This window comes from Cetorhinus maximus, chromosome 18 (assembly GCF_964194155.1).
Source record: "Cetorhinus maximus chromosome 18, sCetMax3.hap1.1, whole genome shotgun sequence".
NCBI lineage: Eukaryota > Metazoa > Chordata > Chondrichthyes > Lamniformes > Cetorhinidae > Cetorhinus > Cetorhinus maximus.
The window spans coordinates 65,524,805-65,668,983 of NC_135896.1; the positions used below are offsets into that span (position 1 = coordinate 65,524,805).

The 144,179-nt window shown below is 44.4% G+C and overlaps 1 protein-coding gene across 4 annotated transcripts; it reads left to right on the top strand.

The window, feature by feature from the left end:
• Positions 1-9,653: 9,653 nt before the first annotated feature.
• Positions 9,654-82,666, top strand: egln3 (egl-9 family hypoxia-inducible factor 3). 4 transcript variants are annotated; one of them, XM_078562826.1, is made up of 5 exons: positions 9,654-11,276; positions 75,030-75,149; positions 78,022-78,158; positions 81,394-81,467; positions 81,567-82,666. In XM_078562826.1, exons 1-5 carry the CDS (start codon positions 9,900-9,902, stop codon positions 81,596-81,598), a joined length of 1,740 nt encoding a protein of 579 aa, XP_078418952.1. In that variant the 5' UTR covers positions 9,654-9,899; the 3' UTR covers positions 81,599-82,666. The 4 variants fall into 4 exon arrangements, with proteins under 4 accessions (XP_078418952.1, XP_078418953.1, XP_078418954.1 ...); XM_078562828.1 differs by lacking the exon at positions 9,654-11,276 and adding an exon at positions 18,316-19,485; XM_078562827.1 differs by lacking the exon at positions 75,030-75,149.
• Positions 82,667-144,179: the final 61,513 nt, after the last annotated feature.

The following is a 144,179-nucleotide window of genomic DNA, read 5'->3' on the forward strand; positions in this document are numbered from 1 at the left end:
ATCTTTAACTTCCTTGCTTAGCCATGGACGCTTTTTCCCCATCTTACCATCTTTCTTCCTCATTGGGATATATTTTACTTGGGGTGAAATGAATTTCTCCTTAAATATCTGCCACTGTTCATCAACTGTCCTACCTTGTAGTCTCCCTGCCCAGTCCACTAGGGCCAAATCTGCCCTCATACCTATGTAGTTACCTTTGTTTAACTCCAGAACACTGGTGTGGGACTCAAGTTTCTTGCTCTCAAACTGAACTTGGTGGAGTGTTAAAATGGCAAGCGACAGGAAGATTTGGGTCTTTCTTGCGGACAGACCACAGGTGTTCTGCAAAGCGGTCACCCAGTTTGCGTTTGGTCTCTCCAATGTAGAAGAGACCGCTCCACCCTGCTCTCTTGCCCACATGTCTGTCCTTGGCTTGCTGCATTGTTCCAGTGAAGCCCAACGCAAACTGGAGGAACAGCACCTCATCTTCCGTCTAGGCACTTTACAGCCTTCCGGGCTGAATATTGAATTCAACAACTTTAGATCTTAAACTCCCTCCCCCATCCCCACCCCCTTTCCGTTTCTTCCCCCTCCCTTTTGTTTTTTCCAATAACTTATATAGATTTTTCTTTTCCCACCTATTTCCATTATTTTTTAATCTATAACTGTAATACCCTGTCAGTCTTTCCACCCCACCCCCACTAGAGCTGTACCTTGAGTGTCCTGCCATCCATTCTTAATTAGCACATTTTCTTAGATAATATCACCACCTTCAACACCTCTTTGTTCCTTTGTCTGTGACATCTTTTGATTATCTGCTCCTATCACTGCTTGCTTGTCCCTACAACCACCACCCCCACCCAACTTCTCTCCCCCAGCCCCCCCCCTCCACCCCCCGCCCACCTTAAACCAGCTTATATTTCACCCCTCTCCTAACTTTACTCAGTTCTGCTGAAGGGTCATGAGGACTCGAAACGTCAACTCTTTTCTTCTCCGCTGATGCTGCCAGACCTTCCGCCAGTCATATGACTCAGACTCTGAGAATATTGGATGACAATCACACCCCAACAATGTACACTTGCTGCCTGCCTTTTTCCACGATGCCCACTAGGATTTTAGTTTTATGTCTGAATTTTGTTTTCTTAGTTTCTAACCTTTTCCTTTAGGCAACATCCTCTGCTACCACATTATACCCCACAAAGCCTAATGATAACGGATAGAACTGGAGCCAGTCTTTACACACTTGTACAGCATTTATTTACAGAGATACACATTACAAAAATTCACCTGCTAACTCAGCCATCACAGTTTGTCTGTTCTTATTTATATCACTTTGAAGCTATTTAAAGGTTGTCAGTTGTGATGAACTAGGTGCCCCATTTGAAAGGGGCACCACAAAGCAACTGTAACAAACCCCCAAATCATTAAAGGGAGCTTAACAAATCAAATGAAAATAACATTCCTGGGATTGATGATGTACTCCAGACCCTCAGTGCCCACCTGATGCAGAAGGCCTCAAGCGTACCAGCAGACACTGTGTACTCATTCTCCAGGGACACCTGGACACTGACATAGCCCCAGAAGAGAGACAGGCAGTCAGGCCAAATGACCCCCTCGACTGCTCACTCTCTGGACCTGTGGATAGCCTGTTCTTATTTGTAACTCTTTTGAGGAACTTGTAATCAATTAATTGCCCCATTTGAAACAATTTTGGCAGCATCTGTGGAGAGATGCTGCCAGACCTGCTCAGTTTTTCCAGCATATTGTTTTTATTTCAGGTTTCCAGCATCCGCAGTATTTTGCTTTTATATAAGGAAATGATCCGGTTTGACTATAATGCACAACAGTTAAGAAACAACTTACATAGAATATACAGTGCAGAAACAGGTCATTTGGCCCAACCAGCTCCTTCTCCTTCATCTAGCTGCCCTATAAATGCAACTATTTGCCTCAACCACTCTCTGTTGTAGCAAGTTCCATATTATCACTATTCTTCGGATAAAAAGGTTTCTGCTGATCCCTATTTGACTTTTCTTATGTTGATGGCCTCTAGTTTTGCTGTTCTTCATATCTTGCATTTATCATGTGCCTTTCATGACCTTAGGACATCCCAAAATGCTTTAGGACTCTGAATTACTTTTGAGGTGTCACCATTGTTCTAATATAGTTGAAAATTTCTCAATATTTCTGTGACAGATAGCATATCTTCCCTGCTCCATATCTAAACTATGTTACATATAGGAATTGATAGGATACCAGTATTATAGCTATTTTAAATTGACATTAATTGACATTAATTGAATTCTAGGAGACTTTATCTATTAAATGTGGTTTTTTCACCAGGAAGATGGAAAATCCACATACCCTGGCTAGTATGAGGGTTGTTGAAAGCAGTATCTATCAGGATAAATAGTTTGATTGTTTCCTGATTATGTGCATTGTCTAATGCAAGTCAGAGAGGAGTTTTATGAGATGTTTATTTTTTAATTCCAAGGATTTGGGTGTCATTGGCAAGGCTGGCACTTTTTACCCATCCTGATCGCAACAGGGGGTCTGTTTACAAGATTTGCAGCAAAGAACTGTGAATCTGGTATCTGAGAGGCTGTTCTGTTATCTCTGAAAACTTACCTTCATTAACAGGTCTTTCACTGTCACAGGAATGAATTAGCCTTAACTAATTATGAACAAAATCTTTCAAAACAATAAATGCATTTGTACAAGGTTGGGTCAAAGAAAAGAGGTAGACTAGGACTGGAGTAAACGCTGGCTTGTTTTCTTCTTGCTTTCTACTAATATGGACCAGTGGCTAACAAGGCATTCCATGGAGTTCATATCTCATATAGCTTTTAGTCATGGAAAATGGTCCAAAGTTACTGAAGGAAACTGCCCAATCTATTTGACCTATTATGTAAAGCACTGGTAAGAAGTCGGATATTCTATTACTGCACTCATACTGCTGATTGATCCTTTTATTTTTGATATTTATATTCTTAACTAAATTAGTTTTTAGCTTAGTTTGTTAGCATTTTATTTTCCACTGATTTTGGAGAGGTCAGGGATTACGGAAGAACACACACTGTTTCCCATGTACATAGCAACAATAAAAAGGTTCACTGTTCACTCTAGCTCATTATGTCCTAGATAATGTGTGCATAAGATTACACTTCAGTTCATAAGGAGCCAGGGCTTGCATCTGGAAATGGACTTTTGCATTAGGCTTGTGTAGAAATTATCAGGAGAAAATTGAATTATAACAACTCAGTGTGTAGAATCACACACAAGCCATGAAGTATATGTGGCATTAAAACAGAAAATGCTGGAAATACTCAGCAGGTCGGGCAGCATCTGTGGAGAGGGAAACAGAGTTAACAGCTGAAATTTTACATACCCTTCCCCCCTCCCAGGAGAAGGCTGGCAGGTGAGGAGGGGGCATAAACTTGGATGGCATGGTGGAGGGACAGTCGCCTACCTGCCTCTGCTAGAACTTTATCAGCAACAAGGTAGGTGTTGGGTACCCCTCCCATCCTTAAGCCAATAGAGGCAGTGAGTTCCAGACATCCATGTCCTCTGGATGAAAAAGTTACTCCTCATAGCACCATGGAAAGATTTAAAAAGTTACTGATAATCAAATAATTATGTTTACAGAGTCCCACAAAACTTTTGCAGTTAAATTAGTAACTTCACTGTAATACTACTTCTTTAAATGCAGAATTTCTAGTTATTCTTTCACCAAAACCTTTAACAGAATCAAAACTTCCCACTTTGATAAAAGCTACATAAAGCTGTCCAAGTGTAAAAACAGTTCTGAGACTAAAATTACAATTGTTTCAAGGGTTTAGCCCTTCTAGAATATGAAAATCTAATTGGGAACTATTTTCTCCTGAGTTGAAAAGGCAGGTTTACATCTGATGGGCTCTATTATTTGAGGAATAAACAATATTTCCTGTATATCTGCCTGTTATAATTTCAGCATTTATCATTGAAGCAAACAGCTTCTTAACTCCCATTCTTGTTCCATGACAAAGTCCTTCTTTAGAATTCAAGTTTTATAGCAACATTGCAACTGTTCCTTCCTCGAATCTAAGTTTGAGCGGTGACATGACAATTGTGTAGAACCTCTGGGGGTAGACTGATTTCATCTACAGAATCAAAGCAGATGTATTATTTTAACTCATCTGCCAGATTTTCATTCAAATCCAGTGAACCTTAATTCTTAGCACAAAGAATAACATTTGAATAATAATTTTAACAATTAATTGTTCCCACCATTTTGCCACATTGATGAATTCTATCATCTCATCCAACCCTTCCCTGCCATCCCCATCCCATGGCATTCAGTCCTTCCCATGCCATCCCTCTTTTGCCATCTTCATTCCATTCCTTCCATTCCTCCATGCCATCCCCATCCCTCACACCATTCTAATCCCTTTTATTAATCCCATTCCAGCCCTCAAGAAACAATCTCTCCACCAGGGTAATTTTGTTGTTGGGTTCCCCTTACCTTCCGCTGTTTTTGTTCTCCACCAACCCACCCCCCACCCTCCCCACTGTGCCATCACCGCCACGAACTGTTGGCAGCCACACGTTTGACATATGCTCCACTTAAGCTGCCTCACATGTCCCCTGCGTGCATCAGGCACTGCCCACCAAATAAACCCATCAACAGATATGCACCTTAAACTGACCAATCAAAAAAGTCCAGACAAAAACTGAATATTATTATTATAGATTTGTGCTCCTAATCCTCTCTGCTGGTTGTGTAATTTTAGTGGTAGCCGCAGCTCCACAGAAGTGGGACAGTCACAGGAAGGAATCATTATCATTTTACACTTTGCTTTAGATGGTTAGACTTTATATTTGATACGCATTAACATTGATAAAATTCAGTAGATTTTTAACTTATCTTAACATTGCTGATCTTCAGATGACACAAAACTTCGAAGCATTGTGAACCGTGAGAGTAGTGATAAATTTAAAGAGAACTTAGTTGGTGGAATGAGTGAATAAGTGGGAGATAAAGTTTAATGCAGAGAAGTGTGAAGTGATTCATTTTGAAGGGAAATATGATAACAGACAAGATAAAACAAAGGGTACAATTCTAAAGTGGGGCACGAGCAGAGGCGCCTGGGATATATTTGCACATATCATTGAAGGTGGCAAGGCAGGTTGAGAGAGCAGTAAATAAAGCATAAGGCATCCTGGGCTTTACTTTTTTTTATTCATTCACAGGATGTGGGCTTCACTGGCTGGGCCAGTATTTATTGCTCATCCCTAGTTGCTCTTGAGAAGGTGGTGGTAAGCTGCCTTCTTGAACCGCTGCAGCCCATGTGGTGTAGATACACCCACAGTGCTATTAGGATGGGAGTTTCAGGATTTTGACCCAGCGACAGTGAAGGAACAGTGATTTATTTCCAAGTCAGGGTGGTGAGTGGCTTGAAAGGGAACTTCCACGTGGTGGTGTTCCCATCTATCTGCTGCCCTTGTCCTTTTAGATGGTAATGATTGTGGGTTTGGAAGGCGTTGTCGAAGGAGCCTTGGTGAATTCCTGCAGTGCATGTTGTAGATGCTACACACTGCTGCTACTGTGCGTCGGTGGTGGAGGGAGTGAATGTTTGTGGATGTGGTGCCAATCAAGCGGGCTGCTTTGTCCTGGATGGTGTCAAGCTTCTTGAGTGTTGTGGGAGCTGCACTCATCTAGGAAAGTGGAGAGTATTCCATCACACTCCTGACTTGTGCCTTGTAGGTGGTGGACAGGCTTTGGGAGTCAGGAGGTGAGTTACTCATCGTACGATTCCTAGCCTCTGACCTGCACTTGTAGCCAGAGTATTAATATGGCTCATCCAGTTAAGTTTCTGGTCAATGGTAACCCCCCAGGATGTTGATAGTGGGGGATTCAGTGACGGTAATGCCATTGAATGTCAAGGGGTGATAGTTAGATTCTTTTCTGTTGTAGGTGGTCATTGCCTGACACTTGTGTGGTGCGAATGTTACTTGCCACTTGTCAGCCCAAGCCTGAATATTGTCCAGGTCTTGCTGCATTTGGACATGGACTGCTTCAATATCTGAGGAGTCGTGAATGGTGTTGAACATTGTGCAATTATCAGCAAACATCCCCACTTCTGACCTTCTGGTGGAAGGGAGGTCATTGATGAAACAGCTAAAGATGGTTGGGCCGAGGGCACTACCTGCAGTGATGTCCTGGAACTGAGATGACAGACCTCCAATAACCACAACCATCTTCCTTTGTGCTAGGTATGACTCCAACCAGTGAGATAGAGCGAGTGGTAAATAAAGCATACAATATCCTGGGCTTTATAAATAGAGTCATAGAGGTCTACAACACAGAAAAAGGCCCTTCGGCCCATTGAATCTACACCGGTCAAACAAGTACCTAACTATTCCAATCCCATTTTCCAGCACTAGGCCCATAGCCTTGTATGCCATGGCATCGCAAGTGCACATCCAAATACTCCTTATGCTATGAGGGTATCTGCCTCTACCCTTTCGGGCGGTGAGTTACAGATTCCCACCACCCTCTGGGTGAAAAAATTCTTCCTCACATTCCCTCTAAACCTCCTGCCCCTTATCTTAAATCTATGCCCCCTGGTTATTGATCCCTCCACCAAGGGGAAAAATTCCTTCCTGTCTACCATATCTATGCCCCTCATAATTTTATATACCTCAATCATGTTCCCCCTCAATCTCCTCTGCTCCAGGGAAAATAATCCCAGGCTATCCAATCTCTCCTCATAACTAAAACTCTCCAGCCCAGGCAACATCCTGGTAAATCTCCTTTGCACTCTCTCTAGTGCAATCACATCCTTCCTATAATGTGGATTCCAGAACTGCATGCAATACTCTACCTGTGGCCTAACCAGCGTTTTATACAGTTCCAGCAAAACCTCCCTGCTCTTATATTCTATGTCTCGGCTAACAAAGGCAAGTATCCCATATGCCTTCTTAACCACCTTATCTACCTGTCCCGCTACTTTAAGGGACCGGTGGACATGCACACCAAGGTCCCTCTGATCCTCAGTATTTCCCAGGGTCCTACCATTCATCGTGTATTCCCGTGCCTTGTTTGTCCTGCCCAAATGCATCACCTCACACTTATCCGGATTAAATTCCATTTGCCACTGATCAGCCCATCTGACCAGCCCATCTATATCCTCCTGTAATCTAAGGCTATCCTCCTCATTATTTACCACCCCACCAATTTTCATGTCATCCACAAATTTACTGATCAACTCTCCTACATTCAGGTCTAAATCGTTTATATATACCACAAACAGCAAGGGACCCAACACCGATCCCTGTGGAACCCCACTGGACACAGGCATCCAGTCACAAAAACACCCCTCGACCATCACCTTCTGCTTCCTGCCACTCAGCCAATTCTGGATCCAATTTGCCAAATTGCCTTGGATTCCATGGGCTCTTACCTTCATTATCAGTCTCCCATGCGGGACCTTATCAAAAGCCTGGCTGAAGTCCAAGTAGACTATGTCAAATGCATTGCCCTCATCTACACATCTGGTCACCTCTTCGAAAAATTCAACCAAATTGGTCGGACATGACGTCCCCTTAACAAAACCATGCTGACTGTCCTTGATTAATCCCTGCCGCTCCGAGTGTAGATTAACTCTGTCCCTCAGAACTGCTTCCAATAGTTTCCCCACCACTGAGGTTAGACTGACTGGCCTGTAGTGCCCTTGTTTATCCCTTCCTCCCTTCTTAAATAATGGTACCACATTGGCTGTCCTCCAGTCCTCTGGCACCTCTCCTGTGGCCAGAGAGGTATTGAAAATTATTGCCAGCGCCCCTGCTATCTCCTTCCCTTGCATCACTCAAAAGCCTGGGATACATTTCATTCGGGCCTAGAGATTTATCTACTTTTAAGCCTGCCAGGCCACTTAGAACCTCCTCCCTTTCTATGCTAATTTTTTCAATTATATCACAGTCCTTCTGCCTGATTTCCATACCCACATCGTCCCTCTCACTTGTGAACACTGACACAAAGTATTCATTTAGAACCCTACCTACATCTTCCGGCTCCACACACAAATTACCACTATGGTCCTTAATGGGCCCTACTCTTTCCCTAGTTATCCTCTTACTCTTAATGTACTTGTAAAATAACTTTGGATTTTCCTTTATTTTACCCGCCAATGTTTTTCATGCCCCCGTTTTGCTCTCCTAATTTCCTTTTTAAGTTCCCCCCTACACATTCTATACTCCTCTAGGGCTTCTGCTGTTTTGAACCCTCAGTATCTGCCATGAGCCTCCCTTTTTCTCTTTATCCAGTCCTGTATATCCCTCGACATCCAGGGTTCCCTGAATTTGTTGGTCCTACTCTTTGTCTTTACTGGAATATGTTGGCCCTGTACTCTCCCTATTTCCTTCTTGAATGAGTCCCACTGCTCTGACGCAGATTTACCAAAAAATAGCTGCTCCTAGTCCACTCTGGCCAAATCATATCTGATCTTATTAAAATCGGCCTTCACCCAATTTAGAACTCTGATTTCTGGCCCATCCTTGTCCTTTTCCATAACAACCTTGAATCTAACAGAATTATGATCACTATCTGCAAAACACTCCCCCACTTGCCTGGCTTCATTCCCTAAAATTAAGTCCAGGACCGCCCCCTTTCTTGTAGGACCTTCTACATACTGGCTTAAAAAGCTCTCCTGGATGCATTTTAAGAATTCCACTCCCTCTGAACCTATCACACTATGACTAAACCAGTCAATGTTGGGGAAGTTGAAATCCCCCACTATCCTATTATTTTTACACTTCTCTGAAATTTGCCTACATATCTGCTCTTCTATTTCTCTCTTGGGGGTCTATAAAGGCATAGATTACCAAAGCAAGGAAGTTACGATGAACCTGTAAAAAACCCTGGTTCGGTCTCAACTGGAGTACTATGTCCAATTCTGGGCACCACACTTCAAGAAGGATGTGAAGGCATTAGAGGGGATGCAGAAATGATTCATGGGATTAGTTCCAGGGATGAGGAACTTCAACTACGTGGATAGACTGGAGAAGCTGGGGCTGTTTTCCTTGAAGAAGAGAACATTAAGTGGGGAAAGAAATGTTCAAAATCATGAGAGGTCTGGACAGAGTAGGTGGGAAAAGCTGCTCTCATTGGCAGAAGAGTTGAGAACCGGAGGATACTGATTTAAGGTGATTGACAAAAGAAGCAATGGTGAATGAGGAAACGCCTTTTTACACAGTGTGTAGTTAGGATCTGGAACGCTCTGCCTGATAGTGTGGTGGAAGCAGATTCAAGCCTTCAAAAGAAAATTGGATGTTTATCTGAAGCAAAAAAATTGCAGGGCAAAGGTAAGGGATTGGAACAAGGTGAGTTGTTCTTTCATGAGCTTCCAGAGAGTGGCCATGGACAAGGTGGGCAGAATGAATTCCTTCTGTAAACATTCTATGATTGTCACAATATTGCTTACATTTGAGAAACTTTATACTTTGATGGAGTAATATCCAGGCATAAACACTTACAAGACCTGCCTCTGCTACACATCCACTTCGATTAGTTTTGAGATTGCCTGTCTTCCTACATAGACATATATGCTACCATTCATTTCCCAAAATACATTAGTCACATGGGCAGGAGTATAAATAAGAACAGCTTGATATAAATCCAGAGTCGTGAGGTACCTTCTGATGCGTGCATATCAAACATTCATTACCCAATAAGTTTTATAACTTTATGGACTCGTTTTATAGAGGCGGTGGGCGGAGGACGAGGTAGATATCCTTTGGAAAAACTCTTACCAATGGAAAACGTTTCGAAAGCGTGCGCACATGGAAGTTGCCTCAGGTACAATGGGATTTTGTTAATGCGGTATAATCCGTGATTCATGATTTGTTAAAACTTTACAACCAGTTCGTGTGAAAAGTTGAATATGCTGAGATGGTGCGAGGACTCTATAAGGCGGCAGCAGCAGCAGGACAGTGGCCATGTGCAAGAGCGGTTGGGAAATGAGAGCGGCTCGCGGCACCTCGGCTGCTCCGAGGGAGAGCCCGTTACGAGCACGCGCACCAGGTTTGAGGAAGAGAAGCAGGCGCGAGATCGGGTCTGTTCAAAGACCGATGCGAATTGGCTCGACTTTGGCGAGTCAGACTACTTGCTCCACCGGCGAGACAAGGAAAATGAGACTCGACAATGTAACCGAGCGGGCGGCAGAAAGCGAGTTTCTTTACCAGAGACTTGTTCTCATACTCCAGAAGTGAGAGACATGGAAAACGAACCTGACGGCGATGGCACTGGGGTTCACGGCGTAATGGGCACCAAGCGCAGGTTGGGAAAGGTCGCTGCGGAACCTAGCAGCGGCACCAATGCGCTCGTGCAAGGTGACAACGCAGGCGGGTCGCACCAGTCAGTTGTAGAACCCGAGCGCGCGACTGAGCTCCAACGGCTGCCCGCGGAATCGGAAGGCGCGAGCGGGCTCTCGGTGGGGCGCGTGGAACCTAGTGACAGTTCACACCGCCTGGAACTACGCTGGGAACATGACAACTGTGCGAGCGCGCCGCTGGCAGACTGGGACTGCGCGGAGCCACTGCGCAAACGGCCGTGTTCCCAACAAGTAAATAAACAAGCGGACATGTCGCTCACGTACAACACGAACCCTCCACATGCCAGCACGGACCACAGTCCTGCAGATGTGCAAACCCAAATAGCAACACTACGCGGAGATTATTTGGATCCACTAAACATATCTTTAATTAAAAGCTCAGGTAATTTAGAAAGTGACAATAAAGCGAAGAGAAAAGATGTAGGTAGTGAGGATGAACTACCAAAATGTTCTAAAGGAGTTTCTAATAACAGAGAGGATCAGTGTCAAGTAAAATGCGAATCATGGGTAGTATCTGATACTTTGAATAAGCATCTTTGTCCCAAAACTACAAGCAATAAGAGAATGAACTTGTCAAGGCTGGTGTTAGATCATATAGCACCTTGCATGAATCAATATGGCTTATGTTTTGTGGACAACTTCTTGGGGCACAAAATTGGCGACAAAATTTTGCAAGAAGTTGTAACTCTCTATCAGAGTGGCAGTTTTGAGGATGGAACATTGGCAGGGCAGAGTACCAGTTCAGATAAAGAAGTAACTGCACCAACTGGCACTTCCAATAAAACTATTCGTGGTGACAAAATAATGTGGGTGCAGGGTACTGAGCCTGGATGTGCATTGATAGGACTTCTTATGCAAAGAATGGATAAACTTATATTGCACGCCGATGGGAAACTTGGGCACTACAGAATCAGAGGAAGACACAAGGTCAGTAACTAAAATTTGTGTAATCATCAAATGTGTGGTCCAGTATCAGTATGTTCTTTTTAATGTTTCAGTGGAATGAAATTATTATTTTCTGCAACCAAAACATTTCTACGACCATTTCTATACAGTGAAAGCGTATTTTGCCATTTTGGTTGCACCATTAAATTATTGTATTCTGTCTGCTGAGTAGACTTTTGTCTATTAAATGGAATATAAATGATTGATTGTTCTGTATTAATTTTAATAGATAAGAATTGACATTTATTAAACTAGAATGTTGTATGTTAAATTAGAAAGTTGGCTCATCAAGTGTTGCCAAGGTTCCAAAGAAGGGGCATATTGGACTTGAAATGCTAACTCTGTTTCTCTCTGCACAGATGTTGCCAGACCTGATGAGTTTTTCCAGGCATCCACAGTATTTTGCTTTTATATTGTCATGTTGCCAGGTGTCACTCTGGTTTTAGCCCCTAGAACACATATAATGGTCAATGTGAGGTGGTAACTAATTAGAATGGCAGCCACAAAAGGTCTGCAAAACTTGGATTAGTTGGGGGTTTACACACTGTGCACTGACCTGCTGCTCTGAGAATGAAACACAGCTACAGATTGGAAGTCTCACAATAACATTGCAAAATTAGAAATTTTCAATCCTGCGAAACTACCACATAAATTCCCATTCACAGCAGCATTTCATCCCTGTAAAAGGGAAGAACTGAAGCCGTTCAGAGAGTGAAGGGAATAGGTGGGAGAGTACCAACATAAAATGTGCAAGGACAAAAAGTTCTCGTGAGGACTGAAGGAGATGGGGTGAGAAATGTCAGCCTGAACTGAGAGGAGGCAGATAGAAACTGCCAGCATGAACTGAGGAGGAAAAGGAGGGGAAAAGAACCACTATAAATTGGCAGGGGAAGAAGAATGCTGGTGTAAAATGAGAGAAGAGTGCAAAAATGAACTGGGAGGGAGAGGACCTTACAACAACAGCTAGCATTTAGCTAGGACCTTTGATGTGGTAAAATGTCCCAAGGCACTTCATAGTGTTATAGACAAATTTAACATTGATTCACATAAGGAGATATTAGGATAGGTGACCAAAAATTTGTTCAAAAAAATAAATTTTAAGGAGCATGTTAATGAAGGAGTGAAAGGTGAGAAAGGAGGAGGTTAAGGGTGGGAATTGTAGTGCTAGGGCCTATGAAGTTGAAGGCAAGCTGCCAATGGCAGGGTGAAGGAAATCGAGGATGCACAAGAGGCCAGATTTGGAGGAATGCAGAGTTCTTGGAGAGATCCTTTAAAAAGCACTTGGCACGTCATAACATTCAAGGCTATGGGCCAAGTGCTGGTAAATGGGATTAGGTAGGTAGGTCAGGTGTTTCTCATGTGTTGGTGCAGACTCAATGGTCCGAAGGGCCCTCTTCTGCGCTGTGTGATTCTGTGTGGGGTTGGAGAAGGATATAAATATAGGGAGGGGCAAGGCCATGGAGAGACTGTGGCAAAAAGGAGAAATTTAAATTTAAGGTATTTCTGGACCGGGAGCCAATGTAAATTAGTGAACAAGGGGATGATGAGTAAATGGGACTTGGTGCGAGTTAGGATGAGGGTAGATGAGTTTTGTTGAGCTGAAGTTTACTTGAAAGATGAGAGGCTGGCTAAGTTAGCTTTGGAATAGCCTCATTGGGAGATAATGAAAGCATGTATGAAGATTGCTGAAGCAGGTGGGCTAAGGCAGTTGTAAGGACTGATGATATTACAGAGTTGGAAGTAGCAGATGGAGAGGATATGGAGTCAAAAGCTTAGCTTAGGGCAAGCAAAGCTGCAAACATCTCATTCAACCTTAGGCAGTAGTTAAAGCGATGGATGGAATCAGTGGGTGGGGATGCAGAGTGACAAATCAGATGGAGGGGCTGAGAGAGATGGAGAGGTAGAGCTTGGTGTTGTCAGTGTATTTGTGGAATCTGACGCTTTTCAGAGCACATGGATGAGAAATAGCAGGGGACCAAGGATAGATCCTTGGGGGACTCCGGAGATAAATGTCAGAGCTTAGAACAAGAAAGTACTTCTGTGCATTGAAGGAGATGGTAAGAGGAAAGGTGTGACTTTGTGAATTAGGGAAGATATTGTATAAAGGATGGGCATGCCCCTGTGAAAGGGCAAGAGTGTAACATTTGACATTTGATTTGAACATAGGAACAGAAGTAAACCATTCAGCTCCTCAAACCTGCCTTGCCAATCAATTAGATCATGATTAATCTGCATATTAACTCCATTTTCTTGGTGTGTCTCCATATCTCTTGATACCCTTATCTAGCTGTTCTCTTGAATATGATGTCACTGATTTTTCCTATAATCAACCTATTGATGTTTTTTTGAAAAATGAGTTTAATTGTACATTTTTTAATATAGTTGGGAGGAGAATCAATTTGGAAGATTGTGTAATTGTAAATTTGCTGCCAAAATCCTTGCTGCGCAATTATATTTACCTTAATCCCTTTCTCAGATGATATGAGCAGTCCATCCCAAGACACTCTCTGTTTCACCCTCAATCCTCTGCAACATTTTTAGTTCTCTCATCTTTAGCTTCCTCAAGAACCTTTCCCTCAATGCTCCCGTAGACCACTGTCTACCCATCCCCACTGCATGGTCTTCACTCCACACCTCTGAACTCTGCTTAATTTGGAAGGAATTTTCATTTCACTGTAATCTTGTCTGCCACACAGTTCATCAACTCATTGGCCCAGATCTTCTGGTCAGCGTTGATGCTGCGCGCATTAATATTGCCCACAAAGATTTCTGTGACTCGACCTTTTTGCAATTTTTCAGCCAGGACTTCTGATCCTGGCTGAAGTATCGATGGGTCAATGCAGCCTTTCGGGGGAAGACCAATCAAGAAAAGATGGACAAAGAGAGGACAAACCTCCTTTTCACAACATTAGTTGCTGTATTCAGGTAAGTTTTTAAAGGTCTTAGTAAACAGATGAGTGGCTAAGTGGGTGGATGAGAGGGCGAGCAGGTGAGTGAGCGGGTGGGTGAGTGACTGAGTGGGTAGTCAGGTGGTGGGGTAGTCAGGTCAGGTTGGTGGGGGGTAGTCAAGTTGTATCGGGGTAGTCGGGTGGGAAGGGCAGTCGGATTGGCTAGGGGGGCTAGTCAGGTCGGATAGCAGGGGTGATTGGGAGGGTGGTCGGTTGCGGTGTTTAATTCAGTTATGCTGGCTCATCACTCAAGTTAGACCAGGTATTAACCAGGGTAACATTTCCAGGGTAAGTATACAGGTAAGTCTTGCGTATCTGGCTCAAGTTCAGCGCATGCATCTCCCGATTTACATCCCATCTCCTATGATATGGATACTGGAAGATTTGGACCATTATGTACTTTTTCTATTCAAACCACAAAGCTGTACATCCAGTCTCAAATTGCTCTTAATTACTTGTACCATAGACATCAGAGTGGTGGACTATGAAATATTGGAGGAAATTAACAGAGAGAGAGGAGGTACTAGCGGGTTTAGCGGCCTTAAGAGTGGATACATCTGCAGGCCTGGATGAGATGTATCCCAGGCTGTTGAGGGAGGCAAGTGAAGAGATATCAGGGGCCCTGGCAGTAATTTTCAAATGCCCTCTGGCCCCAGGTGAGGTGTCAGAGGACTGGAGGACTGCTAACGTTGTCCCATTATTAAAAAGGGAGGAAGGGATAGATCAGGAAATTACAGGCCAGTCAGTCTAACCTCGGTGGTGGGGAAGTTACTAGAACGAATTCTGAGGGACAGAATATATCTGCGCTTGGAGAGACATGGATTAATCAGGGATAGTCAGCATGGATTTGTTAAGGGACGGTCGTGTTTGACAAATTTGATTGAATTTTTTGAGGAGGTAACCAGGAGTGTTGATGAGGATAATGCATTTGATGTGGTCTACATGGACTTTAGCAAGGCTTTTGATAAGGTCCCTCATGGCAGACTGGTCAAGAAAGTAAGTGCCCATGGGATCCAAGGCAAAGTGGCACGTTGGATCCAAAATTGGCTGAGAGGCAGGAAGCAGAGAGCGATGATAGAAGGATGTTTCTGTGACTGGAAGTCTGTTTCCAGTGGGGTTCCATAGGGCTCGGTGCTGGGGCCCTTGCTGTTTGTGGTGTACATAAATGATTTGGACTTAAATATAGGGGGTATGATCAAGAAGTTTGCGGATGACACAAAAATTGGTAGGATGGTAAATAGGGATGAGGATAGCTGTAAACTGCAGGAGGATATCAATGGACTGGTCAGGTGGGCAAACAGTGGCAAATGGAATTCAACCCGGAAAAGTGTGAGATAATGCATTTGGGAAGAGATAACAAGGCATGGGATTACGCAATAAATGGTAGGACCCTGGAAAGCACTGACGATTAGAGGGACCTTGGTGTGCATATCCATAGATCCCTGAAGGTAGCAGGGCAGATAGATAAGGCGGTTAGGAAGGCATATGGGATACTTGCCTTTATAGAGCCGAGGCGTAGAATACAAGAGCAGGAGGTTATGCTGGAACTGTACAAAATGCTGGTTAGGCCACAACTGAAATATGTGTGCAGTTCTGGTCACCACATTATAGGAAGGATATGATTGCACTGGAGAGGGTGCAGAGGAGATTTACCAGGATGCTGCCTGGGCAGGAGGGTCTGAGCTATGAGGAAAGATTGGATAGGCTGGGGTTGTTTTCCTTGGAGCAACAAAGGTTGAGAGGGGACCTGATAGAGGTTATGAGGGGCATAGATAGGATGGATAGAAAGGCACTTTTTCCATTAGTAGAGGGGTCAATAACCAGGGGGCATAGATTTAAGCTAAGAGGTAGAAGGCTAAGAGGAGAGTTGAGGAGAATTTTTTTCACCCAGAGGGTGGTGAGAGTCTGGAACTCACTGCCTGAAAGAGTGATTGAGTCAGAAACTCTCATAACATTTAAGAAGTATTTAATTATTCACTTGCATTGCCATAGCCTCCAGAGCTATGGGCCAATCGCTGGAAAATGGGATTAGTGTAGTCAGATCTTTGTTGACTGGCGTGGACATGATGGGCTGAATGGCCTCTTTCTATGCTGTGGACGTCTATGAATCTATAAGACTAAAATAGTTAGAATTGTTCAGGGTTAGACATTTCCAGGATGAAAAAGCCAAAAACCCCAGAAAATTGGACACAAGGTACTTGGTTTTTAAATGAAAGGTTGACCTGCTCAGAAAACACTTTGGGAGAAAGGACAGGTGGCAAACATAGGATGTTTAAAAATCAATGGGCTTTCACTTGTAGATAACTACAAGGTAACTACAAGTAGATCAATTGTTAGGGGGTATTTTGTTTCTTGTTTTACTTTAAACTGTTCTATATAATTGCATTGAACTTATTTTTTATAAAATAAGCACTCACTTTCAGATGGGTGCTATCCTCCTTTTTAAAACCTCTATGTATTTTTTGTTTGTGTGTTACTGTAATACAACCACATGAGATAATTATTTTGCAGTGCATTTACACCTCAAGTTTGTCAGCTTTGCCTCCCCAAATGCCTTTCCAACATTGTTATTCATTCACAGGATGTTGTCATCACTGGCAAAGCAGCATTTATTACCCATTCCTAATTGCTTGAGAAAGTATGAGGCACTATCTTGAACTGCTGCAGTCCGTGTGGACAAGGTATTTTTACAGTTCTGTTAAGTAGGGAATTTCATGATTTTGAACCAGTAAGGAACCTTTAGTTCCTTGCTAAAGGAACAGCGATATAATTCCAAGTCAGGATGATATGTGGCTAGAAGGGGAATTTGCAGGTGATGGTGTTCCCATGCACTTGTCTCCCTTGGTCGTAGGTTTAGGAGGTGCTTTCAAAGGAACCTTGGTGAGTTGCTGCAGAACATCTTGAAGCCATGGTGCGCCGATGGTGGGGGAGGTGAATGTTTAAGGTGATGGATGGGGTGCCAGTGAATCACTTTCTCCTCCTTTAAGACCCTCCTTAAAACCAGCTATGTGACCAGATTTTTAGTCAGTCTCTCATTGACTGGACATCATTTCTCTATCTGATTACACTTCTGTGTAGCATCTTGGAATTTTTTTTACATTAAAGGTGTTACATAAATACAAATTGCTGCTATTCCAATTGTTTGGTTCCAATCTGTTGACAAGGCCTAAAATAACTCCAAAGTGTAACAGAGAGAACAAAAACAAAAATACCTGGAAAAACTCAGCAGGTCTGGCAGCATCTGCGGAGAGGAGCACAATTAACGTTTCGAGTCCGAATGACCCTTCAACAGAACTAAGTAAAAATAGAAGAGAGTTATATAAGATGGTTTAAGGGGAGGGTGGGACAAGTGGAGCTGGATAGAGGGTCAGTGATAAGTGGAGATAACCAAAAGATGTCACAGACAAAAGGACAAAGAGGTGTTGAAGGTGATGATATTATCTAAAGAATGTGCTAATTAAGGGTCGAAAGCAGGACAAGCAAGGTACAGATAGCCCTAGTGGGGGTGGGGTGAAGGAATCGAAAAAAGCTAAAAGGTAGAGATAAAACAATGAATGGAAATACATTTAAAAATAATGGAAATACGTCGGAAAAGAAAAATCTATATAAATTATTGAAAAAAAGGGGGGGAATCGGAAAGGAGGTGGGGATGGAGGAGAGAGTTCATGATCTAAAATTGTTGAACTCAATATTCAGTCCGGAAGGCTGTAAAGTGCCTAGTCGGAAGATGAGGTGCTGTTCCTCCAGTTTGCGTTGAGCTTCACTGGAACAATGCAGCAGACCAAGGATGGACATGTGGGCATGAGAGCAGGGTGGAGTGTTGAAATGGCCAGCGACAGGGAGGTCTGGGTAATGCTTGCGGACAGACCGAAGGTGTTCTGCAAAGCGGTCACCCAGTCTGCGTTTGGTCTCTCCAATGTAGAGGAAACCGCATTGGGAGCAATGTGTAACAGAGACTTCATTCACCAAGTAATCTCACTTGCTTTGTTCTGGTGCGCTCACTCTGGATTCAGATTGAATTTGCACTGTAAGACAGTTGTAACATGAATGCGCTGTTAGGTTTGTTTCAAGTCTATTTATTTAATCAAAACCCCTTGATTCTTTGACATGATTTATCCTTGAAATACATTTCTTGATTACAGTACTTAGAAGATATTTGGTGATATCTGCTGGTTCCTCCAATTTCTGTCATAGCCAAAAAAGCGGCGGACTTTGCTTGAGTGAAACAAAAACAAAAATTGCTGGAAAAACTCAGCAGGTCTGACAGCATCCATGGAGAGAAAGACAGAGTTAACGTTTCGAGTCCAGATGACTCTTCTTCAGTTCGTTTCATGATTCAGCCAGTTTGAGACCGTTTCATGATTCAGCTATATTAATGATTTTCAATTAAGTAAGGATTTCCCAGCCATAAGGAGACTGAATATGTCCCCGGCAAACTGCGACCGTTTTATTTTCTCTTCTAATATTTCTGCGCACCAGTCCAGATGAAAAAAGGGCTGTGGTCTGATAGGCTGGCACCGTGCAACCTTGTCTACATGCTGTGCTGGAATTCCTCAATGGCGGCGGGGCAGCGCCGGCCCATTCTCTCCTCCCACTCGCACACTCGGCACGTCGCTTCCAGTGGTTAAGAGCACGTCGCCGGCCTACGGCGTGTAATCTGTACATGGTTTAAGCTTGACATCGTTGGTGCTGGAAGGCCAGCTTTAGGTGGCATTGATGTCCTACTGTATGACCTTAAGTCATCTGTAATACAAAAAATATTAATAATACTGAGTCAGGGGCGGAAACAGCGATAATAGTCAGCCAGGTCAAGAAATCTTGCCAGTTTAAAGGTTTCTAAAAACTTAATTGAAAAAATAGCGATCCTGGATCCTCTGATAGGATTCGATTTACGCTTTGACAAGATGTTTTCAGACCTCGAGAGACAAGTGAGGGAGTGCGTTGTTCCTCGCTTAAATGAACACGGTTATTATTACATTGATAACTTTTTGGGAAGTGTAGTCGGAGACTGCATTTATAAAGAAGTTTGTAACTTGCATTCTGTTGGAGCGCTACGAGATGGACAGTTGGCTGGTCAGAGAACTGGTTCCTCCAAAAGACACTTGCGGGGTGATCAGATCGCTTGGATCAGAGGAGTCGAGGACGGATGTTATGCAATAGACCTCCTTCTTTCATTACTAGATAAGCTTATTATTCTTTGTGGAGGAAAACTTGAAAATTACAACATAAAAGACAGATCCCAGGTAAGTTATCTGGCTACATTTTTCAGTTTGTACGAATTGTGGTTGACTTGGCAAATGAAATTAATCGGTATAGGGTCAAATTGGCTTGTTGACAAATACATGAAGTACTTTCAGTATTGTTTTGAGAAGCTGTCACCAGCTGCAGTGTTTAATTTAATATCTTGAGTTTAAAAGATGCTTTGTGTAGTGCAATAGTATAACCACCCCCTAGGTTTCCAAAGAGTTCTTTATGACCAGATTACTTTTCACATCCAAATGTAGTAACTGTGAGGTTTCATGATCATGTAGGTGGGGCTGGGCGGGGTGGGGGGGGGGGGGGGGCGGGGGTGTGGAGAGAGAGAGGAAATGGTCCTTTTATATTTCATTCTTTTGCAGCCATGCTTCCAGAGGTAGCGCTGCGATGTAATCAATGTGGTTGCCACACATGCCTCCAGAAGTACAGGACCACCCTTCCAGCTGCAAAAAGTAATGGCCATCAGCAGCCATTTAACTGCTGTTAGATTCAACAGTTGGTGTTTTTCTGGCTTGCTGGTATCAGACAGCAATGCAAGTCCTAGAAGATATGTCTTGGTATACAATTTCCATAGAGACAAAATAATGACATACAAATTGATCCTAAGTGTTAGGAGTCAGAATTCAGTGAAATATTGGAGAAGCATTTTCTGTCTTGAAAGGTGATGTGAGAAGTATTGCTATTAAGGTATACTAAACGGTCTGGAGAAAGTAAACCCAGAAAACTATTTCAAAATAGATTGATAGTTTAGAGAAAAGGAACAAGATTTCAGACTAATGAAAGACAAACTTAGATAAAAGCATGGAATGGACTTCTGGATAGAATAACAGAGGTGAAAACCATGTAACAACAACAACTTTATCTTCTTTAGCACCTTTAACATAACATGTCACAAGGCATTTCACAGGCCCGTTCTAAAACATAATTTGACACTGAGCCACATAAGGAGATATTATGATGAAAGCTTGATCAAAGAAGACTTCATTAAAGGAGGAAAGAGAAGTAGAGAGGCAGACAGGTTTATGGAGGGAATTTTTTCGGCAGCTGCCTAGTTAAAGATGAGGGGCTGAATTTTGAGGTCCTGCTGGGATGGCAATGGAGGCAGATGGAATGAAAATACCTGTGCAGGCCAGCCTGCCAGTTACCTATTACCATTCCTGCCGCTGGCAACTTTCACAAGATGGGAAGAGGGTGGCACGAAGAACCTCTCTGATCTGTCACTAACTGCAATTAATGTTGTTAAGAGCTCATTGAAGACATGATGAGATTGCGGTGGGGATGCATGGGCTGCATGCTGGGTCAGGGGCAGATCAGGTACATAGAGGTGGACACACAGAAAGGAGTTGGTCATGACCACTCCTAGAAAATTGGGTGGGCTCATAAATGAAAGAAGGATCCAGAGGGGATTTGGCCATTAGCACAATGATGCCATTGGGTCTGCGCAGGTTGCAGGGAGAGTGGTCACTAAGTGCTTGGCAGTGCAGAGGATCATCAACCTTCTGACATCATGGGACATAAGAGGAGGGGGAATGACTTCCAAACACAATTGGGAGGCCACCTGAGTGCAAGGGGCCAGCAGCTGACAATGAGAGCACAACTTTCAGATTTCAGATCTAGTGGCAATGAGGAGTAACATCCTCCGCAGGAAAGGCAGGTCCCTGGACCTGAGGAGGGCAGAGGAGAAGGATGAGGGGCAGAAGGCAACAGGAGGCCATACCTTGAACATAGGCTAAATTCCCCGAAAAGCCAGAGCTGTCTGGACATGCCAGATAAAAGATTTGTGACCTTGTTGCAGAAGACCTCACTCCTTGCAATATGATTTGCTGTGCCCTGCCAGTGGCCGATAGTCACTGTGGCCTTGAACTTCTTTGCTTCTGGCTCCTTCCAAGGACAAGCAATGGACCTTGGTGACACCTTGTAAACAGCTGCATACTATTATGTCTCATCGGTCACTCATGCCTTCACGAGAACTAACGGTAGGTTCAATTCCTGACAGATGGAACCTCACAGGTGCAACGGGCAGTGGGTTTCACCTTCATCGCTGGATTTCCCCTAAGTGCAACATATCATTGATCATTGACTGCTCACGTGGTCATCAAGATACTGAGTGATCACCCAGTGAGATCCACCAACAGGAAGGGCTTTCACTCCCTCAACATTCAATTGGTTTGTGACCATAACAAGAACTTTCTGTATTTTGTGGTCACTTTCCTGGCAGCTGCCAAGACCCCTTCATTCTCCACCAGGCCAGGATGGTGCAGCTCCTCAATCCACGTCCCAAACTATGTGCATGGATTCTAGGGTATAAGGGATATCCTTTGAAGAGATGGCTACTCACCCCTCTACAAGACCTGAGACAGAGGACAAAAGCAAAACAGATAGAGCCATCTACTCACTAGAACCACCATCGAGCAGGCCATTGGCCTTCTGAAGATGCAGGTATTGTGTTGTCCTGCAGTACACTCCTGCAAGTGTCTCGTGCATTGTTGTAGTCTTGAGCGGTCTTGATGACATGGCCCCCTGGAGATGTGTGGACCTTGAACACACTAATGTGTCGGGTGAAACATAGCTGATAAGAGGAAGATGCAAAGCACAGAGGTTTCCCAGCTGCACAGGGAGGTAGCTGGGCCCGGCGTGAAGCATCATAGCCTCATTAGATGGCATCAGTGTCGGGGATCTTCTGATCCAGGCACTTTTCAACGAGCCCCTCTAACCCATGATCAGTGACACAGTATGGAACTTGCTTTGAGCTGCCCACATCTGTTGAAGGTGCAACCTCAAACAGTTCAACTCTTACTGCTAATGAAGGATGTGCACCTGTCCTCTGGTTTCACTGCCATTGTTCACAGACCTTTGCATCCCTTCACCACTTCATCCTTCTTTTCCTGTCCTGCCATTAATAGGAGATTTTGTGTCAATATTTACATCGTGCTCAAAAAGACAGCACACAACTACAGGCGATAGAAACTGCAGTGACCCACTCAGTTCTCTGCTTGATGCAGTGGCCTCCGCTCTTAACCACTTCTACATTTTGCTCCCCTTGTGGTGTCGGATGAGGTGGAGACAGCCTGCCCACTTGTCGCAGCATGTGACTGAGTTGCCCCTGTTCTGGAGGTGCCCATGGGGGCAACTCCAGAGGTTGCTTCACCAGCATCACTGCAGGGCCAGTCTCCATCACTGGGCCTTGCAGCAGAGATGATCCCTCAGTCAGAGGGACCAGGGAGACCAATGATGATCATGGGGCCCCAATGATGGGTGGCACCCTAATCCTCATTGGTAACTGTCTCAGCCCTTGCCTGGGGACTATCAGCTAGGGTGCAATTGGCATCTGCTCCAAGCATTGTTGTGCCATCACAGCCACTGACTGGTCAAGGCTGCAGAGCATGGCATGCATCCTGTGAACTTCTTCAGTGCACAGATCTTGTATGTACTCCCAAGTGCTGTCATATATGGCTCTCTCTGAGGTTGCCCATTCTCTCATTGGAGGAAGTCATGCACTCTAAACCTCAGCAGCGGTGATGTACATGAGCTGGATGGTCTCCTCCATTCCCAGCCCATGGCCTGCACTGACTCAGGGTACTCTGATGTGTGGGAGCACATCTGTTGCTGCTGGTCTAAGTAGAAACTCCTTTCCTGTGACTTCCAAGCCCTGCATCTGTGCCCAACTGAGCATGGCTATGACTATCCTTCACCCTCTGAGGGAGACTGCCCAGGGTTGCCTCAGCCTCTGTCACTTCTTCCTCCTGTACAGTTGTGACATGCTTATCACCATTGCCACCGTTTCTAACTGCGCATAATGACTGTATCTGCTCTGATGGAAGGGTGTAATTGTAGGGCATGCTGGTGCTTGGCCTGAGGTCTGCTCTGACAGTATTTGGCCTGGTGATGGTGCAGCAATGAGCCCTTGCGCCTTGACATTTGAACCTGTGGGAATCACAAGAAAAGGTTATGAGAATTAGCCTTGGAGAGTAGTGCTGAGATTTTCCAGCTTGGTCAGGCTGGAGTGCAATGCCCCCCACCCATCCACCTCACCACTTAATGCACACATTCTAATTTCTATTCACCCTCTCCACCAGGAATGCCCATCTCACCTCCCCTGCCTTTTGTGCAGTCAGTGACTCTGATAATCTCCATAGCTCCTTCTTCCTTTGTGGTGATATGTAGGAAGGGAACCCCCCCTTCCTTTTGGGACCCTCTCATGGACATTATGTGCCTGTTTCTCCTGCAAGGATTTTTAAAAAAAGAAAAATAAGACACTGCAGGTGTCTATGGTCAATGCCAATGGCTCATATACGTAAGAAGTGCATGTATCAATACGGGCAGATCCTCAGCAGTACTATGGTTCTGAGCCTTGCTGATGGATTAGTAAGTACCCTGGACGCACGTTCCTCCCATGCCCAGGAGTAGAATGTGTCCTTGGCCTTCTCTGCTGGAGGTGAAATATCCAGAGGCCTGTCCTGAGGGTTTGGCGTTGCACTTACCTTGCCAAGGTCATTGAACCTCTTCCTGAATTCAACCCAGTTCCTGTGGACCACGATCCATCAGCTCACTGCCACTGCCACCCAGCTCCAGTCTACTTGGCTTTCTCCTGTGACCCCCTGGAAAGAGAACCTTCCCCCCTCTCCCTCACTCCTTTTGAGGAGGATCTCAAGTTTGGCATCCACAAAGCAAGAGGCAGACCTGCCCCAGGTCCTAGCCCTCTGCCTCTCCTGTTCCATCAATTACAGGACCACAGCAAATGATTCAGTGAAAACAGGAGCTACATTTATGACTGCTGTGGTCGTTTAAATCAGGCCTGCTCTCTTTTGGACCTGTACCTATGGCCACCTCCCAATCCACCCTCCAGCCAATTAACAGTCCGCCGCTGTGAATCGAGGGCTGTGTCTGTCTCTCCCAGGGGTGGGATCTAGACCCAGAAACATCCATTTCTGCCCCCGGAAGGAAAATTCTGCCCCAATAGCCATAATAAACATTTAACAAGAAGGAAGAGTAGCATTAAAGGTAACAGAAGGCAACTTTACAATTACAGCTAACTGTGCAAGAATTAGATTGTTTCACTTACAAGGTTGGTTTTACTGGGCATGAACTTTTTAGTGAAGCATTCATCTATTAAACTGGATTTTCCCATCTTTAAGCAGTCATAACACCCTGAAATTCATGTTGGGCTTTTTTCTTTAAACTGCTAACAGGTATTTTGTTATGTGACTGTATCATCTTAAACAGATGGAAGACTTTAAGTAGTATTTTAATTCAGTATTAGTTTCCAGATTAAATGTCAGGCTTCTATGAGGAAAACATTTTTCAGTTTTTGATAGTAAAGCATTTGTAGTAGAACAGCTTCAGTCTCTACACAGTATTTTAAAGTATTAATTTCTTTAGAATGACACAGATTTACAAACTGGGATGCCTGAATTCAAAGGGACCTGTAAGGTCATTAGATTTCTGTTCACTTGCCATGAAATTTCTGTATTTGTTGACTTAATAGAAGATTATTTTTGTAATAGCATATTCATTTAAAAAAAACTGTTGCAGCGATGGCTCTGATTTTCCTTGGATAGCTGATATTATCTTTCAAAAATTAGGACAGCAGGTTCAAAAAATGTCAACATAAGTGAGCAATATTTGTACAGGGCCACACAAATAGTACAGTTTAAGTCTATACAATTCTAGAGCGATGGTCCCCAAACCAGGGGTCATGACCCCTGATGGGGTTGCAGAATGAGCAGTTGGAGCCACAAGCTCTGAGGCACCAATAGTGACCATAGAGTGGAGACTGTGGTAAGACAGTCCTGGGACCAACTCCATGAGCCTTTGATATGCTTGCATAGGTTTTTATGCCTGTCCATGACTCAAACAACATGTACCGCTCTGACAGCTTTTCCCCCCACCCCGCTCCGGTGTCACAGCAATTTTCAAGCATTAAAATGGGGTCATAGTGAGAGAAAATTTAGGAAGTACTGTTCTAGAGTTTGTTATAGAAAATTGCGCTTAAAACACATTAAATATGTACATAAGTAATATAGCAAATCCCATAAATTACAGTAGCACAGATATGTTTACAACTTAATATTTTAAAATTATATTTGCTTTTGTTGCAAATAATGGTTGGGAATTTCAAAGGGCTGCTGAGTCGGGACCTGATGCAGGCAGGCTGTGAAAATTGCGGTCCAGAGGTAGTGTCAGCATCCCAACGACTCAAGGACAGTTCCAAATTTTTAATTTTCAGCGGGCTGGCGGTTTGGAGGAAGTAGGAAAGGCTCTCGTCTCCGACTTGTTAAGGAACCTGTTCAGAATAGAATTAAATTTTCAAAATTTTTCCCAGTGAGCCTGAACAATCTTGTGCACAGCTGTTGGGTTTGCTGCAGGCCTGAATACATTTCTTTGGAGATGGTTTTTGGAGGAACCTAACTGGTGAACTAGCGCCCATACGAGCACTGGCCTTTACCTTGTTATGCAAAGCCTCTGCCGCCTCATTTGACCTTCTGGCCATCTGATGAGCTGCCTGCTTAAATTAGCAAGGCAGCAGCAGCCCTTTGCTGCTAGCACTAGGCAGGCAGCTCCTGCCTCCTCGCGGAACTTTTATGTTAATGTTAAAATGATTGAAGTTTCAGAAAGCTCCTCAGCTGTTCTATGAACCATCTGAATACTTTATAAACTTGGCTTTATGCAACCTGCTACTATGGGCTTGGCTGGTATTTGTGGAAGTGATGTGAAAAAGCCTACTCTAGGGGGGAATTTAATGCTGTCCCCATGGTGAGTTTGGTGGGTGGGGGTGGGAGAGTGGCAGCAGGGACCCATTCAAGTTCCTGCCTCTACCCCGATTTAAGTCCGTGGCAGGAACGCCCAGGGCCTTTCCTGCCCTGCCACCAATTGAGGCCTTTAAGTGGGCAATTAACGCGAGTGGCAGGTGCGTGACTTGCCTCATGTGGGAAGCTGGAGAAGCAAACACTGTTGATGTTGCTTGTGTGCTCCTGGGGGAGTTCCTTGTTCAAAGGCATGGTGCCTGATCAAAGGACCTGACATCAGGAAGGGAGGATTCCACTGAGAGCCACTCCCTTGCTCTTGCTGTTGATTACACCAGCACCCCCCCTCTTCTGCCATTCCTTGCGACCCCCATCCTGCAACCTCCTCCCGGCATCACTCACGTGTACCTGGGTCCATCTGCCTCGGGCGGGTCTAGTATTGGCATAAGCCACCACCTCCCCGGTGATGCTGCTGTTCAATGAAGTGTTGCTGGCCTCTGATTGGCTTACAGTTCTTAGCAGGCAGGACTTCCGGCCCTGGAGCCCTTGATTCTGGAGAATTACCGCTGCTGCCCTGCTAAGTGCCTCAGTGGCACTTAATTCGGTGGGCCTTCCCCCTTAGCGGGTGATGAGGGGCACTTGCCAGCTCTCCAGTCAGTGGCTGAGACCCCTGTCGTCTCCATTAAATACAGCCCCCAACGTCCTTAACATGTACCTAGATTCTATTCAGCTGAGTTTACCCAGATTACACTGCATAATTACTGAAGCTGCTTAGCATAAATGCAACACACCTATTTGTTAATATACTTGTCATGCCCTGCCTGAAACTGACTTATCCAACTTCTGTCATTCTCATGGCATTAGCCAAAGTCATACACTATGGTTTTAGAACATATCGTTTATTACCCCTCCTTGTCTTTCTCAAACATTCTGCTGTGTTCAATACCATTGACCAATCCATCCTCCTTCTCCAATACCTTTTCCCTATTATTCAGCACCATAAGGTGACCCCAGCATTGTTCAATTTACAACTTGTCTGGATATAGCCAGCACATCTCCACAAAGTTCCATTCTCTGCCCCACCTTAGCCCCTTTCCTGGTGATACCTTTAAACATACCTTCCAGCTTTGACTACTGTAACATTCTGCTTGCTGTTTCCTCACTCTTCATAAACTGTACCTTGTCCAAAACGCTGCAACTTGTGTCCTATGCTACACCAAGACCCACTCGTCCATTTTATTGATCAATACTGGTTTACCGTTCCTGAGGCACTGAATTTAAAATCAATGTCATCATCTATGAATTCTTCCCTGGTCCTGGCATCTTTTAAATCCCCACCATCCTTAGTTTTAAACACTCCATTTCTCTGACCGAAAACTTGTATTCGTCCCCCTTTCCATCTTCCCACTGTTGGTGGCAGATTCTTCCGTATACTTGGTTGTACTGTTTGAAACTGCACCCCCCGTCCCCCGCCCTTAACCTCTTGGTCTCTGCACTTCCCACGATATCTCTTCAAGACCTATATCTTCAATCACAATTGTTGTCATCCATTCTAATCCCTGGCTTTATATTTAGTATAATAAAAAAATTAGGACTTTTCTATGTTAAAGATGCTACATGAATGCAAGTGTTATTGTAAAGATTCTAGCCAAACCTGTTATCCTTTTAGCATAGTTTAAATCCCAGTGGTTAAGGGCAGGCTTTAGGCAGACCCAAGTGGAGGTGTGCTGTTTGCACCCAATTTTCCATCATCAGTTATTAGCATAGCTTCAGGTGCATATTTGGATGAGTCTAGAAAACATGATGGTGGTAATTGCAGAAAATTGAATGTAAATTAATTGAAAGGAATGGGAACTATGAAAGGAGAGTGCCACAAATGTAGCGTGACGATATTCCTAAGATATTGAGGGCATCTCATTTTCTTAGCAGCCTTTGCCAAAGCAAAAGAGGCAGAAACTAAGGACTAAGAAATGAAGGAAAAGTAAACACTTCATGCAGATATGAGTCTGCAGGCAAGTGATAGAGGAGCCTAATATGCAACCCCTATTTGTTGTCTACTGAAGTTGAGATGGTTTTTGAGGGGGCGGCAGTCCCCTGTTCCACTCCATGGTACCTTCCCTATAGATCAGCATTGCAGCATGCCTCCAAGGAAGTGGAGGTAGCTTTCAGTTAACAGTTTCTAGTTAACTAGTTTCAGTTAACTTGACAGTTAGTGCCACTGGATCTGCCAGCCCCAAGAACATGAGAAATATGAGCAGGCTTAGGCCTGTAGTCCTTTGAACCTGATCCGCCAATGAATGAGGTTGTGGTCGAACTTTGATCCTTTCCTACATGATCTCTATTTCCCTTAGTCCAAAAGTCTATTAATCTCAGCCTTGAATATACTCTCCAACTGAGTATTCATTAGCCCCCTCGGGTAGATTATTCTAAAGGTTCACAACCCTCTGAAGCATTTTTTCTTCATCTCAGTCCAAAATGGCTGAATTTTATCCTGAGATGATGCCCCTTTGTTCTAGACTGTCCAGCTGGGGGAAACTGCTGCTTAGCATCTACCCTATAAAGCCCTCTCACAATCTTATGTTTCTAATTCTTCTAAACTCCAGAGAGCATAGGCCCATTCTACTCAATTTCTTCTCATGGGACACTATTCTAATGTCATGAATCAATCTACTGAACCTTTGTTGCGTCCCCTCTAAGGCAAGTATATGCTTCCTTGGGTACTGAAGTCAAAACTGTACGCAGTACACGTGGTTCCACCATAACAATATAATTGCAACAAGATTTCCTTAGTCTTGACTTCCAACTCCCTCGCAAAAAAAATCCCAACATACCATTTGCTTTCCTAACTACTTGCTACACCTGCACGTGTTTAATGTATAAGGCCACCCAAATCGCTCTGAAACTCTTTCGAGTTATCAACAGTCACAGATTGCAACTCTTTCGAGTACAATCACAGTTCTTGGTTTCCAGGAGTGGGACATGAACCCACAACCCTCTGATTCAAAGGCAAGGGTGCTATGAACTGAGCCACAGCTGACACCTCTCAAATCACTCTGAAGACGAACATTTAATAGTTTCTCAATAATTAACAAAATCATTAATATAGATTGTAAATTGCTGAGCCAGCACGGATCCTTCCAGCAGTCCACTAATAACAATTTGCCACCCTGAAAATGATCATTTATTCTGATTATAAATTTTCTAAACTTTAACCAACCCTCTATCCATACTTCACTCTTAAATACAACATTAAGTTCATGATACTATGATCACTCTTTCTGAGAGGATCTCTTATTTTGAGACTGCGAATTAACCCTATCTCATTTCTCAATACAAGATCTAAAATAGCTTATTTTCTTCATTGGTTTCATGGAGTATTATTGGGAATTGACTTGAGTGCACTCCATGAACTTGTCTTTCAAACTACTTTAGCCGATTTGATTTGTCCAGTCTATATGGAGATTAAAGTCCCCAACAATTATTGCATTTTGTTTGTTACATGGTCCTCACATATATTGGTAGGGGGTTTATAAACTATTCCCACCAGTGTTTTCTGCCCCTTCGTTATTTCTTATCTACACCCATACAGATTAACTTCAAAGAGCAGGAAGTACAATGTCCTTTCTCATTGCTATCCTTAGGTCACCTTTTATTATTAGGGTGACTGCGCTTCCTTTTCCATTTTGTCTGTCTTTTCGAAATGTCAAGAACTGTGCAATATTCAATTCCTGACCTTGGCCACCATGCAACCACGTCCCTGTAACGGCGATTAGATCAAATCCAATTATCTCTAGCTGAAATCCATTTATTTGTATTTGTACCATAAATTTGTTTATCTTGTTAAAAATGCATCGTGCATTTAGATAAAGCACCCAAACTTATCATTTTTTCCTGATTTGACCTTATTTATCGGACTATTACTGTTGAACTCTTTGTTCCTTCCTGTGAGACTCTGCTTATTTTTACCCAAATTGCTACACTAGTCCATGGTGCCTTTACTTTTCTCTTTAGATTTATAATTTTTTTTGGAAAAATGTACTTTATTCATAAAATATCTGAAAGAACATTACAAAACATTTCAAAATGGCCATTGCAAAAAGTGCAATCATTTTAACTTTCCCACGTAGATCATGAGATGCTTCATTACAATCAATGAACATTACAGACACCTCATCATGGTCATTACAGACAGTGCAATGGTATTCAAGTTATCAACATAGATCATATTGCACTCTGAGGTATCCCCTCACTCAAACCCCCCCTCTATCTTTTTAGTTTAAGGCCTTGCCTAGAGCCTGAGTTAATTGATTCACCAGGGTACTGGTACAGTCAGTTTTAAATAGAATTCATCCCAAAAAACAGCTCCCCCTTTCCCCATTACTGGTATCAGTGCCCCATGAATTGAAACCTCTGTCTGACATACCATTCTTTGAGCTGTGCATTTTAACTCTCTTATCTGTTTGATCCTATGTCAATTTGCATATTGACCTTTGAGGTCCTGCTTATTAATTTGGGCCCTGTCTTTTCAAACTCCCTGAGTAGAACCTTATTCCTCGCTCAACTTATTGTCCACATGGGAACCAATGCTATGACAGCTGGATCCTTCCCCTCCCACTCCAAATTCTTCTCCAGCCATAATGCGTTCCCCTTAATCTTGGTATTGGGCAGACAACACAACCATTGGAACTTCCAGTCACAACCGCAGAGAACAGCATTTGTCATCCTAACTATACTGTCCCCTACCATTCCTTTTCACTCCTGACTTGAATGGCTTCCTGTACCATGGCTTTGTCATCGGCTTATTCATCCACCTTGCAGTCTTTGTCCTCACCCACACAGACAGCAAGAACCTCCAACCTGTTGGCTCAAAGAGCCGAATGGTCTATTCCTGTTTCTAAGTCCTATGTTCCTATGGATGAGGGCAAAGGCCAATGGTCCTCCAGCACTCCACCTGGGGTCCGCTTACCTACCTGATTCATTGTCACATGCTTCTGTCCATGATAACCAGCCAGATTTGTATCACTTCCTAACCTAAGAGGTGCAACTGCCTCCTGAATCAAAGTGTCCAGGTAATTCGTTTCCCTCACTCCCTGATGCCCCAATATGTCTGTACCTCAGGCACAAGCTCAACAGCTCTGTGCTGAAATTTCTCAGGATGCAGTCTCTTACTGCAGATGTGGTTGTCCAGAATCTCAATGCTCTGTACAACTCCTACATGCTGCAGTTGTGGCACACCAGCAACACTTTGCCATCCTATTGAACCTTGTTTTACTTATTTGATTAATTAAAGGTTTTTAAATATATATTTATATATGTGTGTGTGTATATATGTATATATATATATAATTTATATAAAAGGTGTGTGTATATATGTATAAAATCACTGAGCTTTTAGCCTTTTAACGAGTTTCTTGATCTAGTTTAAATTGTAGGTAAGGTGAGAGTGACTGCCTTTGACATCAAGGCCGCATTTGACAGAGTGTGGTATCAAGGAGCCCTAGCAAAACTGGAGTCAATGGGAATTAGGGGGAAAACTCTCCACTGGTTGGAGTCATACCTAGTTCAAAGGAAGATGGGGTTGTGGTTGTTGGAGGTCAGTCATCTCAGCTCCAGGATATCACCGCAGGAGTTCCTCAGGGTAGTGACCTCGGCCCAACCATCTTCAGCTGCTTCATCAATGACCTTCCTTCCATCATAAGGTCAGGATAGGGATGTTTGCTGATGATTGCACGATGTTCAGCACCATTCATGACTCCTCAGATACTGAAGCAGCCCATGTCCAAATGCAACAAGACCTGGGCAATATCCAGGCTTGGGCTGACAAGTGGCAAGTAACATTCGGGCCACACAAGTACACAAGTTTCAGGAAATGACCATCTCCAACAAGAGAGAATCCAACCACCGCCCCTTGATGTTCAACGGCATTACCATCATTGAATCCCCCACTATCAACATACTGGAGGTTGCCATTGACCAGAAACTGAACTGGACTAGCCATATAAATATTGTGGCTACAAGAGCAGGTCAGAGTCTAGGAATCGTGCGACGAGTAACCCACCTCCTGACTCCCTAAAGCCTGTCTATTATCTACAAGGCACAAGTCAGTACTGTGATAGAATACTCCCCACTTGCCTGGATGAGTGCAGCTCCCACAACACTCAAGAAGCTTGACACCATCCAGGACAAAGCAGCTCACTTGATTGCCACCCCTTCCACAAACATTCACTCCCTCCACCACTGATGCACAGTAGCAGCAGTTTGTACCGTCTACAAGATGCACTGCAGGAATTCACCAAGGCTCCTTCAACAGAACCTTCCAAACCCATCTAAAAGGAGAAGGGCAGCAGATAGATGGGATCACCACCACCTGGAAGTTCCCCTCCAAGTCACTCACCATCTTGACTTGGGAAATATATCACCGTTTCTTCACTGTCGCTGGGTCAAAATCCTGAAACTCCCTTCCAAACAGCGCTGTGGGTGTACCTACACCACATGAACTGCAGCGGTTCAAGAAAGAAGCTTACCACCACCTTCTCAAGGGCAACTAGGGATGGGCAATAAATGCTGGACCAGCCACCGAAGCCCACATCCCATGAATGAATAAAAAAAGGCAGATTAAGTTAAAAAATTCCCTGCAACAAGCCACTAAACGCTGAAGGCAAAAGCAGCACCTCCTTCCCTCTCTGCATCAAATTTCCACTCTCATCAAATTCCAAACTTTTACATTTTGTTTGTGATGCACTCCGTTTATGACCAGAGTACTGTCTGCATCAGCAGATAACTGTTTATTTTTTGTGCACCTTCCAAGCCATGCCGGAGGTGTCAGCTGTGGCTCAGTTCATAGCACCCTCGCCTTTGAATCAGAGGGTTGTGGGTTCATGTCCCACTCCTGGAAACCAAGAACTGTGATTGTACTCGAAAGAGTTGCAATCTATGACTGTTGATAACTCGAAAGAGTTTCCAAGCCATGCCCAGGTTATTAATGCCACTCAGCTTCCTGCTGCAGTAATTAATTTCTATTCAGGCAAGCATTTCAAGCTGATTGACTGTTAATTGCCTTTGACGGGCGGTTTTTGCTAAGTGTTAACTCACTTGCAGTTTATTTTACAGTTTCTGAAGTTCAACTCAAAATGTTTAACTAAATTTTGGTTGGGAATTACTCACCCACTAGTTCAGAGAATTCGTAACTTTTATACAAAGACAAATTGTATTGGCGCTACTCCCTGCTCTTGCCCTGACTAGAAAATTTCATTGACTATCTTTCCAGCCACCTTTCACTTTCACCTGGTTCATCTGACTCTTCCTTTCCCTTCCTTGACTGTCTCCATGTTTGGGGATAGGCTATTAGTTAATATTCATTATAAGCCCACAGACTGACATGGTTACATATCCTCCACACCCTGTTTCCTGTAAGGACTCTATATCCATTCTCCCAGTTTCTCTGTCTCTGTTGTATTTGTTCAGACAATACAACTTTACATACTAGCTGTCCCAATATGTCTTTGTTTTACCTCAAACAAGGAATCTCTTCACCCACCCCACCCCTGCATGGTTGACAAGGCCCTCCACAGTGTCCGATCAATTTCATGTGCTTCTGCTCTCACTGCTTCCCCCCCCACCCCCCTCCAAAAAAAAGCAATTCAGCCCAGCGTGTCTGCGCTGGCCAAAAAAGAGAGAAAAGATACTAGCAGCTCATTTTAATCCCACTTTCCACCACTTGGTCCATATCCTTGCAGTTTACTGCACTTAAGGTGCAGACCCAGGTACCTTTTAAATGAGTTGAGCGTTTCAGCCTCAACCATCAATTCAAACAGTGAATTCCAGATGTCCACCGCCCTCAAGGAAAAACGTTTTCACCCAATGTTCACTTTAATCCTTCTACCAATCACTTCAAATCTATGCCTCCTGGTAATTGACCCCTCAGCTAGGGGAAACAGGTCTTTACTGTCTACTCTATCTAGGCCCCTCATAATTTTGTACACCTCAATTAGGTCACCTCTCAGCCTCCTCTTCTAAGGAAAACAACGCTAGCTTATCCAATCTTTCCTCTTGCTGCAATTTTCAAGCCCTGGCAACATTCTTGTAAATCTTCTCTGTACTTTCTCCAGAGCAATTATGTCCTTGCTGTAAAGTGGACACCTTCAGGGACCTGTGGACATGCACTCTAAGATCCCTCACTTCCTCAACCCCTCTCAATATCCTCCTGTTTATTGAGTATTCCCTTGCTTTGTTTGCTCTCCCCAAATGCATTACCTCACACGCTTCCGGATGAATTCCATTTGCCACTTTTCCACCCACTCAACCAAACCGTTGATATCATTCTGGAGTCGACAGCTATCCTCCTCACGATCGACCACACGGGCAAAATGACATTTTTGTGTCATCTGCAAATTTCCCGATCATGCCTCCCACATTTAAGTCCAAATCATTAATGTATGCAACATACAGCAAGGGCCCCAGCACTGAGCCCTGTGGAACACCACTGGAAACTGCTTTCCATTCACAAAAACATCCATTGACCATTACCCTTTGTTTCCTGATGCTGAGCCAATTTTGAATCCAACTCACCACCATCATCAACCCATCACCAACTTCCCCTGTATCCCATGGGATCTCACATTTCTGACTAGTCTGCCATGTGGGACCTTGTCAAATACCTTACTAAAATCCATGTAGACAACATCCACTGCTCCATCCTCATCAATTCTCCTTGTAATAAGTAATAAAATATTATCTTATCCATATGTTTGTATAATTTACACAACTCTAAAAGATCGGCAAGTAATTTTTTCTCCCTTTTCTCTCTCTGCTTGGACTGTTATCTTGTTTGCTTTCCCCTCCCTGCCCCAAACCTTTTTTCTGGTTATATTAAGATATTTGTTTATGTTGCATTTTATGTCCTGTGGAATTTCCCAGTCTCCCAGATTCTCAGAAATACACTTGTTGTGTCACTGTTAGGCCTACTAGCCCAGCTTCTTTTCTGCCACAGGTCCAGGCATCAGAGTAGATTACTGCTATCCCTGAAGATAGCACTGTATCTTCTGTGTCACCAGTAGTGGGCACTAACTCTATGTGTGTACAGTTCTCTGAGAAAGTAAGTCCAATGTTGCTAATGATATTAGGGGAACTGTGTGCTTTCCTGCCTATAGTTGCCAAATGTGCCCAAACCAGAGTGTTCTGTTCTGGAACACAAGACCTCTATGACAACAGTCTTACCATCCATTCTGAAAGAAGATGCTGCACATGAGGCCTCTGTTATGACAACTTATGCTACAGATGTTCCTGAAACTGCCATTCACTTCACAATAGACTGCACTGCTTTTCAGTGGTCCTTCTGTGTCCTGTACATGCTGTTGATAGAATGCTCCATGTCTGCATTGCTCTTGTAAAGTCAGAACATGTGTGTTGCAGATTCATATGACCCTCTGGTCAGAATAACGTTCTGTTTGTGCTACTATGGTGCTGCTCCTCACTGATGACCTGAAACGTTAACTCTGTTTCTCTCTCCTCAGATTTTGTCAAACTTGCTGAGTGTTTCCAGCATTTTTTGTTTTTATTTCATACTTAGTAGTGTATTTCAAGAAGGTACAGCTGAGCTCTTGGATTGTACCATACCTGATAAGATCACTAAGCTTCTCCTTGCAGTGTGTGGGTTATAGAGATTGTACCCCCCACTATGTGGGGGGTAGGATTAATAAGTTTGCGGATGACACAAAGATTGGTTGGGTGGTTAACAGTGAGGTTGAGTGTCTTGGGCTACAGGAAGATATAGATGGGATGGTCAAATGGGCAGATGGAATTTAACCCTGAAAAGTGTGAGGTGATACACTTTGGAAGGAGTAATTTGACAAGGAAGTATTCAATGAATGGCATGACACTAGGAAGTTCTGAGGAACAAAGGGACCTTGGCGCGTGTGTCCATAGATTTCTGAAGGCGGAGGGGCATGTTAGTGGGGTGGGGAAAAAGGCATATGGGACACTTGCCTTTATCAATCAAGGCCTAGATTACAAAGAACAAAGAAAAGTACAGTACAGGAACAGGCCCTTCGGCCCTCCAAGCCTGCGCCAATCATATTGCCTGTCAAACTAAAACATTTTGCACTTCCGGGGTCCGTATCCCTCTATTCCCATCTTATTCATGTATTTGTTAAGCTGCCTATTAAAAGAACAAAGAAAAGAACAAAATTACAAAAGTAGGGAGGATTTGTTGGAGTTGTATAGAACCTTGGTGAGGCCACAGCTAGAGTACTGTGTGCAGTTCTGGTCTCCACATTATAGGAAGGATGCGATTGCACTGGAAGGGTTGCAGAGGAGATTCACCAGGATGTTGCCTGGGATGAAACATTTAAATTATGAAGAGAGGCTGGATAGACTTGGGTTGTTTCCATTGGAGCAGAGAAGACTGAGGGGCGACCTGATCGAGGTGTACAAGATTATGAGGGGCATGGACAGGGTGGATAGGGAGTAGCTGTTCCCCTTAGTTGAAGGGTCAGTCACCAGGGGACACAAGTTCAAGGTGAGGGGCAGGAGGTTTAGGGGGGATGTGAGGAAAAACATTTTTACCCAGAGGCTGGTGACGGTCTGGAATGCGCTGCCTGGGAGGGTGGTGGAGGCGGGTTGCCTCACATCCTTTAAAAAGTACCTGGTTGAGTACTTGGCACATAACATTCAAGGTTATGGGCCAAGTGCTGGTAAATGGGATTAGGTAGGTAGGTCAGGTGTTTCTCACGTGTCGGTGCAGACTCGATGGGCCGAAGGGCCTCTTCTGCACTGTGTGATTCTGTGATACTTAGAGGGCTGGACAATTCTCACCATTGTCTCTGAATTGCCTATATTGGCACCTTCCATTTTTTATTCCAAACAGTGTGTCCCTCCTAACACTGACTTCCTGTAGGAATACTTCTGTATTTGCATGAGCAAACCTGAGAATGTAATTTACAATAGGTCTTCCAGATAGTTTATGCAATGGACTGTTGTGATTAGCAACAAAGGTCTATTAAGGATGGTGTTTAAAGCCTGTAACAGCATGTCTATACTACCTCTAATGGGCAAGTTCCCATGGAGAAGCATTTGCCACACCTGGACCTTGTTTGAATTATATAAATCATACTGACTTTGGAAAGTATGGAGGGCTTGATGCTTGTACCCTGCAGGATTGGGGGAGGAGTGGGGTTTTGGGGCTTGGGAGAACAGCGACACTACAGTTCAGTAAGTATACCTAAGAAACATGAACAGTAACTGGACTAGGAAGGATGCTGATTTCCTGCTACATCCCCTTCAACATCAGAAAAACCACAATTTTTGAGTGTTATCCCTGAACTCCTCATCTCCAGTGTTCCAAGTATTGATTTTGGCTGGACCCTTATCAGAGCACCACTTTTGCCCCTTTGTCCAGGTACATCTTATGAGACCAGACCTGCCTGCTCCAGTTATACAACTGGTCCTGACTGAGGATTTGGAGTGGGAGCTCCCTTTGCACACCTCCCCCAATGCCCCCCTTTAACATTGGTGTATTTTTAAGGTTGGGCAGAGGTTTCACTCTTGCAAGGCATAAAAATAACCCCAATTTAAGGTCCTGTGTAACCAGGTCAACTGTTGAGTTTGTGGTTGTTCTGGTGGACTCTGGCTCAATTTGCAAAATCTGCTGGGAACAACCACAGATTTCTGGGCAATGACATAATCAGCATTTGTATTCCCAGGAATATGAGACTAAGCATCCTGTAACTTATAAAACCACTTTCATTCATTAACATGTTTTCATGAACACAAGGCACAAAATCATTGCCACAACGAACTGCAGTGGGACAAAAAGCCATGTCCCCATGTTTCTCCTATCTTTCATTTAATTAGCTTCAAAGTCAATCCAGTTAAATACAATTTCTATGCCATTATAAACCGGATCACCTAAATTAGACTGTTAACATACATTTCAGTACTCTGCATTCATCTGAATTCTTGCAGCAAGATTAAACTTGAATATATGAATAACTTGGATACATATTTGGAACTGATGACTGCTTTTGTCAGAAGGCAAATCACCATCATAACCTTATAGAAAATGTGCAATAAAACAAAATTTTGAAATTTCTCTATCATTCTCAAAACTAGCAGCCCTGTTTTTAAAAAAAGTACACAAGTCTTCAAAATATCCTGTTTTGAACTGCAATTTAGATACCCAGTTTAGACATGCTCCATTCAATGATACTGCATGGTATTTACAAAAATGTTAATGTAGTTCTTAATGTTAGTGGAACTATAGTTCCACTATGGTTCAGTGATCAGGAACTTCTCGCATAGCACAACACTCAGAGGGAGCACTAGCTAAGAACCTACAGGGCCATGGTGCCTGATTTTTCTATTTAAATTAATCAACTTTTAGATGTTGCTGATCCTTAAGAAATGCCAGATTTTTAAAACTTGTTACAGCTTTCTGAAAACTAGATACAAAACACGTGCTCTTATCACAGTATGTAAACTGTGGTTTAGGGCAGTGAAAAAAGACTGATTGCTTTTCCTGATTTCACTGCCGAGGCTTTAAAATTACTGTTAACAAGTCCCAGAATGGGCACTGTTTTATTTATTTGCAGCACTGCACTATCAAGTTCTGCTTTGATTGAGGTGTTTGCTTGGACAATAACTTAACTTCACTGGAGTTTGACTATCAGTGTGTCCACGTTCTGCACGTAGCACTGTCGTTAAATCAACAAGCAGTTGGCTGGGAGCCAAACCTCACCGGAAGCAGCTACCCTGCTCCCAAACATTTCTGTTCATGATTATGTTGCTAATTATATGATGAAAATTACATCTACTAATAATTATATTCCAACATTGTTTCATAAATAGATGTATTTAATACTTTTACATACCTTTATTCTTTGTTCAATTTACCAGTTGTACTTTTATAAGATTTGTAGCTAAGATACTCACAGGCAATTCAGAAGCTGAACATGCTCCCTCCATCTAGTGCTGATTACATCTTGTTCTTGAGCTGGTGATGTTTATTACTTCTAGGAAGTTTGATTTCTCTGGTCGAGTGGGGTTTGTAGTAGGAAGCTACTGTGTTTGTTTATAGATTTCACTCTTGTCATTTATAAACCTAGATAAATCATGATTTGTGAGAGGATATAGTGGTTAAATTTCAAGACGCAAAATCCACACCTGCCACCATAATTTTAGCTTTCCTCGTCTTTTCCTTGCAAATTTCTTTCCTTTTGTTTTTGTGTCCTGTTTTAAAGGTGTTGACCACTTTCTGAGTACGCTCCATTACCTCACACAAGTTATTCATCAGTGAGAATTGACCATGAATATTGGTAGGTTGTTCAATTATGAAGGCAAAACAACAGATCCCAATTTTACCCTAACTCAATATCCACATACATTATGCATCCATTATGCATCTTTCAGCATGAATCTCTGATAGCTATCGGATGTGAGATCCTGAGCTGATTTGCCACTCACTAACTTGGGATGCATAAGCCAATTGCAGAACTCTTGCCACCACCCTAGTTAACAGAATCACAGAGTAGTTACAGCGAGAAGGAGGCCATTCTGCCAGTCATGTCTGTCCTGGTGCTCCGAAGGAACAATTCACCTAATGCCACTCCCACACCTTCTCTCCATAGCCCTGCACATTCTTCCTTTTCAGATGATAGACTAATTCCCTCTTGAATGCCTTGATTGAACCTGCCTCCACACGCTCTCAGGTAGTGTATCACAGATCCTAACCACTTGCTGTGTGAAAAAATTTTTCCTTCATGCCTCCAATGCTTCTTTTGCCAATACCTTTAAATCTGTGCCCCCTTGTTCTCGATCCTCCCACCAGTGGGAACAATTTTCCCATCTACTCTGTCCAGACATCTTAGTTTTGAATGCTTCATTTACATGGCAATGTGGAAAATTGCCCACGTATGCCCTGTACACAAAAAGCAGGACAAATTCAATCTGGCCAAGTACCGCCCCATCAGTCTACCCTCCATTATCAATAAAGTTATGGAAGGGATCATCAACAGTGCTATCAAGCAGCACTTGCTCAGCAATAACCTGCTCACTGACGCTCAGTTTGGGATCCGCCAGAGTCACTCAGCTTCTGACCTCATTACAACCTTGGTTCAAACACAGACAAAAAAAGCTGAACTCCCGAGGAGAGGTGAGAGTGACAGCTCTTGACATTAAAGCAGCATTTGACCGAGTGTGGCATCAAGGAGCCCAAGCAAGACTGAAGTCAATGGGAATCGGGGGAAAACTCTCCACTGGTTGGAGTCATACCTAGCAAAAAGGAAGATGGTTGGGATTGTTGGAGGTCAATCATCTCAGTTCTAGAACATCACTGCAGGAGTTCCTCCATAGCCCTGGGTAGTTTCCTAGGCCCAGTCATCTTCAGCTGCTTCATCAATGACCTTCCTTCCATCATAAGGTCAGAAGTGGGGATATTCTCTGATTGCACAATGTTCAGCACCATTCGTGACTCCTCAGATACTGAAGCAGTCCATGTCTAAATGCAACAAGACCTGGACAATATCCAGGCTTGGGCTGACAAATGACAAGTAACATTCGCGCCACACTAGTGCCAGGCAATGACCATCTCCAACAAGAGAGAATCTAACCATCGCCCCTTGACATTAAATGGCATTATCATCACTGAGTCTCCCATTATGAACATCCTGGGGGTTATCATTGACCTGAAACTAAATGGACTAGCCACATAAATACTGTGGCTACAAGAGCAGGTCAGAGGCTAGGAATCTTGCGACAAGTAACTCACCTCCTGACTCCCCAAAGCCTGTCTAATATCTACAAGGCACAAGTCAGGACTGTGATGAAATACTCCCCACTTGCCTGGATGAGTGCAGCTCCCGCAACACTCAAGAAGCTTGACACCATCCAGGACAAAGTAGCCCGCTTGATTGCCACCCCTTCCACAAATATTCATTCCCTCGACCAACGGCTAATAGTGGCAGCAGTGTGTACCATCTGCAAGATGCACTGCAGAAACTCACCACGGCTCCTTAGGCAGCACCTTCCAAACCCATGACCATTACCGTCTAGAAGGACAAGGGCAGCAGATACATGGGAACACCACCACCTGGAAGTTCCCTTTCAAGCCACTCGCCACCCTGACTTGGAAATATATCGCCGTTCCTTCACTGTAGCTGCGTCAAAACCCTGGAACTCCCTCCCTGTCAGCACTGTCGGTGTACCCACACCACATGGACTGCAGCAGTTCAAGAAGGCAGCTCACCACCACCACCTCAAGGGCAGTTCGCGATGGGTGATAAATGCTGGCCTAGCCAGCGATGCCCACATCCTGTAAACGAATTTTTAAAAATCTCTATCAAATCTCCTCTCAACCTTCTCCAATCTATATATATTACTGAAGTTCTTCATCCCTGGAAGCATTCCTGAATCTTTTCTGCACTCTCTCTAATGCCTTCAGATTCTTCCTAAAGTGTGGCGCCCAAACCTGGATGCAATATTCCACTTTAGGCCAAATCAGTGTATTATACAAGTTTAACATATCTTCCTTGTTTTTGTACTCCATGTCCTTTTTAGTAAAGTCTAAGATACTTTATACTTTATTAACCCCTCTCTCAACCTGTTCTGCCACCTGCAATGATTTATGCACATGTACACCCAGGTCCCCTTGCTCCTGCACTCCCTTTAGAATTATATCCTTATATTATCTCTGCATTCATCCTACCAATAAGAATCACTTCACACTTCTGTGCATTAAATTTCATCTGCTACTTGTCTGCCCATTCCACCAACTTGCCTATGACTTTTTGAAGCTCTACACTATCCTCCTTACTGTTCACAATACTTCCAAGTTTTGTATCATTCCCAAATCTAGGTCATCAATATATATCAGGAGGAGAAGGGGTCCTAACGCCAATCCTTGGGGAACTCCACTATAAACCTTCCTCCAGTGTGAAAAACACCCATTAACCGCTACTCTGTTACTCAGCCAATTTCATATCCACTTTGCTACTGTCCCTTTTATTCCGTGAGCTCTAACTTTGCTCACAAATCTGTTGTGCAGCACTTTATCAAATACCTTCTGGAAGTCCATGTACACCACATCATCACAAAGCCCTCAGCAACCCTCTCTATTACCTCATCAAAAAACTCCAAGTTAATTAAACAAGATTTTTCCTTAACAAATCCATGCTGGCTTTCCTTAATTAACCCACATTTGACCAAGTGACTATTAATTTGTTCGGAATTATTGTTCCAAGAAGCTTCCCCACCACCAAGATTAAACTGACTGGCCTGTAGATTCTGGGCGTACCTTTACGTCCTTTTTTTTTTGAACAAATATGTAGCATTTGCAGTTTTCCAGTTCTCTGGCACCACACCCAAGTATAGGGAAGATTGGAAAATTATGGCCAGCGCCTCTCCAATTTCCACTCCTAATCCCCCAGTATCCTTGAATGCATTTCATCCGGTTCTGCTGTCTTATCAGCTTTAAGTACAGACAGCCTATTGAATACCCCCTTAAACCAGCTTATATTTCACCCCTCTCCTAACTTTACTCACTTCTGCTGAAGGGTCAGAGGACTCAAAACGTCAACTCTTTTCTTCTCCACCGATGCTGCCAGACCTGCTGAGTTTTTCCAGGTAATTCTGTTTTTGTTTTCTATTGAATACCTCCTGCTTATCAAACTGACACCAGCTGACTCAGTATAGTCTAGAATCTTCCTGTTCTTTTATTTTAAAATTATAGAATTTTGCTTTCTCCGTTTCGCTTCTCCATTCATAACTGAATATGCTCATGTATCTATTGATTAGCTGGGAGCCAGAATCTGTGTGAAATTGGTCACATCAGTGACAGTATCTTATCTGGCAGTCCAGTGAAGAAATAACAAATAGGCGTAATGATCTGGATTGAATGTCAGTGAGCATTTAAATCAGTGCGAAACATTGCAACATATGCATAAATAACCATTAGGATGAAATCACTTTTGCAACTCTGCATTCCTGTGTTGACTCTGTTTCCAGGTTGTTAGTAAATTGAAATTGTGATAATCAATTTTTATTGTTTTAATTGGGCCTTAAACTCACTAAAACAGGTCACTGTGGTCATTGGGGAAGCGTCTAAGCGAGTAATGGGAGGAAATTGGCATGTTGATGAGCAGTGGCTGGCAGCAGTCATGCCAAAACAGATTTTTGGAAGGTGGCCTCATACAAGAATAAGGCCCCCTATTTGCATATGTCCTGGATACCTGTGAAGGGATCTTTATCAATATTTTGGGCAGCGCACTTATGCAGAATGAGCACACACATGCCACTTGCCATATTGTATTTTAAACGTATCTAGGCACACACATATTTTGTGCCTTCTAGCAGTCTGTGTTTGGATCGTGTTAAAACTTAGGAATCCCAAATTATATATCTAAGAAATCAACATGGAATAAATGGTATAGCGCCAATGGTCTGGTAGATTGAATTAGTTTTGATTGATCTTGTAACATAATATAAACAGTCACTTAATAAAATTAACTTTAAGTTTGAAAGATTAATCAAGAAATTTTCTAGTAGCATAATGGACATTAGAACCAGTTGGGTTTTTGCAACTATTCACCAGCTATTTTTTTCGTTTCCAGATTATTCTCTTAAACTGAATTCAAAATTTTAAACTGCCATGATGGGATTCGAATTTGCAATCACTGGATTAATAGCCCAGACCTCGATATTAGTAGCCCAATAACATTGCCACTGCACTCCCATCATACCCATTTGGCTTGGAATCTGTATGTAATGTTACCCTGCATGGGTGATAACATGCGTCATATCAAAATTGCACTGATTTATTTTAAAAAACAATTTTTGTAAAGGGTTAAAAGCGTATATTAAAAACCTGCTATGCAGAAAATGATTAAAATAATTTTGCTAATTAACATATATCTTTTATTATGAAATGTTTAAAGATGGATCATATTGACACGGGGTGCTAGATATATATTGAGTAGCATTGAAACTCTGCCATTATGGTGTTTGGCAATCTGATGGCACTGCCAGAACATATTAAGCAGGTACTGTTATTTGTAGAGAGCTTCTTGTGGCTTAGTGGTTCTGTTTGTCTTTTCAATACTGTAGATGTTGCGTATAAGTTGACCTTTGAAGCCTTTCAATACCCTCAGAAATGGGGATTGACTTATACGCCGAGTAAAAAAGTGAACCATCATTGTGGGTGTTCGCCATCGTTGTCATCCGCCCCGTGGCGTCTGCTCTATGTGGGCATGTCTTAACTTCCCATGCGTCTTCACGACACAGCCCATATCGCCTGCTTGATCCTTTGCACCCAGTTATAAGGCACCGTTAAGTAAAATATCCAATTGTGGGATGAAAAATTGAGGCAGACTACTACTGCGAGTATTGCATGTTGTGGCTGCAAAGTGAGGTCAAGTTAATCACCAAGTGTATGCAAAAACATGATTTTTGGGGCCAAAAAAATGGACACATATTATACCGTGGTATATGCCACCTCAAAACAAAACCATTAAAGTCTGTACATTATGGTAATGGATTGGCCCCTGAGCTGTGCTGACTGTTTTTGCAAAGCCAAACTGAAGTATAAATTATTGGAATGAAACCAATTGTTTTGCAACTGCTGTGGCTTTCAGCTCATGACTGTGAGCACGTACTGCACTGTACACTTAAGGCATGAAGTATTTGCAGATCCACGCAGAGCATAACACTGACCTAATTCCATTCAGCTTGCCAACAGAAACTGTTCTTTGTCAGTAACAGAAGATAAGGCTAGAACATTTGAGTTATGAAGAAAATGCTGTACTGATTTTTGTGCAGAACTTAATTACATGCATGATGTGTGATCAATACTTGTAATATTAACTTGAGGCAAGATGTTGTTGGAACCCCATGGTACACTAGCAGACCATCTTGTAGCACCATTAAATAAATCTCGATGTCTTGCAGCAAGGCATTTTTCATGTATCTTTCAAAACCTTGGGTTAAATAAATATAATTACAAATTTTGATAATATACTTCTGTAGTTTTCTCCTTATTGCTTTCTAAGATATATTTTCTCAATGTATTTTTGACTGTAAATTCCTCCTTTTGACAACTATAGCCACCAATGTTATAATTTTTAATGTTTACTATATATCATGTGTGCTAAATCCATCTCTGCTGGGGTTTGTAATCTCAGTTGAGATGAGAAAATTATAACAAATTACTGATGGGATTGCCCTCTTGTTGCCAAGTTATTAAAATCATTAATTGGCTGGATTCAATGAGTGTAACTCTTTTTTCTTAAGATTAAAGCTACTCTTTTAATTATGATTGCATTTCCTGGTTCTACTTTAACACTGCTCAGTTATAAAGTTTCACTGAGACATGCAAACGAAGAAACTGCCTTTTTTTACTGTACTTTTTTTTAGTGAAACTAGAAGCTTCCTCTCCTTATCCAGTCCAACTCATTTCCAGTCCAACTTATTTTTTATCCTGGGCCACACACTGTGCCAAGAGAGCCGGTGTGTGACTAATTCCAATCCTGTGCTTCATACTAGAAGGTGCATTCGAATAGGTTGGGTAGAATATATAACTTGGTCTTTCACAAATTGCACTTAAAACTGTGTTCCACATTCCTAGTAAAATACACATTTAACCTTTTCTATTACATAAAATATGTTATGACCTACAGCCGTTATTCTATACCCACCTTCTCCTCCACCATGCCCCACCCCCAGAACATTCTGGGAGGAGGGGGCGGTGTTAAATTGGGTGGATCCTGGGGGATGCCATGCTCATCACCATCTAGCCACCAGTGGATGGGCAGTTGCCACTTGGGGAGGCCACCAAGTAAAACCAGGCAGCAGTAGCAACAAGTACCCCCTCCCCACCTCTTTGGGGTCAGTCTGATTGGCACCATTAAATAAATCTCGATGTCTTGCAGCAAGGCATTTTTCATGTATCTTTCAAAACCTTGGGTTAAATAAATATAATTACAAATTTTGATAATATATTTCTGTAGTTTTCTCCTTATTGCTTTCTAAGATATATTTTCTCAATGTATTTTTGGCTGTAAATTCCTCCTTTTACTTGCACTCAGGCCTTTGATGGTGGCTGACCCAGGGACTTCGACAGTTCCTGTAGTGGCCACTTCCCCCTCTAAATGGCCTGCAGCTCTTGGAGGCAGGGAAGTGGAAGCCACGACGGCAGGCTATTAACTGGCTGCCCAGTGCAAAATTGAGCTGTGTCTTCCAAAGCTTGAAGCCAGGCTTGCCTCTGACTACCTGGCAACTGCCTCCATCTAAAACCCTGGCCTACATTTCCATTGCTAACTGTATTTGTGCCACGACATTGCGTGTTGATTCTAGGTTGGCTTTAAATCATTCTTACACACATTATAGACATTGGGGCTTGATTTTTTTTTCCTCTCCTGCTCCCTGTTTTGTCTTGAGTTCAGGATCCAGATAGGGTTTCTTTAGGGTTTGCCTGTTTCCCTAAGAAAGCTACTTTAGTCTGTAATTAATTTGAAAAACACATTCTTGATATTTACAGATCTATATACATCTCAGTAACTTTACACAAGGTTGCACTTCTGCTACCCTCCAGATCTCAGTTACCTAATCATGTGACATTACATCAGTAGTTATATCAGTATTAGGAGCTCCTGATGTTAACCTTTTACTTTATAGCTCCCCCAAGTCTTTATCCAAATTATAAACATCCTCCTACATCTCCCCCAAAGGTCTCAGACTTCACACAGTTAGTCTTTGAGGTGCCATGACCAATCTCCCTGTACTGGCCCTGATTTTATTTTGAGGTTTAGGATGAACTGCACTCTCTTGTTTGCTAGGAGTGTCTTCCACCTGTGTGGTTGTAGAGTTTCTATTTGTTTCTGGTTCCTTCTCTCCATCTGGATCTGGATAAGTCCAAGGTTCCCATAGGTTTCCTTCCCAATGATATCAAGGTTTTTCAATTCCTTCTTGTATTTCCATGGTCCGTTTCAATTCCGTAAGATCTTGGTTGTGGAACACTTTCTATTTCTATGCCTTCTTTCTGTTGGTCTCGTATTCACACTCTCTTCCCAGGCTGTAGCACTTTTAAATCTCTTGCTCTGTGTCTGAAGTTGAAATTAAGAGCTTATTTGTGTCTTTGCTACTCCTTCTAACTCTCTTGTGATCATCTGAGGTAATGTTAGGTTGTAGCTTTTGTTGCCAAGCTGGAAGTTGTGTTTGCAGGCGTCTACCCATCAATAATTCTGAAGGTGAGAACTTGTTTTGTAGCGGTGAGGTTCTGTAGTTAAGAAGGGCTAAGTTAATAACTTTGTTTTTTTCATCAATTCCTTGATTTATTCGAACTCCTCTTTCTGCTTCGCCATTTGAATGAGGATATCTAGGTGAACTAGTCACATGCATGACACCATATTCTTCTGCAAAGTTGTGGAACAGTTAGCAAACTCAGGACTGTTGTCTGACACCACAATGTCCAAGATACCATGTGTCGTGAAGATTCTCTTCAGCAATATCATGACTGCTTCTGCTGTGATGCTATGATTCAAACCATCTGGAGTAGTAATCAATGATGATGATGAAAACTTTGCCTTTAAACTCAAATAAATCCATTCCCAGGTGCTTCCATGGCCTCAAAGGAAAAGTGGAGGGTGCGAGTGGTTCACTCTGGTGTTGGCTATTCACTGGACACACAAGGCAATTTGAGATTAGTCATTCCATTGAAAAGTTAATGCCTGGCTACCAGACTGACTGCTGGGCTCTTGCTCGACATTTTGCTATCCCCAAGTGACCTTGATGGATTTTCTGGAGAAGTTTGAATTGAAGTGTTTTAGGAATGACAAGCCTGTCATCTAAAAAGTAAAAAATCATCAATGATTGTGAGATGTCTTCTCTGTTAGAAATGTTGGCAAAGTACTGGGTTGTCAGGTGTATATTATGGCCATCCATCTACCAATACCTTTTTTTAATTTGGATGTATTCATCATCCTGCTGTTGTGCTTGCTTAATCTCTTATAATCTCTTTCCATGGCCGGTAAGTGTTTAGTAATAAGGGAAGTATATGCTTCCACTTCCTCAATAAAATTTAAATCTTTCAGTTTGACTCCTTCCAAAGGTATTCCTGATGATGCACCTGCTTTCGTCTGCTACTTCCCTTGAACATGCTCAGTAACTGAATCATATCTCACGAGTCTCAGTCTAAAACGTTGAACTCTAGGTGACATTTTTGCAATCTCCATTAGACCAAGAAGAGTTACCAAAGGCTTGTGATAAATTTCAATTTTAAACCTTAATCCCATGACATAATCAGAGAACTTCTCACACATCCACGTAGCTGCTGATGCTTTTTTCATCTTTGTCTATCTTCTTGAACTTGAAACAACACCAGCGTCTAAGCCTGTAAATCTGCTGCTACAATTGTTGGCAACTCTAGATCATAGTGCATTTCTGATAGAAGCAATTCTGAATGGTAACCTGTTAAAACAGTAACAACCAAATGGGGTAATAAAAATAGTTTGCAATCTGGATTCTTTGTCCAGAGGCAACTGCCAAAAGCCGCTGTTAGCATCTAATTTTGAAGAGGGTGCTTTTTCCTAATAAGACCAAAAGACGCAGGTGCAGAACTAGGCCATTCAGCCTGTTGAGTCTGCTCAGCCATTCAATGAGATCACTGTGGATCTGATAATCCTCAACTCCACTTTCCTGCCTTTTCCCCATAACCCTTGATTCCCTTACTGATTCAAGGCTGAGATAGACAGACTTTTAATATACTTAATGACCCAGCCTCTGCAGCCCTCTGCGGTAAAGAATTCCACAGATTCACTACCCTCTGAGAAAAGAAACTCCTCTTTATCTCTATCTTAAAAGGGCGACCCCTTATTCTGAGTTTATGCCCTATGGTCCTGGACTCTCCCAGAAGAGGAAACAACCTCTCAGCATCTACTCTGTCAAGCTCCCTAAGAATCTTATATGTTTCGATAAGGTTGCCCCAAAACTCCAATGAGTACAGGCCTAACTGACTCAACCTCTCCTCATAAGAAAATCCCTCCATACCCGGGATGAACCTAGTGAACCTTCTCTGGACTGCCTCTTATGCCAGTATATCTTTCCTTAGATAAGGGGACCAAAACTATTCGCAGTATTCTAGGTGTGGTCAACTAGTGCCTTGTATAGTTTTAGCAAGACTTCCCTATTTTTATACTCCATTCCCTTTGAAATGAAGGTCAACATTCTATTTGCCTTCCTTATTACCTGCTGAACTTGTATGTTAGCTTTTTGGGATGTTATGTTAACTTTTTGGGATTCATGCATGAGGACTCCTAATTTGGCAAGACTTTCATCCATTGATGCCAACGGATGGATTTTGTGCTCTACTGACTTGTTTAATTGAGTCAAGTCCACACAGATTGTAATTAAACCATTAGGTGTTGGTACTGTGACCATTCCAGGACACCACTTTGTCAGTTCCTGGTGAGATAACCTCTTTTGTTACATGTATTCAATCTCACTGTTGACTTTGTCTGAGAGTGGTGAGTGACCTTCCACGCTGTGAATAGAACATGGCTTAGCATCCATCCTAGGGTTACATGATATTCTGTCTTCAGCTTTTCTAAGCCTGAAAATAGGGATGGAAATTCCTTTCTGAATACACTACTGGACTGCTTGGCAGCAATTTCATCAACTGTATAAATCAGCCTCAACTGCAAACATGCTTTTCTGCTCAGTAATGATGACTCCTGGTTCTGCATAACAGACAGGGTTTTAATAATTTACCTTTGTATCTTAATCTCACCAAGTCTGGCTTATAACTTGCAGTGTAGTCCCTCCTGGAGCTTGCAACTGGATGGAGGATTGCTGTAACATGATATTTTCAAGCCACTTCATCAGGTAATACTGAAACATCTGCACCAGTATCAAGCTTGAATTCTGTGGGGTGACCATCCATTTCTAATTTAATGCTGCAGTGATTATTTTCTATTATGTTAATGTCTCCTCGGAAGGTTTTTTTTTTCTGTGGCTCTTCCAGTTCTTGAACTTGACTTGATCTTATTATTTTCTCTTTCCTCCTGTGAGCTTCTTGTATTTTAGATCGGCAGACAATTTTGAAATGCCCGAACTTTCCACAGTTGTGGTAGTCTGCTCCCCCTGCTGGACATTTTTCCCATTTGTGCAAGGTTTTCCAGCCACACAGGGCATCTCAAGATGGTGGTTGGCGTGCTCTTCTCAATTTCCACAGGCTCTTGCTTCACTGCGCTTTCCCTTTTTTTTGTCTGACACATTGAATTGCTTCACTATTTTTTTCCAAGAGGCATCACTTTCCCCCATAAACAGCTCTGTTTAGCTTCCTAATCTTGGTCACACTATTGTAATGCCTTTGTGAGAGTTAAATCTTCTCTCGTTTGCAAGAGAGCTGATAAAGGGTTTCATCTAAAACCCCAAATACTATATAATTGCATATTAATTCATCTCTGAGGTGCCCATAGTCACAATTCTCTGCTAGCCAGTACATGTCATTTATGAATGAACCCATGCATTCGCCCAGTTTTTGTTTCTTAGTAAATTTTTCTCACTCAATGATCAAATTTTTTCGAACGCTGAGGCATACATCAAACGCCCGGAGGACTTCATCATATGAGCTTGAAGCCTAATCGACTCCCATGCTATTACGTTATCTGCAACAGCCTTTAATATATAAAGGACTGACCTGATCCTTTTGTTTCTTCTTTTGAAAACCTGAAGCTGTTCTGTATCTGGAGAATCTCTTCCGCCAATTTTCCCAGTGTTGAGCCTTTCGTGAGGCTTCATTGCTTCAGAAAGGTTCTGGGAGCGACAATATAGACTCCATGTTCGTCCTAAGCTCGGGATCTGTTGCTGCTTGAGTAGTTTGGCTTGTAGATTGTGATCTGTACTCACTGCTGTTTGGATTCTTGAGCCTCTGTGTCAGCTTGCATCTGCTGCACCCATGATGCTTTGCTCCCAGGAGAATCTTCAAACTTTTTCTTCTTATCCTTTTTCCAAGGATGGTATGTCTTTCAGGTCTGCAATCTGCACTTGGAGTTTTTCTGGGTCTTTACGCTCTGTCCACTGCCACCATGTTTTGTCTTGAGTTCAGGGTACAAGAACATAAGAACATGCTAGGAGCAGGAGTAGGCAATTCAGCCCCTCGAGCCTGCCCCGCCATTCAATATGATCATGGCTGATCTCATTTCAGCCTCAATTCCAATTTCCCGCCCTCTCCCCATAACCTTTCAACCCATTACTAATTAAAAACCTGCCTATCTCCTCCTTAAATTTATTCAGCGTCCCAGCACCCACTGCACTCTGAGGTAATGAATTCCACAGACTCATGATCCTTTGATAAAAGTAATTCCTCTTCATCTCTAACTTAAAACTACCACCCTTTAGCCTAAAACTATGGCCTCTTGTTCTAGAATGTCCCACAAGGGGAAACATCCACTCCACGTCTACTTTGTCTATCCCCTTTCGCATCTTATATACCTCAATTAGATCTCCTCTCATCCTTCTAAACTCTAGCGAGTATAGGCCTAAACTGCTCAATCTCTCCTCATAAGACAAGCTCCACATCTCTGGAATCAATCCAATGAACCTCCTCTGAACCGCCTCCAACTACATCCTTCCTCAAGTATGGGGACCAAAACTGTGCACAGTACTCCAGGTGCGGTCTCACCAATTTCTTGTACAGTTGTAACAACACTTCCCTATTTTTATACTCTATTCCTTTCACAATAAATGCCAAAATTCCATTTGCCTTCCTTATTACCGGCTGTACCTGCATACTAGCTTTCAGCGATTCATGGACGAGGACACCCAGATCCCTCTGCACTGAAGCATTCTGAAGTTTCTCTATTTAAATAATAAACCGCCTTTTTATTCTTCCGACCAAAATGGATAACCTCACACTTATCCACGTTAAACTCCCTCTGCCAAATTTTGGCCCATTCACCTAACCTGTCCATATCCATTTGTAAATTTCTTATTTCTTCATTGCAACTTACTTTCCCACCTATTTTGGTGTCATCTGGAAACTTAGCTATAGTACCTTCTATCCCTGAATCCAAGTCATTAATATAGATTGTAAATAGTTGGAGCCCAAGAACCGAACCCTGTGGCACCCTACTAGTTACAGCTTGCCATCCAGAAAAAGACCCATTTATCCTGACTTTGCTTTCTGTCAGCCAATCCTCTAGCCAAGCTAATATATTACCCCTAACTCCGTGTGATCTTATCTTGTGTATTAATCTTTTGTGCAGCACCTTATCAAAGGCCTTCTGGAAGTCCAGATATACTACATCTACAGGATTCCCATTATCCACTTTGCTTGTCACATCTTCAAAGAACTCTAGCAAATTAGTCAAACATGATTTACTCTTCATAAAACCATGCTGACTCTGATGGATTGCATTTTGACTTTCCAAATGCCCCATTACTATTTCCTTAATAATGGATTTCAACAATTTCCCAACGACAGATGTTAAACTAACTGGTCTATAGTTTTCTCCTTTCTGCCTTCCCCCCCCCCTCCCTTTTTGAATAAGGGCATTATATTAGCATTTTTACAATCCACTGGAACCTTTCCAGGGAATTTTGGAATATTATAGTCAATGCATCTACGATCTCCACTACCACTTCCTTCAAGACCCTGGGATGTAGGCCATCAGGTCCAGGGGACTTGTCACCCTTTAATCCCAATAGTTTGCTCAGTGCTTTTTCTTTAGTGATGGTGATTGTTCTAAGTTCCTCCTTCTCTATACCCTCTGCACTACCTGTTACTATTGGGGTGGTACTAGTGTCCTCCACCGTGAAAACAGAGGTAAAATATTGATTAAGCGTCTCTTCCATTTCTGCGTTCCCCACTATTAACTCTCCAGTCTTGTCCTCCAAGGGACCAACATTCACTTTAGCTACTCTCTTTCCTTTTATATACTTGTAGAAGCTTTTGCTATCAGTTTTTACATTTTGCGCTAGTTTTCTTTCATAATTTACCTTTAGTCTTTTTATTATGTTTTTAGGTAACCCTTTGTTGATCTTTAAAAGTTTCCCAATCTTCCAGCCTGCCACTGACCTTTGCAATTTGGTATGCCTTAGTTTTTGCCTTTATGTTATCTTTAACTTCCTTGCTTAGCCATGGATGCTTTTTCCCCCTCTTACCATCTTTCTTCCTCTTTTGAATATATTTTACTTGGGAGGAATTGAATATCTCCTTAAATATCTATTCATCAACTGTCCTACCTTGTAGTCTCCTGCCCAGTCCACTAGGGCCAAACCTGCTCTCATGCCTATGTAGTTACCTTTGTTTAACTCCAGAACACTAGTATGGGACTCAAGTTTCTCGCCCTCAAACTGAACTTGAAATTCTAGCATGCTATGATCACTCTTCCCTAGAGGATCCTTTACTCTGGGATCATTAATTAATCCCATCTCATTACACAAAACCAAATCCAGAATAGCCTGCTCCCTGGTTGGTTCCACAACATATTGCTCCAAGAAACAATCTCTAATACACTCTATGAACTCTCCCTCGAGGCTACCCTTGCCAAATTGATTAGTCCAGTCTATATGCATATTAAAATCACTCATGATTATTGCCGTGCCTTTCTTACATGCTCCCAGTACTTCCTGGTTTATACTGGGCGCCACTGCTGAATTATGTTTGGGGACCTATAGATTACTCCCACCAAGGACTTCTTTCCCTTGCTATTTCTTATTTCTACCCAGACCGACTCTACGTCTTGCTCTCCAGTGCCTGTATCATTCCTCATTATAGCACTGATCTCTTCCTTTGCTAACAAAGCTACACCACCTCCTTTTCCTTCCTGCCTGTCCTTCCGAAACACTGAGTACCCTTGGATATTCAACACCCAAACCTGATCTCCCTGTAACCACACCTTAGTAATCGCCACCAAACCATACTTATTTACATTTATTTGCGTTGTTAACTCATTAGTTTCATTCCGAATGCTACGCGCATTCAGATACAAAGCCTTTAAGTTTGCCCTATTGTCAATTTTCCCTATTCTTATATGATTCTTTGGTGCAATATGGCGTTCACACACTCTGTCTCATCCTTTCATTTTTTGGTAACAATCAGCCTCGTCACTAACCTGCACTCCTACCCTCTCCTTAAACTTTGAATTTTTTATATTTCCATGCAACTGAAGCCTCCCCACAACTATTTAGTTTAAAGCCCTATCTACAACCCTAGTTATGCGATTCGCCAGGACTCTGGCCCCAGCATGATTCAAGTGGAGCCCGTCCGAATGGAATAGTTCCCTCTTCCCCCAGCACTGGTGCCAATGTCCCATGAATTCAAACCCATTTCTCCCACACCACAATTTGAGCGTATAGATGGGGTTTCTTTAGGGCTTGCCTGTCTGTAATTTGTAAAAGCCATGACAAGTCTTTGAAATGCCCCTGAAACACTCAAAAAAAGCCTTGAAAATTTCCATTGGAATAAACTGCTGGCTCTTATAATTTCATAAAAGTATCAATCAACCACAGCCATTCATAGTACATATGAATATATGAACATACGAATTAGGAGCAAGAATAGGCCATTTAGCCCCTGGAGCCTGCTCTAATTCTGCCCTCAACTCTACTTTCCTTCTTACCCTTTGTCAATCAGGAATCTATCTAACTCAGCCTTAAAAATATTCAATGACCTGCCTCCACCACTTTCTGGGGAAGAGGGTTCCACAGACTTGCAACCCTCTGAGAGAAAAAATTTCTCTTAATCTCCGCCTTAAATGGGAAACCCATTATTTGTCTTCTGGTTTTAGTCTCTAGGGAAACATCCTTTCAGCATTCACCCTGTCAAGTCCCCTCAGGATCTTATGTTTCAATAAGATCTCCTCTCTTTCTTCTAAACTCCAATGGATATAGGTCCAACTTGTCCAATCTTTCCTCATAGAATAACACCCTCATCCCATGAGTTAGTTGAATGAACTGAAGCTTCTAATGCAATTATGTCCTTTCTCAAATTAGGAGGCCAAAACTGCATGCAATATTCCAGATATGGTGTCATCAACAAATACATATACAAATGTAGCAAAAAATCACTATTTTTATATTCCATTCCCCTTGCAATAAACAACAACATCCTGTTTGCCTTCCTAATCACTTGCTATACCTGCATACTAACTTTTTGTGATTCATGTACCAAGACATCAAGATCCTTCTGTACCTCCGGAGTTCTGCAATCTCTCCCCATTTAATTAATACATTGCTTTTTTATTCTTGCTGCCAAAGTGGACTAGTTCACATTTTTCTATATTATACCATCTGCCAAGTTTATGCCCTCTCACTTAACCTATCTGTATCCCATTGTAGACTCCTTATGTCCTCTTCAAAACTTACTTCACTACCTAACCACACATTTGGTCCCCTCATCCAAGTCATTGATATAGATTATAAATAGTTTAGGCCCCAGCACTGACCCTTGTGGCACTCCACTTGTTACATTTTGTCAACCCAAAAGTGCTTTATTTATGCCTAATCTCTGTTTCCTGTTAGCTGACCAAACCTCTACCCATGCTAATAAACTATCCCCTACACCATGAACTCTTACTTTATGTAGTAACCTTTGATGTGGCACCTTGTCAAATATCTCCTGGAAATCTAAGTACACCATATCCACATGTTCCCCTTTATCCACATTGTTTGTTACTCCCTCAAGGAACCCTAATATATTAGTCAAACATGATTTCCCTTTCGTCATGACTCATTGGGGATAGTGCACTATAATATCAAGCCCCACAGTTCCCCAAGCCATGACAAATGTGAAAAGTTTGACCAAACCACCAGATTGCCCCAATTCTACCTAACTGTTTAATTTAAGTTAACAGAATATGAGCACCAGGTTTGTAAACTTATTAAGTAAATAACTGTTTACTGAACAAATTCTTTAACTAGTGGTAAAGGAAAGAAATATGCTAACTTATAACACTATAACTTAAACTCTACCCCCTTCTTAAATCCCTATACACACACACACATATACACACACAAGACAAATAAGACAAACAAAACATGGATTTTAAGGGTGGGATAAAACAGTTCAATAGCACCAATCCAGAGTACAGGATTCAATGGGTTGATTTTGATCAATGTCTTCCAAATTCCTTTCAGTTCTTACTGATGACACAAGGTGGTCTTCCAGCACTTTCAGTATTTAGTCCATTGGTTGAAAACTTCCTTTTCAATGTCTCGAACATTGGTTTCCCCCTTTTCCTTTTTATAGAGGTTTCCTCCAAGAGAGAACAGGTTATAGAGATATGAGGAAGAGAGATTTTAAATGTTTTCTCTTTGCAGGCTAGGAGCTTTCTGCTACATTGCTGCCACACAAAACCCTGGTCACCTGGTCAGGAGCCAATTAAAATGTTGTTGTCAGGCAGCTCCCTTGGTCCAGGACTCCTTTCTGGTACCATCCTGTCTTTCATGGGACACTTTGTTCCAGGACTGCAACATTGTATATATATATCTCATCCTGTTCCAGTGGACATGTCCTTCAACTGCAGCCATTGTAATTCTAATCCACAGTCCAACAGAAAATAAAAAGACCTGCTCTTTACAACAGACTAACAGAAATAAAAAGATACGTTCCTTACACTTTCACAAAAACCATGTTTACTCTGCCTGATTGCACTGAGATTTTCTAAGTTCCCCACTTTCACCTCCCTAGTATAAGCTTCCAGCATTTTCCCTATGACGGATGTTAAGTTAACTGGCCTGTGGTTTCCTGCTCTCTGTCTCCCTCCTATCTTGAATAGAGGAGTTAACACTTGTCTTTTTTCCAATCTGATGGGATCTTTCCAGAACTAGGGAATTTTGGAAAATTAAAACGAATACATCTATCTCAGCAGCCACTTGTTTTAAGACCCTAGGATGAAGCCCATCAGGGCCTCTTGTCAGCTTTTAGTGGGTATGGAAGATGCATGTACACATGAAAGGGTCATGGGGGTAATTGGAGGGGATATGAGAGGGCATGGGGATAAGAGGGGCCATGGTGAATATGAGGGGATATGGAGGGGGCATATGAAGTGGTATGAGGGGTTTAACAACCATGTACAGGACTGGGATGATGTCCCAATGAACTGAGATGGGCCTTCTAACCAACCTGCTTTACCAACTGCATACCTCTGTTGCCACATCAGACCTGCTTCTGGGGGTAACGTTCCTGACTGCAGACTGACCCTGACACCCAGAGGTCAAAACCTTTTGGGAGTTCCCTGACTTTCAGAAGTCGGGAATACAACGTTGGGAAATGGCACGACTTGTGGTTCCTGACTCAAAGGGGAAAGTTCGGCCCGGGTAGTTCAAAAGAGATAAAATCAAGAAAATGCTGGAAAAACTCAGCAGGTCTGACAACATCTGTGGAGAGAGAAACAGAGTTAACGTTTCAAGTCTGTATCACACTTCTTCAGAACTAAAGAGAAGTAGAAATGCGATGGACTTTATACAGTTTAAGAGGGGGTGATATGTTTGGTGGCGGCATCATGTTGCAGTTGACGGGAATGGCGGAGAACCCATTCCCTACATCTCTGCCCTCTCCCCTTCTCCTCCCCCCCACCCCCCAGAACCATGATAGAGTCCTCACTTTTCACCCCACCGGCCTCCGCATTCAAACGATCATCCTCTGCCATTTCCATCAACTCCAGCATGATGCCACCACCAAACACACCTTCCGCCCCCCCCACCATCAGCATTCCATAGGGATCGTTCCCTCTGTGACACTCTCTAACAGGCTCACAGTTCTGAGTACCAATGGGCGAGAGGGTTCCTCTGGAGAGAACAGCAAGAGTCATGGGTGGCTCAGTTGTGCCAGGAGGGAGGAGAAAAAAGAGAGCAATAGTGGTAGGGGATCCTATGGTTAGGGGAACAGACAAGCGCCTCTGTGGTTGCAGACGTGATTCCAGGATGGTATGTTGCCTTCCTTGGTGCAAGAGTTATGGATATCACCGAGCGGCTTCAGAGTACTCTGGAGGGTAAAGGTGCACAGCCAGAGGTCATGGTTCACATTGGTACCAACGATATAGGTAGAAAAAAGGATGAGGTCCTGCAGGCCAAGCTCAGAGAGTTGGGAAAGAGATTAGCAAGCAGGATCTCAAAGGTAGTAATCTCCGGATTAATTCCAAAGCTAGTGAGTATGGAAATAGGGTATGACTACAAGTGAGGTAGGTCTAGGGATTGAGAAGGTAATGGGGGTGTAAGGACAAAAGTGAGAGTTACAGGGTGGATGAGCAAACTGACCGTGACACTGTGGTACAGGAAGCCATTCAATTGAGTTAGTTAATAGGAATGTAGTGGTAGCAGGGGAAAGGTATAGTCAGGGGAACAGATGCAGTTCTTTGCAGCCAAAAGCATGAGTTCAGCAGGCTGTGTTGCCTAGCTGGTGCCAGGATTTGGGACATCTGCTCTGGGCTGGAAAGGAACTTGGAGTGGTAAGGGGAAGGGTCCAGTTGTTGTGGTCCACGTAGGTACGTAGGTTTCTAGTCTTTAAAATAAAAGTAAGGCATTTAGTTTGTGTTTAGATCTCTAGTATTTTTTTCTCTTTTTCTTAAAGATAGCTTGTTAAGTATAAGATCGATATGGTGTGTATAAAAAAAAATAATTACAATAAAGCATAAAGAGTGGGGATACTAGAGTAATTAATTAATAAATTGAATAAAATATGATAGCGATGGCAGGATGGGTGATATGTTACTCCTGCAGCACGTGGGAGCTGCTGGACACCAAGGCGATCCAGAGCAAACACATCTGTACCAAGTGTTTACAGCTCAAGGAACTTGGAATCCAAGTTGGCTTACAAAGCAAAAGGACATGGCAGCCTTGCAGGGCAGCTATTTAGGTGATGATACCCAGAGTGTGAAAGCAAGGGACAGATTGTACAAAGATGAAAAAAACAACAGCAAATAGGATCAAAGGGGGCAAATATGGTAAAAAGGCAAAATTAATGGTCCTTTACTTAAATGCTTTGGAACAAAATAAATGAATTAATGGCACAAATAGAGGTTAATGGGTATGATCTTATAGTCATTTCAGAGGCATGGTTACAAGGAGATCAAATCTGGGAACTAAATATTCAGGGGTATCTGACTTTTCGAAAGGACAGGCAGGAAGGAAAAGGTGGTGTGGTAGCTTTGTTAGTACGAGATGGAATAAGTACGATAGCGAGAAAGGATCTTGAGTCTGAAAATGTAGAATCCACATGGGTGGAGGTAAGAAATGACAAGGGGAAGAAGACACTGGTGGGAGTAGTAGGCCCCCTGACAGTAGCTATACTGTAGGACAGGGAATAAATCAGGAAATAATGAGGGCATGTAAATAAGGCAGTACATTAATCATGGGTGGCTTTAATCTTCATGTAGATAGGGAAAATCAAATTGGCAGGGGTAGACACAAGCAAGAATTCATGGGCCAGGATTTTCCAGTCGTCGGGCAGGCTTGGGAGCGGACGGGTGCGTTCAGGTAGCTGACTGCCACCTGCGATCAGCTCCGCACCACAATTTCACGCGGGCCAATTAAGGCCCGCCCTGCGTGGAATGCGAGCAGTAGTGCTGAGCGCAACCTGTGTGGGTAGGGGGAGGAGACAGAGCGGTCCTGGTGCGCAGTTTGTGCAGGCGCGCGAAAGAGCGCTTCTGTCTCCCTAAGGCATGGAGCTGCCTCAGGGAGATTGAAGCGCTTTTTGAAAAAATTAATACATACAATAAAAATTCAATGAAACATGTCCCCCATGTGACTGTGTCACATGAGATGGAACGTGCTTTTAATTTCAAAAGAAAGTTTTTATTTAATTTGTAATAGCTTTAGGAAACCTCATCCCACTCATGGATGAAGTTTCCTAAAAAATGTAAAGGCTGCTAGGCCTTTTTGCCTGCCAACCATAAGGTTGGATGGGCAGCGTAAAATTCAGGTTAGTAAGGTCCTTAATGGCCTTAATAGGCCTTTCAATTATTGGTGGATACGCAGCTGACTCCAGCGTCTGACCACCGAGCGAAATATCGTGACAGTGTACAGTGATGTCGGGACACATGCCCGACGTCATCGCGCACCATTTTACATTCTGGTGTGTTGGGCACGCACCTACACGGCGAATGTAAAATTCTGGCCATAGTGTATTCGGGACAGTTTCTTAGAATAATATGTTATGAATCCAACCAGGGATCAGGCTGTTTTGCACCTGGTAATGTGTAATGAGGCAGGTTTAGTAAATGATCTCAGAATAAAGGATCCCATGGGAAACAGTGACCATAACATGGTAGAATTTAGCATGACACAGTCACATGAGTGGACATGTTTCATTGAATTTTTCAGTTGCGAATGGGAAACTTCGTTTGGAAACAACCGTGCTAAACTTAAATAAGGGTACTTACAATGGAATGAAGGCAGAGTGGCTGGAGTGGACTGGGAAAGGAGTTTAGCAGAAAAGACGATTGATGAACGATGGCAGACGTTTAAGAAAATAGTTCACGATTCTCAACAAAGATATATCCCAGTGAGGAAGAAGGATTCAAGGAAGGGGCTAAATCAAACATGGTTAACCAAGGAAGTTGAGGACAGTGTCAAATTGAAAGAAAAAACATACAATGTGGCAAAGATTATTGGCAAGCCAGAGGATTGGGAAAGTTTTAAAAACCAACAAAAGGTGACCAAAAAAATAATAAAGAGGGAGAGAATAAACTTTGAAGGTAAATGAGCAAATAATATAAAAATGGACAGCAAGAGCTTCTTTAATTATATAAAAGGGAAGAGAGAGGCCAAAATGAACATAGGCCCCTTAGAGAATGAGGCTGGGGAAATAATATTAGGGAACCAGGAAATGGTAGAGGAGTTGAATGAATACTTTGCATCAGTCTTCACAGTAAAAGACACTAGTAGCCTTCCAAAAATACTAAATAATCAAGGGGCAAAAGTGGGAGGGGAGGAAATAAATACAATAGCTATCACTAGAGAAAAAGTACTGGGGAAACTAATGGGGCTAAAGGCCGACAGGTCCCCTGGACCTGATGGGTTGCATCCTAGGATATTAAAGGAAGTAGCTACAGAGATGGTGGATGCACTGGTAGTAATCTTCCAGGAATCCTTAGATTCTGGAAAAATCCCAGAGGATTGGCGAATGGCCAATGTAACACCCTTACTCAAAAAGGGAGGGAGACAAAAAAACAGGTAACTATAGGCCAGTTAGCTTAACATCTTTCATTGGGAAAATGTTGGAGTCCATAATAAAGGATGTAATAGCAGAGTATTTAGAAATACATAACCTAATCAAGCAGAGTCAGCATGGCTTCATGAAGGGGAAATCATACCTAACAACTTTATTAGAATTCTTTGAGGAGGTAACAAACAGGATAGATTAAAGGGGAACCAGTAGGTGTTATATATTTGGATTTCCAAAAGGCATTCGAAAAGGTCATAAGACTACTTAATACCGCACATAAGGCTACTTAATACGATAAGAGCCCATGGTATTGGGGGTGGTATATTAGCATGGATAGAGGATTGGCCAACTAATAGAAGACAGAGAGTTGGGATAAGGGGGGCATTTTCGGGATTGCAACCTGTAACTAGTGGAGTGCCACAGGGATCAGTGCGGGGGCCTCAATTATTTACAATATACATTAATGACTTAGATGAGGGAAGGTAATGCACTATCGCCAAGTTTGCGGATGACACAAAAATGGGTGGGACGGCAAGTGGTGAAGATGACACAAGGGCCTGAATTTTTCAGTCGGCCTTCGGGGGTGGGCCCAACATGCCGACGTGTAAAATGACGTGCAATGATGTCGGGTGTGAGTCCTGATGTCATCGCGCTGTCTCACGATATTTCGTTTGGCAGGCATGCGCTGGAGTTGGCTGCGTGCCCGCAGATATTTAAACAGCCTACTAAGGCCATTAAGGAAGTAATTAAGGTCAACTTTAGGCTGTCCGTCCAACTTCACGGTTGGCAAGCAGGCGAAAAGGCCAAGCAGCCTTAACGTTTTTTAGGGAACCTCACCCACGGGCGGGATGCAGTTTCCTAAAGCTTTTATTAATTAAATGAAAACATTTTCTGAAATCTAAAAACATGTCCCATCTCATGTGACACAGTCACATGAGATGGGACATGTTTAATTAAATTTTTAATCCATTTATTTATTTATTTCAAAAGTGCTTCAATCTCCCTGAGGCAGCTCCATGCCTCAGGGAGAATGTAGCGCTCTTTCGCGCACATGCGCGAAAGAACACTGGCCCTGACTCTCCTTCCTCCCCCCACCCGCACAGGTAGCGCTGAGCACTGCAGCTTGCATCTTACGCTGGACGGGCCTTAATTGGCCCGCCCGCGTAAAATGGCGGCACGAAGCTGATCACGGGCAGCAGTCGCCATCGAGGCCAGGCATCAGTTGTCCCCGGCACCCTTGAGGCTTGTAAACAATGGGCAAGCTGTAGAGAACGCTGCTGCTCACTCACCTCAGTTCCCCCAAAGTGAAGGCCACCAAGTGCACATCGCCTGAGGCCACCAAGTGCACATCGCCTGCATGCTGTTGTGAAACACCTCGGCGTGCTTTCCCACCAACATGGACTGACGATACAGAGGGGTTCCAAGAGCCTGGCGGGGTGGCCTTTTAATTATATGCTAATGTACTACAATTAGCTCCCCACCGACTGATAGCAGGAAATGCGGCCTGCTGTTGGCCAGCTGGGTGGACGATCGCGACCTGCCTCCACGGCATCGTGAAGCAGGTCACACCATATTTTCCGCGCATGCCACCTATCATGCCCGCCGCCAGCGGGCTCGGAAAATTCCGTCCTTTGTGTCTGTCTTCACAGAGGAAGCTACAAAACACCTCCCAGTAATGTTAGAGAACCAAAGGACTAGAGGGAATGTGAAACTGAAAGAAATTAGTATTAGTTAAAAAAAAAGTAGTACTGGAGAAATTAATGGGACAGAAAGTTGATAAATCCCCTGGACCTGATGATCTACATCCCAGAGTGTTATAAGAGGTGGCTTTAGAGATAGTGGATCCGTTCGTGATCATCTTCCAAAATTCTGTAGATTTTGGAACAGTTCCTGCGGATTGGAAGGTAGCAAACGTTACCCCATTATTTAAGAAAAGAGGGAGAGTGAAAACGGGGAACTACAGACCTGTTAACCTGACATCAGCAGTAGGGAAAATGCTAGAACCTATTATAAGGGATGAGATAACTGAACTCTTAGAAAATAATGGTAGGATTAGGCAGAATCAACATGGATTTATGAAAGGAAAATCACATTTGACAAACTTGTTGGAGTTTTCTGAGTAACTAACAGAATAGATAAGGGGGCGCCAGTGGATGTGGTGTATTTGGATTTTCGGAAGGCTTTCGATAAGATCCCACACAAGAGGTTAGTAAACAAAATTAGAGCACATGGAATTGGGGGCAATATACTGGCATGGATTGAGAATTGGTTAACGGGCAGAAAACAGAGAGTAGGAATAAACGGGTCATTCTCAGGTTGGCAGGCTGTGACTCATGGAGTACCGCAATGATCAGTGCTTGGGCCCCAGCTATTCACAATCTATATCAATGATTTGGATGTGGGGATCAAATGTAATATTTCCAAGTTTACTGATGACACAAGATTAGGTGGACATGAATTGCAAGGAGGATGCAAAGAGGCTCCAAAAGGATTTAGATAGGCTAAGTGAGTGGGCAAGAATAATGTAGTTGGAATATAATGTGGAAAAATGTGAAGTTATCCACTTTGGTAGGGAAAAACAGAAATGCAGAGTATTTCTTAAATGGTGAGAAGTTGGGAAGTATTGATGTCCAAAGGGACCTGGGTGTCCTTGTTCATAAGTCACTGAAAGCTAACATGCAGGTGCAGCAAGCAATTAGGAAGGCAAATGGTTTGTTGGCCTTTATTGCAGGACAATTTGAGGATGGGTAAAGAAGTCTTGCTGCAGTTGTATAGAGCTTTGGTGAGACTGCACCTGGAATATTGTGTATAGTTTGGTCTCCTTGCCTACGAAAGGATGTACTTGCCATAGAGCGAGTGCAACAAAGGTTCACCAGACTGATCCCTAGCATGGCGGGATTCTCCTATGAGGAGAGATTGAAGAGACTGGGTCAATATTCTCTAGCGTTTAGAAAGGTGAGAGGTGATCTCATTGAAGCATTAAGAATTTTTACAGCTTGACAGAGTAGAGGCAGGCAGGATGTTCCCCCCTTGGCTGGGGAACCAGGGGAAACAGTCTCCAAATAAGAGTTAGGCCATTTAGGACTAAGATTAAGGAGGAATTTCTTCACTGAGGTTGGTGACTCTTCAGAATTCTCTAGTCCAGAGGACTGTGGAGGCCCAGCCATTGAGTATATTCAAGATAGAGAGTGATAGATTTCTAGATATTAAAATAGTGCAGGAAATGGCATTTAGGTAGAAGATCAGCCGTGATCTAGTTGAATGGTGGAGCAGGCTCAAGGGACTGAATGGCCTACTCTCGCTCTCAGTTCCGATGCTTATTCTCAGCTTCTGGATCTAGCCTCTTTCTTCAGGCTTGCCTGTACTGCACCACTGGACTCATCATTTACTGAGCTTTAATGGCTCTGTCTCTTTTTTATATAGTTTCAGTCTTAGTTTCCTTAGAAACTGGGAGGGTCAGTTCCCCTTTTCGGCTAGGGCCTGTCTCAAAAAATACAAACTTTGAAACGAGGAATCCATCACAACACTTTACTCCTGGATTCAGATGTCTCCTGAGGAGCCTCTGCGGTTGTATTCTCACCTCCACCCCTGCGACAACAACTTTTCTCATGAGGCCTCTGACTTATACCGCTCACCTGCCATCACGGCTAGCATGGATTTGTAAAGGTCGTGCCAGACAAGCCCTGATTGGATTTTTTTAAGAGGCGACTAAAGTAGTGAACAGAGAAGTGTGGGAATGTCTATGGACGGTATTTATTCAAGAAGGCATTTGATAAAGTCACCCGTAAGAGACTGTAGTTAAATTTAAAGGCTTAGGAAACTTTCTGATTGGCAGGAGACAGGGATTAGGGGTAATGGGCAGATACTCTAATTGGTAAAATGTGACGAATAGTGTCCTGACTATTCACCATATTTATCAATGACTTAGATGATGGGATAGAAAGTTACATATCCAAGTTTGTTGATGACACAAAGATAGGTGGTGTGTAAGCAATGTTGATGGAAGCATAACATTACAGAGATATTTATAGATTAAGTGAATTTGCAAAACCATAGCAATGGATTTCAATGGAGGCAAATATCAAATTTACTTTGGACCTAAAAAGAATAAATAAAGTTCTTTGCACATGGTGGAAAAACTGGAAACCGGTAGGGTCTATGTACATAGATGATTAAAATGTCATGAACATGTACAGAAAATAATCAAAAGGCTAATGGAATGCTGGGCTTTGTATCTAGAGAGCTAGAATACAGGGTGGGAAAAGTTGTGCTACAGTTATGCAAAACCCTGGTTAAACCAAACATGGAATACTGGACACCACACTTTTGGAAATGATATATTGGGCTTGGAGGGAGTGTGGAGTAGTTTAACCAGAATGATACCTGAACTCCGATGGTTAAATTACGAGGGATTTGACAAGCTAGTGTTGTTTTCCCTGGAATGTAAGAGGTTATGCGGTCCTTTGATTGAAGTTTTCAAGATAGTATGGGAAACAGATAGGATCAAGATAGAGAAACTATTTCCACCGGTTGGAGAATCTAAGACTGGTGACATAGTTTAAAAATTAGAGACTTGCCTTTCAGGAGTGAAATTAGAAAATACTTCTACATACGGAGGGTGGTAAATGTTTTTGCAAATGGCAACCGATGCTAGATCAATTATAGATTGATAGATTTTTGTTAACCAAAGGTATCAAGTTTGGTTGCAGATCAGACATTGTCTCATCAAATGGCCAAACAGGCTCAAGGGACTAAATGGTCTACTCCTGTTCCTATTTTCCTAGAGTAGTTATTTGAATATGGCGTATCTTATTGTAATTGATTTTGCCTTGATCTAACTATGGTGGATGTAAAAATTATTTTCCCCTGGGAATTGCTGACCAAGGTTAGAAACAATGTGAGGGATTTAATTTGTCTTGATACAATTATAGTAAAGGCATATATTTGCATCTTATTTTTCTGCAAGGAATCTGGAGACATTGTTGAACAATTACTTTGAAGTAATTGCTGTTCTTCTTCTATACTATTACTATTACTTTGAGTTATGGCTATTTGTGCACAACTAAGAACACGATACAGCAGATCTCTTGCAGAGTTATCTTGGGCTCCAAACAGAAGGAACTTATGCTACACTGAGGAGCATCTCCAAGAGCCAAGTACACCAGAAACAGAAAGTTAGGAGAACTAATGACATCACTTGCCACCATTATATTCTATCCACATCCCTAATATTTACCTGCTAATGACAAAATAACTTACTCTCTCCCACTCTGTTTTTCACAGTGGTGCTTATCCGCTCTTTAAACCAATGTCAAAGTAGCTCCTCTTTTTCTTTGTCATAAGGGGAGAATGCGAGGGGAGGACCCCGAGCCAGGCAGTCAGCAGCACCTAGAGGAAAGTGCGAGAGGAAGACCCTGGGACGGGTAGTCAGCAGCACAGAGAGGAGAGTGTGAGAGGACCCTGGGACAGGCAGTCAGCAGCAGCTAGCACCTAACATCATAGGAGAAACATAAGGTCATTGGTTGGTGGGAAACTGCTGTTAGGGAGTGTCATCAAATAGCTGAGAACTAGAAAAGTACCTGCTTTTTAAAAGAAGGGGCTACGTACATTTAAGTAAGAAACACAAGCAATAGGAAAAGTCGAGGCCAGGTAAAATAAAGTTGCGTAAGTAAACCAAAGTAAAATAAAGTTAAAGCAAGGGAGGTAAATTGAACCCATGGCAGGACAGTTTGGTCGTGTGGAATGCATGCCCTGTAATATGTGGGAAGTTGTGGACGCTACCAGTTTCCTAGATGACCACAAGTGCAGGAAGTGTCACCAGCTGCAGAACCTTGAGTTCTGGGCTTTGGAGCTCGAGCGGTGGCTGGAGTCACTATGGCGCATCCGTGAGGCTGAAAGCTACGTGGATAGCACGTTCAGAGAGGTGGTCACGCTGCAACTTAGGAGTCTGGAGGTATAAAGGGAATGGGTGACCACCAGCCAGTCCAAGAAAATTGGGCAGGATTTTCAGTTTTTTGATAACGGTGAGGGCGTTGGTTCCTCTGAGGAGTGCAGTCAGAGCCAAGTTTGTGGCACCACAGACAGCTCTGTTGTACAGGAGGAGAGAAAGAAGAGGGGAAGAGCAGTAGTAGTAGGGGATTTATTAGTTGGGGAACAGATGGGCATTTCTGTGGCCATAGACATGACTCCAGGAAAGTATGTTGCCTCCCTGGTGCCAGGGTCAAGGATGTCACAGAGCAGCTACAGGACATTCATCTGGGGGAGGGTGATCAGCCAGAGGTCGTGGTCCATGTTGGTATCAATGGATTAGGAAGGAAAAGGGATGAGGTCCTGAAAGCAGACTTTAGGGAGCTAGCAAAGAGATTGGAAAGCAGGGCCTCTAAAGCAGTAATCTCAGGATTGCTCTCAGTTCCACGTGTAGGCAAGTATAGAAATAGGAGAGTTGAGTGAATAAATACGTGGCTGGAAAGCTGGTTTAGGAGGGAGGGCATCAGATTTCTGAGGCACTGGCACCGGTTCTGGGGAAAGTGGGATCTGTATAAGCTGGACGGTCTACACATGAACAGGACTGGGACAAATATCCTCACAGGGAGATTTTCTAGTGCTGTTGCGGGGGTGTTTAAACAAGATTGGCAAGGGGATGGGAACCTGAGGGCAAATTCAGAACAGGGAACAAGAGATGGAGAATTAGTGAGTGATTCTGAAAGACAGAAGCAGCACAGGTTAAAAAGTGTTCAGCACAGGAATTTGGCAGTGTTAAAAGGTGCATATGTAAATGCAAGGAGCATGGTAAATAAAGCCGATGAGCTGAGGGCACAGATAGCGATGCTATCATGCTGCCATGTGTCAATGACGGAAACTTGGCTTAAGGAAGAGCAAAAATGGCAGCTCAACATCCCTGGATATAGAGTTTTCAGGCAGGATAGGGAAGGGGATAAAAAAGGTGGGGGTGTAGCATTATTGGTTAAAGAATCAATTACAGCTGTGAGGATGATATACTAAATGAAGCAGAAATTGAGGCCATATGGATTGAGGTCAGAAATAAAAAAGGGGCAGCCACACTGCTAGGTGTATACTATAGATCCCCAAATAGTGGCAGGGAGTCAGAAGAGCAAATATGTAGACAGATTTCTGAGTGCAAAAACAATAAGGCAGTAACCATTAGTGACTTTGACTACCTTAATATCAATTGGAATACAAACAGTGTGAAGGGCACAGAGGGCACGAAATTCTCGCACTGCATTCAAGAGAACTTTTTTAGCCAGCATGTAACAAGCTTAATGAGAGGGGGCACAATTCTCGATTTAATCTTAGGAAATGAAGCTGGAGAAGTGGATGAAGTAGCAGTGGGGGACCATTTTGAAGATGGTGACCATAATATAGTCAAATTTAGCATCATTATGAAAAAGGACAAAGATAGAACAGAAGTAAAAGTTCTAAATTGGGGGAAGACAAATTTTACAAAGGTGAGAGGTGAGCTGACGAGAGTGGACTGGATACAATCATTAGAAGAAAAAACTGTCAAATCAATGGGAGGCATTCAAAGGCAAGATTCTACGGGCACAGTGTAGACATGTCCCCACAAAGAAAAAGGGTGGTGCTGCCAAATCTAGAGCCCCCTGGTTATCCAGGAGCATACAGGCCAAGATAAATCAGAAAAAGAAAGCTTATGACAGTCACAAAATATTTAATACTGTAGAAAGCCTAGAGGAGTATAGAAAGTACAGGGGTGAAGTGAAAGTGGAAATTATGAAAGCAAGGAGAGAGTACGAAAAATATTGGCAGGTAAAATCAAAGAATGAGATGTTTTACCAGTACATTAAGAACAAGAGAATAACTAAGGAAAAGGTAGGGCCTATCAGAGATGTACCTGGTAACTTGTGGATTGATGCAGAAGATGTGGGCAGGGTTCTCAATGAGTACTTTGTCTCTGTCTTCACTAAGGAGAGGGATGATGCAGACAATCCAGTTAAAGAGGAGAATTGTGAAATATTAGATACAATAAGCAAGTGAGAGAGGAATTACTGGAGGGACTAGCATCCTTGAAGGTGGATAAATCACAAGATCCAGATGGATTGTATCCCAGACTGTTAAGGGAAGCCAGGGAGGATATAGAGGATGTCCGGAGGATCATTTTCCAATCCTCACTTAGGTACAGGCATGGTCCCAGAGGATTGGAGTTCTGCGAACGTTGTACCATTATTTAAAAGGGGAGCAAGCGATAGGCGGTCAGTCTGACTTTGGTGGTGGGCAAGTTATTGGAAACAATTCTGAGAGGCAGGATAAACTGTCACTTAGAAAGGCATGGATTGATCAGGGATAGTCAGCGTGGTTTTGTTACAGGAAGACCGAGTCTTACTAACTTAATAGAATTTTTTGAGTAACGAGGAGGATTGATGAGGGTAGTGCAGTGGATGTTGTCTACATGGATTTTAGTAAGGCATTTGACAAGGTCCCACATGCCAGTCTGGCCAGGAAAGTGAGATCTGGTGGGATACAGGGGAAGGTAGCAGGTTGGATCCAAAATTGGCTCAGCAATTTTCTAAATATCCTGGTATTACCTTCTTAATAATGGATTAAAGCATTTTCCCTATGTAACATGTTAGGCTAACTGACGAAGCAACCTGCTTGATAGGCACCCCATCCACCACGATAAACATTCTCTCCCTCCACCACCATTGCATTGTGGCAGCTGTGTGTACCATCAGCAAGATGCAGTGCAGCAACTCACCAAGGCTCCTTCGACAGCTTCTTCTTAACCCGCGACCTCTACCACTTGAAACAACAAGGACAGCAGATGCAGGGGAACGCCACCACCTGCAAGTTCCCCTCCTAGTCATACATCATCCTGACTTGGAACTGTATTATAGTTCTTCACTGTTGCTGGATCAAAATCCTGGAACTCCCTTCATAACAGCACTGTACTGCAAGGACTGCAGCAGTTCAAGGAGGCAGCACACCACCACCTTGAGGGCAATAAATGTTGGTCTAGCCAGCGACGCCTACATCCCTTGAACGAACAAAAAAAAATGAAGTGAGAATCAGACAATGTAGAAAGCTTAGAGGGAAAGTGGAAAAGGAAGTAAGAGAGGCAAAACGAGAGTGAGAAGAGACTGGCAGCCAACATAAAGGGAATCCAAAAGTCTTCTGTAGGCATATAAATAGTAAAAGGGTAGTTAGAGTAGGGGTGAGGCCAATTAGGGACCACAAAGGGGATCTATGCATGACAGCAGAGGACATAGCTGAAATATTAAATAAAGACAGATGTAAAATACTTATCAAGGAAGAAGGTGCTGCCCAGTCATCATGAAAGAGAAGGTAATCGACATAATGCATGGGATAAAAATTGATAAAGAGGTTAGAAAGGCTACTGTACTTAAAAGTTGTTAAGTCATCAAGACTGGATGGGATGCATCTGAGGATGCTGAGAGACGTATGGGTGGAAATTGCAGAGCTACTGGCCATAATCTTTCATTCCTTCTTTGATACATGGCTAATGCCAGAGGTCTGGAGAAGTGCAAATGTTACACCTTGCCCAAAAAGGGTGCAAAGTTAAACACAGTAACTATAGGCCAGTCACTTTAACCATGCTGGTGGGAAAGCTTTTAGAAATGATATCCAGAACAAAATTAATTGGACAAATGTGGGTTAATTGGGGAAAGCCAGCACAGATTTGTTAAAGGCAAAAGTCACTCAAGTTAGCTAAACATGATTTTTGATAAGGTAACAAAGATGGTTAATGGGAGTAATGTGGTTGATGCAGCATATAGGGCATTTGAAGAAGTATCACCTAATAGACTTGCCAGAAAACTTGAAGCCCATGGAATAAAATAGACAGTAACAGCATGGATATGAAGTTGGCAAATGTCGTACCATTATTTAAAAAGGATGCAAGGGATAGGCCAGAAAATTATAGACCGGTCAGCCTGACTTCAGTGGTGGGCAAATTATTGGAATCAGTTCTGAGACACAGGATAAACTGTCACTTAGAAAGGCGGGGGTTGATCAGGGACAGTCAGCATGGTTTTGTTAGGGGAAGATCATGTCTTACTAACTTAATAGAATTTTTTGAGGAAGTAACAAGGAAGATTGATGAGGGTAGTGCAGTGGATGCTGTCGAGATGGATTTTAGTAAGGCATTTGACAAGGTCCCACATGGCAGACTGGTCAGAAACATGAGATCCCATGAGATACAGGGGAAGGTGACAAGTGAAACCCAAAATTGGCTCAGCGACAGGAAACAAAGGGTCATGGACGATGGATGTTTTTGTGAATGAAAAACGGTTTCCAGTGGTGTTCCACAGGGCTCAGTATTGGGGTCCTTGCTATTTGTTGTTATATATTGATTTGGACATAAATGTGGGAGGTATGAGTGCAAAATTTGCAGACCACACAAAAATTGGCCGTATAGTTGATAGTGAAGAGGATAGCTGTTGTCTCCAGAATGATATCAATAGTTTGGTTGAGTGGGCGGAAAAGTGGCAAATGGAATTCAATCCGGAAAAGTGTGAGGTAATATATTTGGAAAGGGTAAACAAAGCAAGGGAATACTAAACAGGAGGATATTGAGAGAGGTTGAGGAAGTAAGAGACCTTGGAGTGCATGCCCACATGTCCCTGAAGGTGGCAGGACATGTGCACAAGGTGATAAAGAAAGCATATGTAATGCTTTCCTTTATTGGACGAGGTATTGAATACAAAAGCAGGGATGTAGTGATGGCACTGTGTAAAGCGCTGGTTAGGCCACAGCTGGAATTTTGTGTACAGTTCTGGTCGCCACAATACAGGAAAGACATAATTGCTCTGGAGAGAGTACAGAGAAGATTTATAAGAATTCTGCCAGGGCTTAAAAATTACAGCTATGAGGAAAGATTGGATAGGCTAGGGTTGTTTTCCTTAGAACAGAGGAGTCTGAGGGGTGACCTAATTGAGGTGTACAAAATTATGAGGGGCCTAGATAGGTTAGACAGTAAAGACTTGTTTCCCCTAGCTGAGGGGTCAATTACCAGGAGCATAGATTTAAGGTGATTGGTAGGAGGATTAGAGGGGACAGGAGGAAAAACTTTTTCACGTAGAGGGTGGTAGGCGTTTGGAATCCACTGCCTAAATTGGAGGTTGAGGCTGAATCGCTTAAGTCATTTAAAAGGTACTTGGATCTGCATCTGAAGCGCTGTAACCTGCAAGGCTACAGACCAGGTGCTGGAAAGTGGGATTAAAATGAGCGGCTAGTTTCTTTTTCATCTTTTTCTGGCTGGCACAGACATGAGGGACTGAATGGCCTCTTTCTGCGCCATAACTTTTCTATGGAGTGAGAGGAAAAAGATATTAGTGGAGAACTGCTGTTTCTCGTACTGGAGGAAGGTATATAGTTCCCCTGGATTTGGTACGAAGACCACTGCTTTTCTTGATCTATATTAATGTCCTAGACTATGGTTTATAGGGCACAATTTAAAAATTTGCAAATGATGCAAAACTTGGAAACACGGGGAAAAATTTTCTCCCCATCGGTGGGGGGGGGGCGTAATGCAGGAGTGGGCCTGGGTGGGCACACCTTCGATCGGTGCCCCCAATTAGGGGCACGCTGCCATTTTCCATGGGCAGGCTAGTTAAGGCCCGCCCAGCATGAGGTCCGCTCGGAAGCACTATGCATGCGAAAGAGTGCACAGATCTCCCTGAGGCTAAGTGCTGCCTCAGGGAGATCGTCTCTGATTTAAAACTTTAAATAAAGAGGTTGAAAAAGTTTCCCTGCCATGTCCCCTCATGTGACACTGTCCATAACTTTTATTGAAAGATGTGATTAAAATTTAAAGACCCTCATGAAACCTCATCTCACCCAGAAAATGAGGTTTCATGCTTTTTCCGAAGCCCGCCTGGGCTCCCGGCCTGCCTGCCAACCTTAAGGTTGGACGGGCAGGTCTATTAATGACCTTAATTACTTTTTCAATGGCCTCAATAGGCCATTGACAGGTCGGCGGGCGCACAGCTGACTCGGCTGCGTCCCCGCCGACCTGTAAATGGAAATGACACGTAGTGACATCGGGAATTCCACCCAATGTCACCGCGCATCATTTTACGTGTCGGCGAGCGGGCCCCGTCCCCGCTCGCCGACCAGAAGATCCTGCCCATGGTGAACTGTGAGGAGGAAAGTGATAGACTTGACTAGAAAATAGATAGGCTGGTGGAATGGGTGGACACATGCGAGATGAAATTTAATGCAGAGAAGTGTGAAGTAATACATTTCTGTAGGAAGGAGGAGGAGAGCCAATATACAATAAAGGGTGCAATTATAAAGGGGATGCAGGAGCAAGAGATCTGGGAGTATATATGCACAAATCGTTGAAGGTGGCAGGGCAGGTTGAGAAAGTGATTAAAAAGGCATACGGGATTCAGGGCTTTATAAATAAAGGTATAGACTGGGAGTGGGCCAGCATGTGGAGAGCCATAAAATCAGGCAGCCTGGCTTGGAGCACCATGCCCCTAGCCTACCTGCCTCCTCTGGTATTTTACCAACGGCTTGATAGGTGTCAGGCAACCCGACTGCCCTTGGGCCCCACCAGCCCTTGGGCCATTTGAGGCCTTTAAGTGCCATGAGCCTTCTCCTGCTGGCATTTTACAGGCAGCAGGATTATCCACGCCACATAATGTATATCCTGGTGGCCTAGCTGCAAGCTTGGCGGGGTGCTTCCTGTTCGGGCAGCTTGTACCCAACAGAGACAAACATCCCAACGGTGATCCCCTGCCCCTGCTTGTTTTCTGCCCCACTCCCCAGCCACCCGATCACGGTCCCTCCACCTGGGTCCTGCTTGACTGATCTCGGTGAAACCGCCCCACTTACCTTGGCGCCTGGCCTCCAGTGACATTCCTTGTGGGGAACTGCTGCAATCCCAGCAGTGGTTCCACTGGGACTGGAAATCTACAGGGCATCTGCTTGGCTGGCTGTTTTCAGAAGTGGGACTTCCTCCCAAATGGGGGTGAAAGCCACAACCTGAGTCATTAACAGCCCAATGGCCATCAAATCGGGCTGGGGTTTCCCGGCCATGTTAAGAAGGGTTCACCTACGACTTTTCAGCCGGGTGCCAGCGAATACGTAAGCAAACAAGTTAGGAAGAAGCTTTACAAAAGACTGTTTCAACTTTAACTCTGGGGTATCGTGCCCAATTCTTGGCACCACAATTTAGGAAGGATGTGAAGGCTTTAGAGAGGGTGCAGAAATGATTTATGAGAATGATTCCGGGGATGAGGAACTTAAGTTATGTGGATTGATTGGAAAAGCTGTGTTGTTCCAATTGAGAGGAGGTTTGACAAAGATTCAAAATCATGAGGAACAGATTTTTTTACGGAGCGAGTGGTTAGCAATGCACTGTCTCAAGAGTGTGGTGGAGGCAGATTAAATCATGGCTTTCAACAGGGAATTGATTAAGCACCTGAAGAGAAAAATTTTTCAGGGCTACAGGATAAGGGCAAGGAAGTAGAATTGGTTGATTTGCCCTTTCAGAGAGCTGACATGGACACAATGGATCATATGGCCTCCTTATGTGCTGTAACCGTCCTGTGATTCTAACCATGCATTGTTGCTGGCTAATCTAAAACTAATAAATGAAAAAAAAATTGCTTGCAAATAAACATTTTCCCTTTTTCAGGCAATGGTAGCCTGCTACCCAGGGAATGGAACAGGGTATGTTCGGCATGTTGACAATCCAACTGGTGATGGTCGTTGTGTGACATGTATTTATTACCTGAATAAAAACTGGGATGCAAAGGTATGAAATATTCCTTTCCTGCTCAGGAAATTGTTTAGAGCAGCTTTCTTACAGTATGTTCATGGATTTCATTTATATTTGTATTACTTCTGACAACACTTCTAAAAGAAGTGGACTTACAAAGTGAAATTTTCCATTTAAAAAATAAATATTTCTGTTCTACTGATTATGATTTATTTTGTGTCATGCAGGCCGCTGCATCAGCGACTGTACTTTCAAGACAATTTTGGATACATGTATTTTTAATTCCCATCATGCAGTAAACAATTTCTTTGGTAGCACAGGTTGCATGCATCCCTGAGATGCCAGGGATTCATGAGATCTGGGTTAAAACTTGTTCGCCCCAACACATGATGCTGAAATTCTGATTTCCATTGTGCTGATGTTGAGAAATATGCAGCAGAAACCAGGAAATAGGTTAAGTTATAAATTGTCATTAATGCTTTACTCTTGCACATTGCATACTGGTCACCATGCCTAGTGTTGGTGCATGTTTAAAAACAGATCTCACACTCTCCTTGTGATAATTATTGGAATAAGACAATAGACAGAAGGACAAAAAGTGATGAGACAATCTAACTTTTCTGCTCAGTACACCATTTTGTTCAGTTGGCACAAACATTTTAGTTCATGAAATGGCACATTTGAGGAGCCTTTCAACTGCTGGCCATCCATTTCTCACTTGCTAAACAGACGATCGATATTTGTAAATCTGAGGAGAGCCCTGTGCATGTATTTACCAGCGTCAATCAAATTTCAAGGTAAAAGCAAAATATTGCGGATGCTGGAAATCTGAAACAAAAACAAAAATTGCTGGAAAAACTCAGCAGGTCTGACAGCATCTGTGGAGAGAGAGACAGAGTTAACGTTTGGAGTCCGTATTACTCTTCTTCAGAAGTTCTGAAGAAGAGTAATACGGACTCCAAACGTTAACTCTGTCTTTCTCTCCACAGATGCTGTCAGACCTGCAGAGTTTTTCCAACAATTTTTGTTTTTGTTTCAATCAAATTTCAAACAGGTCTTTAAATGGGTACAGCATGCCTGCCCAAAACAGGCAGGAGGCTGTTTAAATATGTAAACCAAGATCCTATGACCATTGCAAGATCCTGATGCAATTTTCAAGCTGAAGTGTGTAAAGTATGCATGTTGCATGCCAGTTCCACTTGCATCAGGTGTTAAAGACTGCTGGAAACTTCCACTAAAAGTACAGTTTCATGTTTCTAAGTTTTTTTTGTGGGCCAGGAAAAGCAAAGTTCCCCCCACTCCCCCCACCGCCCAAACAAACTGCCACCATCCTGACTATGCCTTGCCAGCTGGCAGCATTCAGTGGCCAGATGCTTTTCCTCCTCACTTGAATTGGCAGGCTGCAGTGATGTACCCACTTTGAAGGGACCGCGTGCATGGTTGCTAAATTTGCCGACGACACTAAGATAGGTAGGAATACAAGTTGTCAAGCAGAGATAAGGTGTCTACAAAAGGATATAGGCAGGTTTAAGTGTGTGGGCAAAAGTTTGGCAGATGGGAGTATAATGTGGGAAAATGTGAACTTGTCCACTTTGGCAGGAAGAATAGAAAAGCAGTGTACTGTTCAAATGGTAAGAGATAGCAGAACTCAGTGATACAGAGGAATCTGGTTGTCCTGGTACATGAATCACAAAACATTAGTATGCGAGTACAACAAGTGATTAGGAAGGCAAATGGAACAGATGTTTATTGCAAGGGGAATTGAAAATAGAATTAAGGAAGGTTTACTGCAGCTGTACAGGGCCTGGGTGAGACCACATCTGGAGCACTATATATGGTTTTGGCTCCTTATTTGAAAAAGGATATAATTGCATTAGAAGCAATTCAGAGAAGGTTCACTCAACTCATTCCTGGGATGAAGGGCTTATCTTATGATACAAGGTTGGGCCTGTACCCACTGGAGTTTAGAAAAATGACAGGTGCTATTATTGAAACATATAAGATCCTGAGGGGACTTAATAGGGTGGACACCAGGAGGATGTTTCCCCTAGTGTGGGAAACTAGAACTAGGGGGACATAATTTAAGAATATGTGGTCTCCCTTTTAAGACAGAGATGTAAATGTTTTCTTTCAGAGGGTTGTTAGCATGTGGAATTCCCTTCGCCAGAAAGCGGTGGAGCTGGATCATTGAATTTATTCAAGGCTGAGTTAGGTAGTTTTCTGATAGACAAGAGAGTCAAGGATTATGAGTGTTTGACAGGAAAGTGGAGTTGAGACCACAATCAGATCAGCCATGATCTTATCAAATGGTGGAGCAGACTCAAAGGGCCCAGTGGACTACTCCTACTCCTGTGTCCTATGTTCCGTTTAGTGCCTGCAGCCCAGCAAGAAAATTTTAAAAAGTCCTGAATGTGCAAGTGGTTTGGGTTGCTGAATGCTGTGTTGGCCAAGCAGGATAAGGCACACCGCCAATATCGCACCATTCCTGTAAGGCTCCCCCATTATGTTTGGATGTCCAGAAAAGATCAGGTTATTTTGAAAACATGATAACTTGCATATTGGGAATGTTTATACTTCAGGCTCTGTCTGATTTGGAGATCTGCCAGCACTTGCTATGGCTGGTTACTCTTGCTAGAAGAAGCCTTTCAGTGTCCTTATTTCAGGCTTTGATCCATGTCTTAATGTACAATACGGAACATGTTATATTTTCTATTTAAAAGCACTATAGGGTAGTTTTCATTACTGTTTTTTGTTTTACTTTTGTTAGCTTTCATCCATTGTTTCTCTTTGGACAATAGTAATCATAAAAACTATTGTCTCAAAATGTATTACAATTTAAAAATGCTAGAATTGCCTTTCCAAAGCAGACATTTCTTAGCTTGTCTATTGAAACTTATGCATTTTTTAGGTGGATGGTGGTATTCTTCGAATATTTCCAGAAGGAAAGTCCTATGTGGTTGACGTTGAGCCAATGTTTGATAGATTGTTGTTATTCTGGTCTGATCGAAGAAATCCACATGAAGTACAGCCAGCATATTCTGTCAGGTATGTCCCTTTAAAGATAACTGTAACAAGCCATTCCGAGGTACCTAACATGCAAAATGTTTAGTGTGGTTTGTCCAGTTGGTTGGCTATAAAACTTGATATTATTTTGCAATTCCAAAACAGAGCTGTAAAATACTTTTTAAAAATTATAGAGCCCTATGGTCAGTTTTAACTGATAAAGCCCACTGAATGCAACTATACATTTTGAATGAAGTAAAAGAAAAATTATAGAAAGAAAAAGTTTTTTCACAAGCATCTCTTCATTAGTTAGATTTTTAAAGTCTGCCGGCACATAATAAATTGGTGACCAAGAGGTTCATGCTTATTCCCGATCTTAGTTAAATGTGCATCCACTATTTCTGGTGAGTAACACCGGTGGTATGCTGTTACACATTTGTGAAATCCAAAACTCCTATACAGAGATTCTACAAAAATCAAAATTTGAGCTAAGGAGAACTCTTGATTTTATCATTAGGGACAGAATTTTGCCCTCGTCGCGTGGGCTCAGCGGAGGCGAACGGGAGTGGTTGGGAAGCAGACCGCCGCCTGTGATCAGGCCATGACCATGATTTCACGCTGGCAGGCCAATTAAGACCCGCCCAGCGTGAAACGTGCGCTCGGCGCTGCCTGTGTGGTGGGGGGAGAAAGGCAAGCGGGGAACTTCGCGCATGCACAATGGTGCATGCAGGAAAAGCTCCCTGAGGCAAAGAGCTGCCTCAGGGAGGTGAAGATTTTGAAAATGTTAACATGTCCCCTCATGTGACTCTGTCACATGAGCAGGGACATGTTAGAAATTAGTTTGAAATTTTTTTTTAATGACAGATCGAAACCTCATCCCGCCTGTGGATGAGGTTTCACAAAAAATCCAAAGACCGCTTGATCTTTTTTCCTGCCCGCCAACTGTAAGGTTGGATGTGCAGCAAAAAATTTAATTCAATTAGATCTTTAATGGCCTTAATATGCCTGTTAATTGTCGGCGGGCGCACTGCCGACACCCGCGCACACCTGCCAACCGAAGTATCGCGCAAGTGCGCAATGATGTCGGGACACTCACTTGTCACTTTTAGTTCTTTCGGGTCGGGCCTGATGAGCGGAAAATTCTCCCCTAGGATTTGCGCATTGAAAGAACTTTAATGCACAAATATTACTGTAAAACTGAGCACTTGCAACCCCTAATATAGGTCAGATTTAGGAATCCATCACCAAGTAAAAGGAATGATCCCAGTTATCATTGAAATAATTATGAGATTCAAAGGAAGCATGGGAATGAAAATAATATAGCTCACAAATTCCGATATGCCAGGCTATTGTCTGGACTTGGTCTAAGTCAGACCCCATTGGTCACTTCAAACAGAAGAGGGCTCTTGCATTAAAACTCCATTAAGAACAATATCATCTTTTAAGTTCAAGCTGATTTTCAAAATGAGATTTAGTTGCAGATGTTCAGCAATTAAAAAAAGAGTTTGCATTTATTTAACACCTTATGACATCCCAAAGTACTTGACAGCTGACAAATTTACTTTTAAGTATAGTCCCTATTGTTATGTTAGCAAACACAACAGCTAATTTGTGCAAAGCAAGGTCCTGCAATGGTTGAGGGAGGAATTCATCCAGCATGCTCAGAACTCCATGTTCCTTTTTGAGTAGTACCACGGAATCTTATGTTTCGACATGAAACCAATAAAAGGCAACTTAATGGGCAAAGTTTTACGTTGCAGCAGAGTCGCCCCCTCCCCCACCCTGGCTTAAATTTAAATTTCAGGGGCAAGCTTGCCCTGCTCCAACAGATTGCCCACAGCCATTTAATGCTCAACTAATTAATTGCCCCTGGGCAAGACTTCCTCCCCCATCTGGGAGGAAGAACCGCCTCTGAGAGTTATGGGCCAGTCAGATGGCTGGCAAGTCTCTGGTCCCAGCAGCACCACCAGGAGTGATGGCCACTGATGGGATTACATCCAGGCTCCAACTGAGACCTTCTCTGGAGCCAAATAGGGAGATAAGTGGGAGGGGGAGTCTGGCTGTCCAGGCCAGCAGGGCCTGGCAGAGGGGATGGGGGGACAGTTAGTGGAATGCCAGGGTGGACAGCTGGGAAGGAAGAGAAGACCATGGGGATGACCTCAGGTGGTACCCACCTTGCCTGCCAGCCGCCCGAGCAGTGAGAGCTGCCAGGTGCCATCCTCAGTCTGTTATGGGAAAAATTGCAGCAGGAAGAGGACTTTAAATAGGCATTAACTAGCAACTTTAGGGTCTCAATTGGTCCACAGGCAGGCGGGCCACCCAACACCTCCCACATCATTTGTAAATTTGTAGTGTGGCAGGTGGGTAGGTGCCAGGAATGGTGCCCATGGCATTATGCCTAATTTAACACCTCTCGCCCACCTACCAACCCACCCACGAAGAAGTGTAAAATGATGTCCAGTTCTGTTGAAGAGTCATGCGGACTCAAAACGTTAACTGTGCTCCTCTCCACAGATGCTGCCGGACCTGCTGAGTTTTTCCAGGTATTTTTGTTTTTGTTTTGGATTTCCAGCATCCGCAGTTTTTTGCTTTTATCCAGTGTCTCATCTGAAAGAAATCACATCCAACCAGTGCAACACTACTTCAGTGTAGTACAGTTTCCCACAACACCATGGTATGGTATGTATTATGTATTGTACCATAACCAAAGAATGTAAGCTTTGAAAAGAAGCCTGATATATAAAGTCCTCTCCAATAAACTCCTGTCTTACAGAGAACTGGTGGGGAGTGCTCTGTTGCCTGCAAGAAATTATTTAAGTTGTTTTATGCTGGCTGATGGTAGTGGTCCATTGATAATTAAAGACAAGTGGGAACAATGCAGTTGGGTTTAAAACAGGAAATGAAAATGTAGAAATCCCAAACCTCCTCAACCACAACTGGTGACGAGGTTGCTGCCATTATGTAGTTTTAAAAAAGTTTATTCTTTTGAAGTGGTGTTAATTATTGTTAAACTGCTGCTAAACTGACAGGAAACCAGGAGCAGTGGACAATTACTGACTTGCCCTTTAAGTAAACCACAAGCAGGACAGGGAGCCCAGCAGGTGTTTTGTAACTACTGGGTGAAGACCTATTGGCTCATCACCCATATGAAGATAGACCCTTGGAGTTCAAAATAGTTTTCGAGATTATTGAAGACTTAGGTATTTAAAAAATTCCTTTCAGGTATTTGCAGAGCAATTTGTGAATTTTGCTCCTAAATAATATTTTTCTGTTCTAGATATGCCATTACTGTGTGGTATTTTGATGCAGAGGAGAGGGCTGAAGCCAGAACTAGGTACCGTAATCGAGCAGGTATAATATAAACTTTAATTATCCTTTATTTTTAATGATATTGTATAACTTGCATAACACATTTTTACATTATTAATTTCCTTTTTTTTTGTTCTCCAGCTTCTGGACAAACTACAAGCTTTTCATCATGACAGTAATAGTTGTGAAACTTGAACAATGAGCTAAGCCTTTGAATAGTGATCATTCACATGATCTTTTCATCAGCTCCAAAAACAAGTGTCCCTCCACGATAATCCCATTTAATGCCATGCTTTTGAATAATAGTATGTTGACTTCTACTCTTGTCCATAATAGAGATGGTACTGGCTGCTGTTTAGCCTACCTTTCAGTAAAAACAATTTTAGCACTATTAATCTGTAAATCAATATTGCACAAAATAGAATTCAGTGTCAACATAATTATACTTAAAGAATATAGCAAAAGTGACATGATGATAACATGATGTGTTAAATATTATGACCATCTTAAATAATTAGGTCTAATATTGCACTTTATACAGATTATTTCCAGATTGCAATGGCGCTGATTAATACATTTTAATGGCTTTTTTTTCTTCTTCTATTCAAAAGCACATGAATGATTTTATTTGTGGCATTTTTTCTATCTTTCACCATTGAGGTTGCTTGATTATCACCTACTGATTGTAATTAAGAATATTTGTTCCACATTTATGTACCATGTAAATGAAGCTGATAACCTTAAAGCTTTATTTGATTTTTCTCTATTTATATGGAAGCTAAATGTATTGTTGTGCAAAAATACACAATTCTTCTGATGTTACTATGAATAATCTTCATCGCACTGCATTGTGATTAATCTTAGTAAGTCTTTTACTTTTATCCTCCAGTGAATTGGTATTTACCCTTGTTTATGAATACATTTTGCATTACTATATCAAACTTGTGATAACTTTGTCTGAAGAAGAAACAATACAACATTATATGTGAAATTATTTCTGTTGCTGCCTTTAATAGGGAAGTATAGTTTCATGGCAATTCCTAAAATAACTTGAATATGTGAGCAGCAAAATTTCTGAGTTTACAGCTGGATGCCACCTTGTATGCTGGTCAACAAATTGGCAATCCAGTAGTGGCAATAAACAAGTTGTACTGGAAGGCATCTTTGAAAACTATAAGACTTATGTCTTCAGACAATAAAATAGTCCTTGCAATCAGGACAAAGATATGGTTTTACACAAACGGTTCCGTGTATTTTTTCCCTCCTCTCGCTGCAACATTATTAAGTGACTGTTGACCCTTCTACACTTCTGGTTTCTTGTAACTATTTATTATTTTAAACAGTTTCTCTTTACTTATTCTATTTAAAGTCTTAATGATTATAAAGATCTCTTATCAATCTCCTATTAGGCTAGTTCCCTTTAGAGCAGAGAAGGCTAACTACAGTCAGGTGGATAGACTGGGGAAGTCTTTCATCCCAGGAAACATTCTTCTGTACCCTCGCTAAAGCTTCATGACCTTCCAAACAGGTGGTGTCCACAATGGGACATAATACTTCTGCACTTGTTTCTTTCATGAATGAAATAAATCATGCACTGCACAATTTCTCATCATGTTCTCGGTGAATTTGCTGTGTGCTAGCGGCAGCTCAAGGGAATTCTGTACACGCTTCGCATGCCATCATTTGGACAGAACTCAGTCTTCTGTGTCACTCTATATAATGAAAAAATCTGGATCTTCCCATACAATATTGCTTCCCATACAATATAGGAAACGGCTTATTTACATATCTGGCACCTTTTAATTTTAATCAAAAATAAAAATACCTGGAAAAACTCAGCAGGTCTGACAGCATCTGCGGAGAGGAACACAGTTAACGTTTCGAGTCCGTATGACTCTTCAACAGAACTAAGGAAAAATAGAAGAGAGGTGAAATATAAGCTGGTTTAAGGGGGCGTGGGACAAGTAGAGCTGGATAGAGGGCCAGTGATAGGTGGAGATTGCCAAAAGATGTCATAGACAAATGGACAAAGAGGTGTTGACGCTGGTGATATTAGCTAAGAAATGTGCTAATAGGTGACATTAAGGGTAGAAAGCAGGACAAGCAAGGTACAGATAGCCCTAGTGGGGGTGGGGTGGGGGGGAAAGGATCGAAATAGGCTAAAAGGTAGAGATAAAACAATGGATGGCAATACATTTAAAAATAATGGAAATGGGTGGGAAAAGAAAAATCTACATAAATTATTGGAAAAAAGGGGGATCGGAAACGGGGTGGGGATGGAGGAGAGAGTTCATGATCTAAAATTATTGAACTCGATGTTCAGTCCGGAAGGCTGTAAAGTGCCTAGTCGGAAGATGAGGTATTTTAATAGTTGACTAAGAATTTCTCAGAATTCATCATCGTCTGTGATGTCATGTGGCTGGGATTTACTTTAAATCTGCAGATGTGCAGACACATGTTAAATGAAATATTAGCCTGTTGACATAGTCTGTTAATGTGCTGTAAATTATGTTTTGCTCAACCAGCCCATGCTGGTGTTTATATTTGAATGCACTAAAAAAAAATTGCTTATTCCACAAAGTGGCTGCATTTATGGATTTTTTTTATAAAAGTATTTTACTAGCCAAGACTGAGCAATATTGAGGAACATAGGAGACTGATCATTGAACCAGGAGTGTTCTTCTTTTAAAAGTATACTTTTCCGCTCCATACACGACACTGTGAAATATTGCATTGGAAAAGTAAACATTATTTAATGAGATGTGCATTACTTTTTGAGATCAAATGCTAATGGCCACAAGGTACTGTATAGTTTTGGACAAGAAAGAATATCAGTGTGGCCTGTCCTCAATAATGTTCATTTCTGAAAGTCTTCGTCACTGAACACAACAAAAATTTGTTAAATATGGAAGCGAAAACTGAAACTAGTTGCAGTAGATCAGCAGCTCTTCTGGTAAGGCGTTTTGCAAGTACAATAGTCCTTATCCAAATGTTTGATTAGAAAGTGACTTATCTGCATAGTGTATTGCTGATAAAACTTGTTGCTGTGTTTTCAGATCATTGTGGAAAGGTTGGGCAGCATTTACGGAAGGAATTTTAGGCCCCCGCAGGACCAGGCTGTCCAGTGGGAGAACGTAAAATCAGGTGGCATGGTGGCATGCCCAATGCCTACCTGCCTCCACTGGAATTTTACCAGCAAGGGAAGGAAATGTTGAGCAGCCCACCCTGCCCTGGGGTTAATTGAGGCCAATTAATGACCATTTAAGCACCTCCTCCCACCACTGCTATTATTTTACCAGTGGCAAAGGTTGCCCATGCCACTAGTTAAACCCTGGCAAGCTGACTGTAGGCTTGATGGGTGGGGGTAGGTTGGTGTCTCCTGTTCAGGCACTGTGCTCGACAGAAACCTCCTCCAAGAGTGATTCGCATCTCCGCTTGCTCCCCTCGCCAGGGCCTGGCTGACTAGCCCCTATGGAACCGCCCCATTTATCTCAGTGCATGGCCCCCAGTGTCGATCCTAATGGGGGACTGCTGCAGACCCAGCAGTGGTCACCGCTTCTGGTGGTGCTATTGGGACTGAAGAGCTGCCGGTCATTTGATTGGCTGATAGCACTGAGGATGGACTTCCTGCTAAATGGGGACAGAAGCCACGACCCTAGCCAATAAACAGTGCGACGGCTGTTAAATCAGGTTGGAGCTTCTTGGTAATGGAGGTGGGGTCGCCCCTGACTTTTTAGGCGGGACCACCGCTCCACAAAAAATTCTGCCCGTGGTTACTTTTAATTAACAGGAAATTTGATAGCTCTTCGATCCCAGATTCTACACAGCTGGTGCAGTACAGCTCTGTTCAAATGATGGCATGCGAAGCGTGTACAGAATTCCCTTGAGCTGCTGCTAGCACATTGCAAATTCACCAAGAACATCATGAGAAATTGTGCAGTACATGATGTATTCCATTTGTGAAAGAAACAAGTGCAGAAGTATTATGTCCCATTGTGGACACCACATGTTTGGAAGGACATGAGGCTTTGGACAGGGTACAGAAGAATGTTTCTTGGGATGAAAGACTTCCCCAGTCTATCCACCTGACTGTAGTTAGCCTCCTCTGCTCTGAAGGGAACTAGCCTAATAGGAGTTTGATAGAGATCTTTATGGTCATTAAGAATTTAAATAGAATAAGTAAAGAGAAACCGTTTTCAACGGCTGAAAGGATGATAACCAGGAACCACAGATTTAAGGTGATTGGCAAAAGAACATTACCCAAGTAAAGTGCATTGCCTGATAAGGGTGATAGGAACGTTTACAACAAGTGAAAAGGACACTCAGTAGAGTTCTTGCTTGAGGCTTTTCCCTGCTAGCTGATGCTGTGTAACTACAAAGCTGAAAAAAAATCTTTTTATTAAGAGCTTTCATCTCTCGGAGGAGGCTTCAGGCCAATCCACATTCAACAACCTGCTTTGAAAACTCTGCTCACATTTTGACAGGTGTGACAAAATGCACCGCAGCAGCTGAGACAATCTACAACGCTCTGAAACAATCAACAACAATCTGAATAAAACAACCCACAATATTCTTTAAAACAATTTGCCCATCTCTCAATGTTAATGGATCCTTTAAAAAATCCAAGGATCCGGATCATTGACATACGTCCATTTGTTTTTGAGATATATACAGACTAAAAAATCGGGGTGAAAATATTATCTCCACCACCCACCATCCCCTCACCCAGGCCCCACCTGTAGTGGCAGGGAGGTAATGGCATAGTGCTATTGTCGCTGGTCTAGTAATCCAGAGACCCAGGGTAATATTCTGGGCACCCAGGTTCAAATCCCACCACGGCAGATGGTGAAATTTGAAGTCAATAAAAAGCTGGAATTAAGAATCTAATGATGACCATGAAACCATTGTCAATTGTTGTAAAAAAACCATCTGGTTCACTAATGCCCTTTAGGGAAGGAAATCTGCTGTCCTTACCTGGTCTGGCCTACATGTGACTCCAGACCCACAGCCATGTGGTTCACTCTTAAATGCCCTCTGAACAGGGGCAATTTGGGATGGGCAATAAATGCTTTTATTAATGCCCACATCCCATGAACGATTTTTTAAAAATGGCTTTCAAAAGGGAATTGGGTAAGTACTTGAAGGAAATTGCATGGATGTAGCAAAAAAAGCAGGATGATGGAACTAACTGGATTACTCTTAGAAGGGCTCACAGACTCGATGGGCTGAATGGCCTGCTTCTGTACTGTGCTATCTTATTCTAAGACATAACCTAGCAGTCTTCCTCATAAGTAAAATCTGCAGTTTGCAGTCCTGATTATTTGATGCATCCTTTGATGTGAATGTTCTACGATGTAGTGCCAATTCTTTAACCAATTAGATTGCAGAACCGAAACATCATCTCAGCCTATGAACTGTTTCTGACAACACCTATTTTGGGAAATTCTGTTGAGCTTCAATGAGGTTTTAAGTTTACGCTCCCTGTCTAAACACATGGGAGGCATGTTAACATCTAATTACCAATTTTTAAAAAAGATATACATGATTTTCATTAATTTATTTATGATGAGAACTATTCTAAATTTGAAGAATGTTGTGATAGATTCAATAAGCCACCTGTTTACAGCCACAGAGAAATGAGTGAAAAATTGAAGACAAAACAGGAACAGATTGCTGCATTGAGTTATGGAACTTGGCACAGGTATTGTTTCCAGAGCTCAATACAAAGAGAAAATTAAAATGCTCCTTCAAGCATGGAATGGAAGCAACCACAGTATGTTTTAATTACATCCAATGGTGAGCATTGACACAAAAATATATTTTTCAATTTACACCTAGTTAATGAGCTAAAACATTCTATCTCCATGAATCATAGTATTTTGTAGGTTTATGCTACCACTGAAACTGCTGTAGAAGAAATCTGTTAAGAAACATGTTATTTGTCAAAAGTATAGTTACCATGACACATGTCCTGTTTATTTAGTAATCTTTGTTACTGCCAAACAAATAGATCCAAAACAAAAGCATTCCAATTTTCACACAATGTTGTGATCTATTGCACAGCCTTTCAGTAAACCGATGAGAGTAAATTGTTACAGACTGGAGGGGGATTAATTTAAACAGCTTGATTTCTCCTCTCACTACCAGTCTGTAAACATAAAGGTGTTTTGCTTTCTGATATCCCACTTTTATAAGTGGTGGCGTGTTTCCCCCAACCCTTCAGTTTGGAGTGATCCAATCCTCTATTAATAACCCCACAGAAAACTCGAGATAAGGTAAAAGGAGAGGGTTTATTTTACATACATATAAAATGCAGGGGCCAGGATTTTCCTGTTGCGGTTTGGGGGCGGGGCCCACTCGCCGACGGGAAAATGATGTCGGGAGGAACCCCCCACGTCATCCCGCCCTATTTAAATATTTAGGAAGGCGGGCGGACAGCGAAATCAGTTGTCTGCCCGCTGACCTGTCAATGGCCAATTAAGGCTAATTAAGATTGTTAAATACCCTGCCCGTCCAAGCTTAAGGCTGGCGGGCAGGCCAGGAGCCCCAGTGGGCTTCTGATTAACACATGAAACCTCATCCACAGGCGGGATGAGGTTTCATGTCCGTTTTTAAAAAGTTTCATAAAGTCAATGTGTTTCTTACTAACATGTCCCATCTCGTGTGACATTGTCACATGAGGGGGACATGTTAATAATTTTAATATTTTTCTATTTTTGTTGTTTTTTTACCTGTCAGTAATCTCCCTGAGACAGCACTTGGTCTCAGGGAGCAGTGCGCTCTTTCGCGCTCATGCGTGAAAGAACGCACTTTGACAGATGGGGAAGCCCTATCCACCCATAGTTGGGCAGGCCGCTGGGTGGGCCTTAATTGGCCCACCCACTCAAAATGGCGGCGGGCCCCATTTTGGTGGCGGGGTCAGCTGTCCACCCACTGCCAGGCCCGCATGCGCACCAAGGGCAAATACTACCCAGGGAATGGGTTTTGCAATGTTCGCCCCTTCATGCACTCATACACTAAAAGAGAAATAAGGAAAAGGAAGGGGTACAGGGCAAGACTTTGATTTTAAAAAAGAGGTATAGTTTCACGTTAGTCCAGAGACTAGCGTCAAAAGTCCAGCAGGGTGATCTGACTTCCGGATGGGAGAAGCACGTTGAGATAAATTAGTCTTGAATGCACAAATGCAGAATTTCCAATGTTCCAGTAGTTCACAGTGTAGATAAGGGCCAGACACTTCACCTGGAGAGCTCTTTCTGCTGCTACCTGTTAGATGATAAAATGGTAGACTACCTGGATTCAGTTCCACATGGCAGTATTACAGGTTCTAGCAGCTTGAGGAGGTCATGTGACATACCTTCCGCTTCTCCTGGGTGTTGAACAAAAGACGTATTTTCCCAGATTGGGAATCTTGTGATGTTTAACAGAGGAGTCAGGTTCCCTTTTGTTCTATGCGGACATACTATCTCCGTTGGCCAGAGCTCTGCCTTAGAAGTGCAAAGCGGGTTGGTGCATTTCTTTGGAATTTGATTGCCAGCAGTCACAGAGGGCAGTAAAGATAACAAGGTTCCTGCTGGTTTCCTGAAAGTTAGAAATTCCTCAGGTATGAGTCATAGCTAGTCAGGGTAAAGCCCTGTCCATTTTAAAAATAGAAATAATAATTTTATAAAGTAGCCAGGTTAACTTAAATATTTTCCTTCTTGTCTTCTGGCTGGGACAAGAAATCAACAAAACAACATTGTGGAGAATTTTCTCCCCATCTGGTGGGCTGGTCGGGAGCGGGCGTGGAGCCGATTGCTGCCCGCGATCGGCTGCATGCCACCATTTTACATGGGCGGGCCTTAATTGGCCCGCCCAGCGTGACGTGCACCTGTGCAGGCGGGGGGAGAGGGAGAGTCAGAGCCTGCACTCTTTTGCACATGCGCGTGAAAGAGGGCAGAAATCCCCGAGGCACTGAGCTGCCTCAAGGAGATTAAGGTGAATTTGAAACTTCACAATAAAAAAAGTTAAGAATCATTTACACATGTCCCCTCATGTGACAGCATCACATGAGCTGGGGCATGTTTATCAAATGTTTAATAAATATTTATTGATTTAATAAACCCTTCATGAAATCTCATCCCGCCTGTGGATGAGGTTTCATGAAAAGTGCAAAGGCCGCCTGGGCTCTTCGCCTGCCCGCCAACCTCTTGGACAGGCAGCCCTGCAAATTAGTTGATTAGTTCATTAACGGCCTTAACAGGCCTTTGACAGTTCGGCAGGCGCGCATCGGAGTCGGCTGTGCGCCCGCTGAACAAAAGATTGGAATGACAGGTGGTGATGTCGGGATGCCCGCCCGACATCACTGCGCGTCATTGTTATGCATCAGTGTGCGGGGCCCGCTTCTGCACGCCGAACAGAAAATCCCGGCCATTATTTTAAATTGATCATCTATGATGTAGAAATAGAATATATTTAAGCATGAGGGCTGGTGAAGTTTTAAAGGTCCCACAGAAGGCGATAGAGCCAGTGAGGATTAAGGAGACTACTGGGAAGCCAATAGAATTTAACAGAGCCAGGTTAGAGCCCGTAAGATTTAAGAAAACCAGAGTGGAGCCTATCGGAATTACAGTAGCCAAAGTTGAGCCAGAGGAAAGCCAAGATGCTGGAACAGTAGCAGCAGAGGTTGAAAGAAACACAGCAGAAGTATGGTTAGCAGCGACCTTCTTCCTAACTAGTAACCAGGGGAGTTCCCAAACAGACAGAAAATGAGGAAGGTGCCTCACCTAGCTAAAGTGCCATAGGGTAGTGCAGCAGAAGCTGGGCAGCCACCTGTGGGTAGTGGTGCCCAAGAGGACATGGGACAGATTGGGGAAAAATCTATTCCCAAGGTAAAAGAAAAAGGGAAAGTAGCACAGCCTAAAATGAACACCACTTGTGGAAACCACAAGGGGAATACAAGTGAAATCAGTGTGGAATTACCCATTGGTGAATCAAATGGTCAAGTCCAAATTTCAAATCTCACCTACCCCAGCAACCCAGCTTTAGAACCCACTAAAATTAAGGCGCAGGAGGAGAACCCAGACACCCCTGTTGTAAGGGCGGCCAAGTTGCTACTATTGATAGGGTTGATCTGCAGTTGGGTGGAAACATTAAGCTTATTTACAATATACTCAGCAGCAACTACACATGTGCTTTCAACTCCAAGGGCAGAATTTTGCCCTTGCTGGGTGGGCTCAGCGGGGGTGGGCAGAAGTGGTCGGGAAGCCGGCCACCGCCAGCGATCGGGCTGTGACCACGATTTAATGCTGGCAAGCCAATTAAGGCCCACCCAGCGTGAAACACGTGTTGTAGTGCTCAGTGCTGCCTATGTGGCGGGGCGGGGGGGGGTTGGAGAGGAGGGCAAGCGGGGAACTTCACACATGCGGACAGGAAAAACTCTGAGGCACAGGGCTGCCTCAGGGAGACAAAAATATGAAAAATTAAAAATAAAAATTTAAAAATGATTAAAAAAAAACATCCCCTCATGTGACTCTGTCATGAGAAGGGACATGTTAGAAATTAGTATGAAAATAAAAAAACATTTTTTTTAAATGACGGATCGAAACCTCATAGGTGAGGTTTCACAAAAAGCCCAAAGGCCACTTGGCCTTTTCACCTGCCCACCAACTGCAAGGTTGGACGGGCAGCAAAAAATTTAATTCAATTAAATTGTTAATGGTCTTAACAGGCCTTTTAATTGTCGGCGGGTGCGCTGCCAACTCTTGCGTGCGCCCGCCGACTGAAACATCATGTGAGTGCGTGATGACATTGACGATGATGTCGGGCGAGCGGCCCATTGGGGTTGGGCATGCGCCCGCCCGACAAGCAGAAAATTCTGCCCCAACTCTATCTCTGCACTGACAGCTGAGGTAGCTCATGCTACTCTCCTATTGGTTAATACAGATCATGTGATCTTCCTTAACAAGCAATATTCTTAAAGGTACATTACACACTAAATAAAACCACAATTAGTACATTCCTCCCCCTTTAACTCGGCTATACATATTGTATTTACAAGTATAAATTTTTCAATACAACATAATATTTACACTGGGTCAGGAATTTATAAGTTCCGTCTTTCAGATGGTTTCCTGATATTTGTGGAACATCTCAGCTCCACAACTTCAGATGCTTTGTCAGGAACCTTCTTTTCCAGAGTTGCCTGAACATCAGGCGCTTCAGTGGGCACTTGCAGTTCTGTATCCTCAACCCTTACAGGAACATCAGACATGTCTGGCATTCTCAACAGGAAACGCAGGCCTGGTCATCATCACTGGTGGAACCAAATCTTGGTGATTTGTCTCTCTCTTCCTTAAATGGTCCACATGTTTCCAGATGATCCGGCCTTCCACATGGTAAGATAGAGGTCCAGTCACCACACTTATTTCACCTGGTAACCACTTTAGTCCTTCTCTGAAGTTCTTCACATATACCATCTCTCACAACTATGCCAGTCGTGTTTAGTTTCCTGGCTTCCCTGACTCCTTTCTACATTCCTCTCTAAATTCAGCATTATTAAAATCAATCATGTCCTGAGACGGCGTTTCAACAATAACTCCGCAGGTGTGACACCTGTTCTTGTGTGAGGGGTAGTCCTGTAATGAAAAAGAAAGCGTGCTAGCTTGGTTGCTAAGGAATCGCCAGTTAGCTTCTTCATGCCTGCCTTGAACGTTTGGACCATCCTTTCATCCTGTCCATTTGAGCAAGGGTGGTATGGTGAAGTTTTTACATGAGTGATACCGTTGAGGCCAATAAACCGTTGAAAGTCAGCACTCATAAATGCCATGCCGTTATCAGGAACGTCTACTTCTGGTAGTCCATGAACGGCAAAGCTTTGACGTAGTTTCTCAATCGTAGCAGCCAATGTTGGTGACTTCACCTCATATGTCCAACCATTTTGAATGGGCATTGACAATGAGCAGGAACATTGTTCCCAGGAAAGGTCCAACGTAGTCAATGTGTAAGCACACCCAGAGTCTACCTGGCCACTCCCAAGGGTGTAACGGAGCTGTTGCTGGCAACTTTTGCAGCGCTGACATTTCACAGTGCTTTACTAAACTCTCTATTTTACCATCCATCCCAGGCCACCATAGATAGCTGTATGCTACTTGGGAAATTCCTGGATGGGCACTGTGTAGTTCAATTAAAAGTGGCTCCCTTCCCTTGGGAACAACTATCACTCGTGCTCCCCACAAGAAGATGCCATCCTGGCTGGTTATTTCATGTCTTCTGACGAAGCACGGTTTCATTTCATCAGATACGGGCTGCTGGAACCAACCATGTAGCACTTGTTCTCATAATTGATAGGACTGGATCCCGACTTGTCCAGTCTCTGATCTGTCGAGCACATACCGGTGAGGAATCAAAGAAATTTAACAGTAAAACAAGTTCCTGTGGAACATGTAAAGGCAAACGACTAAGGGCTTCGGCGTTTGTGATTTGATTATCAGGCCTATGTACAAAAGTTTTCATATTCTGCCAGAATTAAAGCCCTATTTGTATTTCTGTATCTTCTTTCTACGTGTCTTCTTACTAGAGCAGACTTTAATCTCGGCCTTCTTTTTGACTTCGCTGTTGGCCCGACATCTCTGAGGTACAAGCTCAACTTGTCTGAGCTCAGTGGTTGAGTCTCCCAAAATTTCATTATCTGTCTGCTTTTTGGAAAATTCTGTAACTTTTGCTTCCAAAGCCTCTTTGGCTTCTTTTAGCTGATTCTTCAGCTCTTCATCTCTTTGTATTTGTTTGCTGCCTCCTGGTAAATTGAGCATTGTTGTGTCTTCTCTGCCAACTGATTCTTCAGTTTATTCAGAGAAGAAGTACTTCTTTGTTTCTCTTCATACTTTCCCCAGAGGTACAAACTCTGACTCGAGAGCATCTTGTAGTGTGTGAAGGTCTTTCAAAAGGTTTTCAAAAGGGAAAAACCCTGCGAAGGTTGCTCACCTCGTCTTGAACTCTGTCATCAAGCAGGGTTTCTGAGTTTCTTCTACTCTTCCAGTTTTTGGCTTAAGACAGACTGCATTTCTTCAGGTTGTTGAGTCCTTACACAAGCCTTTTTCAAAACAGAAACTCTTTCAGCTTCCTTTTGGAATCTCAGCGGCCAATCAAGGTTGATTTCCCTTAGCAAATTTCGCCCTAGAAGGCTTGGTCCTCTGCCTTTCAATACCAACACTGGTAGCTTTGCCGATTGGCTTCCATAATGGACAGTTACTCTGCTTATGCCTTTTAATTGAATGTCTTCACCTGTATATGTTTTGAGCTTGGCAGCCGTTTCTTCTAAACTGAATTGATGTTCACCATTATTCAAATATCTGAAGGTATGTTTCCCAATTACTATAGTGGAAGCTCGCTTGTCCACTTCCACTCTAACAGGTTTGCCATTTACTTTCACTGTGACAAATATTGGTTCTGTATTTCCAACTTTCAGATTATATGATGAGTAAATGTCTGAATTTGTTGTTTCAGGCTCTTCTACATTGTAGATTTCATTGGGCTTCTTCTTTTGTTTACAAGCCTGCTTGAATATTTCCTTGCATTGCCCCATCATATGTCCATTTCTGTGACAATACTAGCATTCGATTTTTTTAAACTGCCAATTGCTAAAAAACTGCTTGTTTCCAACTCTATTAAAATTATTCTTCAATTTCGCTGCTAAGGTATTTTTCTTTATTCTTCGGCTAGCGAGGTCTGTTTCCTGCTTCTCGGCAGAGTCTTGCATTTCCACGCCCTTTTCAGCTGGGTTTTCCCGCCCAATGTGGAGGACGGCGCCATTTTGCACACCCTGTATTGCTTTTGAATATTTTACTGTGTTTTTCATGGCCAGTGCTATCTCTAGCACCTTCTTGAAACCCAAATTCATTTCAGACAATAATCTTATCTTAATAGTGTCCTCATTCACACTACACACTAAACAATTCTGAGCATGTTGTTTATAGTCATACTGAACTCACAATGTTCCATTAGCTGCTTCAAATTTGCCATGTAGCATGCAATTGTCTCACCCGGGGTTCTATTTCACAAATTAAACCTGAGCCGCTGCATCGTGACTGAGGGCTTTGGTTGAAAGTGACCCTTTGAGATCCACCAATTCATCGAAATTTTTCGAATCAGGGCACTGGGTGCCATCAAACTTCGAATCAAACGGTAGGTTTTGCTCCCACAAGGGCTTCAGAGGATTGCTTGCCTCTTCTCTTCCCCTGTAATCTCATTTGCTTGAAAAACGAACGTGAGGAGCTCTATGTAATGAGACCAATCGTCTGTGCTGGTTCAAAAGGATCAATTCTCCCAAATTACGGTATTTTGAGAGGGGATAACTTCTTCAATTTTAATGGAGCTTGCTTCTTACAATCACTGGGAGAGGTACAGTGCTAATATTTTTTCAACTTGATTTCTTCTGTTCAAGCTTGTTGTATCCTCATTGCCAGTTTGTTGTAAGGGAGGCCGAGTTGTTACTATTGATAGAGTTAATCTGCAGACACTTCTTGGGTGGAAACATTAAGTTTATTTACAATATACTCAGCAGCAAGTACACGTGTGCTTTCAAATCCTATTCTACCTCTACACTGACTTCTGAGGTAGCCCATGCTACTCTCCTATTGGTTACTACAGATCATCTGATCTTTCTTAACAAGCATTACTCTTAAAGGTACATTACACACTAAAGAAAACCATAGGGCTGCATCTCCCAGTCGGAGGGGGGGGTGGGGGTGGGGGGGTGGGGGTGGGGGGGTGGGGGTGGGGGGGCCCACTCACCGACGCATAAAATGACGCGGGGTGACGGTGGGCGTGCGTCCCGATGTCACCCTGCATCATTTAGATTTTCAGGTTGGCAGGCGTGCCCACCAAATTGTCAACAGCCACTTAGGGCCTTTAAAAAAGTAATTAAGCTAATTAAAAGGGCCTGCCTGTCCAACCTTAAGGTTGGCGGGCAGGCGAGGAGGCCAGGCGACCTCACATGAGCTGGGATATGTCAATTTCTTTTATTTCAACATTTCATAAACATTTTAAAGCCCTCATGAAACCTCACCCGCCCATGGATGAGGTTTCATGTTTTTTCTAAAGGCTGCCTGGCCTCCTCGCCTGCCCACCAACCTTAAGGTTGGACGGGCAGGCCCTTTTAATTAGCTTAATTACTTCTTTAAAGGCCCTAAGCGGCTGTTGACAGTTTGGTGGGCATGCCTGCCAACCTGAAAATCTAAATGATGCAGGGTGACGTCGGGACGCACACCCACCATCACCCCGTGTCATTTTATGCGTCGGTGAGTGGGCCCCCACCCCCTCTCACTGCTCGCCGACTGGAAGATGCAGCCCTATGGTTTTATTTAGTGTGTAATGTACCACGTAAAATGGTGGCGTGCCCACTCCCACACATCCCCCCTGCCGGAAGGAAAATGTTGTCCATAATTACTACACCCCACAAAGAGCAATTTATCACCCACTGTTTCCTTAGAAATAAGATTTATGAATGCACCAGAAATTGAACTGTTAAACCTTTGCTTTGCGGACACTGCAATTAAAGGGTCAAGAACTTCACAGTGAGTGCAGCCATGCAGTAACAGAAATTTGCATAGTACAAGCCTTCAATCTCAGCAACCTGTGAATTGTGATTTCTTCCAGGACCCAAGAGTTGAACCATTAAATCCCAAGACCAAAGATTGTGTGACTGTTGGCATTAACATACCCAGAGCACTACCACCAGTGTTAGTGAACACCCAGACCCTCTAATGATACCTAACAGGGATTGAGAAGTAAAAGGCCAGAAGGCTCCAGGTTCTGAAACAACATCTTCCTAAGCCAGACCATGATCCCAAAAGAGATTTAATTACAATTGTGCCTCATCCAAGAAAGGGTGACAAGAAGATGTGAACTTAAACAGATCAAAGCTGTAGCAGTGTGAGATTGATAAATTAGTGTTTGAAGATAAATTTGTGTGTATGGTTTGTTTTAATACAACCTTATAATGAAATGCTCCTCTAGTCACATTTCATTCCGCGTGGTGTAGACGTGTCACGAAAACATGCCTTATGCCAAATAATGATTTTTAATCCATTAGCTTGAAACTCGAACTAAACTTTTAAAAACAGAGACTGAAGCCGGGGATTTTCTGGCCCCATCACAGATGGGACCCGCCGCGGGCGAGGCGGCATCCCAGTCAGAAGTCCATTGACTTGCGGCAGGACTGGAATATCCTGGTAGTGGGCGGGTGTGGAAAATCCTGCCCAAAGTGTGACTTGAGCTTGCAGCCAAAGATGGCTACCCAATCTCCATCACTGTACCCTCAAACATTCCAATCTACTGAGATGGAGACACCATGTATGCAAAGACCCATCACCAACAATGACCTCAGGAGAATATGAGTTAGTCACATATCCTGTCCCCATTAGCAAGGCCTCAAGGCAATCAACTGGGATATTCAACAGGGGGTTCCCAGATATGAACGCGTCAAGCTACAATGGGAATAATGTTTTAAACCCAATCATTTGAACAATGAAATCCTGGCTGAAAGATAGGATTCCCAGACATAAACTGATTAAGTTACAAGGGGGGAATACACTGTTAACGACCATGTTTGAATCACTGGGTGACAGTCATGAGGCAGGCCCACCCTTTGTTTGTTTAAGCTTCTGCTTTCTCTGCAGCAAGAGACACTGCTGAGAGAAGACCTAAGCAGGGTGTCTCCTTCCTCCATCTCCAACCCACATTGCAAGCTTTGAACCATGACCGTGACCACCCAGGAATGCAGACAGAAACCTCTTGAAGGAAATCACTCCTGCCTCCAGGAGAACAGCCAAACCAGCTATCTACATCTTGAAATCGCCAGGACACCAGAAGGATTATGAGCACTGAAGAAAAATTGCAAGATCACCAAATTCAACCTGAAGCCAACTAAGTCACCAACCTGCACTGATCAAAAACCCCTTTAATTTCTCTAGACTCCAATTTGATTAATCTATCCTTCCCCTCTCTGTAATCTGTGTGTGTGCGTGTGTGTAATGCGAAAGTTGGGGCATTTTTTTACTTTTAATTAGGCCGGATTAAGTATAATAAAGCTAACCTCTTCCTTTGTAAAAACTCAGGAAAACCTGCCTGATTGTGTCTTTTATGATGTCAGCACGTAAACAGTTAAACACTCACCGAATTGGCAAGTATATCCTTTTCACAAAAACCTTGTTGCAGTCAAACAAGGAGTGGGGAAAGAGGGGAGCCATTAAGCTCCTCCTCACCTGATCATAACAAAAGCATGACATGCTAACCAATCATAGAAAGGTGACACTGATGAAGGTTGTTGTCTTCTGGTAATAATGCTGATAGGTAATAGAAAGAAAAATCAACAGAAAATGTTAAAAACTCAAATCAATAGTTAATTGAACATGAAATTGTTATGTGCTACTAGACTTTAAATATGTTTTGACACCAAACTATGCAAAAAAGACAAAACATGAACTTGGTTATTATCTATCCAGTTTATTTTTCTGGGTGATATATAGTTTTGAGTATAGTTGCTGTTTCATGTTTGGCTTCCTATCCAAAGTATGGCTTGCACTTCAACCCATTAATGCAACCTTTACATCGCGTGCCCCTCAACCAAGAAATCAACAATAGTTTCTGCAACAGATCAAAACTACTCAACACTCTGCTATTGCGGTGTCGGTGCTAAAAAGTTGGACTTTGCACCCAGGGCCAGGAAGAGAAATCATGGGCCCTGGTGCTTCTCCTGTTTCCGGGCCCCTTATTCCCCTCCTAACTTCACTTTGTGAATCTTGCTAAGTGCAAACTGGATGTTGGAGTTCCCTACATAACAACATTGTATACAGAATCTATGATTCTCTGCAACTATGGGAATCGATCAATGCAGACAAATCCTAGTGCTCTTCTTGTTTGTCAGCCACCATGACGAAAGTAATGAACTGTTGACGCTCGCACACAGTGCATCAGTGACCTGCCAGATCATCGTGCACACAGCTGTTATTTTTGATGTTAACAGAAGCAGTTTAAAATGGTCCAGAGTTATAAAAATACATGCTGTACATGCCCTGATGTTGGGCTCCAATTCCTGCTGCAACAGGTTGAGTATGATGTTCTCTTCCTAATAACCGCATGGTGCTTCCTGCACCCTCCGCGGACAGCCACTGTTTGTCTTAGCTGCCTTCCTTGCTGAGACTCCTGATCTGGGAGGCTCAGTGTCAAGCCCTGCAGTATTTCTATGGGCTGAATTTTCCCCCCCATCAGCGGGGAAGTTGAAGGGCGGGCATGCACAGGCACGCTTCCGATCGGCGCCCCCAATTGGGGGCACGGCACCATTTTATATGGGCGGGCGAGTCATCCGCACGGAAGCTCTGTGCGCCTCCTGTGCGAGTGGCGGGGGGAGGAATTCCAAAATCAAGACTGTGCTCTTTCGCGCATGCGCATGAAAGAGCGCACTCATCTCCCTGAGGCTAAGTGCTGCCTCAGGGAGATCGGCTGTAAATGTAAAAAACCTAAAAATAGAAAAATAAAATTTCCCTAACATGTCCCCTCACGTGACAATGTCACATGAGTTGGGACATGTCCATAATTTTCACAAAAACTTTATTTAAATTTTTAAAAACCTAAATGAAACCTCTTCCCGCCCGTGGATGAGGTTTCATGCTTTTTCTAGTTCACGCGAGGGCTCCTGGCCTGCCCGCCAACCTTAAGGCTGCGCCCCCACCTGCCTGAAAATTTAAATGGGGCGCCATGACATCGGGAGTTCCCCCCGACGTCATGTGCGTCATTTTACACATTGGCAAGCGGGCCCCACCCCCGCTCGCAAACGCGTAAAATCCTGCCCCATGTTTAGCAATTGAGAATAAGCAAATGCTGTGAACAAGCCCTTGTCCTCCACAAATTGACACTGTAAAAATATCTCACAGGGAAATACTTGCCAAAGCTATCAAAACCTGACCCAGAAGCACCCAACTTGCCTAAAAATGATTATGCAGAAATATATCTTAACGGACTTGAGGATCCAATTACAACTGCTTGTGAAGGCTTCCTCCCAGCATGATTTGCTGGGAAGGTTTAGGAAGTGATATTTGAGGCAAGCATGGACACTAACTTCACAAAACAGTCCTCATTCAGGAACGGATCTTTATTAACATATTTCAGGGATGAGAACTTTTCTCAGTTTGGCAGAATTCTGATTTTTGGATCAGGAAATTCCACCATTTTAATTTTTTTCTGTCTTCCACCTGGCCCAGGAGAGCCGTCACTCTGCCCCTCTGTCTTTAACTCGGTGCTAATTTGACCTGCTTTGACTCACTTTGTGATCGGGTGATGGAGAGGCAACATCCCTAGTAGCTGCTGCTCCCATGTGCAGCCTGCAGAGCGCCTACCTGCATTGAGCTGTTTTCCTGGTGCCACCTCCGCTGTGTGAGTTGTGCCGCTGAAAGTGGGGAGAGTGGGGCTGGGGCTGAGAGCGGGGCCTAGGGAGAGACCAGGGCCAGATTGACGGCACAGTTCAGGGCAGAGACCTGGGATGTGGGAGAGAACGGGGCCAAGAATGGGGCTGGGGTGAAAATGGGGCCTGGGGAGAGACTGAGTCCGGGGCCAGTCCAAGGGTGAGGTCGGGGAGGAGACTGGGGCCATTGTGGAGAGTGGGGCCAAGAGCGGGCCAGGGTCAAGAGTGGAGCCTGGGGAGGCAAGAATGGGGCCAGGGCCAGGCCGAAAGTGGTGTAGGGGGAGAGCGGGGCCGAGACGGCTGCTACAAATTCACAAAAAAGGAATGAAACCGGATGGACCACCGGCATCATTCTAGGCACCGGAAATGACAACGGCACTCGCAGCCCTGTCAACCCTGCAAAGTCCTCCTTATTAACATCTGGGGGCTAGTGTGAAAATTGGGAGAGCTGTCTCACAGACTAGTCAAGCAACAGCCTGACATAGTCATCCTCATGGAACTATACCTTACAGATAATGTCCCAGACACCACCATCACCATCGCTGGGTGTGTCCTGTCCCACTGGCAGGACAGACCCAGCAGAGGTGGTGGCACAGTAGTATACAGATGGAAGGGAGTTGCCCTGGGAGCCCTCAACATCGACTCTGGACCCCATGAAGTCTCATGGTATCAGGGCAAACATGGGCAAGGAAATCTCCTGCTGATTACCATGTACCGCCCTCCCTCAGCTGATGAATCCATGTCGAACACCACTTAGAGGAAGCACCGTGGGTGACATGGGCACAGAATGTACTCTGGTGGGGAACTTCAATGTCCATCACCAACGGTGGCTTGGTAGTACCACTGCTGGCCGAGTACTAAAGGACAAAGCTGCAAGACTGGGTCTGTAGCAGGTGGTGAGGGAACCAACATGAGGGAAAAACATACTTGACCTCATCCTCACAAACCTGCCTACCGCAGGTGCATTTGTCCATGACAGTATCAGTAGGAGTGACCACCACACAGTCGCTGTGGAGACGAAGTCCCACCTTCACATTGAATATACCCTCCATCGTGTTGTGTGGCACAACTGCGAAGCTAAATGGGATAGATTTTGAACAGATCTAGCAACTCAAGACTGGGCATTCATGAGGCAGCAGAACTATACTCAAACACAAACTGAAACCTCATGGCCTGGCATATCCCCCACTCTACCAATACTATCAAGCCAGGGGATCAATCCTGGTTCAATGAAGCGTGCAGGAGGGCATGCCAGGAGCAGCACCAGGCATACCTAAAAATGAGGTGTCAACCTGGTGAAGCTACAACGCAGGATTACTTGCATGCCAAACAGTATAAGCAGCAAGTGATAGACAGAGATAAGCGATCCGACAACCAACAGATCAGATCTAAGTTCTGCAGTCCTGCCACATCCAGTTGTGAAGGGTGGTGGACAATTAAATAACTCACTGGAGGAGGAGGAGGCTCCACAAATATCCCCACGCTTAATGATGGGGGAGCCCAGCACATCAGTGCAAAAGATAAGGCTGAAGCATTTGCTACTATCATCAGCGAGAAATGCTGAGTGGATGATCCATCTTGGCCTCCTCTGGAGGCCCCCATCTTCAGCCAATTTGATTCACTCCACATGATATCAAGAAATGGCTGAAAGCACTGGATATCTCAAAGGCTATGGGCCCTGACAATATTCCGTCAATAGTACTGAAGACTTGTGCCCCAGAACTTGCCATGCCTCTAACCAAGCTGTTCCAGTATAGCTACAACACTGGCATCTACCCAGCTATATGGAAAATTGCCCAGGTATGCCCTGTACACAAAAAGCAGAACAAATCCATCCCAGCCAATTACTGCCCCATCACAAAAACAGAATTACCTGGAAAAACTCAGCAGGTCTGGCAGCATTGGCGGAGATGAAAAGAGTTACCGTTTCAAGTCCTCATGACCCTTCAACAGAACTGAGTAATATTAGGAGAGGGGTGAAATATAAGCTGGTTTAAGATGGGGGGGTGGGGGGAGAGAAGTTGGGGGGGAGGTGGTTGTAGGGACAAGCAAGCAGTGATAGGACCAGATAATCAAAAGATGTCACAGACAAAGGAACAAAGAGGTGTTGAAGGTGGTGATATTATCTAAACGAATGTGCTAATTAAGAATGGATGGAATGACACTCAAGGTACAGCTCTAGTGGGGGTGGGGTGGAAAGACTAACAGGGCATTAAAGGTATAGATTTAAAAATAATGGAAATAGGTGGGAAAAGAAAAATCTATATAAATTATTGGAAAAAACAAAAGGGAGGGGGAAGAAACGGAAAGGGGGTGGGGATGGAGGAGGGAGTTCAAGATCTAAAGTTGTTGAATTCAATATTCAGTCCGGAAGGCTGTAAAGTGCCTAGTCGGAAGATGAGGTGCTGTTCCTCCAGTTTGCGTTGGGCTTCACTAGAACAATGCAGCAAGCCAAGGACAGACATGTGGGCAAGAGAACAGGGTGGAGTGTTAAAATGGCAAGCGACAGGGAGGTTTGGGTCTTTCTTGTGGACAGACCGCAGGTGTTATGCAAAGCGGTGCCATCAGTCTACTTGCGATCATCAGTAATGGAAGGGGTCATCAACAGCGCTATCAAGCGGCATTTGCTTAGCAGTAACCTGCTCACTGACGCCTAGTTTGGGTTCCACCAGGGCCACTCAGCTCCTGACCTCATTACAGCCTTGGTTCAAACATGGACAAAAGAGCTGAACTCCCAAGGTGAGGTGAGAGTGACTGCCCTCGACATCAAGATCGCATTTGACTGAATGTGGCATCAAGGAGCCCTAGCAAAACTGGAGTCAATGGGAATCAGGGGGAAAACTCTCCGCTGGTTGGAGTCATACCTATCACAAAGGGAGATGGTTTTGGTTGTTGGAGGTCAGTCATCTCAGCTCCAGGGCATCACTACAGGAGTTCTTCAGGGTAGTGTCCTCGGCCCAACCATTTTCAGCGGCTTCATCAATGACCTTCCTTCCATCATAAGGTCAGATGTTCACTGATGATTGCACAATGTTCAGCACCTTTCGCGACTCCTCAGATACTGAAGCAATCCATGTCCAAATGCAGCAAGACCTGGACAATATCCAGGCTTGGCCTGACAAGTGGCAAGTAACATTCGCACCTCACAGGTGTCAGGCAATGACCATCTCCAACAAGAGAGAATCCAACCATTGCCCCTTAATGTTCAATGGCATTACCATCACTGAATCTCCCATTATCAACATCCTGGGGGTTACCATTGACCAGGAACTGAACTGGACTAGCCATGTAAATACTGTGGCTACAAGAACAGGTCAGAGGCTAGGAATCCTGTGATGAGTAACTCACCTCCTGACTCCCTAAAGCCTGTCCACCATCTACAAGGCACAAGTCAGGAGTGTGATGCCATATTCTCCACTTGCTTGGATGAGTGGAGCTCCCACAACACTCAAGAAGCTTGACACCGTCCAGGACAAAGCAGCCCACTAGATTGGCGTCCCATCCACATACATTATCTCCCTCCACCACCAACAAAGTGGCAGCAGTGTGTACCATCTACAAAATGCACTGCAGGAATTCATCAAGGCTCCTTAGACAGCACCTTCCAAACCCACAACCACTACCATCTAGAAGGACAAGGGCAGCAGATAGATGGGAACGCCACCACCTGCAAGTTCCCCTCCAAGTCATTCACCATCCTGACTTGGAAATATATTGCTGTTCCTTCACTGTCGCTGGGTCAAATCCTGGAACTCCTTTCCTAACAGCACTGTGGGTGTACCTACACCACTGCAGCAGTCCAAGAAGGCAGCTCATCACCGCCTTCCCAAGGGCAACTAGGGATGGGTAATACATGCTGACCCAGCTAGCAAAGCCCACATCCCGTGAATGAATTAAAAAGAAGATAAGGTGGAGGAATCCAGGCAAGTTGGGGTGGTGGGGGGAGTGGAGAAGGAGGAGGGGAGGGGATGAATGAATGGGCGGGCTGAGTGAGGAGGGAGGACATGAGTGAGCGAATGAGTCCCTACCTGAAAACTTTGACAGAATTCTGCACGCAACAGTGTTAACTTGCACTTGGTTGTGAAATTCTGTGTTCTGATTTTTAAATCATCATTTGAAATCTGAAAGTAATCAAGTGAAGGAACTGACCTGAAACCACATCACTTGTGAACAGCAACTGTTCACCTGACATCATTGGTGTTAAACGCTCATGGATCAGTGATCTGCTAGCTTCAAAGTGTGCTCACAGCAAATGCTGGCCTGTTTAAGCGTTCATGGGTAAAATGTTGTTGGAAATTAACTTAGTTCCTCATGCAGCCCATACTTGGAAATTTGTCCCTGTTAAGAGCATTTACCAGCAATTACTATTGGCCAGCCTGCTAGCCTGTCTCCTAATTTCCAGTGTCACTGTGTATAGAGATATAGTTAGGTGGAATATAGATATTATGTAGAATTCATATATAATTAGGACCTTATACTTTAGAATTGAATTAATGATTATAACTTGTTAACAGGCAGAACGGGGCTAAAAACTTTTTTTTTTAAACCCATTTGCGCGCATACAGGCACATGCACAGGCACAGGCACACAGGCAGCTCTGAATTTAAAGACAGCCGAAATACTTCTGTGTTTAGAATTAAAACAGAATTTTAAAAAGCCTTTTTCAGACTGAGGTACCAGATATGGACTAGTATCAAGGCCAGTGTGGTACCTCACCTCCCACGTAAACCCAACAGCCCCAGCCCCCTAATTCTCCAACGCCCAACACCACCAAACCCCCATCCCCTTCAAATACACCACCCCCATCCTAGCTGCCACCCCCTACACCCAACCTGCCTACATCACCAGGAGAAAGGGGTGAGGGGAGGAGAGGGAAGGGAAGGAAGGGGGGAAAAAGTTGAGGGAAGGGAAGGGAGGGGGAAAAGAGTGAGGGAGTCTGACAAGGGAAGGGGGAGTGAGGGGGGGAAGGGAGAATGAAGGAGGGAAGGGGGAGTGAGGGAAATAGGGAGGGAGAGAATGATAGGGAGAGAGAAAGAGGGAGGGCCAGGGGAGCGGGAGGGATGGAGGGATGTACTGGGGAGAGGGAGGGTGGGGGTGGCGGAGGCAGCGGGGGGAGGGGGTAAAGAGCGGGGAGGCAGCAGGGAGGGAGGGGGTAGAGAGCGGGGGAGGGAGCAGAGAGGGAGGGGGTAGAGAGCGGGAGAGGAAGCAGGGAGGGTGGGGGTAGAGAGCGGGAGAGGAAGCATGGAGGGAGGTGGGTAGAGAACGGGAGAGGAAGCAGGGAGGGAGGGGGTAGAGAGCGGGGGAGGGAGCAGGGAGGGGGGGTAGAGAGCGGGAGAGGAAGCAGGGAGGGAGGGGGTAGAGAGCGGGAGAGGAAGCATGGAGGGAGGGGGTAGAGAGTGGGAGAGGAAGCAGGGAGGGAGGGGGTAGAGAGCGTGAATGGGAGTGAAGTAGGGGGTAGAGAGTGGGAGAGGGAGGCGGTAGAGAGTGCATGAGAGGGAGAATGGGGGAGCAGTGAGATGGAGGGAGGTAGGGGTAGACGAGAGGGAGGGTGGGTTTGAAGAGACATTGGTAAGGGGAGTAGAATAGGGAGTGGAATTGAGGGAGGGATAGAAGAAAGAGTGGGAGGGCGAGAGGTGTAGAGAGAGAGGGAGGGATAGAGGGGGAGAGAGAGAGAGGAATGGAGAGAGAGAGGGGGAAATGTAGTGAGCGAGAGAGAGGGATGGGTAGAGAGGGAGGGAGGGGTAGAAGAGAATGGGAGGGATATAAGGAGAGTGGGGTAGAGAGCGAGAGGGGGGGAAAGAGAACATAAGAAATAGGAGTAGGAGTAGGCCATTCGGCCCCTCAAGCCTGCCCCGACATTCAATAAGATCATGGCTGATCTGCCCCAGGCCTCAACTCCTCTTTCATGCCAGCTCCTCGTAACCCTCAACTCCCCGAAATTTTAAAAATCTATCTCCCTCCTCTTTAAATACTTTCAGTGATCTAGCCTCCACAACTCTCTGAGGTAGAGAATTGCAGACATTCACTAACCTCTGAGAGAAAAAAATCCCTTTGCATCTCATTAACATGCAAGGCTATGGGCCAAGAGCTGGTAAATGGGATTAGGTAGGCAGGTCAGGTGTTTCTCACGTGTCGGTGCAGACTCGATGGGCCGAAGGGTCTCTTCTGCACTGTGTGATTCTGTGATCTCAGTTTTAAATGAATGTCCCCTTATTCTGTAACTATGTCCCCTAGTTCAAGACTCCCTCACTAGTGGAAACATCTTCTCAACATTGACCCTGTTAAGCCCCCTCAGAATCTTATACATTTCAATAAGATCACCCCTCATTCTTCTGAACTCTAATGAATAAAGTCCTAACCTGTTTAGCCGTTGTTGATAAGTCAACCCCTTCATCCCAGGAATCAGCCCAGTGAATCTCTTTTGAACTGCCTCCAATGCCAGTATATCCTTTCTTAAATATGGAGAGCACAACTGGACACAGGTGCAGCCTCACCACACCCTGTATAGTTGTAACAAGACTTCCCTATTTTTAAACTCCAACCCCTTCATAATACAGGCTAAAATTCCATTTGCCTTCTCAATTACTTGTTGCACCTGTATGCTAACCTTTTGTATTTCATGCACAAGAACGCCCAGATCCCTCTCTACTGCACTTTTTTGGAGTCTCTCTCCATTTAAATAATAGTCTGCCTTTTGATTTTTCCTAACAAAGTGCATGACCTCACACTTTCCTACATTAAACTCCATCTGGCAAATTTTTGCCCACTCACTCAACCTATCTTTTTCCCCTTGCAGATTCCTTATGTCCTCATCACAACATGCCCTGAGGTGATTGCATAGTGGTATTGTCACTGGACTAGTAATCCAGTGACCCAGGGTAATCATCTGGGGGCCTGGGTTTGAATCCCACCATGCGGATGGTGAAATTTGAATCTAACAATTTAGGACCGTGGTAGTGTGGTCTAAAGTGCTGGACTTAAGTTCTAGTCTCTAATGAGATGTGGATTTGAATCCCACCACCACCGGAAGATCATTTTGGGACAAGGCACAGGGGTAATCTCACTGGACTAGTATTCCAGAGGTCCAGGCTAACACTCTCGGTACACAGGTTCAAATCCCACCATGGCAGGTGGTGGAATTTAAATTCAATAAATCAGGAGGTAGTGGTATGGTCACTGGACTAGTATTCCAGAGACCCAGGATAATTCTCCCAGAGACCCACGTTCAAATCCCACCACAGCAGATGGTGAAGTTTGAATTCAATAAAAATCTGGAACTAAAAGTCTAATGATGACATGAAACTATTGTTGTCCAGGGGGCATACATTTAAAGTAAGGGGCAGGAGGTTTAGAGAGGATGTAAGGAAGAATTTTTTCACCCAGAGGGTGATGGGAATCTGGAACTCATTGCCTGAAAGGGTGGTAGAGGCAGAAACCCTCATAACAATTAAGTAATATTTGGATGTGCACTTGCAATGCCATGGCATACAAGGCTATGGGCCTAGTGCTGGAAAATGGGATTAGAATAGTTAGGTACTTGTTTGACCGGCACAGACTTGATGGGTCAAAGGGCCTTTTTCTGTGCTATAAACCTCTATGACTCTATGGCTCTGTTTTGGTATTGTCAGAAAATTTGGATACATTACACTCTGCCCCCTCCTCCAAGTCATTAATATAGATAGTAAATAATTGAGGCCCTAGGACTGATCCTTGTGGCACTCCACTAGTTATGTCTTTCAAACCTGAAAAAGAGCCACTAATCTTAACTCTGTCTTCTGTGTGTTAACCAATCCTCAATCCATGCTAATATATTACCCCTAATACCGTGAGCTCTTATCTTGTGCAATAACCTTTTATGTGGCACCATATAAAATGCCTTCTGGAAATCCAAATACACTACATCTACTGGTTCCCCTTTATCAACTCTGTTTGTTATATCCTCAAAGGACTCTAGTAAATTTGACAAACATGATTTCCCTTTCACAAAATCATATTGACTCTGTTTGATTGCATTAAGCTTTTCTAAATGTCCTGCTAGTTCTTCCTTAATGATGGACTCTAGCATTTTCCCAATGACAGATGTTAAGCTTACTGGCCTGTAGTCCCCTGCTTTTTGTCTCCCTCCCTTCTTGAACAAGGGCATTACATTAGCAGTTTTCCAATCCTCTGAGACCCTCCCTGAATCCAGTGAGTTCTGGAATATTTTGACTAATGCCTCCACTATCTCTGCAGCTGCTTCCTTTAAAACCCTTGGATGCAGGCCATCAGGTACTGGCAACTTGACTGCCTTTAGTCCCAATAGTTTCTCAAATACTTTGCCCCTCATGATAGAGACTGTTACAAGATCTTTCCTCCCATTAGCTCCTTGCTTATCTGATATCTTTGGAATGTTTATAGTGTCCTCCACTGTGAAGATCGATGTAAAATATTGGTTTAAATTATCTGCCATTTCCCTGTTCCCCATTATCAATTCTCCAGTTGCATCCTCCAAGGGTCCCATACTCAGTTTAGATACTCTCTTTCTTTTTATATACCCTCTTGCTGCTTGGTTTTATATTTCTTGCCAATTTACTTTCATAATCAATTTTCTCCCTCTTTATTAGATTTTTAGTCATCCGTTGTGGGTTCTTAAAAAATTCTCAATTCTCTGGCCTACCACCAGTTTTTGCCGCTTTGAATACCTTAGTATTTGATTGGATACTCTCCTTGGCCACCTTTGTTAACCACAGGTGGTTCATCTTTCTCACCGAGTCCTTATTGTTGACCAGGATAAATTTTTGTTGAGGGTTATGAAATATCTGCTTAAATGACTACTGCTGCTCATCCACTGACCTTCCCCTTAGTCTATTTTCCCAGCCCGCTTTAGACAACCCTTTCTTCATACCTCTGTAATACCCTTATTTAAGTTGAGGACACTGGTTTGAGACCCGAGTTGCTTGCCCTCAAACTGAATTTGAAATTCTACCATGTTGTGATCGCTACCCCCTAGAGGATCCTCATCTATGAGATCTCTTATTCATCCTGCCTCATTACACATTACTAGATCTAAAATAGCCTGTTCCCAGGTAGGTTCTGCAACATATTGCTCTAAGAAACAATCCCTGATGTAATCTACAAATTTTTTCTTCCATGTTACCCCTGCCGATCTGATTTGTCCAGCCAATATGCAGATTAAAATCCCCCATGACAATTGCAGTGCCCCTCTTCCACGCCTCCATTATTTCCCGATTATTACTTTGCCCTACAGTGAGGCAACTCTTCGGGGGCCTATAGATGACTCCCACCCATGACTTCTTCCCCTTGCTATTCCTTATTTCTGTCCAAACTGATTCCATATCACAATCTATTGCACTTATATCACTGCTCACAACCACACTGATAACTTCCTTTATTAAAAAAGCTACCCCACCTCCTTTTCCTTTTTGCCTATTTTTCCGGAATGTCAAATACCCTTGAATATTGAGTTCCCAGTCTTGGTCACCCTGCAACCACATCTCTGTAACAGCTATCAAGTCATATCCATTTATTTCTATTTGTGCTGTCAACTCAACTATCTTGTTATCTGAATGCATGCAGCATTTGTAAAGAGCCTTAAGCTTTGGCTTTTTACCATTATTACTCATTCTGGTTCTAATTTCTGCCGCACTCTCCTGCTTATACTTACTGCCCTTTCCTGTCATACTTTGATTGTCATTCGCCTCTTCACTACCCTGCACCTCTGCTCTCTGGTTTATTTTTGATTTTCTAAATTTCCCTTCAGTTGAACGCTCCCCACCACTAATTAGCTTAAAGCACTATCTACAACCCTAGTTATATGATTTGCCAGGGCACTGGTCCCAGCATGGTTCAAATGAAGCCTGTCCCAGCAGAACAGCTCTCTCCTTCGCCAGTATTAGTGCCAGTGCCCCATGAATTGGAACCCATTTCTCCCATGCCAATCTTTGAGCCATGCATTTACCTCTCTAATTTTATTTACCCTACGCCAATTTGCACGTGGCTCAGGTAGTAATCCAGAGATTATTACCTTTATGGTTCTGCTTTTTAATTTAGCCCCGAGATGCTTGTGGTCCCTCAGCAGAACCTCTTTCCTAGTCCTACCTATGGCTTTGGTACCTACATGGACCACGACAAACATTTCCTTCCCCTCCCACACCAAGTTCTCTCCAGCCCAGAAGAGATGTCCTTAACCTTGGCACCAGGTAGGCAACACAGCCTTTGGGATTCTCTGTCTTTGCTGCAGAGAACAGTATCTATTCCCCTCACTAAGCTATCCCCTATTACTACTACATTTATCTTTTCTCCCCCCACTTTAATGGCGCTCTGTACCATGGTGCTGTGGTCAGTTTGCTCATCCTCCCTGCGGTCTGTGCCTTCGTCCACACCGGGAGCAAGGACTCGTACCCTTAGGACAAGGGCACTGGCTCAGGCTCCACCAAAGCTAAATTCTGGATCCCCATACCTGCCTCATTCACAGTCACACCCTCCTGTCCCTGACCACGGACCAAACTTATGTAATTAATCTAAGGGGTGTGACTGCATCATGAAGCACAGTGTCCAGATAACTCTTCCCCCCCCCAATGTGTCACAGTGTCCACAGCTTGGACTCCAACTCATCTACTCCGAGCCAAATTTCTTCGAGCAGCCAACTGCAGATGTGGTCACCATGGATCACACCAGCGTCCACATGCTACAGCTGCAACACATCACCTGCCCAGCTATCTCTATTCTATTTAATTAATTAATTTGGATGTTAAGTATTTTAAAAGTGAAGTTCTTAACTTTACTTTTCAGCTGTAATAACGTCTCCTGATTTAAACCACTTGGCCAATCAAATGAGACATGGAAGAGATACCCACCAATCACCTATATGTTTTCCTGTGATGTCACACACTGGCTCTGACAGGTAGAAACAGGTTGAAGGGGGTCCCTGAGGTCGGTTTTTAATTCCCGCCACCGCAACCCTTCTCACACAGGTCCGCTCTCCGTGTGCTCCCAGCTTTCCTCTCACTGTTTTAAACTGAAAAACTCCCATATCTCCTCTCGTTGTTTTAAATTGTGAAAATCCCAGCTCTCCTATCGCTGTTTTAAATTGTATAAATCCCAGCTATTGTCTCGCTATTTTAAACTGTGAAAATCCCGGTTCTCCTCTTGCTGTTTTAAACTGTAAAACTACCTCATTCACCAATCTCCGACTGAAGCTCTCTACTGCAGCCAAACACAGTACTCCAGTGCAGACAAAGTCAGTACTTTAAGTTAGCCTGCTTTTATACTCTCTGAACCTAGCCTCTGAAAACCTGATTAAGCCAGTTATCTAATAAACTAGTTGCAGCTGCAAGCGGCGCCTATATGAGCCCTGTTTTAAGGCTGGACTAAAACTCACCTTCTTCCAACCCTAACAGCAACTTTTAGTTGATTGCTAATTATGGTGTAGGTAGGTAGAGATATAGGGAGAGAGAGGGGGGGAGGGAGAGAGGAGTAGAGAGAGAGAGGCAAGGAAAGAGGGGTAGAGAGAGAGAAGAAGGGAGAGGGGGTAGACAGGGAGAGAGGGGTGGCAAGAGAGGGAGATTGAGTGGGGTAGCAAGAGAGGGAGGGAGTGAGAGGTAGTGGAAGAGGGAGGGAGGAGGGGTTGGGGATGGAGTGATGATCGACAGGAGGAGGGACGGAGAAGCAGAGAGGGGGATGGTGTGAGGGAGGAAGCGATAGAGAGAGAGGGATGGAGGGGAAGGATGGAGAGAGAGGGATGGAGGCAGAGGTAGAGAGAGAGGGAGGTGTAGAGAGAGAGGGAGGGAGGTGTGGAGAGAGAGGGAGGGAGGGAGGGGTAGAGGGATGGAGGGAGAGGGGAGGAGAGGGGGACGGTTGGGCAGGAGGGTGGGAAGGAATGACGGGGAAAAGGGAGGGAGGAGGAGTTGGGGGAAGGAGCGAGGATTGACAGAGGGAGGGAGAGCAGGGTAGAGAGAGAGGGGGAGGGTGTGAGGGGTAGAGAGGGAGGGAGGGAGCAATAGAGAGAGGGATGGAGGGATAGAGAGAGAGAGAGGGAGGGAGCGAGCGATAGAAACAGAGGGATGGAGGGGAGAGATCGAGAGAGAGGGAGGGAGGGGTAGAGAGAGAAGGACGGGGTGGTAGAGAGGGAGGGAGTGGTAGAGAGGGAGGGAGGGAGGTGTAGAGAGGGAGATAGAGAGAGAGAGGGAGGGAGGGGGAGTGGGGACATGGGACGAGAGAAGAAAGGTGGGAGGGAGGCGGGTGTGGGAGGGGAATGACGGGGGACAGGGAGGGACGAAGGGTTGTGGGAGGGTGCGAGGATCAACAGGGAGGGAGAGAGCAGGAGGGAAAGAGCGGTAGAGAGAGAGGGATAGAGAGACAGAGGTAGGGAGAGGGAGGCAGGAATAGAGAGAGAGGGAGGGAGGGGTAGAGCGAGAGGAACGGGGGGTAGAGAGAGGGGGAGGGAGGGGGAAGAGTGAGGGAGGAGGGGTTAGGGAGTGAGTGAGGATCGATGGGGGGAGATGGTGTAGAGAGAGAGAGGGAGGATGTGAGGGGTTGAGAGGGAGAGAGGGGTAGAGGGAGGGAGGATCAGAGAGAAAGGGAGGGATATAGAGATAGAGGGAGGGAGAGGGAAGGTGGGAGGAGAGGGGGAAGAAATGAGGGGTAGAGAGAGAAGGAGGGAGAGAGGGGTAGAAAGGGAGAGAGGGGTGGCAAGAGCGGGAGATTGAGAGGGTAGCGAGAGAGGGAGGGGGGGTGAGGGGTAGTGAAAGAGGGAGGGAATGAGGGTAAGCAAGAGAGGGAGGGAAGGAGTGAGGGGTAGCGAGGGAGGGAGTGAGGGGTAGCGAGAGAGGGAGGGAGTGAGGGGTAGTGAGAGAAGCAGTGAGGGATAGTGAGCAAGGAAAAGTGGAGTAGAGAGGGAGGGAGAGCAGGATAGAGTGAAAGGAAGGGAGGGGAGGGATAGAGAGAGAGAGAGAGAGGGGTAAGGAAAGAGGGAGGGAGGGAGAAAGGGGTAGGGAGAGAGGGAGGGAGGGTTTGAAAGAGGGAGGGAGGGGTAGAAGAGAGAGCAGGAGGGAGGCGTAGAAGATAGAGAAGGAGGCTCAGAGGGTTGGAGAGAGAGGTGGTGAGAGAGGGGTAGAGAGAGAAGGGAGAGAGGACTAGAGAGAGGGGAGAGAGGAGGGAAGGAAGAGAAGGGCAGAGAGAGGGAGGGAGAGAGTAGAGAGAGTGGGAGTTAGAGAGAGGGTAGAGAGAGGTAGGGAGGGGTAGAGAGAGGGAAGCAGGGGTAGACAGAAATGGAGGGAGGGAGGGAGGGAGGGGTAGAGGGATGGGTGGAGAGAGAGAGAGAAAGAGAGGGAGGGATAAAGAGAGAGGGAAGGAGAGAGGGAGATGGGGGAGGGAGAGGGGAGGAGAGGGGGAAGGTGGGGGTAGGGTGGGAGGAAATGAGGGGGAAGAGGGAGGGAGGAGGGGTTGGGGGAAGGACCGAGGATTGACAGAGGGAGGGAAAGTGGGGCAGAGGGAGAGGAGGAGGGTATGAGGGGTAGAGAGGGAGGGAGGGACCAATAGAGACAGAGGGATGGAGGGGAGAGATCGAAAGAGAGGGGGGGAGGGGTAGAGAGAGAAGGACGGGGTGGTAGAGAGGGAAGGTGGGAGTGGTAGAGAGAGAGGGAGGGAGGTGTAGAGAGGGAGATAGAGAGAGAGAGGGAGGGAGAGGGAGTGGGAACAAGGAACAGAGAAGATAGGTGGAAGGGAGGCGGGTGTGGGAGGGGAATGACGGGGGATAGGGAGGGACGAAGGGTTGGGGGAGGGTGCGAGGATCAACAAGGAGGGAGAGAGCAGGAGGGAAAGAGTGGTAGAGAGAGAGGGATAGAGAGACAGAGGTAGGGAGAGGGAGGCTGGAATAGAGAGAGATGGAGGGAGGGGCAGAGAGAGAGGAATGGAGGGGTAAAGAGAGACGGGGAGGGAGGGGGCAAAGTGAGGGAGGAGGGGTTAGGGAGTGAGTGAGGATCGATGGGGGGGAGATGGTGTAGAGAGAGAGAAGGAGGAAGTGAGGGGTTGAGAGGGAGAAAGGGGTAGAGGGAGGGAGGAGTAGAGAGAAAGAGAGGGATATAGAGATAGAGGGAGGGAGAGGGAAGGTGGGAGGAGAGGGGGAAGAAATGAGGGGTAGAGAGAGAAGGAGGGAGGGAGGGGTAGACAGGGAAAGAGGGGTGGCAAGACAGGGAGATTGAGAGGGGTAGCGAGAGAGGGAGGGAGGGAGTGAGGGGTAGCAAGAGAGGGGGGGAGTGAGGGGTAGTGAAAGAGGGAGTGAATGAGGGTAAGCAAGAGAGGGAGGAAGGTAGTGAGGGGGTGAGAGAAGCAGTGAGGGGTAGTGAGCAAGGGAGAGTGGAGTAGAGAGGGAGGGAGAGAGAGAAAGGGAGGGGAAGGATAGAGAGAGAGGGGGTAGGGAGAGAGGGAGGGAGGGTTTGAGAGAAGGAGGGAGAGAGGGTTGGAGAGAGAGGTGGTGAGAGAGGGGTAGAGAGAGAAGGGAGAGAGGAGTAGAGAGAGGGGTAGAGAGAGAGGTGAGAGAGGAGTAGAGAGTAGGGAAGGAAGAGGAGGGCAGAGAGAGGGAGAGAGTAGAGAGAGTGGGAGGTAGAGAGAGAGGGTAGTGAGAGGGAAGGAGAGGTAGACAGAAAGAGAGGGAGGGAGGGAGAGGTAGAGGGATGGGTGGTGAGAGAGAGGGAGAGAGAGAGGGAGGGATAAAGAGAGAGGGAACGAGAGAGGGAGAGGGGAGGAGAGGGGGAAGGTGGGGGTACGGTGGGAGGAAATGAGGGGGAAGAGGGAGGGAGGAGGGGCTGGGGATGGAGTGAGGATCGAGAGGAGGGAGGGAGAAGCAGAGAGAGAGGGGGATGGTTTGAGGGAGGGAGCGATAGAGAGGGATGGAGGGGAAGGATGGAGAGAGAGGGATGGAGGGAGAGGTAGAGAGAGACGGAGGCATAGAGAGGGAGGCATAGAGAGAGAGGGCTGGAGGGGAGGGATAGAGAGAGAGGGATGGAGGGAGAGGTAGAGAGAAAGGGAGGGGTAGAGAGAGAGGGAGGGAGGGGTAGAGAGGGAGGGAGGGAGCAATATAGTCAGAGGGTTGGAGGGTTGGAGATCGAAAGAGAGGGAGGGAGGGGTAGAGAGAGAAGGACGGGGTGGTAGAGAGGGAGGGAGGGAGGGTGTGGTAGAGAGGGAGGGAGGGAGGGTGTGGTAGAGAGGGAGGGACGGAGGTGTAGAGAGGGAGATAGAGAGAGAGGGAGGGAGAGGGAGTGGGAACAAGCGACGAGAGAAGATAGGTGGGAGGGAGGTGGGTGTGGGAGGGGAATGACGGAGACAGGGAGGGACGAAGGGTTGGGGGAGTGTGCGAGGATCAACAGGGAGGAAGAGAGCAGGAGGGAAAGAATGGTAGAGAGAGAGGGATAGAGAGACAGAGGTAGGGAGAGGGAGGCAGGAATAGAGAGAGAGGGATGGAGGGGCAGAGAGAGGAACGGAGGGGTAGAGAGAGACAGGGAGCGAGGGAGGAGGGGTTAGGCAATGAGTGAGGATCGATGGGGGGGGAGATGGTGTAGAGCGAGAGAGGGAGCATGTGAGGGGTTGAGAGGGAGAGAGGGGTAGAGGGAGGGAGTAGAGAGAAAGGGAGGGATATAGAGATAGAGGTAGGGAGAGGGAAGGTGGGAGGAGATGGGGAAGAAATGAGGGGTAGAGAGAGAAGGAGGGAGAGGGGGGTAGACAGGGAAAGAGGGGTGGCAAGAGAGGGAGGGAGGGAGTGAGGGTAGCGAGAGAGGGAGGGAGTGAGGGGTAATGTGAGAAGCAGTGAGGGATAGTGAGCAAGGGAGAATGGAGTAGAGGGGGGGGAGAGAGAGAAAGGAAGAGAGGGGAGGAATAGAGAGAGAGAGGGAGGGGTAGGGAGAGAGGGAGGGATGGAGGGAGGGTTAGGGAGAGAGGGAGGGAGGGTTTGAGAGAGGGAGGGAGGGTTTGAGAGAGAGAGGGAGGGGTAGAAGATAGAGAAGGAGGGAGAGAGGGTTGGAGAGAGAGGTGGTGAGAGAGGGGTAGAGAGAGAAGGGAGAGAGGAGTAGACAGAGGGGTAGAGAGAGAGGGGAGAGAGGAGTAGAGAGTAGGGAAGGAAGAGGAGGGCAGAGAGAGGGAGTGTGAGAGTAGAGAGAGTGGGAGGTAGAGAGAGGGTAGCGAGAGGGAGGGAGGGAGGGGTAGAGAGAGGGAAGGAGGTGTAGACAGAAAGGGAGGGAGGGAGGGAGGGAGGGGTAGAGTGATGGGTGGAGTAAGAGAGAGAGAGAGAGGGAGGGATAAAGAGAGAGGGAACGAGAGAGGGAAAGAGAGAGGGAGAGGGGAGGAGAGGGGGAAGGTGGTGTAGGGTGGGAGGAAATGAGGGGGAAGAGGGAGGAAGGAGGGGTTGGGGATGGAGTGAGGGACAGGCAGAGGGAGGGAGAAGCAGAGAGAGAGGGGGATGGTTTGAGGGAGGGAGCGATAGAGAGAGGGATGGAGGGGAAGGATGGGGAGAGAGGGATGGAGGGAGAGATAGAGAGAGGAAGGCGTAGAGAGAGAGGGATGGAGGGGAGGGATAGAGAGAGAGGGATGGAGGGAGGGGTAGAAAGAGAGGGAGGAGTAGAGAGAGAGGGAGGAAGGGAGGGGTAGAGGGATGGAGGGAGAGGGGAGGATGGTTGGGCAGGAGGGTGGGAAGGAATGAGGGGGAAGAGGGAGAGAGGAAGGGTTGGGGGAAGGAGCGAGGATTGACAGAGGGAAGGAGAGTGGGGTAGAGAGAGAGAGGGAGGGTGTGAGGGGTAGAGAGGGAGTGGGGTAGAGAGAAAGGGAGGGATATAGAGATAGAGAGAGGGAGAGGGAAGGTGGGAGGGGGAAGGCAGGAAGGAATGAGGGGCAAGAGTGAGGTGGAGGGGTTGGGAGCAAGGATCAACAGGAGGGAGATAGGGGTAGAGAGAGAGGGTGTGAGGGGGAGAGAAGGAGGATGTGAGGGATTGAGAGGGAGGGAGGAGTAGAAGAGAGGGGGGAATGATAGAAAGTGAGCGGGCGAGGAGTAGAGATAGAGAGTTAGGTGTGGGAGGAGTACAGAGAGAGTGGGAGGTGTAGAGAGAGGGAGGGAGTGAGGGGTAGTGAAGGAAGGAGGGAAAGGTAGAGAGAGGAAAGGAGGGAGGGTGGAGTAGAGAGTGGGAGGGGGAGAGAGGGGAAGGGAGGAAGTGGTAGAGAGGGAGGGATGGAGGGAGGGGAGTGGGAATGAGCGAGGAGAGAGGAAAGGAAGGAGGGAGGCGGGAGTGGGAGGGAATGTGGGGAAAGAGGGTGGAAGGAGGGGTTAGGGGAACGAACAAGGGTCGACAGAAGGAGGGAAAGAGGTTAAAGAGAGAGGAAGAGAGTGATAGGGAGAGAGGTAGGGAGAGAGGGGCATAGAGAGAGAGGGAGGGAGAGAGGGGTAGTGAGAGAAAGGCAGGGAGTGGGAGGCGGGAGTAGAGAGAGAGAGGGAGTGAGGGGTAGACAGAGGGGGAGGGAGGGGTAGACAGAGAGGGAAGGGTAGAGAGAGTGAGGGAGGGAGATTGGGAGGGAGTGAGGGGGAAGAGGGAGGGAAGAGGGTTTGGGGAGGGAACGAGGATCAACAGAGGGAGGGATGGGTAGAGAGAGAGGGAGGGTGGTGTAGAGAAAGAGACAGAGAGAGTAGAGAGAGAGAGAGGGAGGAGTGTAGAGAGAGAGGGAGGAGGAAAGAGAGATAGAGAGGGAGGGAGGAAGAGAGAGAGATAGATGGAGAGAGAGGGAGGGAGGGAGGAGAGAGGGATAGATAGATAGATAGATAGATAGATAGATAGATAGATAGATAGATAGATAGATAGATAGATAGATAGATAGATAGATAGATAGATAGATAGATAGATAGATAGATAGATAGATAGATAGATAGATAGATAGATAGATAGATAGATAGATAGATAGATAGATAGATAGATAGATTGATAGATAGATAGATGAAGGAGGAGGGAGGGATAGATAGAGAGTGGGGGAATGGGAGAGGGGCAGATAGTGGGGGAGAGAGACGAAGGGATGGGGAAGGGGGGAGGTCGGAAGGGGAGGGGAGAGGGACTGAAGGGGAGAGGGAGGGAAGGGGAGAGGGAGGGAGGGGTAGGGAGTGCGAGAGGGAGAGAAGCAGGGGTACAGAGTGAGAGAGGGAGGGAGTGGGGAGAGTGAGAGAGGGAGGGAGGAGAGTTAGAGAGGGAGGGGGGAGGGGGAGGGATGAAGGGGAAGGGGAGAGGGAGGGAGGGAGAATCAGAGAGAGGGGGAGGGAGGCATCGAGAGAGAGGGAGGGAGGCGTAGAGAGAGAGGGAAGGAGATGTAGAGAGGAGGAGGGAGTCATTGAGGATGAGAGGGAGGGAGGCATAGAGAGGGGGGAGGCGTAGAGAGAGGGAGGGAGAGAGGCGTAGGGAGAGGGAGGGAGGGAGGCATAAAGAGAGAGAGAGGGAAGGAGGCATAGAGAGAGAGGGGGAGGGAGGCTTAGAGAGAGAGGGAGGGAGGCAAAGAGAGAGGGAGGTTTGGAGGCCTAGAGAGAGAGGAGGAAGGGAGGCATAGAGTGAGGGGGGGATGGAGGTGTAGAGAGAGAGGGCTGGGGGAAGGGAGGGAGGGCGGGGGAGAGAGTGAGAGAGGGAGGGAGGAAGCAATGAGGGGGAAGGAGGGAGCAGGGATGGGGAGGGAGGAAGGGGGTGACGGAGGGAGTGGGGAATGGGGATGTGGTGAGGGAGGGAGGGAAGTGGTGTTGGCGAGGGAGCGAGTGTAGAGAGGGAGGGAGGGTTGGGTAGAGAGGGAGGAAGGGAGTGGTAGAGGGAGGGAGTGGCTGAGAGTGAGAGAGGTAGGGAGGGCCGGGTAGTGAGAGTGAGGGGAGGACAGGTAGAGAGTGGGAGAAGGAGGGAGTGAGGGGTAGAGAGAGAAAGCAGGAGGGAGGGAGAGAGAGAGTGGGAGGGAGGGGTATTGAGTGAGAGAGGGAGGGGAGAAAGAGGAGGAGGGAGGGCTGTAGGCTGACACACTGTCCCTTGTAGATATGTTTATGGCAGGTCCAAGAGGAAGGGTCCGGGCCATTAGAGTTGGGTGTTGTGTGTTATTGGCTTACAGCAGAGGAAGTGGAATCTGGGAAGAGCTGGGGCAGGTTTGGTTGTTTAAAGCCATGCATTGGACGATATATTGTTTTTTTAATTCACATTTTACCTTTTTCTGATCTTTCACCTTCAGGCATAAACCTGGCTGGGATGCGCGGTTTTCTTGGGCAGGCACAGCCTGGATGTTGGGGAGGACACCTCGTCAGGCTGTAGTGTCTCCTCCCGGCTGCTTGCTGAACTCCTTGCCATTGCTGATGGTGAGCTGCAGGTGGTGGAGGCTGATGCTGTTCTTCTTGTTGTCCCAGGCCACATTGCCTGCCAGCTCCTGGATCTAGGCGATCAGGTACTCAAGAACTGCAGCTACGTAGGCAGGGGCTGTTAGGAAGGGAGTTCCAGGATTTTGACTCAGCCACAATGAAGGAATAGCGAGTTAGGATGGTGTGCCTCTTGGAGAGGAACTTGCAGGTGGTGGTGTTCCCATGTATCTGCTGCCCTTGTCTTTCACGGTGGTGGAGGTCATGTGCTTGGAAGGTGCTGTCATGGAGTCTTGGTGAGTTGCTAGCTTTTTTATTTTGTTATATGCTTTCAAATTTAATTCCACTGCACCGATACTTTTCAATGGTGCCACATTTACTTTGTTACTTACATTGTTGACTATTTCTTTACCACACCATCTCCCTGACCCCTGGCGAAGTGTCCCTTGTTTTTCACCAGAGTTGGTGAAGGCAATTGTTTCCAATTACTAATGACCGCCTCCGAACGCAGAAGATTGCTTCCACAACCTTGACAAGCCGCGGTGGTTTTCGATTGTTTTTGAGTGCTTTTAATGAATCCTGTAGTGCAGGATCATGTTTTCGAGCGCTTCAATATTCATTCCGAATTACACCATTTGAAGTCAGATCAACAGTGATTGCTTACAAGCTTTTATAAATGCTAAATCAATGTCAGGTTTCTCAGGTAGGCGAATGAATGAGTTGGGGCTAAGTGAGGAGAGACGGCAAGAGTGAGTGAATGAATGGAGGGCTGAGTGGGGAGGGAGGGCATGAGTGAGTGAGTTGGGGGGGAGGTGGGTTGGGAAGACACGTGTGTGTGATGGGGTAGAGGGGTTTCACTGAGTCTTCTGTCACCATGGCATATGGAGAGTTATAAAATAATAACATTTTACAAAGTACTTTAAAAACATAAATTTTCATATTTATATGATGTGTTTTTTTATATATATATAAAAAATATATATATATAGTAAACTTTAATAATAACATACCAATTTTTACAATGCTGCTTTCTTGCTGTTTAGCTTTTGCTGGTGTCTGGGGTCAGGTTAATTTTCAAGAGTTTCTTTTTAGCTATGTATGTGGGCATCAGTGGCAAGACCAGCTTTGATTGCCAATCCCAAAGTGCCCTTGAGAAGGTGGTGGTGAGTTAAAATAGGGTCAGACTGGAAAATAGTTTGTAAGCATTGCCATCATCCTTTGCTTCCCTTTGCATGTACATAATGCAGCAAGATCGTGTTCTGTTGTTAGTGTGGGCTTCATCCTGCATTACATGTACTAACTGCATTGAATGATGAAATGCTGAGGTCCCTTTGGTGATTTGATACAAATGCATTGGTCCACAGTCTTGATAGTAATAGAAGATAAATAATGAGAAAACTAATGTTTCTACCCACTTCCGCCAATTTGAAGTGGCCTAGAAGCATTTACATTTCACTACAGGTCATTAAAAGTACTATATAATTACATGATGCGTCGTCACAAAACATTTTCAGACCTTTTTGGCTTAGCCACTCTCACCCCTGATTTATAAATATGATGCCTGTATTCTGGTGGCTGTCAGGATACCTATCAAGTGTCCAAACCAATATGGCATCTGCTGCATGTCCATTTCTATTCTGCCGTAGGATATTGACCCGTTGTGGATCAGGAAAACACACAAAATACATACCCAATGTATCAGTCAATGTGCAGTGTGCTTTAACGACACGGGATGCATTGTACTGATGTATATGAAACAGTATATTCTGGAGCCAGAGTTACTTCTCTACAAGTCATTGAGAATTTAAAATAAATCAGAGTGCCTACAACTCAGTATCTCAGACTGACATCTGAAATGAAGGCAATACGCCCATCATGACTGGCCCTAAACATACTAGAATCGTGACAGCACAGTAATAAATAAACTGGCAGTACAGAGTTCGACATGTAAAAGAAATTTAAACTTATGCTGATATGTAAACAATACTTCGAGAACCAAATTTCTGATTAAAGTCAAGAACTAGTAACCAGTATACACACACACACACACACACACACACACAAATAGTTTGCTTTATCCTGGATGATGTTCAGCTTCTTGTGTTGGAGCTGCACTCATCCAGGCAAGTGGAGAGTATTCCATCACACTGCTGGTTTGTGTCTTGTTGATGGTGGACAGGCTTTGGGGAGTCAGAAGGTATGTTACTCGCCAGAGAATTCCTAGCTTTTGACCTGCTCTTGTAGCCACAGTATTTATATGGTTAGTCCAGTTCAGTTTCTGGTCAATGGTGACCCCCGAGGGTGTTGATAGTGGGGGATTCAGCGATGGCAATGCAATTGAATTTCATGGAGAAATGGTTGGGTACGCTCTTGTTGGAGAGCTCATTTCCTGGCACTTATGTGGCGCGAATGTTACTTGCCATTTATCAGCCCAAGTCCCAATTTTGTCCAGCTCTTTCTGCATTTGGAAATGGACTGCTCCAGTATCTGAGGAGTCGTGAATCGTACTGAACATTGTGCAATCATCATGAACATCCCTACTTCTAACAAAGAACAAAGAAAAGTACAGCACAGGAACAGGCCCTTCGGCCCTCCAAGCCTGCGCTGATCATATTGCTTGTCAAACTAAAACATTTTGCACTTCCGAGGTCTGTATCCCTCTATTCCCATCCTATTCATGTATTTGTCAAGCTGCCTCTTAAACACCACTATCGTACCTGCTTCCACCACCTCCTCTGGCAGCAAATTCCAGACACTCACTACCCTCTGCGTAAAAAACTTGCCCCCCACATCTCCTCTAAAGTTTTCTCCTCTCACCTTAAATCTATGTCCCCTAGTAATTGACTCTTCCACCCTGGGAAAAAGCTTCTATCTACTCTGTCCATGCCACTCATAATTTTGAAAACTTCTATCAAGTCGCCCCTCAATCTCCGTCGCTCTAGTGAGAGCAATCTGAGTTTCCCCAACCTCTCCTCATAGCTAATAACCTCCAGACCAGGCAGCATCCTGGTAAACCTTCTCTGCATCCTCTCCAATGCCTCTATATCCTTCTGGTAATGTGGTGACCAGAATTGCACGCAATATTCCAAGTGTGGCCTAACCAAGGTTCTATGCAGCTGCAGCATGACTTCCCAGCTTTTATAACTTTATGATGAAGCATCTGAAGATGGTTGGGCCTAGGACACTACCCTGAGGAACTCCTGCACTGATGTCCTGGAAATGAGATATTGGCCTCCAACAACCGCAACCTTTTGTGTTAAGTTTGACTCCAAGCAGTACAGAGTTTCTCTCCGAATCATATTCATATCAATTTTGCTAGAGCTCCTTGATGCCACGCTCGGTCAAATGCTGCCTTGACGTCAAGGGCTGTCACTCTCACCTCTTGAGCTCAGTTCTTTTGTCCATGTTTTATCCAAGGCCGTAACGAGGTCAGGAGCTAAGTGTCTCTGGCGGCACACAAACCGGGCATTTCTGTGCAGGCTTTGCTGTGTAAGTGCCATTTAACAGCACCGTCAATGACATCTTCCATCACTTTAAGGATGTTTGAGAGAGTAGACTGATGGAGCGGTAATTGTTGGATTTGCCCTGCAAATCTCACAAACCCACCATACTTGGACCAAAGCATTGCTCATAATAAGAAAGTTCCTTTTTGATTTCATTACAGAAAAGTTGTACTGCTGCACTGTACATAAATGATTTTGTTTACTCCACTTGTGGGACAGAGATGAGGCTGAATTTTAAGGCCTCCCTTTGTTCCGGTGCCAGCTGAACAGGAGCAGCCTGAAAAGTAAACATCCCACCCTTTTGCTCTGGTCACTGCTATTCAAGTTGATGGGCTGAGGAATTCCTGAATAGAGCAAGAATCCAGCTGATTAAAATAGTCAGATTGGGGCTGGGGGCAGAAGGCCCTTTTCTCTCATCAGTTTGCTTTCCAACATATCAACAACACCATAAAAGTAGAAGATACAAATTTAAAGCTTAACCTTCTTATATCTTCAATAACGTTGAATTCTTTGTCAATTTATAAAGCAATGGTGGTCTTAAATCAAAACACAATGTAATGTTACAGTGTCTCCACCAAGTGGTTTTAAAAGGAATTGGCACCTGGATTGATATGTATGTGAGAGAGATTAAAAGACTTACAGATGTAGAAGTACATGAAGATATTGGGTTGTTAACAGTTTTTAAGGGTTTATTTTATAAGATTGCTATTTCATGAATATGAAATAAATGACCATTAAAGCAGTGTATGATTCTACTAGTTATGATTTGTCATGTAAAACAGAAATGATTTCAATTTTAAAATGATTCTATTTGCAATAACTGAAGGTATAGCCTCTCCTGTTGTTTATCAGGGGTCACGTAATGTTCTTGGAGGATCCAACCAATGAGCCCTAAGTGCGGGTAATCTGGGAGTGCAGGGCTTCCTGACGAGGGTCCTGATCGGGCTTGTAGCATCTGAAAAGCTCTCCGTAATAAAGTTTATCTGTTTCTTGTTGAAATCTGTCTGGTCTGTCAAGTCATTACATTTGGAGTCGAGGGTAAAATAGCTCCGATGCTGCACCGCACCTTGTTAACATGAATACATCGAATCTTAAGAAAAAAGAAAAGAATACTCACTGGTCGTGCCACTCTTCGGCAGAATTGATCCTTACAATGCGACTATGGAAGACTGGAGCCAGTATGTAGGGCGCCTTGGTTTTTATTTCGTAGCAAACAAAATTACAGCAGAGGGAAAGCAGAAAGCAATCCTTTTGAGTATATGTGTTAGCAAGACATACGATCTCATCCGCAGCCTGATGGCCCCGAACCCGGCCAATTCTAAGTCCTTTAATGAATTAGTGGACCTCATGAAAAGGCATTTCCAGCTGGAGCCATCCATAATAATGCAGCGGTTTAAGTTTAATTCCAGATTTAGTGCCCTGGGAGAGTCCATTGCAACCTACTAGCGAAGCTGAAACAGTTGACAGAACACTGCGACTTTGGGGACACACTAAATGCGGGACTAATTAGTTTGTGGAGTTCATGACGATACCATTCAGCGCCATTTACTCGCAGAGGTCGACATCGATTTGAAGCATGTCCTGGAAATACCACTTGCCATCGAAAGTGCTGTGAGAGATTCCCAAACTTTGCAACACATACAACATGGCGCTGTTCTTCATGTGGGGTGGGAATCTACCGCCGGGTGTGGTGCAAAAACCAGAGGCACAGCATCGAAGCGAGAGGCAATGTCCACTGTTAGAAACATGAAAAGGCCTAGAAGAAACACTTCAGCAGCAACTCCAAGGTTAATTTGTTATAGATGTGGGTATGACCACAGACTGGACGCCTGCAGATTTAAGGAGGCAGAATGTCATTACTGCCTTAAGAAAGGCAATGCAGGGCAAAGTCAAAACAGCCCATAAAGCAGCAAACCAACATAATTGAATTGAATAGTACAGCAGAACCTGAAGCTACCAACACTGAAATCTGTTCCCTGTGTAATGTCAATGCTGTAAAAACCGAATCTATTACTGTCACAATCCAGGTTAATGGGAAGCCACTAATAATGGAGGTCGATACGAGAGCCTCAACCGCAGTGGTGGGTGGTGGGAGAGCACACGTTTAAATACCTAAATGAAGATACCCAGCCACTGAATCTGGAGCGGACAACCACTAAATTGAAGACATACACTGGAGAATCTATACAGGTAAAGGGCATCGCAACAATACCTGTGTCTTGTAGGCAACAGACAGCTCAGCTTCCAGTGATAATAGTGACAGGAGAAGAACCTAGTCTTCTGGGCCAAGACTGGTTACAGAAAATCAAGCTTGACTGGTCTGAAATATTTCACCTGAAAACAGGAGTTCCTCAACTGCTGAGGAAATACGACAGTGTATTTCAGGATGAATTAGGGAAGTTATAAGGCTTGCAAGCAAATATATATGTGGATCCTCAGGCGTCACCAAATTTCTTTAAGGCCAGACCTGTGCCTTATGCAATGAAGGAGAAGGTGGATGCAGAACTGAGCCGGTAGAAAAGCTGGCCATCATCCAACCTGCCCAATTCTCAGAATGGGCAGCACCCATAGCTCCAGTGGTTAAGCCTGAGCAAACTGTATGCATTTGTGGGGACTATGAATTGACCGTAAACACGGCAGCCAAACTAGATAAGTACCCCATTCCAAGGATAGACGACTTATATGCAACACTAGCTGGAGGAAAATCCTATACAAAATTGTACATGAGCCATGCTTACTAACAATTAGAGCTGGGTAGCACGTCTCGAGGACACAAGGGTTTTTATCAATTTACTCGCCTACCCTTTGGAGTATCATCTGCATATGCAATCTTCCAAAGGACAATGGAGAATTTTTTGGAAGGACTTCCCTGAGTGGTAGTGTACCTAGATGATGCCTGATCACAGGGTCAACTGAGATCTAACACTTGGCCAACCTGGAGGAGGTGCTAAGAAGCCGACATACAATTAAAGAAAGAAAAATGTACATTCCAAACGGCAGAAGTTGCTTACCTGGGTCACAGGGTGGACACCATGGGTTTGCATTGGGTAGAAGGGAAAGTCAGGGCAATCAAAGATTGCTGTCCAGTGTAACCGAACTTAAGTCTTTCCTGGGTATAGTCGATTATTATAGCTGCTTCTTGCCAAACTTATCAACTGTGCTGGCACCATTACACTTGTTGTGTAAAAAGAATCACTGTTGGTCATGGAATTCACAACAGGAAGAAGCCTTTGTGAAAGTAAAGAAACCGTTGCGTTCGTTGGTGTTTATTGGTACACTATGACCCATCGCAAGAATTGGTATTAACATGTGATGCTTCTCCTTATGGTGTAGGAGCTGTGTTATCACATAGAATGGAAGATGGAACTAAGGGCCCATTGGCTATGTCTCGAGAACCCTCTCCACAGTCGAGAAGGGTTATTCCCAGCTCGAAAAGGAAGGTTTATTGGTGGTGTTCAGAGTGAAGAAATTCTAACAGTATCTGCATGAATGACATTTCACCATTGTGTTGGACCATAAACCATTGGTGGATTTATTCAATGAGGATAAGGCCATTCCACCAATAGTGTCAGCTATTCAATTTTTGATTACTCTGATTCTTCTCTACCTTCTCCTCTAAGTTTGGAAACACCAGACATAACCTTGTATGTAGGTGGCATTTCATCAATAATTCAGACGGTGTTGAACCCGTAGTCAAATGAGATATTGTGCAATAACTGAGAAGAAAGCGAGAAAGTCGAGTTTCTGGAGAACCTTCTGATAACCTCTTCATTCCGGATTTGAAAGTTTGCACAGCTCTCTTAGCTAAACCATTTGATGAGGGATGGTATGGGGCTGTTGATATTATCTATGATTTTTGATATTATCTATGTATGGGTATAGCTTTGCGAATTGTCCTGGCTTACATATTGCAAATGCAGATGGGCTCAGTCATCTCCTGTTACCAGATAGCATTGTACATGCTCCAGTGCCACAAGAAGTTGTGCTATTACTGAATTTCTTGGATCCTTCGCCTGTGTGTGTGAAGCAAATTAGAAATTGGAGGAACAGAGATCCAATTTTGTCGGAAGTCAGAGACCTTGTTTTGCAAGGGTTGTCAAATTCACCAGTATCTGAAGAGATGAGACCTGCCATGCCCGAAAAACAGAGTTAAGTTGTCAAGATGGAATTTTGTTGTGGGGATCAGGAGTTGTTGTCCCTTCACAAGGAAGAGAACCACTCCTGAGAGAGCTTCACAATGCGCATCCAGGTGTATCAAAGATGAAAATGCCCGCGCGAAGCTATGTCTGGTGGTCAGGCATAGACAGTGACATTGAAAGCATAGTCAAGCACCGTCTCCATTGTCAGCAACAACAGAAGTTGCCTGTTTCAGCTCCATATATCCGTGGGAGTGGCCTGGTCGACCCTGAGTAAGACTACATATTGATTATGTAGGACCATTCTTAGGTACCATGTTTTTGTTGATCATAGATGCACATTCTAAATGGATGGATGTATACGAAGTCAGATCACCAACGTTGAGTGCAACTATCGAGAAGCTGCGTCATTGTTTTAGCATACATGGCCTAGCGGAAATCATCGTTTCTGATAGCGGTACAGTCTTTACCAGTGCAGGGATTCAGAGATTCATGAAATTAAATGGAATCAGACATATTAAAACAGCCCCATACCATCCCTCATCAAATGGTTTAGCTGAGAGAGCTGTGCAAACTTTCAAATCTGGAATAAAGAGGTTATCAGAAGGTTCTCTAGAAACTCAACTTTCTCGCTTTCTTCTCAGTTATTGTACAATATCTCATTTGACTACGGGTTCAACACTGTCTGAATTATTGATGAAATGCCACCTACGTACAAGGTTATGTCTGATGTTTCCAAACTTAGAGGAGAAGGTAGAGAAGAATCAGAGTAATCAAAAATTGAATCAAGATATTCATAGCAAAGCTCGAAGATTCACTGTAGGAGGCACAGTATTCGTGCGGAAATTTGGAAGTGGACCTTGTTGAGTTCCTGGGACCATTGTCTCAGAGATTGGTCCTTTATCCTTCCAGGTGGAAACAGAAGACTGAATTGTTCAAAAGCACATAAACCATATTTGTGATAGCGAGACACTCCAACAACCAACTATTCCGCCTGTGATTAACATCAAACCATCAATTCCCGAGGTAACAGGTTGACCTAGAATAGACATGCCCGATGTCTCTGTAGAGTTAACAAACTCTGAACTGCCACTTACTAATGATGTATCTCGTGCTGCAATTCCTGATCATGTCGATTCTGTGGAGGAAATTTGAGTGGTAGAGCTCTAACCACTCTAACCGAGTAAGGAGAGCACCTCAGAGACTTAATTTTTAATCACCTGAAGTTGTATATATGTACATGTTGTTGGATATTCAAGTGTTGACTGTAAATAGAAACTGTAAAAAACTAAAGGGGGGAGGAAATGTAGTGACTGAAGGTATAGCCTCTCCTGCTGTCTATCAGGGGTCACGTAATGTCCTTGGAGGCTCCAAGTAATAAGCCCTAAGTGTGGGTAATCCAGGGGGTGGGGCTTCCTGACAAGGGTCCTGATCGAGCATGTAGCATCTGAAAAGCTCTCTGTGATAACGTTTATCTGTTTCCTGTTGAAACCTGTCCAGTCCATCAAATATTGAATATTTTTGTGTACAAAACACAAATGTTGCTAGTTTCAATAGTGTCCATTTTCAGGATGTGTTCTATTTCTGATCTTTTGCACAGAAAGTCCTCAGCATTTATGACCATGAGCTGACTGCATTGGGTCTTTAACAGCTCATTGTTAGGCATTATAAGTACTTACATAAACTAGTGTTATAACATTTGTTTTCATTTTTTGATATAACAAAACCAGAAAGTGACACATATAGTAAACGGAGAAAAAAGGTTGGGAAGAAAATCAGTTGAGAACAAAAGGAAAACTGAGAGCCAGAGAATGAAAGACAGAGAACATAGTGAAATTAAGAAAGAGAAAGAAAAGTAAAAGGCAGGTCAAAACTAATAGAAAACAAAGTCAAGCGAGTGAAAGAAAGTGAGAAGCTAGCAGTAGGGTTGTATTGTCCTGAAGTTAGAGGTATTGTAATTACTCTCTTAAAAGTCAGCACCACTGCACTTGTGCAAGCATCATATCATGTGCAGACATGTAGTGGCACCATCAATCGGACTTAAGAGGAAACCTGACCAACGATGGACAGAATTTTATCTGTAGCATGTCATTCCCAGCAGTGGAACCAGAAGTGTGTGATGCTTTTTGCTGGTTTCCATATGATTCTAGTTAAAATTTAAAGTGCTAGTGGTGTGCACGTGAGGCATATGCGATCTCACAGCAGGGGAGTCTTTTCATTGGTGAAACTTGTCATTAGTTGGCAAGGCAGCAGCTACAGGCTGGTTATGATGGTTTGTATATAATGTTGCCTTCTACACAAACAAGAAGGCTCTTCATCACCATGGCCACAGCTTTGCAGCTCAGTAGGTCCATTTCTTGCTGCTTCCCCTGATCAAGCACAGTCCCCCTCAAACTTCTCCACCACCATCATTCTCCACTTACTATACTCTCTTGTCCTGGGCCCCCCATCACATCCAAGCCCCTTCAACTTTAAAGATGTCAGAGCCTAGACAGAGACCAGCCCAATGGTTTAGCATTGCCTCCCTGCAGATTCTCCTCAAGGCCATTAGGGAAAGGCTTTTTCCTGTAAAAGGCATCGGATGACTCTCTTGCCTGATCAAGTCACCCTGGACAGAGGTGGCAGAGGTGTTGAGCAACCATGGGGGTCCATAGCAGAACCTGGATGCAGTGCAGGAAACAGATGAACAACCCGCTCCAATTTGTCACGATCAGTACCAGAATCACATCTTAATAAAGGGTTTCTCATGGGGGCATCAGTAAATGACATCTTCAAGTTGGCGGCTGTGCCAGGAGGGTGAATGGGTGATTGGCCTTAGTGCCACATGGCAATTGATGCCAATGTGTGTGGAGGTTTGCCTGTTCTGGGCACTTGGATGCAAAATGCGAATGACAGGCTAGTAAGTGTGATGGTGATGCATGCAGATAAGAGGGTTAGATTTCACTTGACATGTCACTAATTCTGCATATTGTCGTCCAGGACACAATGCCAGAAAGAGAGCCAAGACGGAGTGGTCAATCTAAGAGTCCTTACCTGAGCAGAGGAGGAGGCCATCCATCTCACAGGAGATAAAGGAGGACAGGCAAATGCAAAGGGCACAGCTGGAACAGGTATAAGGATGAATAAGAAACCATGCTGGTGGTGCCATATGGGCACACAAGGAGGCATATGCGAAAATGCGATGTGCTCATACTGTGCTGTTTCTAAATATGCTTCTTTTTGTTCTCCACCACAGGTCATCCCCATGCAAGGAGCAGGCCGCAGCCATGGCAGGAGCCAGAAGACTTTTCCTCTGGGCACAATGAGACCAATGCCCCAAAGCATGCACTGTCACCTGCCTCAGCACAGCAACGTCAGCTGGCAGAGTAACATACACCCAGTCCTTGAAGGGGTAATGTCTGTAATCGGGGGCACAACCTAGTGAACACATTGCACACACACCTCAGCAGCTAAGGGAGACTGTGTCAGCTGGTCCCCTGACACTCAGAAGTCTGTGTGAGAACAGGACTCTGCTGAGCCCCAGGCTGATGACAGGTCTCTGATCGAGGCCACAAGAAGCCTGCTGGACGTACAGAAAAAGTTAGGAGATGCCAGAGGTCATGTACAGCTTCATGCATGCGATGGAAGTGTTCATCCAAGCCATGATGTTTGCCGTGTTCAGGCATGCGAGCGCATGGTTTTCTCATGGAGAGGATGGCGACTGCCGTGGAGAGCCAGGTTGAGCATTCGATTCATATGTGCTCTGACCTGCATCCCATCGCTCTAGCCATGGGCTCAGTGCAGCAGTTGCTAGGTGAAAGGGGCATGAGGCAGCTAGACCACCCTCCAGGTGCCTCTTTTCCTCAGGGAGACAGGAAGGTGACATTGCATACCAAGATGGAGGAGGAAAATATGACAGCTACCCGGGGCTTCCTTTCAAGGCACCCCCGGTGTTAGCGACGGCTCCTCATCCCCTCCAGCAATGACCCCATCAGCTCCAGCAGTCGCAGCCAAAGGGGATATTCTCAAAGCCCCAGGCCACCAGAGGATTCCCATCATGTTCATCCAAGGCAATGGGGAAGAAAACTGAGCAGACTGCCTCCAACTCAGCTGCTGCTATCGGGTTTGCACCTAGACAGAGCGGTGGGAGAAGGAAACATAAGACATTATGGGTTCAAAGGGTGTTTCGTAAATATATATATCACGTGTAAATGGTGCATTGCCTTTGATATATTTATGTGTACTTAATTATTAGCTTAGTCAGAAAGTAAATCTAATGGCACACCTCATAATTTGCATTAATTGAAGCTTACAGAGGATGTAGGAACATTGCATTTATTGGGGGAAAATGTTTGGATTTGTGTGCACTCTTTATTGAATATTCATGTGAGTTTCCAGTTTTGTACTCGCCAGGCTGTGGGAAGTGGCTTAACATGCAGGCTTAGCTGGTTGTCCCTTCTATGCATTGTAAAAGAGATTGTCCAAGATGGCTCTCAACAGGGATAAGTTAAATGGGGTAGGTGCACTCAAAGCAATGTAAAGGTGGAGACCAATCACATTTATTTGGTCATGGTACGCTGACATACACATGCCCGAGTGTTGCACAAAAGTCCTCTGTACCAACATTGACCAATAAGTGTGTGAGACAAAGCTCCACTCCCCATGCCAACCCAGCTGGCAGAGGATGCAGGTTTAGAGGTTGCTTCGCAAGGGAAGATGGCAGGGTTAAGTCTTTATCCCAAGAAGAAAATGGAGTTATAGCGAGGGGACAAAGGCCTCAGTCATGGGTGAACCGTTCATATATAATGTTGTCCCTTGTATACCATGCATGTCTGTCCACAGCCCTGGCATCCATTCGTGGGTCATGGCCTCCGCCTCAGAATCATACAATTCATCCTCATCTGAGCAAAAGTTATGTTCCTCCTGCTCATCAGGCTTTAACAGATGGCTGTGTTGCAGCACACAGCTGGCCTCTACCATTCATGACACCCTCTGGGGTGTACACTGCAGAGCCCCTCCAGAACAGTCAAAGCAGCAGAAGCGCATATTGAGCAAGCCAATGCTTGGTTGCACCGCCCTTCTGCAGCGCTCTCGGATGCTTCACTGTTTTCATCAGCCATGTCCACAGGGGATAGCCTTTATGACCCAGGATCCAGCTGTCAAGCTGGGCTGGGGCCTCAAACAGCTCTGGCAGCTAAGAGTTCCACAAGATGTATGCGTCATGGCAGCTCCCTAGGAAATGAGCACAGGCGTGCATGATTTGTTATCTGTGGTAGCAGACCAGCTGCACGTGCAAGGAGTGAAAGCCTTTGCAATTATAAATGCAGCTGGCTGGTTCGAGGGAGCTCTAATGGCCACGTGAGTGCAGTTGATGGTCCCTTGCACTTGAGGGAAACGAGCGATGGCCTCGAAGGCCGATGTCCTTGGCGCCTGGCTGCCATCATCTATGGAAAAATGCATGAACTCATTGGCACAATGAAAGGGGGCATCAGTCACCTCCTTGATTCATATGTATATGTGGCAACCTATGATATGCCACATATGTTGCTCGTTGAACCCTGGAATCCACTGCTGGTGAAAAAATTTAGTGCCACAGTGACATTAAGGGCCACTCGCATGGGGTTCTCCCCAAATCCATATGGCTGCAGTCTTGGTGAACGCTACCAAAAATCTCAGTAACCATTTCTCAGGACATCTCAGTTGTCTTTGACACTACCTCGTTGACATCCGAAGGTAGTGCATTCTGGTTCTGAGGACACGTTGACGTGCCAGTGCCTGCCTCCTACAGTGCCTTCCTTGGATGGTTGTATCCTGAGCAGCCTCTCCTTCTGGTGCTGCCTGTTGTTGGCATTGCAGCCCCTGCTGTCGAGGGCAAGAGCCCTCCTTTGGTCCATCCTCTCCTGCTCCTGAGGTTGCAAGAATATTGAGTGTACGAGACCCATAGTTTTTTTCAGTAATTGAACTTTGTGAAGCAGGCAAACAGTGAGATGAGAACATATGTCTCCATGGATTTCAGCCAGAGCACTGATGAGCAGTAAGTTTTTTTTAATTCTTTCATAATGTGGGTGTCACTGACAAGGCCAGCATTCGTTGCCCATTCCTAATTGACTTTAACTGAGTGGCTTGCTAGGCAAGTTCACAGGGAAGTTAAGAGTCAACCACATTGCTGTGGGTCTGGAGTCACATGTAGAGCATGGAGACCAGGTAAGGATGGCAAATTTCCTTCCCTAAAGGACATTAGTGAACCAGATGAGTTCTTACGACAATCCATGACCTGGACACCATTACACTTTCAATTCCAGATTTATGAATTGAATTTACATTCCACCAGCTGTCATGGTGGAATTTGAACCCTTATCCTGAGAGCATTAACCTGGACCTCTGGATTACTATAATAAAAGCAAAATTGTGCGGATGCTGGAGATCTGAAATAAAAACAGCAAGTGCTGGAAAAACTCAGCTGGCCTGACAGCACCAACAGAGAGAGAAACAGAGTTAACGTTTTGACCCCAATATGATTCTTCTTTGGAGCTGAAGAGAGGTAGGGATATGGTGGGTTTTATGCTATTGAACAGGGAGAGAGGGACAGGTGGAGCAAAAGAGAAGGTCAGGAATAAGTTAGAGGGCAGGGGAGATTAAACAAAAAAGCCATGGAACACAAGGCAAAGAGAATGGTAATGATAGTATTAAAGACACAAAGCATTGGTCCAGAATAGGTGTTAATAGCAGAATAAAGGTCAACCAAAACATGGTAACAAGATACATACTGGGGAAAATAATTCAAAATGGAGGATAGAGTTTACAGTCTGAAATTGTTGAACTCAATGTTGAGTCTAGAAGGCTGTAAAATGTCTAATTGGAAAATGACGTACTTAGGAACATAGAAACATAGGAACACAAGAAATAGGAGCAGGAGTGGGCCATTTGGCCTGTCACGCCTGCTCCGCCATTCAAACAGACCATGCCATTTTTCCAAATATTCCCTTATCCTTTAATAACATTAGTATCCAGAAATCTATTGATTCATGCCTTGAACATGCTCAATGACTGAGCTTCCGCAGTCCTCTGGGGTAGAGAATTCCAAAGATTCACCACCCTCTGAGTGCAGAAATTCCTCCTCATCTCAGTCTTAAATGGCCTGCCCCGTATTCTGTTACTATGTCCCCTGGTTCTAGACTCACCAGCCAGGGGAAACATCCTATCTACATCCACCCTGTCACGCACTATAAGAATTTTGTAAGTTTCAATGAGAGTACATCTCATTCTTCAAAACTCTAGAGAATACAGGCCCAGTTTCCTCAATCTCTCCTCATAAGACAATCCCACTATCCCAGTAATTAGTCTGATGAACCTCTGTTGCACTCCCTCTATGGCAAATACATCCTTCCTTAGATAAGGAGACAAAAAATGTACACAATACTCCAGATGCAGTGTCACCAAGGCTGTATACAATTGCAACAAGTCATCTTTACTCCTGTACTCAAAGCCCCTTGCAATGAAGGAATCTGCATGCTAGTTTTCAGTGACTCATGAATAGAAACACTGCCTTTGGACATCAACACTTCTCAACCTCTCACCATTTAAGAAATACTCTGCCTTTCTGTTTTATCTAACAAAGTGGATAACTTTACACTTATTCACATCATATTCCATCTTCCATGTTCTTGCCCATTCACTTAGCCTATCCTAATTCCCTTGAAGCCTCCTTACATCTTCCTCACAACTCACATTTCCACCTAGTTTTGTGTCACAAAATGCTAGATGAATCACAAAGGACTAGTATGCAAATACAGCAAGTAATTAGGAAAGCTAATAGAATGTTATCATTTAATTGAATACAAAAGTAGGAAGGTTATGCTTCAGTTGTACAGGGCACTAGTGAGACCACATTTGGTGTACTGTGTACAGTATTGGTCACCTTATTTATGGAAGGATGTAAATGCGTTGGAAGCAGTTCAGAGAAGGTTTACCAGACTAATACCTGGGATGAGTGGATTGTCTTATGAGGAAAGGTTGGACAGACTAGGCTTGTATCTGTCGGAGTTTAGAAGAATAAGAGGTGACTTGATTGAAACATATAAGATTCTGAGGGGTCTTGACAGGGTGGATGTGGAGACGGTGTTTCCTCTTGTGCAAAAATCTAGGACTAGGGGTCACTGTTTAAAAATAAAGGGGTCACCCATTTAAAACAGTGATGAGGCAAAATGTTTTCACTCAGCAGGTTGAGATCTTTGGAACGATCTTCCTGACAAGATGGCGGAAGTGGAGCCTTTGAATATTTTTAAGGCAGAGGTGGATAAATTCTTGGTAAGCAAGGGGGTAATAGGTTATCAGCGGTAGGTAGGATGCAGATTTCAGGTTACTATCAGATCAGCCATGATCTTATTAAATGGTGGAGCAGGCTCGAGGGGCTGAATGGCCTACTCCTGCTCCTTGTTCATATGTTCGCGTGTGTCATCGGTAAATTTGGAAATATTACATTTGGTCCCCATTTCCAAATCATTGATATAGATTGTGAACAGCTGGGGCCCAAGAACTGATCATTGTGGTACACCACTAGTCACAGCCTGCCATCCTGAGAATGACTCATTTATTCCTACTCTGTTTGCTGTCCGTTAACCAATTCTCAATCCATGCCAGAATATTACCCTCAATTGCATACGCTCTAATTTTGTTTACTAGCCTCCTGTGAGGGATCTTATCGAAAGCCTTCTGAAAATCCAAAAACGCCATATTCACTGGTTCAACTTTAATCTATGCTGAAAGTAACATCCTCAAAAAACTCCAACAGGTTGCATTGGGCTTCACTGAAACATTGTAGCAGGCAGAGATGTGGGCATGAGAGCAAGATGGTGAATTGAAATGGCAAGTGACAAGGAGGTCAGAGACATGCTTAGGGACTGAGCGAAGGTGTTCCGTAAAGTGGTCACCCTCTCTGCGTTTAGCCTCCCTGATGTAGAGGAGACCACATCGTGGGCAGTGAACACAACAGACCAAATTGAAAGAAGTGCAAGTAAATTGCAGCTTCACATGGAAGGAGTGCTTTCTGGCCTTGGACGGTGAGGAGAGAGGAGGTAAAGGGGCAGGCGTTACACCTCCTGGGATTGTATGGGAAGGTGCTGTGGGAAGGTGTTGGGGTGATGGAAGAGTGGACCAGGATGTGTTGGGGGAACAGTCCCTTTGGAATGCTGACAGTGAAGGGGAGGGGAAGATGTGTTTGGTGGTGGCATCATGCTGGAGTTGTTGGAAATGGCAGAGGATAATCCTTTGGATTCGGAGGCTGATGGGGTAGAAAGTGGGGACAAGGAGAAATCTATCATGATTCTGGGAGGGGGGGAAGGGTGAGGGCAGAAGTGTGGGAAGTGGGTTGGACACAGTTGAGAAGCCCTGTCAACCATAGTAGGCAGGGGACAGGGGTGGTGGGGGGGGGGGAGGGTGGTGGGGAGGTGGAGGTGGGGGCGGGCGCCTCGGCTCTGGAAAAAGGAGGACACGTCAGATGTGACATTGTGGAAGGTAGCATCATCGGAACAGATGTAGCAGAGACAGAGAAGCTGGGAGTCCTTCCAGGAAGCAGGGTGTAAGGAGGTGTAATCAAGGTAGCTGTGGGAGTTGGTGGGCTTTAATGAATATTGGTAGTCCATCTATCACCAGAAATGGAGACAGAGAGGTCAAAGAAGGGAAGGGAAGGGTCAGAGATGGACCATATGAAGATGTGGACATTGGATTGGGGTGAAAATTGGAAGCAAAAGTGGTGATTTTTTTCCAGTTCCAGACTAGAGCATGAAGCGGCACCGGTACATTCATTGATTTACCAGAATAAGAGTTGTGGGAGGGGGCCTGAGTAGGAGTGGAACAAGGAATATTCCACATACCTCCCAAAAAGGCATAACTAGGGCCCATGCGGGTACCCAAAGCCACACCTTTTATTTGGAGGAAGTCAGACAAGTTAAAAGGAGAAATTGTTCAATTAGAGAACGAGTACAACCAAGCAGAGGGGAATAGAGATGGTGGGGATTGTTCGGGCCTCTGTTCAAGGAAGAAGCAGAGATCCTTCAGACCATCCCGGTGGGGGATAAAGGTATAGAGGATTTGGACGTCCATGGTGAAGAGAAGGCATTTATGGCCAGGAAACTGGAAATTGTTGAAATGATGTAGGTTGTCAGAAGAATCACGAATATAGGTGGGAAGAGACTAGACAAGGGGAGAGAAAATAGAGTCAAAATAGGGAGAAATAGGTTCAGTGGGGCAGAAACAGGCTGAAATGATCGGTCTACCAGGACAGTCCTGTTTGTGGATTTTGGGTAGTAGGTAGAAGCAGGCTGTACAAGGTTGGGAGACTATGAGGTTGGAAGCTGCGGAGGGAAGATCTCCAGAGGAGATGAGGTCAGTGACAGTCCTGGAAACAATGGCTTGATGTTTGTTGGTGGGGGCCATGGTCCAGGGGGAGGTTGGAAGAAGTGTCTGAAAGGTAGTGCTCAGCCTCTGCAAGGTAGAGGTCAGTACGCTAGACAACAACAACATCACCCTTGTCAACGGGTTTGATAACAAAGCCAGGCCTTCTGGATTACTAGTCCAATGACATCATCACTATGTCATCATCTACCCTATTTTCAAATCATTGCATTCCACAACCAAAACTCCACTCACCCCATTTTGGGCTCCTCCCACTTCGATCTCCAATCCTGGCAGCTGCATGTAAATTTGGAGACATTTTGAAAAAATAGTACATGTCAGGTTTCAGATCGAAGCCATTACTCTCCATCCTCCTCCTGTCACCTTCATGCTTGTCTCCATTACCCTTGACCCTCCCAACATTGCCTTGCGCCTTCCCCCTATAACCCTTCTATCTCTCCCAATTACCCTGGACTTTGTCACCATCCAATTGGACATGCAATCTCTACACCTGAGCCTACACCCATTCCCATTGACTTTCCCGCTCTGATCCTAGACTTCCCCTGCATCATCCTTAGAGATTTTGTTAGATCCCATGACCCACCCTGCAATACCTTTGACTATCCCAACTCATGCTGGACTTGTTCTCCAACTAATTCAAACTCGCCATGACCATAAATGTTCCCTCTGCCAGATAACACCCTGAGATGGACCCACATCTGGACAGTACAGACCTCATCGTTTAGGCCCTTCATTTTCTGACCTTGACTGACTGTCCCTACCAATCCCCTGAATCCCCCCAAAACACACAAGACACCCTTCTCACTTCATTCCTCATTCACTCCTCTGTGATCTCTGATCCCACTTCCCCACAATGCCCCCAACCCCACCCTCTGTTCTCCCTTGGGTCCCTCTTATACTCTTCAATACCCACAACCCCACCAACTCCATTCTCCTTGGATTCCTCTTCCATTCCTTGATGCCTCCAACCCCAGGCCACAATCCCACTTTCCACCAACCCCGCCTCCCTCCACCAGCTGCTCCCGAGCCTCCATGCAAGCTGCCATTCTCTTGCCCCCCTCTCTTGTGCTGTAGAGTTAAAAAAACTGCTCATATCAGACAAAACTACATGAAGCCAACTATTGCATACCACCTTCAAATGAATGTGAACCAGGTACCATGAGATTCTGATGCACTGCTGACTTTATCATGAAGGTAGGACATCATTTCAAACAGTTTAGTGTAATGTGTATTCATGGCAAATGTATGACAAGTAGTAAACTGCCATGAGATGGCATGAGACCTGACCCACCACAAACCCAAGCTGCTGAGTTAAACTATAAACTGCCGTCAGTGAAATTTCGCCTAATTATATCACCCTGCCAGGCACATTTCTCGCTCTTGCAGGCCCCATATATTCCCCTCCCCACCAATGCGTGTAGTGTCTTTGACCCAGGTACATGTGCTCATCAGTACAAATCTATCAGCTTGAGAGTGATTGGCTCACAACAGAAAGTAGACTAGTTTCACAATTAGATTATTAACGTAAAGCCACAGCAAAATCATGGCAGAATGGTGAAAATAACAGTGAGTTAATAAATACCTAGCATTTTCAAATTTGAGAAAGGCATAGCTCCTGGAAATAAATCTGGAGATGGTTCCAAAGTTAATGGCTGGGATTTTACCAGCTTTTTGAGATGGGCTGGGAGGCGGGAGGGTTGGCAAAACAGCGGCAGAGCATGCCGGGGGATGTTGAATGCCTTCCTGCTGCCAGAGGATATTTCACAAAGCGGGAATGGAGGTGGGTGGCTAATTAAGGTAATTAACTATCCTATGAATGGCCATTTTACGCTCCTGCCAGCATTTTACTGGTGTTGGAATGGACCCTTTCCACATGGGAAGACCAGCAGCTATATTGATGTAGTCTCTGAACAGCTTCCAGGGTTTGGGAGGGTGGTGTCCTTTCTTCCTGCTGCTCCAGGTCCCACAGAGGAGCACCCTGCCTGCAATAGCAACCCCTGCAGCTCCAATGCTGTCGATGGAGGGTTCACCCTCCAGTTACCAAGGCCTGCCTGCCTGGCCCTGGTGCATTAAAAAAAATTCTCTCTGGCCCATCAAGAAGGCACCCTCATCTTCTCCCTGCAGTCTGAGCCATGGCCAGCTCTATCGGTGGTAGTGCCAAGGCTGCCGAGCTACCAGCCCTCTGACTGGGCTGGCAGCTTGGAAAGGCAGGTCGCTGCTCTTAATAGGATGGCAGTCCTGCTACCAGCCACTTAATTGGTCACTGCCAGTAAAATCCCCTCCAAGATCCTGCCATTCACCCACTTGGGACCTGCATTTGGTCACAGAGGTGAGATTCACAGCCTGCTAGTAAAATTCCAGCCAACGTTTCCATTTAATGTCCATTTAGCAGAACTGAAGGTGGAGATTTAACAAAGTAGTACAGATGCAGGGAAAAGCAGGGACAGAGGTAAAAAGACTAAATGGAAGGTCTCTGAATGGCAAATAAGTGCCAAAAGGGAATATGATGCAAGGCAACACTAGGGTTGCAATGGGACAAGTAAAAAAAAGATGGATCTAAAAGAGCTGTAATTGGCAACAGCAGTACCAGTACCAGTGCCTGCTGTCTTAGAAAATGGGACCAGTGGTTCTGATCTAAAGTTTTTGAAATCACTGTTGAATCTTGGACGCTGCACAGTGTATGGGTTGAGGACAGAGAGGTCAGAGTAGGAAAGGGATGAAGAATTACAATGACAGGTGACTTGAAGCTCAAGGTCATACCTGTGGGCTGATTAGAGGTATTCAGCAAAGCAATCTTTGTTCCAAAGTAGAGGAGACCACACCTTGAGCAGCGAATATAGTATATTAAACTTAAAAAGACCTACCTAGGAGTGCTCTGGCCGGTGGGTAGGGAGGAGGTAAAATGCCAGGTTTGCATTTACTTATACTTTGGCAAGGTGGGGCAGGAGGCTGTGTTTCAGGTGGAAGTCTGCTTTTACAATGCAAATTGGGGTCCTATGCTAGGTATTGGGCCCCGATGTGGAAATAGATTATTTTTTGCAGTCCTGGGGACCAAAAACATCTGAGGTGCACCCTCACACCTCTGTCTCCAATGCTTCCCATCCGTCAAAACACAAATGTTTAATAAAATGCCTAAGTACTCAATATCCAATCTTTTTGGGAGCTTTAGAAATTTCTAGAAGTTCATTTAGCACATTTTCATACACTGCTCACGGGCTTTGTTACCAACATCTTCCGGCTTTTGGGGTTTGCATTGCAATTAATGCAAAATTATTTTAGATGAACATTATTCATTGGGAACCCCATACTTGTTATTAATACAACTCTGCGGCAATGCAGTTTTGAGGTACCTATGAGTGGAGTGCACTGTACACATTCTATCTATTGGTACCAGGTGTTCAGTGGTCTAACCAGTGATCCTTTAAGAAATATTATGGGACATTCCCAAACTACGCAAGTTTCTGGAGGTTTCTTTTCATTGAGATTTTTGTGAATGCTACCAGCCCATAAAAATTTTCCAGCCCACTGTCCATAGCTTCAGGTCAACAATCACACTGCAACCCACCCCCCCCACCCCCCCCCCCCCCCCACCCCCACCCCCCCCCCCCCCAGCTAAGGGAAGATGCTTCCATAATTGACTTGGTTGTGCAGCACATGCATGAAATTCCCATCCCTTCCCCACCAGCGAGCTTGTGAATATCTGAGCAACATACAGTTCGCCGGGACTATGGACAGGAGGCCAGGACTTCACAGTAGCTCAGGCTTCCCTGTGGAGTCAGCAAGGGTGACGTAACCACTGATCTCACCGTCTGCCCACAGTCCACCCAAATGCAGAGCCTACTCTTGCCTGTACTGCACAGATATTGCCTTTACATATCTCATCATTAATAGGCATTCCTTACTGTTGTAAGGGTACAAACCTTGAGAAGGTAGCGAAAATATCATTTAGGCCACCAAGAAAAATGTTTTTCTATTAAGAAATATATCCTTATTTGACAAATAATTTTGCTGTAACACTTTGTTGCTAAAATGGAATTATAAACACCCAGAATTTCCTTGGGTTTCTGATCCAGCACTATAATTTTGTCAGCAGTTAACAGAAATTTATACGTGAAACAGGGCTCCCCTAAACTTCCAGTGTTAAGCCAGGATAAATTCTGAGGAATTTCCCAGTGAAAAAATTATTTTCAAGTCAACAGAGATTTACAATTAATATTTTGTTTCTTCCCTAAAACCTTAATTCTCTGGATTCAGACACACCTGACCATAATACATTTAAGCAAAGATTTGACATACTAACATGAGTATTGGGCTTATAGCTGCTCTAGACAGCTTGCTTGTAATGTAATGTACCAATGATGAATTAATGTTGAATATTCTGATTCACTGCATCTTAACTTATAGCCAGCAAGAACAGACATCTAATCATCAGAGTGCCACAAAAGTCACATTGAAATATTTGAATGAGGAGGAAATGCTGCAACTCCCCATATGGTAACTCAGCTGGCAGAGTTGATCAGAAAATGATACATGAAAAGTGAAAATATGTTCACAGTAAGAGACACACATGGTTGTGGAGGAGTTTGTGATCATGGGCAGGATTTTCCCCCCGTTGTGGGGGGAAGTTGAAGTACGGGCACGCAAGAGGCGTGCCTCCAATCGGCGCCCCCAATTAGGGGCGCGCCGCCATTTTATGTGGACGGGCCAATTAAGGCCCGCCCAGCATGACATCTGCATGGAACTGCTATGCGCTCCGTGTGCGGACGGGGTGGGGGGGAGAATCCCTAAACCTGAGATTGCGCTCTTTTGTGTATGCGCATGAAAGAGCGCACTCATCTCCCTGAGGCTAAGTGCTGCCTCAGGGAGATCGGCTGTACAATAAAAATTATAAAAATAGAAAAAAAAAATCCCTGACATGTCCCCTCATGTGACACTGTCACATGAGTTGGAACATGTCCATAACTTTTCAAAAAACTGTAATTAAATTTTTTAAAACCTGCATGAAACCCCATCCCGCCCGTGGATGAGGTTTCATGCTTTTTCTAAAGCCCACCAGAGCTCCTGGCCGACCCTTAACGGTTGGGCAGGTGCATTAATTGCTTCAATGACTCTGTCCATGGCCTCAATTGGCCTTTGACAGGTCGGTGGGCGCACAACTGATTTTGCTGCACCCCCGCCTACCTGAAAATTTAAATGGGGCGCGGTGACGTCGGGAGTTCCACCCAACGTCACCCTGCGTCATTTTATGCGTCGACGAGCGGGCCCCACCTCCCGATGGGAAAATCCTGCTCCAAGAGATTCCCTTACATCACTAATCCCCCAAATGTAAAAAGGAGTCATGAGGCAAGATCTTTGGCTGTTCCAACTTCCCAACAAATGAGATAGGATCCCTTTAAATAACCCAAGCAGTTGAACTGATCTTCAGCACCTGCCCGACTCCTTAGATCAATGTGTCCAGTTTCATGATTTTGAAAATGCAACAATTTTTGTAGTCACGACTGGAGAGGCATCTATTGTTCTCATGCATGACAGCTGTTGATCAAAATTGTTGCCTTCATATTATTGTTTTTGTGGCAAGAATATCAAATTTCTTGTACGTGGTTTTTAAAACATTCTTGGTCACCACTAACTAAATATTCACAAGTCTGGAAGATCAGAATTCATTTCAATTATACTTCTCAGTTCTTTAGAAAATCATGGGCCTAAGATTTTTATTTGTAATAAAACAGAAATGAATGTAGTGTGTTTTTAAATTCAAGTGATATTGGCCATCTATCTGGTGAAGTAGTAAATCTCTGTGTAATCTCATCATTTTCTGAATATTAAAGCATCAATGTACTTTCATAAGAAATAATTCAAAAACACTTACAAATCCATTTAAAAGCCCTCAAACATTGAATATACAATCCTCAGATTCAGCATATAATGTTGTGTTGGCTTAACTTAAAGAAACTAATATAACATGGAGATTTATTAAAAGTAGAATGTATAAATTCTTAGAAACTTGGATACAATTATAATTTTGGGACTCACGTTGTTTAGTTTGAAAATGGATAATAAATTACCCTGAACTACATTTACACAGGCGTAGTCCCATTGCACCACAATCAATGACTTAAATGGCAGCGCTATAAAATAAATGAAGGCACTCTTCACAGAATCACACAGTGCAGCAGAGGTCATTTGGCCCATCGAGTCTGCACCAACACGTGAAAAACACCTGACCTACCTACCTAATCCCATTTACCAGCACTTGAATGTTATGACATACCAAATGCTCATCCAGGTACTTTTTAAAGGATGTGAGGCAACCCGCCTACACCACCCTCCCAGGCAGCGCATTCCAGACCATCACCACCCTCTGGGTAAAAAAGTTTTTCCTCACATCCCCCCTAAACCTCCTGCCTCTCACCTTGAACTTATGCCCCCTTGTGACTGACCCTTCAATTAAGTGGAACAGCTGCTTCCTATCCACCCTGTCCATGCCCCTCATAATCTTGTACACCTCAATCAGGTCGCTCCTCAGTCTTCTCTGCTCCAGTGAAAACAACCCAAGTCTATCCAACCTCTCTTCATAACTTAAATGTTTCATCCCAGGCAACATCCTGGTGAATCTCCTCTGCACCCCCTCCAGTGCAATCACATCCTTCCTATAATGTGGCGACCAGAACTGCACACAGTACTCCAGCTGTGGCCTCACCAAGGTTCTATACAACTCCAACATGACCTCTCTACTTCTGTAATCTATGCCTCAATTGATAAAGGCAAGGGTCCCATATGCCTTTTTCACCACTCTTGACCAGTGAATAGCTGGGGTTATATTTGACATCAGCAGCCTGATCCCAGTAATCGAGGTTGAGTTTGGGCAATGGATAGGATGGCCAACTGTCAGGGCTGTTGAGCTGAAGGAGAACCCCTGCTCCAGCCATTTCCACAGAAGTTTATTTT

Coding starts and splice junctions, on each gene's coding strand:
- egln3 (XM_078562826.1), top strand. CDS start 9,900: ATGCTGAGATGGTGCGAGGACTCTATAAGGCGGCAGCAGCAGCAGGAC. Junction 75,150..78,021: donor ATAAAAACTGGGATGCAAAG/GTATGAAATATT, acceptor TGCATTTTTTAG/GTGGATGGTGGTATTCTTCG. Junction 78,159..81,393: donor CAGCCAGCATATTCTGTCAG/GTATGTCCCTTT, acceptor TTTCTGTTCTAG/ATATGCCATTACTGTGTGGT.